Source organism: Ranitomeya imitator, chromosome 3 (genome assembly GCF_032444005.1).
Source record: "Ranitomeya imitator isolate aRanImi1 chromosome 3, aRanImi1.pri, whole genome shotgun sequence".
NCBI classification, from domain to species: domain Eukaryota; kingdom Metazoa; phylum Chordata; class Amphibia; order Anura; family Dendrobatidae; genus Ranitomeya; species Ranitomeya imitator.
The window spans coordinates 836,774,149-836,918,327 of record NC_091284.1 but is presented as its reverse complement, the minus strand read 5'-3'; the positions used below and the strand labels follow the sequence as shown (position 1 = coordinate 836,918,327).

General features: G+C 45.3%; 2 protein-coding genes across 4 annotated transcripts; both read right to left on the bottom strand.

Moving 5' to 3' along the window:
- Window positions 1–34,160: 34,160 nt before the first annotated feature.
- On the bottom strand, window positions 34,161–47,020 carry LOC138671395 (oocyte zinc finger protein XlCOF8.4-like). 3 transcript variants are annotated; one of them, XM_069759537.1, is made up of 7 exons: window positions 46,845–47,020; window positions 41,205–41,338; window positions 40,930–41,097; window positions 40,722–40,845; window positions 40,507–40,604; window positions 39,949–40,015; window positions 34,161–35,160 (listed from the first exon to the last, which is right to left on the bottom strand). In XM_069759537.1, exons 2-7 carry the CDS (start codon window positions 41,280–41,282, stop codon window positions 34,391–34,393), a joined length of 1,305 nt encoding a protein of 434 aa, XP_069615638.1. In that variant the 5' UTR covers window positions 41,283–41,338; window positions 46,845–47,020; the 3' UTR covers window positions 34,161–34,390. The 3 variants fall into 3 exon arrangements, with proteins under 3 accessions (XP_069615638.1, XP_069615637.1, XP_069615639.1); XM_069759536.1 differs by having other exon boundaries at window positions 46,868–47,020; XM_069759538.1 differs by having other exon boundaries at window positions 46,879–47,020.
- Window positions 47,021–61,132: 14,112 nt separating this feature from the next.
- LOC138671842 (zinc finger protein 420-like) lies at window positions 61,133–140,882 on the bottom strand. The gene is made up of 16 exons (XM_069759973.1): window positions 140,708–140,882; window positions 122,273–122,383; window positions 122,002–122,169; window positions 121,795–121,918; window positions 121,588–121,676; window positions 121,155–121,212; window positions 111,441–112,539; window positions 80,608–80,830; window positions 79,321–79,380; window positions 78,851–78,967; window positions 72,086–72,196; window positions 71,815–71,982; window positions 71,608–71,731; window positions 65,577–65,674; window positions 65,138–65,195; window positions 61,133–62,260 (listed from the first exon to the last, which is right to left on the bottom strand). The coding sequence occupies exons 2-16, from the start codon at window positions 122,348–122,350 to the stop codon at window positions 61,236–61,238; spliced, it is 3,600 nt and encodes a 1,199-aa protein (XP_069616074.1). The 5' UTR covers window positions 122,351–122,383; window positions 140,708–140,882; the 3' UTR covers window positions 61,133–61,235.
- Window positions 140,883–144,179: the final 3,297 nt, after the last annotated feature.

Below are 144,179 nucleotides of genomic sequence, written 5' to 3'. Positions count from 1 at the left end.
ACCGTGATGGTCACTCCTCCACACCAGGGGGCCATACCAAAGATGGTTACATCTCTATTCCAGGGGGTCATACTATGATGTACACCCCTCCATCCAGGGGCCACACCCGAGATGTTTACTCCTCCACACAAGGGGTGATACTATGATGAACACTCCCCCCTAAACAGAGGGTCCATACCTGAGATGGTTACCCCTATTGACCAAATTATAATTAGCTTCAAGGACCCACTGAAAAAGAAACAAATAAGTGTTTTTTGTTTTTTTTTAAATACACACCTTTATTAATACAAACATACAATAACCCAACAAAGCATAAATAGCCTTAGCTAGCTGGGAAGAGTCCTTGAAGCTCATAAGATCTGGAGATTACCAAGCATAAAGTGAACATAAAATGTACCAACATTTACTCCCAGCCATTACCCCACTGGCTCGGGAGCACCATAACCACAGGGTTCCAATGTTCACTTGAACTTCCTGAGGATCCGACAAACCTTTGCTGAAACTCCCCTCCACATTTCACCAGATCAGAACCATATTTAATACCAAAAGGAAGAATCCATATCCCAATGGATCCCCCAGACCAATTTGTAACCAACTTCAAGGAACCCCCCAACTGCCCGGCTCAAGGTAATCCACTCAGTCTGTGCTATCCACCATCTTAGGTAATATAAAATTTAGCACTAAGTGGATATACACCATTGCTGCAAATATATGAAGGGGACAATATAAGAATTAAAACAAACATACAATAAAACATCAAAGCATAAAGAACATTAACATGCTGGGAGGAGTCCTTGAAGCTCATAAGATCTGGTGATTACCAAACAAAAAGTGAACATAAAATGTACCAACAATTACTCCCAGCCGTTACCCCACTAGCTCGGGAGCGCCATAACCACAGGGTTCCAATGGTCACTTGAACTTCCTGAGGATTCAACAAACCCTTGCTGAAAATCCCCTCTACCATTCACCAGATCAAGAACCAAATTAAATTCCAAAAAGAGGAATCCATATCCCAATGGATCCCCCAGACCAATTTATAACCAACTTCAAGGACCCCCCCCCCCAACTGCACAAGATGTGGGATAAGTGAAGATGAAAACACCATGTAAGTTTACAATCAAGGTATATTACAGGTTGATACTGGAAAATGTCCCATCATAAGGTCAGATACATTCGATGATGGGCAATGCTGTTATATGCTGTAACAGTAAAGAAGCCGCCTGCTCCTCTACAGCAGTTACAGACAGGCTCTCTAATCACCAGCTGCACATACATCATAAGAAAATATAATATGTAGGTCTAGTAGAAGCTGCCTGCAGCCATAAGTGTATGTGCAGAAAATGGCAAGGTCTGTGTCCCCAGTCAGTCACACTACCTACATACAATAGACGAGAGACAGGGCTGAAAACTGGGCCCATGATGCGTTCTCCAGAGCAAGGTGCAGCATCACACTAGGAGTGCCCACTCACTGCCCGCCATGTGCTGAGTTATTAGTGCCCACTCACTGCCCGCCATGTGCTGAGTTATTAGTGCCCACTCACTGCCCGCCATGTGCTGAGTTATTAGTGCCCACTCACTGCCCGCCATGTGCTGAGTTATTAGTGCCCACTCACCATACCGCCATGTGCAGAGTTATTAGTGCCCACTCACCATACCGCCATGTGCTGAGTTATTAGTGCCCACTCACTGCCCGCCATGTGCTGAGTTATTAGTGCCCACTCACTGCCCGCCATGTGCTGAGTTATTACTGCCCACTCACTGCCCCCGCCATGTGCTGAGTTATTAGTGCCCACTCACTGCCCCCGCCATGTGCTGAGTTATTAGTGCCCACTCACTGCCCGCCATGTGCTGAGTTATTAGTGCCCACTCACCATACCGCCATGTGCGGAGTTATTAGTGCCCACTCACTGCCCGCCATGTGCTGAGTTATTAGTGCCCACTCACTGCCCCTGCCATGTGCTGAGTTATTAGTGCCCACTCACTGCCCGCCATGTGCAGTTATTAGTGCCCACTCACTGCCCGCCATGTGCTGAGTTATTAGTACCCACTCACTGCCCGCCATGTGCTGAGTTATTAGTGCCCACTCACTGCCCGCCATGTGCTGAGTTATTAGTGCCCACTCACTGCCCGCCATGTGCTGAGTTATTAGTGCCCACTCACTGCCCGCCATGTGCTGAGTTATTAGTGCCCACTCACCATACCGCCATGTGCAGAGTTATTAGTGCCCACTCACCATACCGCCATGTGCTGAGTTATTAGTGCCCACTCACTGCCCGCCATGTGCTGAGTTATTAGTGCCCACTCACTGCCCGCCATGTGCTGAGTTATTACTGCCCACTCACTGCCCCCGCCATGTGCTGAGTTATTAGTGCCCACTCACTGCCCCCGCCATGTGCTGAGTTATTAGTGCCCACTCACTGCCCGCCATGTGCTGAGTTATTAGTGCCCACTCACCATACCGCCATGTGCGGAGTTATTAGTGCCCACTCACTGCCCGCCATGTGCTGAGTTATTAGTGCCCACTCACTGCCCCTGCCATGTGCTGAGTTATTAGTGCCCACTCACTGCCCGCCATGTGCAGTTATTAGTGCCCACTCACTGCCCGCCATGTGCTGAGTTATTAGTACCCACTCACTGCCCGCCATGTGCTGAGTTATTAGTGCCCACTCACTGCCCCGCCATGTGCAGTTATTAGTGCCCACTCACTGCCTGCCATGTGCTGAGTTAGGAGTGCCCACTCACTGCCCGCCATGTGCTGAGTTATTAGTACCCACTCACTGCCCGCCATGTGCAGAGTTATTAGTGCCCACTCACTGCCCGCCATGTGCTGAGTTATTAGTGCCCACTCACTGACCCCGCCATGTGCTGAGTTATTAGTGCCCACTCACCACCCCACCATGTGCTGAATTACTCCCCGAATAATTATTGACACCTGATAAAATATATATAGTAAGGCTCCAGGTAATCCACTCAGGCTTGTGATAAGCTGCCTGCAGCCATAAGTATATACAGAAAAAGGGGTGGATAAATCAGGCAGGACAGCATGCAACATAATGAGACTAAAGGCTGCCTTATCTCCAGAAATAAAGCACGGATTTGAAAGTCATGTACAGATTATATGTGCAGCAAGGAAAATAACCTGGAGACCCAGGATCTAACATGTACTCAAAGTCTGTATACATGATAAGCATGCTGCGCAGAGATGGAGCCTTTACTCATATATCACATATAGATAGTGAGAGTAACCTGGTTATCACCCAGCATCATCAGACTGTACTGCAGCAGAGATGAGGTCACATACAGGTCACCAGACTCCGTAAATGGGAAGAGGGGAATCCATGAAGCCTCTTACCCTCATATATACACGGTATATATATATACCACCCCATTACTGCTCCCTCTCACCAGTGACTAGTCCCTGTAACTGCCCAGCTCCACGCTACCAATAGCAGACACTGTATGTGCCAATGCCTACCTACCTACCTACCTACCTACACGCGACCTCCGATCCTCCCAAGACCTCCTTCTCTACTCGCCTCTCATCTCTTCTTCCCATAACCGCATCCAAGACTTCTCCCGTGCTTCCCCCATACTCTGGAACTCTCTACCCCAACACATCAGACTTGCGCCTACCATAGAAACCTTCAAAAAGAACCTGAAGACTCATCTCTTCCGACAAGCCTACAGCCTGCAGTGATCCTCAACCTACTGAACAGCCGTACAGCCAGCTCTTCCCTCTCCTAGTGTATCCTCACCCACCCCCTGCAGACTGTGAGCCCTCGCGGGCAGGGTCCTCCCTCCTTATGTACTCGTGTGCCTTGTTATCTGCTCATGTTTAATGTATTTGTCTATATTTGCCCCGTATTCACATGTAAAGCGCCATGGAATAAATGGCGCTATAAAAATGTATAATAATAATAATAATAATAATAAATGCTCTGACCCATCACACAGATACCCAAAACTCATGAAGACTCTGTATAATACAGCAGAAATAAGACACAACAGCCATGTCTGTGAGGAGGTCACACAGGAGCTGTCTCTGCAGTGTGTGAAGCAACTTGTAACAGACCCATGAGGGAATATGGCAGCTACATGAATCTCTGAGGTAATATTACTCCCAAATAAGATGTAAGAGCTGAGACTACACTAATACATGATGAATGTGGAGTAGTATATCAGCCATGTCTGCAGGGAGGTACACATGAGGGAACATGGCGGCTACACGAATTTCTGATGTAAAATTGACCCCATATATGATATAGGAGCTGATACTACACTAATATATGATGTGTGAGGTGAATGTGCTCCTATCAGCTATAATGTGAGGTGATAACCCCAGTATTATACTCCCTGAAACTGCAGACATGTTTCCTCCAATGTTTCCTCCTGTCCATCGTGTGAGAGAAAGAGGGAGAGCCAGAGTTGCCTCCCCTATATAAGCCCCACCCTCCTCACAGTAATACACCAGGCACAAACATCTAAACTCCTTCCTCTTAAAGCAACAACACTCTTGTTTAAAATCTACACTGCAATACAAACAAAGGCTGCAGGAGTTCTCAGTCCACCCATCCCCAAGTCATGTCCACCTCCGTCTAGTCTCCGGTGGTTTCTTTATGACTCTATAAGTACATCAACTACACTTTTAAAATATTTTCATTTAAAAATTTTTTAAGGATTCAATGAGTCATCCATACAGTTTAACATGGTGATTATTGCATTACGGTGGTATGTAAAACTTACAAAAAGCATAGAGAAATAGTTTAAGATTAGATTACTCTTCCATAGAATCAGAGGTGTAGCAAGGGTTTTGGTTCAAGGGAGGCAAAACTTCTGAGTGGGCCGCTAAGCAGGTAACCTTGATTGCAACTCAGTGACGCACCCTAATAGTGGAGGAGAACCTCAGCAGATGACCGCGCTGTTGCTGAAAATAATCTCTGCACAAAGACCAACATTGATATTACCGTCATATGATCAATGGTAGATACCAGTCCTACAGAACATATAAGAGATCACAGCACAGTTGCAGATGGTGACTTAAAGCTAACGTTCTTTCTGACGGAACCGTTCACTTTTCCTGTCTTTTCCATCTGGCCCAGACCGACATGACAACTTCTCCAGCCAGGCCTCTGCTGCAGAAATTATAACAAAGACACATTTCACTTCTCATATTCCATCTATTCCCAACCTGCACAACCTCCTCATCCTGCCGATACCCAATACTGAGCCGCTGCTGCCGTATGTGTCCCTATTACTGCACCTGCTGTGTGGTTCTCTGTGCCCTCTAAATTCTAAAGCACCCCTCTAGAATATAGTAATGCCGGGTGCAAGTGCCCCAGAAAACAGTGCCACCATTTTGCCCCCTAGAAAGTAGTAATGCCCTCTGTGTGCCCCTTTGATAGTCACAGTAACCTGAGTTCCCCTACAAAAAAGGCTGGAGTCACACAAGCGCTGAATGCGGATGAGTGCTATGTGAGAAAACATCTCATAGCACTCAGACCATTGTTAATCTATGGGACAGCTCACATCACCATCTTTTTTCTGGGGCGTATTCTGCGCGAGAGAGAAATCGCAGCATGCTGCGATTTTACACCCATATCAGCCGAGTCTTGCCAATGCAAGTCTATGGCTGCGAGAAAAAACTTGACACCACATGGACCATTAGTGTAACTTGCGAGAAATACGCACACATGTTCCTCATTTCAGCCTACTGAGCCATTAAATTCAATGGTGAAAATCAGTGAGAAATGTAAAGCCATACGCATGTTATACGGATACATGGGTGGGAGAAAAATCGCATCATCGCATTGCAAACAATGACGGATGACCATAAGGAGAACACTCCTGCGACTCTCAGCAGGGGGACTCAGACCAATTTTTCATACTTTAAGTGTGACCCTGGCCGATCAATAAGTGTCCACTTTACATTTAAAGGGAACCTGTCACCCCATTTTTTCGACATGAGAAAATATGGTTCAATAGTGCCTGAGCTCTGCTTTACAGCAGTACTTTTCATATCCCCCGATTCCCCACCTTTGCTGAGAAAATACCTTAGTAATCTCTCCATTTTTGTATGTAAATTACCCCGATCCGGTCCGATGGGCAGGGCCTAGTCGCGATCTCTCCCCCCACTCCTCGGCGTGCTTGACGTAACGAGATCTGTGTATAGCACAGATCCCGTTTAGTTTCTGCACATGCGCATTGAATTGGCCTCTAGCGCCTGCGCAGTATGCACAGAATGTCAAGGAAAATGTCGGTGCATGCGCAATAATGAGTTGTATGCTTTGCCCACTGTTGGGCAAAACATACTGCGCATGCGCGAGAGGCCACTTCAATGTGCAGGCGCAGAAAAACAGCGCCAACGCAGGACAAGAGAAATGAATGCGTAAAGCAAGGCAGGAGGTGGGGAGAAACGGCAAATAGCCCCGCCCATCGGACCGGACCGGGGTAATTTACATACAAAAATGGAGAGATTACTAAGATATTGTCTCAGCAAAGGTGGGGAATCAGGAGATATGAAAGGTACTGCTGTAAAGCAGAGCTCAGGCACTATTGAACCATATTTTTATCTCATATCGAAAAAAAAGGGTGACAGGTTCCCTTTAATAATGTCCTGAGTCTTCCCCTGTACAACTTCCCTATACACAGTATGATGCTTTCTTATATACAGTATAATGCCCCCTCGCTGTATAGTACCACCCACATGGTATACTGACCCCTTAGTATCCCCAAACTGTTTGATGGCTCGAACACTGTATGATAGCCCCCTCACTGTAATCTCCACACTGTATGATGGCCCCCTAGATAGCCTCCATGTAGTATAATGCACTCCCCATAGGCAGACTCTGTACTATAAGGCAGCCCCCATAGGCATACTCTATCTATATATATAATTGTCTAAGGGTTTTTCTGTCTGTCTGTCTGTCTGTCCTGGAAATCCCGGCTCTCTGATTGGTCGAGGCCGCCAGGCCTCGACCAATCAGAGACCGGCACAGCATCGACGTAGAAATCCCGCGTCTCTGATTGGTCGAGGCCGCCAGGCCTCGACCAATCAGCGACGGGCACAGCGACGATGATGTCCTAAAGGAAGTAGACATCCCGCGTCTCTGATTGGTCGAGGCCGCCAGGCCTCGACCAATCAGCAACGGGCACAGCGACGATGATGTCATAATGGTTGCCATGGCGACCATGGCCTGGCGGCCTCGACCAATCAGCAACGGGCACAGCGACGATGATGTCATAATGGTTGCCATGGCAACCATGGCCTGGCGGCCTCGACCAATCAGCAACGGGCACAGCGACGATGATGTCATAAAGGACGTAGAAATCCCACGTTTCTGATTCAGCGACGGGCACAGTATCGACGTAGATGTCATAATGGTTGCCATGGCGACGATGATGTCATAAAGGTTGCCTCGACCAATCAGCGACGGGCACAGTCTACCGCGAATTCTGGAATCATCATTGTCCATATACTACGGGGACATGCATATTCTAGAATACCCGATGCGTTGGAATCGGGCCACAATCTAGTATAGTATAATGCACTCCCCATATGCCTCCATATAGTATAATGTACTCCGCATAGGCAGACTCTACAGTCATGGCCAAAAGTATTGACACCCCTGCAATTTTGTCAGATAATACTAATTTTCTTCCTGAAAATGATTGCAAACACAAATTCTTTGTTATTATTATCTTCATTTAATTGGTCTTAAATGAAAAAACACAAAAAGAATTGTCCTAAAGCCAAATTGGATATAATTCCACACCAAACATAAAAAAGGGGGTGGACAAAAGTATTGACACTGTTCGAAAAATCATGTGATACTTCTCTAATTAGTGTAATTAACAGCACCTGTCACTTACCTGTGGCACCTAACAGGTGTTGGAAATAACTAAATCACACTTGCAGCCAGTTGACATGGATTAAAGTTGACTCAACCTCTGTCCTGTGTCCTTGTGTGACCACATTGAGCATGGAGAAAAGAAAGAAGACCAAAGAACTGTCTGAGGACTTGAGAAACCAAATTGTGAGGAAGCATGAGCAATCTCAAGGCTACAAGTCCATCTCCAAAGACCTGAATGTTCCTGTGTCTACCGTGCGCAGTGTCATCAAGAAGTGTAAAGCCCATGGCACTGTGGCTAACCTCCCTAGACGTGGACGGAAAAGAAAAATTGACAAGAGATTTCAACGCAAGATTTATAATTTATTGTCTAGGAGTATGTGTAAGACCTGCCTGACATGTACCTGGTGTGACTCAAGGTCAGGTGAATAAATTAGTATGCCATCCAGATAGATAACAAGGAACCTGCCTACCAGGTGACTAAAGATGTCATATACAGTGGGGCAAAAAAGTATTTAGTCAGTCAGCAATAGTGCAAGTTCCACCACTTAAAAAGATGAGAGGCGTCTGTAATTTACATCATAGGTAGACCTCAACTATGGGAGACAAACTGAGAAAAAAAATCCAGAAAATCACATTGTCTGTTTTTTATCATTTTTTTTGCATATTATGGTGGAAAATAAGTATTTGGTCAGAAACAAACAATCAAGATTTCTGGCTCTCACAGACCTGTAACTTCTTCTTTAAGAGTCTCCTCTTTCCTCCACTCATTACCTGTAGTAATGGCACCTGTTTAAACTTGTTATCAGTATAAAAAGACACCTGTGCACACCCTCAAACAGTCTGACTCCAAACTCCACTATGGTGAAGACCAAAGAGCTGTCAAAGGACACCAGAAACAAAATTGTAGCCCTGCACCAGGCTGGGAAGACTGAATCTGCAATAGCCAACCAGCTTGGAGTGAAGAAATCAACAGTGGGAGCAATAATTAGAAAATGGAAGACATACAAGACCACTGATAATCTCCCTCGATCTGGGGCTCCACGCAAAATCCCACCCCGTGGGGTCAGAATGATCACAAGAACGGTGAGCAAAAATCCCAGAACCACGCGGGGGGACCTAGTGAATGAACTGCAGAGAGCTGGGACCAATGTAACAAGGCCTACCATAAGTAACACACTACGCCACCATGGACTCAGATCCTGCAGTGCCAGACGTGTCCCACTGCTTAAGCCAGTACATGTCCGGGCCCGTCTGAAGTTTGCTAGAGAGCATTTGGATGATCCAGAGGAGTTTTGGGAGAATGTCCTATGGTCTGATGAAACCAAACTGGAACTGTTTGGTAGAAACACAACTTGTCGTGTTTGGAGGAAAAAGAATACTGAGTTGCATCCATCAAACACCATACCTACTGTAAAGCATGGTGGTGGAAACATCATGCTTTGGGGCTGTTTCTCTGCAAAGGGGCCAGGATGACTGATCCGGGTACATGAAAGAATGAATGGGGCCATGTATCGTGAGATTTTGAGTGCAAACCTCCTTCCATCAGCAAGGGCATTGAAGATGAAACGTGGCTGGGTCTTTCAACATGACAATGATCCAAAGCACACCGTCAGGGCAACGAAGGAGTGGCTTCGTAAGAAGCATTTCAAGGTCCTGGAGTGGCCTAGCCAGTCTCCAGATCTCAACCCTATAGAAAACCTTTGGAGGGAGTTGAAAGTCCGTGTTGCCAAGCGAAAAGCCAAAAACATCACTGCTCTAGAGGAGATCTGCATGGAGGAATGGGCCAACATACCAACAACAGTGTGTGGCAACCTTGTGAAGACTTACAGAAAACGTTTGACCTCTGTCATTGCCAACAAAGGATATATTACAAAGTATTGAGATGAAATTTTGTTTCTGACCAAATACTTATTTTCCACCATAATATGCAAATAAAATGATAAAAAAGCAGACAATGTGATTTTCTGGATTTTTTTTTCTCAGTTTGTCTCCCATAGTTGAGGTGTACCTATGATGTAAATTACAGACGCCTCTCATCTTTCTAAGTGGTGGAACTTGCACTATTGCTGACTGACTAAATACTTTTTTGCCCCACTGTATAAAGTGTTGAAAGACGGCAGGTGCATTTGTCAGCCCAAAAGGCATCACTAGATTCTCATAGTGCCCTTCAGGCGTATTGAACGCAGTATTCCACTCATTCCCCTCTTTAATGCGGATGAGGTTATACGCCCCACTGAGGTCCATCTTAGAGAATCATTTTTCCCCTGCAATTCGAGTAAACAGGTCGGGGATAAGGGGAAGTGAATATGGATCACGGACCATGATCGCATTAATTCCCTGGAAATCCAGACAAGGACGTAACCCTCCATCTTTTTTGTTTACAAAAAAAAACAAGCGGCAATGGGGGATGAGGATGGTCCCTTAAACAGACTTTCTGTAATATAGTTCTTCATAGCCAGTGTGGTGCCTCAGCGTCCTGGTCGTCACAGTGGTATTGCTTTCCTCCTGAGGAGAGTGATGCTACGTTCGGAGGCAAGAAAGGATAACTGTAACCAGGTACCACAAACATGCAACACATTCACACTCCAGGCCACCAGGGGGAGCTTTTGATCCTATTTACTAGGTGACTCACCATAGATATATAACTGGTAGTTTGGAGGGAAAGTTAGTTAGTTCCTGACAGAGCTCCAGGAGTGAGCTACAGACAGCCATCTGAGGAAGACAGAGGGTCAACGGAGCTGTGCATGCCACAGAGCTGCTGCTCCCAGAAAGAGACATTTTGGAAGGCAGAATTGATTGCAGTGAGCGTGCAGGAGAGGAAGCACAGGAGAGGATACCAGAAGGGGACCTGTCCCAAGCAGGCTGCCTCCTTCTGAGGCGCAGAATTCCGGTAGCCGGAACACTGAGGTTGTGAGGACCTCCATGCCTTACATCAGAGACCGGCAGGACAGCTAATTGCTCGCTACCTGTCTGCACCGACACACAGGAGGCACGGTGACACCCTGCAGAGCCGGATCATCTAAGAGATCCTATAAACAGGCTCAAGTCACCAGTTATACAGGTTTTGTCCTATCCTATCCGGTGGACAGAGAGAGAGATAACATCTGTGAGGACCTTATGTGAAGCTTAACAGTAAGGGACTACACCACTACAGCGCAAAGGAAGGCTTCTATTCTCCACCTGGATAAGGGGGCTCTGGACTTGCCTCCGAACTGGCCGGACCCTACTTGCCCCATGATCAGGTTCCCTGGACTGTGGCTGCTGAAACCAACAGTAAACAAGGTAAAGAGACTGCAATCCTGTGTCCTTGTTCATATCTGCACCTCTCATCATACCACCATCTACACATCAGGAGCCCTGGGGACATACTTCACCTGTGGGAAGGTATACCATCTAGCTGCCATAACATCACCCCAGTGGACCCCTTAAAGCAGCGTCGGTCACCCTGACCGAATACCACAGGTGGTGTCACGAACATAAACTTTATCCCTTTAAAGATCTTTCCCTTTTACATGGGCGCCCAGGGCCACGGACCGGGTCACAGCCACCGTGACATCCCCCTGTGAACCGCAGGACCTGGTATGGAGTAACACCTAGCCCGTGGGGCGACTCATCTTGGCGTCACAAACAGGATAGACTGAACCAAGGAAGTCCCAGTACCACAGGTGAGGGCAGACCCTCAAGCACACAACAGTTTAACACCTCTGTGTGTATGGCCTCCACCTGTAGCCGCAAATCACGGACCACCTACTTAAAGTGCCACTGTCTTGGGGGGGTGGAGTCAATAGCAATAATAGGTATGAGTCTGGACAATATATATAGGATGAGGCCTTGGTCCCGGATGAACCTAGCGTCGACCAAATTAAACCTTGCCCCACTGTCCAGGAAGGCAGAAACGTCCACCTTCCTTCCACCAATGTGTAATGTAGCTGGTAACAAAAATTGTGCCCTACCCACTGAGGTAATAAGTACACCCGGGTTGCCAACCTCCCCGCAACTCGGGCCTACTTGTTTTCCGGCGGTTTGTTTAAATAGAGGTCAGGAAAGACATGTGCTCACAAAATGGCCCTTTTCATGATAACAGAAGCATACAGACCCCTTACGCCGGACAACAGACAATTTGCCAGAATGAGACACTGCACCCACCTGCATGGGTTCCTCAGTTGACTCAGTACTGACCACCCTCGACCCCCAGACCTCCCGCCCCCAGAGGTGAATCCCTATGTCTCTGGCGAAGACGGCAATCAACTCGGATCGCCAGAGACATATCTGCCTCAAGGGAGTCAGGAGTCTCATAGAGAGCTAAAGCATATTTTACTCTCACTGTGAGCCCCTCACAGAACTGACTATGGAGTGCGCGGCCATTCCACTTGGTATCTGCGGCCCACCTCTGGAACTCGGAGCAATATTCCTCTGCTAGGCGGTCTCCTTGCTGAAGTTGGAATGGAGAGGACTAAGCCAAAGAGACACCATCAGGATCATCATACACAAGGCTCAGAGCCTGAAAAAATTCCTCTACTGTCCGGAGTGACTGAGTCAGCCGGAAAGTGAGTCAGAGAAAACACTTTCCTCTGTACCTCAGGATACCAGACGCAACTTGAAATAAAGTTTACAGGCCTCACAGACCACAGCAAACTTGTCACGCCCCGTCCGGTAATTCGACTTTGGGCTCCACAATGGTTTGCCTGCAGGGTGAGATCCCATCCCCAGAAGTATTAGGGTGCTGCAAAACCACCGTGTGTAAATCTGCCACCTCCAAACAGCGCTGCTACAATTGCCCAATCAGAGCAGAGATTGGATCGATCACGGATCAGAACAAATGATTGCAGTCAGAGTTAATGTCATGACACAGCTGTCGAGTGACCTGGGACCAGGGGCTCCTATCCTGGCGCTAACACTAGGAGGCGCCCTAGCTCGCCCTGTTTCCCCTGGATACTTCAGATGGCCAAGACGCGGGGGCCTCCACCCTTGCCTTATCTCCTAAGTTAGCCCTTCATCTGTCCCTTTCCCCCACCCAGGGAAGAGGGGGCGCTACTGTGCTCCACAGTACACCAACCCGACAAACAGGGCAACAAAGACAAGGGGAAACTGAAAACTCCACACACACAAAATATTCACTCAAATATAACAGAGAAATCCACCAGGGTGTGCAGGAAGGGGAAGAAAGCAAAACAGGGAAGGGTAAGGAATTATCAAGCGTACAAACCAAACAACAGTCACTAATAACTGCTCCAGCTCTCCTTCTCATACCAAGTTTTCTCCCTCCTTTTGTCATGCAGCAAGAGCTAACTCTCACAAGGATTAGTAATAGAGCCCAGATTATATAGGGAAAAGGAGTGGCTAACTGAGCACAGCTAAACACAGGGATTTCCAACTTGGCCGATTACCCCCTGTCCTGCTGGAAGAAATAAACACATTTAATAAACCGGAGAAGTGCTTCTTCTCAGTGGCAGAGTAGGAGAAACCAGACGCTGCAGTCTTCTGGCTCCGCTCTGCTGTGGTAACCCCGTTACATGGGATTACCATAATTATTAATACTTGCTAAATGCCAGATTAATGAGAGAGAGAATGTTTTAAGGCATTTTTATTACTTACTGCAAAGTAGTAGTAGTATTTGGTACCATTGCCCTTAAACTGAATGACTTGGGTTAGACGTTTGGGATCTCCTTCCACAAGCTTATCACAATAGTTGGTCGGAATTTGGGCCCGCTCCTCCTGACAACACTGGTGTAACTGATCCAGGTCTGGAGGATGCCTTGCTTGCATCAGCCCTTGTTACCATTTAGCAGTATGCTTCGGGTCATTGTCCATTTGAAAGACTCATTTCTGCCTAAGCTTTAACTTCCTGGCTGGTGTATTCAGATGTTGCTTCAGTATTGCCACATAATCTTCTTTTCTCATTGTGCCATCTATTTCGTGAAATGCGCCAGTCCCTCCTGCAGGAAAACAACCCCACAACATGATGCTGCCACCTCCGTGTTTCACAGTGGGGATGGTGTTCTTTGGCTTCTAAGCTTCTCCCTTTTCCCTCCAAACATAACGATGGCCATTATGCTCAAAAAGTTCAATTTTAGTTTCAGTTCAGACCACATGACGTGTCCAAAAATTAAGGTCTGTGTTACTGTGTGCATTTGCAAACATTAATCTGGCTTTTATATGTTACATTTGGAGTAATGGCTTCTTCCTGGTTGAGTGGTGTTTCAGCCCATGTTGATACAGTTCTCGATTAACTGTGGATATTGACACAATCTTACCAGCCTCCACCATCATCTTCACAAGGACTTTTGCTTTTGTTGTTGGGTTGATATGCACATGTTGGACCAAAGCACGTTCATCTCTGGGACACAGAACCCATCTCCTTCCTGAGCGGTATGATGGCTGGACATTCCCATCTTGTTTGTACTTGCGTATAATTGTTTGTACAGATGAACGAGGCATCTTCAGGTATCTGGAAATTGTACCCAAGGAAGAGCCAGACTTGTGCAAGTCCCCAATTCTCTTTCTAATACAGTATCTTGACTGATTTCTTGAGACTTTTCCATGATGCTACACAAAGAAGCAGTGTGTGTTTCAGGTGTGCATTAAAATACATTCCCAAGTGTGTCTCTAATTCACTCATATGTTGCCAAAAAAACCTATCAGAAGCGGTTTTGCAGCTGCGTTTTTCCTGCTAAGAGATGCAGAAGTAGTGCAGACATTTTCCTCCACGTGTGCACATCCCCTTATCGGTATTATGTTGCTCCCCATAGACTATTTCGTGGTCCAGAGGACATCTCCTCGGTATATGACCCTCAATGGTGCGTAGTGTTTATGAGTCCACGAGACCAATACATGACGATGTGACCAGAATGTGTATGAGGCTCCTCTATGTCTAATACAGGGGGTACCCAAGCCCTCCGAGGGCCTAATTTTCAGCAGTTCTTGCTTCCTTCAGAAATTACAGTGACATTTCCTTTTTTTTAATTAAATAAATCAGTTTTGGTTACTGAAATTATATATTTTTTTAATTATTTTTAAACTTTCCTTATATACAAGTGAGAATACATACATGAGAGAATGCTTCCTATCATTTTTTTCTCCTGTAAAATGCGATTTCTCGTGGGTTTGGAAGGTTTTATTGTCAGTCCTTAAAGTGGAGTAAAAGTGTGGCCCCATTGTCCTCAGCAGTGATCTGGGGGCTGGAGATGCTTCCATGGGTCTTCCTCATGCTGTTCTCCTTCCATTCAGCACTTTTTTCATCCATTTGAGCATTTTCACTGCCCCCCCAGACTTCTTTGTAGGGTCTGCAGGAAAAAAGCTGTCTTCCATTATATTCGCTAATGGAAACCTGCATGCGAGTATTAGGCATTGTTCGGTCCGAGCATCAGAGCATTTTACTGCTCGCTCATCATTACCTCATCTGGCCAACCGAGGACATCTTGTGGCCAAATATTGTCATTATCTGATCTGGCCAACTGAGGACATCTAGTGGCCAAATGTCATTGCCTGATCTAGCCAACTGAGGACATCTAGTGGCCAAATGTTGTTATTACCTGATCTGGCCAACTGAGGACATATAGTGGCCAAATGTCATTGCCTGATCTAGCCAACTGAGGACATCTAGTGGCCAAATGTTGTTATTACCTGATCTGGCCAACCGATGACATCTAGTGGCCAAATGTTGTCATTACCTGATCTGGCCAACTGAGGACATCTAGTGGGCAAATGTTGATATTACCTGATCTGGCCAACCGAGGACATCTAGTGGCCAAATGTTGTTATTACCTGATCTGGCCAACTGAGGACATCTAGTGGCCAAATGTTGTCATTACCTGATCTGGCCAACTGAGGACATCTAGTGGCCAAATGTCATTGCCTGATCTAGCCAACTGAGGACATCTAGTGGCCAAATGTTGTCATTACCTGATCTGGCCAACCGAGGACATCTAGTGGGCAAATGTTGATATTACCTGATCTGGCCAACCGAGGACATCTAGTGGCCAAATGTTGTTATTACCTGATCTGGCCAACCGATGACATCTAGTGGCCAAATGTTGTCATTACCTGATCTGGCCAACTGAGGACATCTAGTGGGCAAATGTTGATATTACCTGATCTGGCCAACCGAGAACATCTAGTGGCCAAATGTTGTCACTATCTGATCTGGCCAACCGAGGACATCTAGTGGCCAAATGTTGTCATTACCTGATCTGGCCAACCGAGGACATCTAGTGGCCAAATGTTGTCATTACCTGATCTGGCCAACCGAGGACATCTAGTGGCCAAATGTTGTCATTACCTGATCTGGCCAACCGAGGACATCTAGTGGCCAAATGTTGTCATTACCTGATCTGGCCAACCGAGGACATCTAGTGGCCAAATGTTGTTATTACCTGATCTAGCCAACCGAGGCCATCTAGTGGCCAAATGTTGTCATTACCTGATCTGGCCAACCGAGGACATCTAGTGGCCAAATGTTGTCATTACCTGATCTGGCCAACCGAGGCCATCTAGTGGCAAAATGTTGTCATTACCTGTTCTGGCCAACCGAGGACATCTAGTGGCCAAATGTTGTCATTACCTGATCTGGCCAACCGAGGACATCTAGTGGCCAAATGTTGTCATTATCTGATCTGGCCAACTGAGGACATCTAGTGGCCAAATGTTGTCATTATCTGATCTGGCCAACTGAGGACATCTAGTGGCCAAATGTTGTTATTACCTGATCTGGCCAACCGAGGACATATTGTGGCCAAATGTTGTCACTATCTGATCTGGCCAACCGAGGACATCTAGTGGCCAAATGTTGTCATTACCTGATCTGGCCAACCGAGGACATCTAATGGCCAAATGTTCTTATTACCTGATCTGGCCAACCGAGGAGATCTAGTGGCCAAATGTTGTCATTACCTGATCTGGCCAACCGAGGACATCTAGTGCCCAAATGTTCTTATTACCTGATCTGGCCAACCGAGGACATCTAGTGGCCAAATGTTGTCATTACCTGATCTGGCCAACCAAGGACATCTAGTGGCCAAATGTTGTTATTACCTGATCTGGCCAACCGAAGACATCTTGTGGCCAAATGTTGTCATTATCTGATCTGGCCAACTGAGGACATCTTGTGGCCAAATGTTGTCATTACCTGAACTGGCCAACCGAGGACATCTTGTGGCCAAATGTTGTTACTACCTGATCTGACCAACCGAGGACATCTTGTTGCCAAATGTTGTCATTATCTTATCTGGCCAACTGAGGACATCTAGTGGCCAAATGTTGTTACTACCTGATCTGGCCAACCGAGGACATCTTGTGGCCAAATGTTGTCATTATCTGATCTGGCCAACTGAGGACATCTAGTGGCCAATTGTTGTTACTACCTGATCTGGCCAACCGAGGACATCTAGTGGCCAAATGTTGTCATTACCTGATCTGGCCAACCGAGGACATCTAGTGGCCAAATGTTGTCATTACCTGATCTGGCCAACCCAGGACATCTAGTGGCCAAATGTTGTCATTACCTGATCTGGCTAACCGAGGACATCTAGTGGCCAAATGTTGTTATTACCTGATCTGGCCAACCGAGGAGATCTAGTGGCCAAATGTTGTAATTACCTGATCTGGCCAACCGAGGAAATCTAGTGGCCAAATGTTGTCATTACCTGATCTGGCCAACTGAGGACATCTAGTGGCCAAATGTTGTTATTACCTGATTTGGCCAACCGAGGACATATTGTGGCCAAATGTTGTCACTATCTGATCTGGCCAACCGAGGACATCTAGTGGCCAAATGTTGTCATTACCTGATCTGGCCAACCGAGGACATCTAATGGCCAAATGTTCTTATTACCTGATCTGGCCAACCGAGGAGATCTAGTGGCCAAATGTTGTCATTACCTGATCTGGCCAACCGAGGACATCTAGTGCCCAAATGTTCTTATTACCTGATCTGGCCAACCGAGGACATCTAGTGGCCAAATGTTGTCATTACCTGATCTGGCCAACCAAGGACATCTAGTGGCCAAATGTTGTTATTACCTGATCTGGCCAACCGATGACATCTAGTGGCCAAATGTCGTCGTTACCTGATCTGGCCAACCGAAGACATCTTGTGGCCAAATGTTGTCATTATCTGATCTGGCCAACTGAGGACATCTTGTGGCCAAATGTTGTCATTACCTGAACTGGCCAACCGAGGACATCTTGTGGCCAAATGTTGTTACTACCTGATCTGACCAACCGAGGACATCTTGTGGCCAAATGTTGTCATTATCTTATCTGGCCAACTGAGGACATCTAGTGGCCAAATGTTGTTACTACCTGATCTGGCCAACCGAGGACATCTTGTGGCCAAATGTTGTCATTATCTGATCTGGCCAACTGAGGACATCTAGTGGCCAATTGTTGTTACTACCTGATCTGGCCAACCGAGGACATCTAGTGGCCAAATGTTGTCATTACCTGATCTGGCCAACCGAGGAAATCTAGTGGCCAAATGTTGTCATTACCTGATCTGGCCAATCGAGGACATCTAGTGGCCAAATGTTGTTATTACCTGATCTGGCCAACCGAGGAGATCTAGTGGCCAAATGTCGTCATTACTTGATCTGGCCAACCGAAGACATCTTGTGGCCAAATGTTGTCATTATCTGATCTGGCCAACTGAGGACATCCTGTGGCCAAATGTTGTCATTACCTGAACTGGCCAACCGAGGACATCTTGTGGCCAAATGTTGTTACTACCTGATCTGACCAACCGAGGACATCTTGTGGCCAAATGTTGTCATTATCTTATCTGGCCAACCGAGGACATCTTGTGGCCAAATGTTGTCATTATCTGATCTGGCCAACCCAGGACATCTAGTGGCCAAATGTTGTCATTACCTGATCTGGCTAACCGAGGACATCTAGTGGCCAAATGTTGTTATTACCTGATCTGGCCAACTGAGGACATCTAGTGACCAAATGTCGTCGTTACCTGATCTGGCCAACCGAGGACATCTAGTGGCCAAATGTTGTCATTACCTGATCTGGCCAACCGAGGACATGTAGTGGCCAAATGTTGTTATTACCTGATCTGGCCAACCGAGGACATCTAGTGGCCAAATGTTGTCATTACCTGATCTGGCTAACCGAGGACATCTAGTGGCCAAATGTTGTCATTGCCTGATCTGACCAACTGAGGAGATCTTGTGGCCAAATGTTGTCACTCTCTGATCTGGCCAACCGAGGACATCTAGTGGCCAAATATTGTCATTATCTGATCTGACCAGCTGAGGACATCTAGTGGCCAAATGTCATCGTTACGTGATCTGGCCAACCGAGGACATCTAGTGGCCAAATGTTGTCATTACCTGATCTGGCCAACCGAGGACATCTAGTGGCCAGATGTTGTCATTACCTGATCTGGCCAACCGAGGACATCTAGTGGCCAAATGTTGTCATTACCTGATCTGGCCAACCGAGGACATCTAGTGGCCAAATGTTGTCATTACCGGATCTGGCCAACCGAGGACATCTAGTGGCCAAATGTTGTCATTACCTGTTCTGGCCAACCGAGGACTTCTTGTGGCCAAATGTTGTCATTACCTGATCTGGCCAACCGAGGACATCTAGTGGCCAAATATTGTCATTATCTGATCTGACCAGCTGAGGACATCTAGTGGCCAAATGTCATCGTTACCTGATCTGGCCAACCGAAGACATCTTGTGGCCAAATGTTGTCATTATCTGATCTGGCCAACTGAGGACATCTAGTGGCCAATAGACGTTATTGCCATAACAGACTTATAAGCCAGGGAGGCAACACCTAGTGGCCACTCCGTGATAACTAAAAAAATCAAGCACAAACAATGGAACATCAACACTGATGGATTAATATTACATGCTTTTTCTCCCCCCCCCCCTTTTTTTATACATATGAATTGCCCTTGTTTTATGCATTATACAGATGTTTATGCATTTTTTATATTTAGTATAACGCTATTATTGCAAATAACCGCTTTATTTATTATGTTTTGCTTATATAGCGCTATACACACATTATCATCGCTGTCCCCAATGGGGCTCACAATCTAGATTCCCTATCAGTATGTCTTTGGAATGTGGGAGGAAACCAGAGAACCTGAAGGAAACCCACGTAAAACATGAGAACATACAAACTCCCTGCAGATGTTGTCCTTGGTGGGATTTGAACCCAGGACTCCAAGGCTGCTGTGCTAACCACTGAGCCACTGTGCTTTTTGCATCTGATGATCTGATCTTAGGACACATTCACACGCTCAGTATTTTTTTCAGTATTTTAGATCAGTATACGAATAAACCAGGAGTGGGGGATAAATAAAGAAGTGGTGACGTGTTTCTATTATACTTTACCTCTTATTCTTGCACTCTTCATTTTAGCTACAAATACGCGATGTAAAACACTGACCAAATACTGACCGTGTGAACGTGGCCAAAATATGAGCATTTGCAACTTATCTTGCAACCTATTACTAAAGGACAGCGCGCCCCAATCCTGCATATTTTCCTTATTTAACCACCATAGTGCTGTGTGACATAATTCTGACATGGCGGTTCTGAATTTTGGGAAGTCAGGCTCGGAAATCTGCCAAAATCAGTTTTAGATTTGAAGAACTCACAGAGCGGGATTTGTCCCAACGGCCCTGCAGGATCCGAGGACCTGTGTCAGCCGGTCACCCGCTGGGGCTGGCATCTCTGCCGATATTCTAACTCCCAACGTTCTGTGTGGAATAAATACCTTGGGGCTTATTAGGATGAAGATTTTCTTCTACAAGTTTAAGATTTTAGAGGATTTAATGAGCCTGAACCACTGGAATATCGGCTGTTCGAGTCCCCAGGATGGAAATTTCCTTTCTTACAGGCACGTGAGGCTTGGAAATTGGGTCTTTTGGATTTTGTCTTCAGCGAGAAAAGATTTAATGACTTTGGAGTTCAGCAGGAACCCAGGAACATCTGACGATGAAGAGGGGCCAGATGGGATTTATGGAAGTTTATCAGCCAGACAGGATTTCTAACCCGCTCTACTTGGATTTGATATTTCTCTTCAGTTGGAGCCACCATCCATAAATCACTCACGTAAGGCTATGTTCACATGTCCAGTAGCGATCCATTAGAACAGATCCTGCAGAAAAAGCTTTTTTTTGACCGATCTGTTAGATATAGACAACAACGGGTGCTGCATTAACGGATCTGTAGCCCTTTGACGTCAATGTTAAAAAAAAGGATCCGGCGGCAGAACTATTTTCCTAACATTTCTGTTGGATCCATTCTAATGGATCATTACTGGACATGTGAACATCTCCTAAGGAATTACATTTCTCCTTTGATTACTGTCGCTACTTTTCAGGAAATGTAAGTTTTTGTGAATCAGTCCTTGATATTATCTGTCTTTTAGGTAAAGTACCTCTGAAAAGTAAGCTGACCTTGTAATAATATCAAGTCCACAATATAAGAAAAAAGCAGCAAAACATCCGCACCGCTGTTATCCGTTATACCCTCAAGCAGACTCCTTTATTCGGCCACACTGCCGTACATTGCCTAATGTAGCAACACATACCGGGGTGCTCCTCTTACAATAGTCCATATAAATCCACGAAAAAAGAGAAGAAAAGAGCGCACTCACCGGTAGTGAAACGTCAGGTTTATTCGGACAGTAACATCAAAAACGCAGGGAGGGTAGTGAATGCACACGGACTACGGCCGTTTCGTGCTCAATGCACTTCAACGGGTCCTATGAAGTGAGGAAGTGGGGTGGATCTTATAAGCAGAACGTCTCAGATCCCTCCCCTCTTTACTCACATCATCACGGTCGAGTGGCTACAATCACAAAACACATGTGACAAACAAATAACAGTGAATCAATTAAAAACACTTACATATTGCGATTGCAGACCTCAGAGCACAAACTGTAAAACCAGCATAACAAAAAGGACCTACTTTAATTTACAAAAAAACAGACATATCAATTTTATCGTTAAAACCTGTTGGTCCCACTGCGTTCGCACGTAGGATCCATCTGGCTTCATTTCTCAACAAGATACGATCAAGATTCCCACCATGCATTGGTAAGGAAACCTTTTCTAAACCCGCAAAGCGTAAAACTTGAGCATTACCTGCATGTTGTTCTCTCGCATGTTTAATTAACCGGGGTACACCTTTACCTGTGCGTATAGACGAAAAATGTTCTCTAATCCGATTAAACAAAGGGCGAATTGTCTTGCCTATGTAAAAAAAAAATCTACAAGGGCAAAATAATACGTAGACAACATGAGTTGTCCTGTAAGAAATAAATTCACGCACCTGATGGACAATGGGACCGACTTGTAAGGAATTACCTGTGACGAGCAAAATCCAGCTGGTCACCGTCCCACACCATGAACATGTCATCGACAAATCTAGCATAAAATTTAATGTGCTTCAAGAAAGGGTTATTTGAGGAATAAATATAACGGTCCTCAAATACAGCCAGAAAGAGGTTAGCCAGGGTACATGCGACAGGGGAACCCATGGCTGTACCCTCTGTCTGTCTGTACCAGGCATCGTCAAACTTAAACGTATTGTTAGGTAGAATAAAAGATAGTCCCTCACAAATAAACGAGATAGTATTTATATCAGTCGGAGTGTGACTCAAAACCTCTCTGATAGCTTCTGTTCCTAGGTCCTGTGGAATCCTAGTGTATAAGCTTTCGATGTCTATGGAGGCCAGGGCAAAGCTCTCCTGCCAATCGAATCCCCTGATGGAACTTAAAAAATCCTTAGTGTCCCTAACGTATGATGGAACGTCTCGTAACAGGGGGCGTAAAAGCCAGTCTATGTATGCCGACAAGGCTTCAGTAACTGAGCCCACACCGGACACAATGGGGCGTCCCGGTGGCTCCGTAAGGGATTTGTGAATTTTTGGTATATGATACCAATGGGGTTTTCTAGGAAAAGTGGGGAACAATTTCTCCGCTTGCTTGTTAGACAGAATACCCTTTTCAACGTAATTTCTCAAAAAAGAGCGCAATGACGTTTGAATTTTAAATGTAGGATCTTTATTTAAAACTTTGTAAGTATTGGTATCTGATAACTGCCGTTTGGCTTCTTTTATATAATAATCCCTTGTAAGTAAAACGGTGTTCCCACCCTTGTCGGCCCCACGGACCACTATGTCTTTCCTCTGTTGTACATCCCTTAGGGCTTTGGATTCAGTTGAATTTAAATTACTAGGCAACTTTCTATATAACAAAGCTTCTACATCTTTTATTACCTGGGCTTCAAAGATGTCGACGGGATTACCTGGGGAGACCATAGGGACATATGTGGATTTCACTCCTCTCATAAAAGGTATTACTGATGTCTCTCTTTCTGTATTAATCGATAAATTGTCATCTGCAAGACTCAAAAGCCATTTAACATCCTCTTGTATATTACCTGACGGGTCTGCTGTAAAGGTGAAACCCAGAGGGCCCACCTTACAAGGTATTTCTCCTAGAAAATTAACAGCCTTATTAGACACCACATTTTCTGTACGCACAGGTGACTTAAATGATTTAAACAAATGAATCTTTCTAACCGCCTTGTATAAATCTATCTTAAAATCAACTATATTGAATTCTTCAGGTAGACAATAAGTGAGACCCCTAGACAACACCGAATAGTGGGCTTCATTTAAGACAAAATCGGTTAAATTAACAACATCAGTCTGGATTTCCGCTATTGAAGTGGTCTCCAAGAGACTTGTTTTCTTTTCCGACTGTTGATGTCTATGGGTTCTCCTACCCCCACGGCGCGTCCTGCGTCTAAAGGGGATGCCGCATTGTCTGTATGCCGCATAGAGGTAGATGGAGCAATACCATTTCCTCCTAATTCTTCTGTGGCACTAGAGTCGGAATCGGTAGTCAAATAGTCTCTCTTGTGATGGTAATAATTTTTCTTCCATGTTTGACCCTTTTTGGAAAGTCTCTTTTTCGGAAATTTCTGCTGATTCTGTGAATGAGGATATTTATTCCAGGAAAACGCTCTGCCGGCCTCAAAGTCTCCTTTGTCTCGGATGAATTTGTCTCTTTTACGTGATTTTATTTCATTTTGTAGTGACACTAATCTTGTATCCAACCTTTTATTCACTGATGTCCATTGTAACTCTGACAATCTTGTTTTCAACTCTTCTTTTGTTTTGCCGAGTTCCAATTTAGTGGACTCATAATTCAAGATATTCTGTTTTAAAACCAATTGTAAAAGGTCCTGTGAACATTTTAATAATATACTTTCCCATTCTTTCTTGAATGGTTCATTGTCTTTGAATTGGGACATTTCTTTCATGACTCTCAAGCCCCGCGGTACACGTCCGCATTCCATGTATGACTTGAGAGAATTGTTTGTCCAAAAAAGGTTCACCTCTCGCTCAGCAACATTAAACAGCTTGTGCTCTAGAGTCTTAGTACTTAACGTAAAAACATCTTCGTGTAACTCACAGTCCGAGAAGAATGCGTTCACATTCTCCCTCCCTGCTAACAGTCCGTCTGACAAGGCTACGGCTTCTGACTCAATTACAGGAGTATGGGCGGATCCGTACAAACAATCACAGGTGGAGCTCTTTAAGGAATCGTAACACAGCGTGCTCAATGTATATAGAAAATGAAACAAGTCCACAATATAAGAAAAAAACCGCAAAACATCCGCACCGCTGTTATCCGTTAGACCCTCAAGCAGACTCCTTTATTCGGCCACACTGCCGTACATTGCCTAATGTAGCAACACATACCGGGGTGCTCCTCTTACAATAGTCCATATAAATCCACGAAAAAAGAAAAGAAAAGAGCGCACTTCATAGGACCCGTGGAAGTGCATTGAGCACGAAACGGCCGTAGTCCGTGTGCATTCACTACCCTCCCTGCGTTTTTGATGTTACTGTCTGAATAAACCTGACGTTTCACTACCGGTGAGTGCGCTCTTTTCTTTTCTTTTTTCGTGGACTTGTAATAATATCCATTTTTAATTTTTTAGTAAAATAGGTGTCAGTTCACACTTACAACCATTTTAACTCCCCACTTGGCTTTTTTAGCAAAAATAACGGGGCATAGAAAAAACCCGGTGAGGAACGAGGCACCAAAACCTGTTTTTCTAAGAGAACCAATTAACCTTTCCAGAATATGTTGATTGATTCCAACCTGACAGTTTGGTCCTGAGAAATCTTTTGGATGAGAAAGGATCTGAACTCGTTTTACACCTTCACACAGGGAGTTTAGAATCCAAGACTTTGCCAAGATCTTTTCCCAAGCTTGGAGAAAAAAAACCCTTCGCCTACCCTGATTGCTCTTTTGCCGTCGTCACTGTCCATCCTTATGAGTCTCAGCAGGAGCCTGCTGGTCAGATTCATCCCAGCCATTGATGAGGAGAGCGCTCTTCCCTGACGATGGTGCAGGCCGGCCAGCGTCAGATACAGACAGTCAGCTGGAGCCTGCTGGAGGCGCCCTATGCGCGACAGACTTTTTAAATCTCTCCATGTGCGCGCGTGGTCTCCTGCTTGCCCGCGCTAGCACACAGCACAGGCAGCAGACGAGCACGCGCAGGACCTAGGAACGCGGCCGTGCTCGTGCACTAGCACGGGCTACCTCGGCACTTCTCAGCGCGGGCAATGCGCGCACACAGGACATGACTAGTGACTGCAAGATTTAAAGGGCCAGCTGGTGGGATGCGCTATGTATTAAAATCGCTGCCGGTCCTCCAGCAGCCCTGTGCAGCTGCTCAGGCACCAGCCCGGGGGGCATATGCATTCCTGCCACCCGGCCCAGTCCGCCCCTGAGTTTCGCTGCCGATTTCCAAACAAGAGACCCCTATTTCTTCCTTTAGAAAATTTCCATCTCGTTTCCTTCTGTCCCTCTTACATCTTCCATGAAAGAACCTTTGCGATTTACAGGAGGGAGTGAAGGGAAAGCCTTTCTTTTTATGGGAGGCCTGAGACCGAATATCATCTAGGGAGAAACTGAATAATTGGCTCCTTCACAGCAAATAGATGGACAAGATGAATCATTTCCCCACCAATGTCTTAGCCACAAGGCTCTATGGACTGAATTAACGAGGGATTAGATCTGGCGACCAAACTGATTGCATCCGCAGAGGCCTCAGCTTTCTGGATGACAAGGAGCATGGATAAAATCGAGAAGTTCTCTCTCTTAACCGGGCATCCAAGTGTCCAAGCCATAAGATCCAGCTGTACATGAATGAGCTACAGCCACAGTTCAGGCTCTCCTCAGAAAACCCTCAGCGTTCCTATCCATAGAGTCTCGGAGAACATGTCATCAGTCTTTGACAACAGATCAACGTTTTCAGCTGGAAAAAAGTTTCAGCCCTTCCCATCATCCAAAGAGGACGGTCTAATTCTATGTCCCCACTTTCAGCCAACATAGTAACATAGTAACATAGTAACATAGTTAGTAAGGCCGAAAAAAGACATTTGTCCATCCAGTTCAGCCTATATTCCATCATAATAAATCCCCAGATCTACGTCCTTCTACAGAACCTAATTGTATGATACAATATTGTTCTGCTCCAGGAAGACATCCAGGCCTCTCTTGAACCCCTCGACTGAGTTCGCCATCACCACCTCCTCAGGCAAGCAATTCCAGATTCTCACTGCCCTAACAGTAAAGAATCCTCTTCTATGTTGGTGGAAAAACCTTCTCTCCTCCAGACGCAAAGAATGCCCCCTTGTGCTCGTCACCTTCCTTGGTATAAACAGATCCTCAGCGAGATATTTGTATTGTCCCCTTATATACTTATACATGGTTATTAGATCGCCCCTCAGTCGTCTTTTTTCTAGACTAAATAATCCTAATTTCGCTAATCTATCTGGGTATTGTAGTTCTCCCATCCCCTTTATTAATTTTGTTGCCCTCCTTTGTACTCTCTCTAGTTCCATTATATCCTTCCTAAGCACCGGTGCCCAAAACTGGACACAGTACTCCATGTGCGGTCTAACTAGGGATTTGTACAGAGGCAGTATAATGCTCTCATCATGTGTATCCAGACCTCTTTTAATGCACCCCATGATCCTGTTTGCCTTGGCAGCTGCTGCCTGGCACTGGCTGCTCCAGGTAAGTTTATCATTAACTAGGATCCCCAAGTCCTTCTCCCTGTCAGATTTACCCAGTGGTTTCCCATTCAGTGTGTAATGGTGATATTGATTCCTTCTTCCCATGTGTATAACCTTACATTTATCATTGTTAAACCTCATCTGCCACCTTTCAGCCCAAGTTTCCAACTTATCCAGATCCATCTGTAGCAGAATACTATCTTCTCTTGTATTAACTGCTTTACATAGTTTTGTATCATCTGCAAATATCGATATTTTACTGTGTAAACCTTCTACCAGATCATTAATGAATATGTTGAAGAGAACAGGTCCCAATACTGACCCCTGCGGTACCCCACTGGTCACAGCGACCCAGTTAGAGACTATACCATTTATAACCACCCTCTGCTTTCTATCACTAAGCCAGTTACTAACCCATTTACACACATTTTCCCCCAGACCAAGCATTCTCATTTTGTGTACCAACCTCTTGTGCGGCACGGTATCAAACGCTTTGGAAAAATCGAGATATACCACGTCCAATGACTCACCGTGGTCCAGCCTATAGCTTACCTCTTCATAAAAACTGATTAGATTGGTTTGACAGGAGCGATTTCTCATAAACCCATGCTGATATGGAGTTAAACAGTTATTCTCATTGAGATAATCCAGAATAACATCCCTCAGAAACCCTTCAAATATTTTACCAACAATAGAGGTTAGACTTACTGGCCTATAATTTCCAGGTTCACTTTTAGAGCCCTTTTTGAATATTGGCACCACATTTGCTATGCGCCAGTCCTGCGGAACAGACCCCGTCGCTATAGAGTCCCTAAAAATAAGAAATAATGGTTTATCTATTACATTACTTAGTTCTCTTAGTACTCGTGGGTGTATGCCATCCGGACCCGGAGATTTATCTATTTTAATCTTATTTAGCCGGTTTCGCACCTCTTCTTGGGTTAGATTGGTGACCCTTAATATAGGGTTTTCATTGTTTCTTGGGATTTCACCTAGCATTTCATTTTCCACCGTGAATACCGTGGAGAAGAAGGTGTTTAATATGTTAGCTTTTTCCTCGTCATCTACAACCATTCTTTCCTCACTATTTTTTAAGGGGCCTACATTTTCAGTTTTTATTCTTTTACTATTGATATAGTTGAAGAACAGTTTGGGATTAGTTTTACTCTCCTTAGCAATGTGCTTCTCTGTTTCCTTTTTGGCAGCTTTAATTAGTTTTTTAGATAAAGTATTTTTCTCCCTATAGTTTTTTAGAGCTTCAATGGTGCCATCCTGCTTTAGTAGTGCAAATGCTTTCTTTTTACTGTTAATTGCCTGTCTTACTTCTTTGTTTAGCCACATTGGGTTTTTCCTATTTCTAGTCCTTTTATTCCCACAAGGTATAAACCGCTTACACTGCCTATTTAGGATGTTCTTACACATTTCCCATTTATTATCTGTATTCTTATTTCTGAGGATATTGTCCCAGTCTACCAGATTAAGGGCATCTCTAAGCTGTTCAAACTTTGCCTTCCTAAAGTTCAATGTTTTTGTGACTCCCTGACAAGTCCCCCTAGTGAAAGACAGGTGAAACTGTACAATATTGTGGTCGCTATTTCCTAAATGCCCAACCACCTGCAGATTTGTTATTCTGTCAGGTCTATTAGATAGTATTAGGTCTAAAAGTGCTGCTCCTCTAGTTGGATTCTGCACCAATTGTGAAAGATAATTTTTCTTGGTTATTAGCAGAAACCTGTTGCCTTTATGGGTTTCACAGGTTTCTGTTTCCCAGTTAATATCCGGGTAAAGTCCCCCATAACCAGGACCTCATTATGGGTTGCAGCTTCATCTATCTGCTTTAGAAGTAGACTTTCCATGGTTTCTGTTATATTTGGGGGTTTGTAACAGACCCCAATGAGAATTTTGTTACCATTTTTCCCTCCATGAATTTCGACCCATATGGACTCGACATCCTCATTTCCTTCGCTAATATCCTCCCTTAAAGTGGACTTTAGACAAGACTTTACATAGAGACAAACCCCTCCTCCTCTCCGATTTTTACGATTCTTTCTAAACAGACTGTAACCCTGTAAGTTAACTGCCCAGTCATAGCTTTCATCTAACCATGTCTCGGTTATTCCCACTATGTCAAAGTTACCTGTAGATATTTCTGCTTCTAGTTCTTCCATCTTGTTTGTCAGGCTTCTGGCGTTTGCGAGCATGCAGTTTAGAGGATTTTGTTTTGTTCCAATCTCCTCGCTGTGGATTGTTTTAGAAATGTTCTTACCTCCCTTCTGAGTATGTTTTCCTGGATCTTCTTTGTTCAAGTCTAATGTTAACGTTAACTCATTCTCCAAGCTCGGAACGTTAATGGTGCCTCCACCATGGAGTGGCCTTGGAGAAGATTTTCTTTCTTCAGAACAGAAGGGACGTTTGATATTTTTGAACATAGAAGGAGATTCAGCCGCCACAGTGAGGGGAAGACATTTCTGAAGCTACAGAGTAAAATGAGGGCGGCTTAGCTTTATACACCGCACATTCCTTAGTCTTTGTTTTTTCAGTAGCTATGCTGGGTCTATCGTATAAATTAATGAAAGAATAGAAGGCTAGAATTAACCAGGTGGGAAGAAATTGTCTGGAAGGTATCTCCACCATCCCTCCTCCTCAGATTAGCAGAGGAGTGAGTGCTTTCTAATAGCGGTAACATCATGAAGCCCAACGTGCTCTGGCTACAGTAGCCACTGCCAGGCTTTCGGTGATGCATTCATGCATTCACCTGACCGCGACGTCATCGAAAGTCCTTCACTCACTGCATTCTTAGGAACAGAGGCAGACGCTCGCAGCGGTGACAGCCAGGGTTCGTCGGAGGGGTGAGTATATCCATATTTTTTATTTTTATTCTGGGAACCATACGCACCGCACACACCGATGATGACTGGGAACTTATAGGAACTTCCGATTCCGATTTCGCTAAAATATCGGAACTCGGTATCGGAATTCCGATACAGCAAATATCGGCCGATACCCGATATTTGCAGTATCGGAATGCTCAACACTACCCAGGAGTTGATTTTCAACATGACAACAGCCGACCATATGTTCCTCATACTACTGTAAATATGCATGACCTCAGTATGTTCCAATGGCAGCAGCAGATCCGGACTTGTCTCCATGCAGCACATTGAGGACGTCATTTGTCGGTGATTACACAGGAGCTGTCAGCAGCGGTTCCTGATGATTTGGACATTCAGCGGCAGAACCTTCATCAGACGATCATTAATAACCTCAGTGACAGCAGCAGAGGCCGGAAATTTCTTGATTTCTGCAAGTGACTCATACTCCATACTAGAAATAATGAGAATTTGGAAAATGATGTTTTTGTTTTCTCATCTTATGCATATGATTAAAATGTCTCCACTCTACTATTTCCACCATTTCACTACTTTTGAATCTTGGTCTTACAATTTCAATGTTGAGGAGAACCAGCTCGCACAGCAGTCCCTATGTGAACCCGTGATGGACAGGAGCAATCAAGTGACTCAGAAGAGAAAATGAGGGATGATGTATGATGAGGAAGAAAGCAATCGTTATGTATTTTAATGCACCTACACTACATCAAATACATATTTATAAAGGATCATGGGATAAAAATTTTGGTACGAGTACTTAAAGTAATGTAGCAGAAGGCTTTCTGAGACAGTAAATCTTATACTAATATTATTAATTATAATTATAGCGCCATTTATTCCATGGCGCTTTACATGTAAAGAGGGGTATACATAATAAAAAACAAGTACAATAATCTTAAACAATACAAGTCACAGCTGGTACAGGAGGAGAGCGGACCCTGCCCGCGAGGGCTCACAATCTACAAGGGATGGGTGAGGATACAGGAGGAGAGGACCCTGCCCGCGAGGGCTCACAATCTACAAGGGATGGGTGAGGATACAGGAGGAGTGAGGACCCTGCCCGCGAGGGCTCACAATCTACAAGGGATGGGTGAGGATACAGAAGGTGAGGATAGAGCTGGTCGTGCAGCAGTTTGGTCAATCGGTGGTTACTGCAGGTTGTAGGCTTGTCGGAAGAGGTGGGTCTTCAGGTTCTTTTTGAAGGTTTCGATGGTAGGTGAGAGTCTGATGTGCTCGGGTAGAGAGTTCCAGAGTAGGGTGATACGCGAGCGAAATCTTGTATACGATTGTGGGAAGAGGAGATAAGAGGGGAGTAGAGAAGGAGATCTTGTGAGGATCGGAGGTTGCGTGTAGGTAAGTACTGGTAGACGAGGTCACAGATGTATGGAGGAGACAGGTTGTGGATGGCTTTGTATGTCATGGTTAGGGTTTTGTAGTGGAGTCTCTGGGTAATGGGGAGCCAGTGCAGAGATTGACAGAGGGGAGAGGCCGGGGAATAGTGGGGGGGACAGGTGGATTAGTCGGGCAGCAGAGTTTAGAATAGATTGGAGGGGTGCGAGAGTGTTAGAGGGGAGGCCACAGAGCAGGAGGTTGCAGTAGTCAAGGCGGGAGATGATGAGGGCATGGACTAGGGTTCTTGCAGATTCTTGGCTTAGGAAAGTATGGATCCCAAAATATTTTAGAGTTGAAGTCAGCAGAAAGGGCTTGGATATGCGGTTTGAAGGAGAGATCAGTGTCAAGGATTACCCCGAGGCAGCGAGCTTGTGGGACTGGGGTGAGTGGGCAGCCATTTACTGTAATGGATAGGTTCGTTGGGGGGGTCACGTGAGATGGGGGAAAGATGATGAATTCTGTTTTGTCCATGTTAAGTTTCAGAAATCTAGCGGAGAAGAAGGATGAAATAGTGGACAGACATTGAGGGATTCTGGTTAGTAGGGAGGTGATATCTGGTCCAGAGATGTAGATCTGTGTGTCATCAGCATAGAGGTGATACTGAAAACCGTGAGATTCTATGAGCTGTCCCAGGCCAAAAGTGTAAATGGAGAAGAGCAGGGACCCTAGAACTGAACCTTGTGGGAATCCGACAGATAGGGGGCGAGGTGAGGAGGTGGTGTGTGAGTGGGAGACGCTGAATGTCCGGTCTGTTAGGTATGATGAGATCCAGGATAGGGCCAAGTCTGTGATGCCAAGGGATGAGAGGGTCTGTAGTAATAGGGAATGGTCCACTGTGTCAAAGGCAGCCGACAGGTCCAGGAGGAGGAGGATAGAGCAGTGTCGCTTGCTCTTGGCGTTAATAGGTCATTGTTGATTTTAGTTAGGACAGTTTCAGTGGAGTGATGGGGTCGGAAGCCAGATTGAAAGCGGTCAAAGAGGGAGCAAGAAGAGAGATGGGAGGACAGTTCAAGATGGACGTGTTGTTCCAGTAGCTTGGAGGCATAAGGGAAAAGTGATATAGGGCGATAGCTAGATACAGAGGATGGGTCAAGAGAGGGCATTTTGAGGATAGGTGTGATTGAGGTATGTTTAAAGCTTGAGGGGAAAACACCAGTTGTTAGTGATAGATTGAAGAGATGGGTTAGGGTTGGGATGAAGACTGTGGTGAGGTTTGGGATGAAGTGGGATGGGAGCGGGTCAAGTGCACAGGTGGTGAGATGCGATCTTGAGAGTAGAGTGGAGAGTCGATCTTCTGTAATGGTGGAGAAGTTGCTTTTGGAGGAGGAGGGCTGGGTAGTTGGGAGGAAGGGCTCTGGGGGTTGTCTACCAAAACTGTCTCTGATGTTATCACTCTTCTGTTGAAAAACGAGGCAAAGTCTTCAGCGGAGATGAGTGGGGAGGGAAGAGGTGCTGGGGGACGGAGGAGAGAGTTGAAAGTGTTGAATAACTGTTTAGGGTTGTGAGGCAGGGAGGATATGAGAGATGAGAAGTAGGTTTGTTTTGCTGCAGCGAGTGTGGACTTGAAAGTAATGATCTTTTCCGACTTCGCTCAGGAACCCTGGAAGCTCGCCTCAGTTCTTTGGTCAGGCTGGTGTGCCAGGGCTGTCAGTTGATTTTGCGAGCTTTGGTATGTGTGAGAGGGGCAATAGATTCCAAAGCTACAGCTATTGTGGTGTTATATAGAGCGGCAGCGTCATCCGCATTGTGTAGGGGACTTAAGTCTGTAAGAGGGAGGAGGGATTCAGAGACTGAGTATAGATCAAGGTGTTTAAGATTTCTGAGAGGTTGCATGAGTGGGGATTGTGGAGTGGGGATTGTGGACAAGGAGTGGAGAGGGAAGAGAATGTGAGTAGGTTGTGGTCAGAAAGAGGAAGAGGTGAGTTGGAGAGGTTTGATAGGGAGGAGAGGTCCAATGTGTGGCCATCTTTGTGAGTGGCTGCAGAAGACCATTGAGCGAGGCCGAAGGAGGAAGTGAGAGATAGAAGTTTAGTGGCAGCTGAGAGGGAAGTGTCAATGGGGATGTTGAAGTCGACCATGATGATAGTGGGGATGTCCGAGGAAAGGAAATGAAGTAGCCAGGTGGTGAAGTGGTCAAAGAAGGTGGTGGCTGGCCCTGAGGGGGCAGTAAATGACAGCCAGTTGGAGGAGGAATAGATGCGCACAGAGTGCACCTCAAAGGAAGGGAGGGTAACAGAGGGTGGCAGTGGGATTGGGGTGAAGGAGCAGTTATCTGACAGGAGAAAACCAACTCCTCCACCATGCTTGCTGCTGTAGCGGGGTGTGTGGGAAAGGCGGAATCCGCCATACGAGAGTGCAGCAGGAGAGGCTGTGTCCGAGGGGGTGAGCCAGGTTTCGGTGATAGTGAGAAGGAAAGTTTGTGAGTAATGAAAAGATCATGGATGTAGGAAAGTTTGTTGCAGACGGAGTGAGCGTTCCATAGTGCTCCTGTTAGTGGGACTGGGGAAGTGGGGGCTGGGTGAATGGTTATATGGTTAGAAAGGTTATGGAAAGTTGTGATAGAGCGTGGATGGGAGGTAGAAATGACTGTGGGAATGTGGTGAGGAGGACCAGGATTTGGAGAAATATCACCTGCAATGAAGAGGAGCAGGGAAAGTGTTAGCAGGTAGGGGCAGGAGAGGGCATGAGGAGACTGTCTGTGTTTGGAGACAGAGGATTGTATGTTGATCAGTTCATAGGAGGAGGTGAGATGGATGGGGAGGATTTAAGAAAAGATAACCAATTCATTACTAGGTGTAGGGATTAGGGGGATTAATAGAAAGTGAAGGATTGTAGGGATGAGAGTGAAAACAAACAGAAACATTGTTTACAGCGACTTTATCCAGTTACACTGGATCTCTACACCTGCCACAGTTCCAAAAATGTGAACAATAAGATGTCTTCTCTCAGATGTGATTTCTGATGTTTAATAAGATGTGATTCACGGCTAAAATATCTCCCACATTTTGAACATGGAAACAGCTTCTCCCCAGTGTGAATTGTTCGACATTTGTTAAAATGTAATTTCTGACCAAAACCTTTAATTCATGAAAATGGCTTCTCCTCTGCATGAGTTCTCTGAGTAACTGTATCTGAAAAGCTTCTTTATGCATGAAGCATTTTTCTCATGTCATATGTGAAAATTAATTTTCCCCGTTATGGCTTTTTTGATGTTTGTTAAGCTGACTTTTAGCCATAAAGCAAACCCCACATTCAGAGCATAAGAACGGCTTCTCCCCTGTGTGAGTTCTTAGATGGTATATAAGATTTGACTTCTGCATGAAACCTTTCCCACATTCAGGACATGAATATGGCTTCTCTCCAGTGTGACTTCTTTGATGTTTAAAAAGTTTTGCTTTACAAATGAAGCCTTTTCCACATTCCGAGCACAAAAACGGCTTCTCCCCTGTGTGAATTTTCAAATGGTCTATAATATTCGATCTGTGAGCAAAACACTTTCCACATTTAGGACAAGAAAACGGTTTCACCCCTGTGTGAATTCTCTGATGCCCAACAAGATCTGATTTCTGGTTAAAACATTTCCCACATTCTGAACAGAAAAATGGCTTCTCCCCTGTGTGAATTCTCTGATGTACAACAAGATCTGATTTCTGCGTGAAGCATTTCTTACATTCTGAGCATGAATACGGCTTCTCTCCTGTGTGACTTCTCTGATGTACAACAAGATTTGATTTATATTTAAAACACCTCCCACACTCTGTGCAAGAATTCGGCCTTTCATCTTTGTGAAGATTACATTTCTTTTTCAAATGTCTTTCATATTCAGAACATGCCAACATTGCATCCAGTCTATGTCCTGTGGTGCTTTTCTCAATCTGTGATTGATTATTATCTACGTCATAATCGGGAGATGAAAAAAGAGTTTCATGGGAACTTCTCTTCCAGCATTCACCTGACAAAAAGGAAAAAAAATCTATGTATTAATATTTTACATTTTTCATGCAAAAAAACTACAGATTGAGCAAAAGATTTACCAGAATACCAGCAGCCTCCATATACAGTACGCTTTATCACAGCAGTCATTGATTTATATTGTCTGATATATAATATTACAGTCAGTAATGGCGTCTCAATGCTTATACTACTGCCGCTGTATGTAATTTGTGCTAGTATTAGACTATGGCCAGAAAACATTTGTGCTCATATGCTTCCCTCTATAGTCTTTACACAGTGGGAAAAATAAGTATTTGATACACTGCCAATTTTGCAAGTTTTCCCACCTATAAATAATGGAGAGATCTGTAATTTTTATCGTAGGTACACTTCACCTGTGAGAGACAGAATCTAAAAAAAAAAGACTGAGGAAGATTGACCCTCATCTTGTGGTTCTTCCATTTTCTAAGAATTGTGCCAACAGTTGTTGCCTTCTCACCAAGCTGCTTGCCTATTGTCCTGTAGCCCATCCCAGCCTTGTGCAGGTCTACAGTTTTGTCCCTGGTATCCTTAGACAGCTCTTTGGTCTTGGCCATGGTGGAGAGGTTGGAGTTTGATTATGTGTGGACAGGTGTCTTTTGTACAGGTAACGAGATGAAATAGGTGCAATTAATACAGGTGATGAGTGCAGAGTAGGAGGCTTCTTAAAGAAACACTAACAGGTCTGTGAGAGCCGGAATTATTGCTGGTTGTTCAGTGATCAAATACTTATTTCATGCAATAAAATGCAAATTGATTATGTAAAAATTATGCAATGTGATTTTCTGGTTTTTATTTTTAGATTCTGTCTCTCACAGATGAAGTGCACCTACGATAAAACTTACAGACTTCTCCATTCTTTGTAGGTGGGAAAACTTGCAAAATTGGCAGTGGGTGAAATACTTATTTTCCCCCACTGCATTTGCTGCTACTGTTAAAGTATAGTCTGAATCTAAAACCGAACAGAGCTGTTAAAATAGCACTCATACTAGGTGACAGATCTGCACGTAGGTCCTACTTCAGTTTTTATCTGGGTACATTTTAACAAAGGATGGTAGGCTAGGATGAAATACTAGCACTATAGGTCTTTATTAGATGCACCTGCTTGCGTCAACTAAGAACCAGGGCCTGTATTCACTAGGTGTGGAAGTCTGCTGGATGTTGATCAGAGTCCAGTGTGCTGCTGGTCAGTAACCAGCCAAAATGTAAGCTATAGCTGGGAGAAAGACATGCCAGGGTCTCTCTCTCTCTGAATGGAGACTGCACGGGTCAGCTAGTAAAGCTGAGCAGTCTGTGTGTTGGAGCTGCAGAGAACCGCATGGAAGCTGCAGCCTGTTCAGCGTGAACTGAACTGGAGTTGAACACTTCTGCTTGGCACTGGAAGATGCTGAAATTCGGGCTGAAGGTGATACCGAGACTGGTGAGATTGTGCTTCTTATCTGCAGTCAGGATGTCATTTCCTAAAATGCCACAATTGGCGTCACAATGGATGCTACATTACTCCCACAGTTATTTGTCAGTGGAGCAACTCATGTCAACAATTCATTGCAATTCTGATTAAGTTTTTAGTGTAATCCCTGTAGATCGATGTAAACCTTTGAATTTTTACAAATATTTCCCTCTCCAGAACTGTTTGTATTAAATAGTATTGTGAGGTGACTACCGGACACATAGTTAATGGGAGATACAGTATGTATTACGGAGGTGGTTGTCCTCTGCTTTAAACCTGAAGTAATGCTCCAGTGCACATAGTACTAAGAGGCTTGCTTAGTGCATCTGGGTCAGGTTTACGGACAGCATGAGAGATGGGCGGGTCTGGCTGCCCACATACACCACCCCAGGTTGTGGTTCACACGATAAAATGGAGTCTGTTTGTTTAACACTATGTCACGTCTCTGTTGTCGGGTGTCTCGGAACCAGGGGCTCCTTCCCCTTGTCATTTGTCTTTAATGCTAGGGGCACCCTAGCTCGCCCTGTTCCTCATGTTACTTCTGATGGTGAAGATGCCAGGGCCACATACCTTGCCTTATCTCCTGAATCTGACCTCCGTCTATATCCTTCCCCCCACACAGGGAAGAGGGAAGTAGTAGTACAGTTAGGGCCAGAAATATTTGGACAGTGACACAATTTTCGCGAGTTGGGCTCTGCATGCCACCACATTGGATTTGAAATGAAACCTCTACAACAGAATTCAAGTGCAGATTGTAACGTTTAATTTGAAGGGTTGAACAAAAATATCTGATAGAAAATGTAGGAATTGTACACATTTCTTTACAAACACTCCACATTTTAGGAGGTCAAAAGTAATTGGACAAATAAACATAACCCAAACAAAATATTTTTATTTTCAATATTTTGTTGCAAATCCTTTGGAGGCAATCACTGCCTTAAGTCTGGAACCCATGGACATCACCAAACGCTGGGCTTCCTCCTTCTTAATGCTTTGCCAGGCCTTTACAGCCGCAGCCTTCAGGTCTTGCTTGTTTGTGGGTCTTTCCGTCTTAAGTCTGGATTTGAGCAAGTGAAATGCATGCTCAATTGGGTTTAGATCTGGAGATTGACTTGGCCATTGCAGAATGTTCCACTTTTTGGCACTCATGAACTCCTGGGTAGCTTTGGATGTATGCTTGGGGTCATTGTCCATCTGTACTATGAAGCGCCGTCCAATCAACTTTGCAGCATTTGGCTGAATCTGGGCTGAAAGTATATCCCGGTCCACTTCAGAATTCATCCGGCTACTCTTGTCTGCTCTTATGTCATCAATAAACACAAGTGACCCAGTGCCATTGAAAGCCATGCATGCCCATGCCATCACGTTGCCTCCACCATGTTTTACAGAGGATGTGGTGTGCCTTGGATCATGTGCCGTTCCCTTTCTTCTCCCCATCATTCTGGTACAGGTTGATCTTTGTCTCATCTGTCCATAGAATACTTTTCCAGAACTGAGCTGGCTTCTTGAGGTGTTTTTCTGCAAATTTAACTCTGGCCTGTCTATTTTTGGTATTGATGAATGGTTTGCATCTAGATGTGAACCCTTTGTATTTACTGTCATGGAGTCTTCTCTTTACTGTTGACTTAGAGACAGATACACCTACTTCACTGAGAGTGTTCTGGACTTCAGTTGATGTTGTGAACGGGTTCTTCTTCACCAAATTAAGTATGCGGCGATCATCCACCACTGTTGTCATCCGTGGACGCCCAGGCCTTTTTGAGTTCCCAAGTTCACCAGTCAATTCCTTTTTTCTCAGAATGTACCCAACTGTTGATTTTGCTACTCCAAGCATGTCTGCTATCTCTCTGATGGATTTTTTCATTTTTTTCAGCCTCAGGATGTTCTGGTTCACCTCAATTGAGAGTTCCTTTGACCGCATGTTGTCTGCTCACAGCAACAGCTTCCAAATGCAAAACCACACACCTGGAATCCACCCCTGACCTTTTAACTACTTAATTGATTACAGGTTAACAAGGAAGACACCTTCAGAGTTAATTGCAGCCCTTAAAGTCCATTGTCCAATTACTTTTGGTCCCTTGAAAAAGAGGACGCTATGCATTACAGAGCTATGATTCCTAAACCCTTTCTCCGATTTGGATGTGGAAACTATCATATTGCAGCTGGGAGTGTGCACTTTTAGCCCATATTATATATATAATTGTATTTCTGAACATGTTTTTGTAAACAGCTAAAATAACAAAACTTGTGTCACTGTCCAAATATTTCTGGCCCTAACTGTATATCATAATACACTAACCAGACTAACAAGGTAATATAAACAGGGGTAACGGAAAATACCAAATATACTCCAACATAAGAATGCACCGGGGAGTGGAGGATGGGGTTAAACCAATGTAGGAGAATAAAATGAATTATCACACACTCAAAACCAAGCAACAGTAATAGATTAACCCACCAAACGTCGTCTCCAATAACCGCCAACAGCCTCCAGCCATGCAGCAAAAGCCAGCTCTGACAATGAGTGCTAGCCAGGGCCCAGATTATATAGGAGATGGGAGTGGCTAACAGTGCACAGCTGAGAGCCTACACCTCCAGGAGCTCTCAACTGAGCAGATTAACCCCTAAAAGAAACTTGCAACCTTTAATATGAAGGTGAAGTGCTTCTCATCAGTGCAGGAGTAGGAGAAATCAGACGCTGCAGTCTTCTGGCTCCTCTCTGTCACTGTAAACCTGTGACACACATGGTCTCCAGACTGAGCCGGTATGCTGCATGCTATGCAGCCTGTGTGTACTGGACTGTCTCTAGAGTGACTTTGTTGGAACATTTTACTTTGTTTTGCCTGCCCTGAAAGGCTGTTTATTTTCCTCTGCGTGTGGCATGGTTGTAGACATGGGTTAGCGGTATAAAGTTTTTTCAATATATATATCTCAAGTTTGTCTCTTCCTGATGGTGATACCTAAAACGAAAATATATATTTTTTTTCCAGATCTTATATGTGAAAAAGATACACACATCAATAAGGTCCAGATGTCTCACAAATTCAGATAATTCTCTGGGGCCGAACCACAGAACCAATATGTCATATATATAAGTCACCTACAGTATAAGATAATGGAGGAGGTCGAGAATTTAGAACTGTCCGTGAAGACGACCCAACTCTCTGACCAGGTCAGATATTAATTTACATAGCTTGGCATACAGGGACTGCCCAGGGCAATCACCGACAGGTGGCGGAAAGTAACAAACATTTTAGGTGAATAAATGCTGCAATGTATAAAAGTAGAACAAAAACAAGATTAATGAAAGGCTCTCACCATTCACCACCACTGATAACGGTTTTTCAAGTTCATTAATCTTGTGTCCATGAACTTCCTGCGAGAACTTAGAAAAAAAAAGAAAGAGTATCAATGTATCTTATATGAGGTAGAGGTGTAAAAAAAAGGTTATGAATAATTTGACCTAAAAGTAGGAAATCCTCATGTGACGATCAGACAGAATCAAATTCAACCAAATATTTTACATATCGTCCTGAATGTTTCTCTTATTTTCCTTAGTGACGTGATCTTGTAATAAACAGCTCAGCTCAGTAACATCAGTTCATAGACTATTCAGCTGTTACTGTAAAGAAGCCTTAGAAGAAGCCGATTGGCATTGTGCAGTCATTTTCTTCGTCAAGGCAGAACCATACATTTATTATCACTGATTTCCAAACTGAAGGAAACCTATCACATGCATCTATGAAAGCAGAAGTTATAGTAGTTCCTGACCCCAGCCGACACGGCGCCTACTCTCCATCGCTGCTGGAGAAGGTCAGTAGAAAGCTTCATTACATCGGTCTGTAGATGATTTCCAGATATCTGAGCTCCATCTACCTGATAATCCAGGAGGACATTCGGCTTCTCCTCTGGACGATCCTGGGAATATAGAGGACCGGGACTTCTCTCTGGTGGATTTCTCGGACTGGATCCATCTATAGGAAATATACACAGGACTGAATACATCGTCTACATGTGATGATCAGATGATGGGGAGTCTAGGTGACCTCAGACCCGGCCTCTCCTCTACAATCAGGAAGGTCTCCTCTTACCCGGAGATGTGAGGGGCTGGTGATCCTCCATCATGACGTCCGTGTATAGATCCTTGTGTCCTTCTATATACTCCCACTCCTCCATGGAGAAATAGACGGTGACGCCCTGACACCTTATAGGAACCTGACACATACAATGACCCATCATTAGCAGACCCCTCCCCCCGGCGTTATTATATAATGTCCCAGCATTCCCGGCAGCGCTCACCTCTCCGCTCAGCAGCTCAGTGATCCTGTGGGTCAGTTCTAGGATCTTCTGCTCATGTATCAGTGAATGAGGTGGAGGCTCCGTGATGTCACTCGGGGTCCTGCTCCGTCCTCCTGACACACGGGGGGTCACACACTCCCCAGACGACGTCTTCACCACTGTGTGATCCTGTGTATGAGGAGACGCCGATCACTACATCTATTCTAAGGATCCTTCACCTTTCCCGTCATTTCCCTGCTTTATTCCTAGAGATCAGAGTGATGTGAAGATCTCACCTCTCCAGTGATCCAGTAGATTATCTCCAGGGTGAGGTCTAATATCCGAGCAGCCATGTGGCTTCTGTCCTGCTCCATCCTCGGAGGTTCATTAATGAATAAGGGTCATTGCATTTTAAAGAACACTTTCTAAACTGAAGGAATTAAAAGAAAAACAAGATTTTTTGGATGCTAAATGCTATTTGGAAGAAGATCTTACATGATATAATGTGTCTAAAAAATTAGGAGCTATAAGGGCTACCAATAACTAATGATGTAGATAACCTCTAGTTATAAGATTGCTGATCAGAAAATAATACAGTATAAATTGCATCAAATAATAAATCTGTCCAAACAAAACTCAGACACTCGCGGCTTCCTTGCATTCTCCAGGCACAGGATGTGCAATGAGTTGTCCTACGTCCAGCTTCACTGCTGTTCTTCACATGTTAAAATCTACTTCTTATAATCCCTCAAGAAATGGAAATCTGCACAGTACTTACTGGAAAAGGCTGGCAGTGAAGCATAGTGATCATCTGATATGGAAATCTGCATTAGCAAAGATCTGATCTTCACAGATGATTTGAATAAAAAAATTGTATTTAGAAGAAGAGTTCTATTAAACAGATATTTAAAAACAGGACGACCAACCCAACATTATCAGTCTTACAAAGTTCTCCCAAATGCCTCCAACTTTCCTCTCCTTTTCCTGATCCATACACAACCCTCTCCAAGGTTTCCCCCCTTGTTTTCCCAATATTCTGGAACTTGCTACCTCAACTGGTCAGACTCTTACGAATTTCAAAATGAACATGATCAGCCTCCTCTTCAGAAAAGCATATAAGTTACAATAACCATGTAGCCAACACACAGCCATATGTTCTGGTTCCCACATACTGACTCCTATCTCGTTCCCTTGTAGATTGTAAGCCATCACGAGGGTAGAGTCCACCGTAGAAGTCTGTCACTAATTTATTTCAGGTTTATTGCAATTGTTATATATCTACTATATAATTGTGTAAGGGTCACTTCCGTCTGTCACGGATATTCATTGGTCGCGGCCTCTGTCGGTCATGGAAATCCAAGTTGCTGATTGGTCGTGGCAAAACGCCCACGACCATTGACATGACCAATCAGCGACGGGCACAGTCCGGCGGCAAAATGGCCGCTCTTTCCTCCCTGCAGTCAGTGCCCGCTCCGTACTCCCCTTCAGTCAGCGCTCACACAGGGTTAATGCCAGCGTTAACGGCTCGCGTTATGCCGCAGTGTAACGCACTCCATAAACACAGCTATTAACCCTGTGTGACCAACTTTTTACTATTGATGATGCGTATGCAGCATCAATAGTAAAGAGATATAATGTTACAAATAATAATAATAAAAAAGAAAAAAAAGGTCTCACCCTCCGACATGGCATCATGTCCTCGGCAGTGCAAGCAGCAGGTTCCGGTGCCAAGGATGCTGTGCGAGAAGGACCTGCCATGACGTCACGGTCATGTGACCGCGACGTCATCACAGGTCCTGCGCTCATACCAACCCTGAGACCAGAAGCTGCCGCGTGCACCGCACACAGGCGCCAGGACTACAAGGGGCCTTCAGAAGGTGAGTATATGTTTATTTTTTATTTTAAGTCTTTTTTGCTATAAACTACGTGGGCTGTGTTACATACTGCGTGGGTTGCGTTATATACTACATGGCTGCTATGTACTACGTGGGCAGTGTTATATACTATGTGGCTGTGTTATATACTATGTGGGCAGTGTTACATACTGTGTGGGCTGCGTTATATACTACATGGCTGCTACGTACTACGTGGGCTGTGTTATATACTACGTGGGCAATGTTATATACTGCGTGGGCTGCGTTATATACTACATGGCTGCTATATACTACGTGGACAGTGTTATATACTACGTGGACAATGTGATATACTTAGTGGGCTGCGTTATATACTACATGGCTGCTATATACTACGTGGACAGTGTTATATACTGCATGGGCTGCGTTATATACTGCATGGCTGCTATATACTACGTGGGCAGTGTTATATACTATGTGGGCAATGTTATATACTGTGTGGGCTGCGTTATATACTACATGGCTGCTATATACGACGTGGGCAGTGTTATATACTATGTGGGCAATGTTATATACTGTGTGGGCTGCGTTATATGCTACATGGCTGCTATATACGACGTGGCCAGTGTTATATACTATGTGGGCAATGTTATATACTGCGTGGGCTGTGTTATATACTCTTTGGCCTGTGTTATATACTGCGTGGCCACTGACTGTGTGGCCTGTACTATATACTATGTGGCTGCTATATACATATATATTCTAGAATACCCGATGCGTTAGAGTCGGGCCACCATTTAGTTATTTATATAATTGTGTGTGGGGAATGTACTGTGGGGACATCATACTGTGTGTGGGGGAATGTATTGTGGGGACATCATACTGTGTGTGGGGGAATGTACTGTGGGGACATCATACTGTGTGTGGGGGAATGTACTGTGGGAACATCATACTGTGTGGGGGGAATGTACTGTGGGGACATCATACTGTGTGTGGGGGAATGTACTGTGGGAACATCATACTGTGTGGGGGGAATGTACTGTGGGAACATCATACTGTGTGTGAGGAATGTATTGTGGGGACATCATACTGTGTGTGTGTGGGAATGTACTGTGGGGGCATCATGCTGTGTGTGGGGGAATGTACTGTGGGGGCATCATACTGTGTGTGGGGGAATGTACTGTGGGGACATCATACTGTGTGTGGGGGAATGTACTGTGTGAACATCATACTGTGTGTGGGGAATGTACTGTGGGGACATCATACTGTGTGTGGGGAATGTACTGTGGGGACATCATACTGTGTGTGGGGGAATGTACTGTGGGAATATCACACTGTGCGGGGGGAATGTACTGTGTGAACATCATCCTGTGTGTGTGGGGGATGTACTGTGGAGACATCATACTGTGTGTGGGGGAATGTACTGTGTGTGGGGAATGTACTGTGGGGACATCATACTGTGTGTGTGGAATGTACTGGAGGACATTATACTGTGTGTGTGGAATGTACTGGAGGACATCATACTGTGTGTGGAGAATGTATGGTGGGGACATCATACTGTGTGTGAGGAATGTACTGTGGGGACATCATACTGTGTGTGGGGGAATGTACTGTGGGGACATCATACTGTGTGTGTTTGGAATGTACTGTGGGGACATCATACTGTGTGTGAGGAATGTACTGTGGGGACATCATACTGTGTGTGAGGAATGTACTGTGGGGACATCATACTGTGTGGGGGAATGTACTGTGGGGACATCATACTGTGCGTGGAGAATGTACTGTGGGGACATCATACTGTGTGTGGGGGATGTACTGTGGGGACATCATACTGTGTGGAGGATAATGAAGGGAATCATTCTGTTTGTGGTGGATATGTTATGGGGTATAAAAGTGGTTCCATATTGTGTGGGAACACTACTGGGCTTCACTAAAATATTTTTGCATGAACACATGTCTGTGTGCTGTTAGGGAAGTTGCTTAACATAAAACAGAAATGTTGCCAGTGCACTATGATGATATACGGTATGTAATAACTATTAATTATAATAATAAACACATTGTGTAGGATGACAAAGGAGAGATCACACAGAATCCCATCGTTGCCACCACATGTGATGAATAGGAACCTCGCCACCCAACCTAACGTCACTATTACGTCAGAGGGATCATGCAGTAAGGTCTGCTCATTTGCACCAATGTGACATGCTGCACCCCCTGGGAACACGTAAGGTCAACTTGGCACAGTTTAACACAGACTCCCCCTGTCCACACAGGCCCAGGTAGGAACGGGGAGTGAGTGAAGGTGGCTATTACCAGCCACTGACGTGGCACCACACTCGCTCACAAACTTGACAGGCTGAGAAGCCCTTTTCACTAGCACCAGTGAAACAGGTCGCTGTGAGTCCAGTAGGAGTGCCACCAGTTCCGCATTAGATATAAGCCCGCATCATTAACAGGATTACATTGGACCAGAAACCAGCTCGGTAGCATGTGAAGTTAAAACCGAGGACACGGCTGTGTGAATTCATGGATCGAGATAAAGAGCAGCCCAAGATTAAATTATATATTTAATCACCTTAAAGGGCACACTAGACAATATGCTATATACACAATGGTTATACATATATATTGCTCAGATATGCAAATACAGGTGAAGTATAAAAGATATAAGCAAAAGAATCAAGTCAACTGCCAGATTTATGTTCAACCATGTGTACTGGGCAGCATGGGGGAACGGGCTGCCAGGTGGTTGCAGTTCCTCCCAGCAGGTTACTCAATGTGCCCCATTAGAAGGTATGTACCCGTTTAGAAGTGAACAGCAAGCATGACAAAGGGAGAGCAAGCACATGGCCTTACACAAGCCTTTATCCACTTGGCTGGTCACACCCTTTTCTGCCCCTGGAATTGTCCGTACACCCTCCCCTGGGGTTTGTAGCTAAATCTTCCAAAAACTGTGAAAGATCATAATTTCCCAACGGAAGGCCATAGGGCAGTCGTTCAGGCTCCATCAGATCAAGCTGAAGCCCCGTTACACTTGTAGACCAAACACTGCTTTGCTACCTGGTTTCTACTAGCTGTTCTGCGTATCTCTCCACCCTGTGGTATTAGAACAGATCGAGACCCTGGAAGGCGTTCAACCTGTTCCAAAGATTTAAAAAATATAACCGTGGTGGGACAAGGATGTACAATAGCTCCATATTTTCCTTGAATCTCTTTCTGAAATCCTATCTGTCTGGAGAGAGTTTGAATGAAGCAGTCGCACAGCGTGGGCTCCACAGCTGGTCATCCTGTATGAGCCTGGATACTAGCTGGTGGGGCTGAACCACCTGCTGAGCCAGGTGTTCCATTACAGCTACATATGCCAAAGGATTATTATTATTATTATTTATTGTTATAGCGCCATTTATTCCATGGCACTTTACATGTAAGGAGGGGTATACATAATAAAAACAAGTACAATAATCTTAAACGATACAAGTCATAACTGGTACAGGAGGAGAGAGGACAAGGATGATTGTAAGCTGCCGCTAAATTCCCCATATTCTGCACACATATAAATAAATGTTGTCCTATAGTTACATAATAGTGATATAAGATACATTACACGCAACAGTTAGTGTTGGAGACTCTAAAGCCGCAGGGTCTTCCCGTGTAGATAGAACACTCCGCTCACTGATTGTGAAGTGACATGAGCGCCGTAGCCAATACCAGCAGCAGAAAGCGGGAGCAGCAGAAAGCGGGAGCAGCAGAGACCGGGAGCAGCAGAGACCGGGAGCAGCAGAGACCGGGAGCAGCAGAGACCGGGAGCAGCAGAGACCGGGAGCAGCAGAAAGCGGGAGCAGCAGAAACCGGGAGCAGCAGAGACCGGGAGCAGCAGAGACCGGGAGCAGCAGAAACCGGGAGCAGCAGAGACCGGGAGCAGCAGAGACCGGGAGCAGCAGAGACCGGGAGCAGCAGAGACCGGGAGCAGCAGAGACCGGGAGCAGCAGCACTTTTGTTTTTATAAGAAACTGGAGCCTGGGACCAAAATTTTCTAAATGGGTACAACCCCAGCAATGCTAAATTGGGCTTCACTATTACCATAAAACAACATTTTAGAGAACCTTATGTGGACCTCATCTCTAGAGGATCGGCCGCTTCTTCCCGTCCTCTGCAGACTGTGAGCGGACAGGAGGGCGAGGAGGAAACACAAATCTCCTGGAGCCGCGGTCTCTGTGTCTTCTCCGGTCTTCGGGGAGGTTTCCTGGTTCTCTGTTCTCCAGCAAGTGAGGCAGGAAGTGTAGCAGGAAGGGGCGGGGTTTAGGCTGCCGACTTCCTGTCCCTGCAGCGAGCGCCGCCATCTTGTTGGTAGGAGTCTCCTAGTTCCCAGGACTCGCAGTATTAGGCTGCCGCCACACTAGCAGTATTTGGTCAGTATTTTACATCAGCATTTGTAGAAAAATATATACACACTTCTCATCGGTTACACAGCACATGGCGGCACCCAGCTTTCTGGAGACTCTGAGAGACATACAGTTAGGTCCAGAAATATTTGGACAGTGACACAGATTGTGGTAATTTAGCCGTTAACCAAAAACATATACAAGATACAGTTACAATGGCGAAAATAAGTATTTGATACTCTACCGATTTTGCCAGTTTTCCCACCTACAAAGAACCGCACTGCGGATTACCTGCAGAATTACCACGGATTTACCGCGTGTTTTTGCGGATTTTGTGCGGATTCCACCTGCGGTTTTACACCTACGGATTCCTATTATGGAGCAGGTGTAAACCGCTGCAGAATCCGCATAAAGAATTGACATGCTGCGGAATAAACAACGCTACGTTTCCGTGTGTTTTTTTCTGCACCATGTGCACTGCAGATTTTGTTTTCCATAGGTTTACATGGTACTGTAAACGCATGGAATTTGCTGTGGATCTGCAGCAAAATCCGCAGTGTGTGCACATACCCTAATGTTTCTGTGCTCTGCACTCATTACCTGCATTAATTACACCTGTTTGATCTCGTTACCTGTATAAAAGACACCTGTCCAAACACAATCACACTCCAACCTTTCCACCATGGCCAAAACCAAAGAGCTATCTATGGTCACCAGGGACAAAATTGTAAACCCTGCACAAGGCTGGGATGGGCTACAGGACAATAGGCAACCAGTTTGGTGACAAGGCAGCAACTGTTGGCACAACGGAATAAACACAAGATGACTGGGGTCCATGCAAGATCTCATCTCGTGGGGTAAGGATGATTCTGAGAAAGGTCAGGAATCAACCGAGAACTACACGGAAGGACCTGGTCAATGACTTGAAGAGAGCTGGGACCACAGTCTCAAAGATTACTGTAACACACTACGCCGTCATGGATTAAAATCCTGAAAGGCACGCAGGGTCCCCCTGCTCACACCAGCACATGTCCAGGCCTACTTGAAGTTCGCCAATGACCATCTGGATAATCCAGAGGAGACATGGGAGAAGGTGATGTGGTCAGATGAAACCAAAATAGAACTTTTTGGTATCAACTCCACTCACCGTGTTTGGAGGAAGAAGGATGAGTAGAATACCATCCCAACCATGAAGCATAGTGGAGGAAACATCATACTTTAGGGGTGCTTTTCTGCAAAGGGGACTGGACAACTGCACTGTTTTGACAGGAAGATGGATGGGGTCATGTATCGCAAGATTTTGGCTAAACAAAACAAGCAACCTCTTCAGTAAGAGCACTGAAGATGGTCGAGGCTGAGACTTCCAGCATGACAATGACCCAAACCACACCGCCAGTGCAACTAAGGGGCAGCTCTATAAGAAGTATTTCAAGGTCCTGAAGTGGCCTAGCCAGTCTCAATACCTGAACCCAATAGAAAATCTTTGGAGGGAGCTGAAACCCACTGGTGTTCAGCGACAGCTCCGAAACGTGAGAGACCTGGAGAAGATCTGTATGGAGGAGGGGGCCAATATCCCTGCTGCAGTGTGTGCAAACCTGGTCAAGAACTACAGGAAATGTTCTGTTTTTCTATTGCATCAAATACTTATTTAATGCAAGAAAATGCAAATTAATTATGAAAAATCATGCAATGTGATTTTTTAGATTCTGTCTCTAAAAAATAACCACCACTCCATTCTTTGTAGAACCTAAAAGCAGAGCAACAAAGAAGCTAAATGCCATAACAAGTACAATTTTTATTGATAATATATTAAAAAATAGTAACTCTTTTATAATCCAATAAAAGGGGGAACAACAGAGCAAAAATTGCAACCATACAATAAGGTACAGTAATATAGTAGGACAAAGTGTCACACACCTCCCCTGGAAAAAGCTAACGCGAAACGCGCGTTGGGGTGTCAGCACCATCCTTGAAGGTACAGTACCCACTGACCACTTATGACTATTCTAACATTGCATTATCATACTGTTATGACTAATTTTTAGGAGTAATCCTCTTACCCTTAAGGATACATCTATATACTTCAGCCCTTTACTCAAATGTATGCACTTTTGCACTTTATCACAAGCTGAACATGATAAAACCATCAATCTTTTATTTAGTGACATAGCAAGAAAAATTTGAAGCAGATTTCTGCTCATACAGTTACGGCTCACTGGGTTTTTGCTTCTTTTTTATAGTGGTCAGGATAACACATTTTTCATTGTGATTACTTTGTTGTACTATATTACTGTACCTTATTGTATGGCTGCTAATTTTTCATTGTTGTTCCCCCTTTTTATTGGATTTTATATAAAAGAGTTACTATTTTTCAATATATTATCAATAAAAATTGTACTTTTTATGGCATTTAGCTTCTTTGTTGCTCTGCTTTGATGTTCTAATTACTTTTCGAAGCGCCAATTAGGCATTATTTATTTTTTTGATGACCATTCTTTGTAGGTGGGAAAACTTGCAAAATTGGTAATTCATCAAATACTTATTTTTCCCACTGTATATAATCAATAGGGGCTTATAGGGAACCTGTCAGCAGGATTGTGCTCAGTAACCTACAGACAGTATCAGGTTGGTGCCGTTATACTGATTACACTGATAACTGGTGATGAAATCCGTCTTGTGGTTGTTGTGGAATCTTTATGTTCAGTTAGTGATATACTTATGCTCCGGGGCAGCCAGTGGGGGGTCTTCATGTGGTGCTTTGATTAGGTATTCACCAGAATGGCTTCTGACAGGTCCCTGATCCCTCACTGACCTTCCCCCTAGTTTACATAATTAATATTATATTTATATACTGAAGAAAAAAAATTCTGCGGGCCGATGCCAGCCGTGGCACCTGAGCTGCAGCATAATCGCATATGTACTGTGTTTATAAGTAATGTGCTTAAGGTTATCCTGACATAAAAAAAAAACATTCGAAAATGGCGCCAGCCGCACCTGCGCAGTAGCAGCTATCGGTGTATATAGAGGTGATTTGATAGCTGCTTTTGCACAGGCATCACCATCTTGCTAGGGAAAATAATACATTTCATCCTCCACGATGTTGAAGCCTCTAGTGGCAGGCCGTGACGTGAGCAGCCTCTAGTGGCAGGCCGTGACGTGAGCAGCCTCTAATGGCAGGCAGTGATGTGAGCAGCCTCTAGTGGAAGGCCGTGATGTGAGCAGCCTCTAGTGGCAGGCCGTGATGTGAGCAGCCTCTAATGGAAGGCTGTGATGTGAGCAGCCTCTAATGGAAGGCCGTGATGTGAGCAGCCTCTAGTGGCAGGGTGTGATGTGAGCAGCCTCTAGTGGCAGGCTGTGAAGTGAGCTGCTTCTAGTGGCAGGGTGTGACATGAGCAGCTTCTAGTGGCAGGCAGTGACGTGAGCATCCTCTAATGGCAGGCGGTGAGGTGAGCAGCCTCTAGTGGCAGGCAGTGATGTGAGCAGTCTCTAGTGGCAGGCAGTGATGTGAGCAGCCTCTAATGGCAGGCTGTGATGTAAGCAGCCTCTAATGGAAGGCCGTGATGTGAGCAGCCTCTAGTGGCAGGCCGTGATGTGAGCAGCCTCTAGTGGCAGGCCGTGATGTGAGCAGTCTCTAGTGGCAGGCAGTGATGTGAGCAGCCTCTAATGGCAGGCTGTGATGTAAGCAGCCTCTAATGGAAGGCCGTGATGTGAGCAGCCTCTAGTGGCAGGCCGTGATGTGAGCAGCCTCTAGTGGCAGGCCGTGATGTGAGCAGCCTCTAGTGGCAGGCTGTGAAGTGAGCAGCCTCTAGTGGCAGGCAGTGACGTGAGCAGCCTCTAATGGCAGGCCGTGAGGTGAGCAGCCTCTAGTGGTAGGCAGTGATGTGAGCAGTCTCTAGTGGCAGGCAGTGATGTGAGCAGCCTCTAGTGGCAGGCAGTGATGTGAGCAGACTCTAATGGCAAGCCGTGGGGTGAGCAGCCTCTAGTGGCAGGCAGTGATGTGAGCAGCCTCTAATGGAAGGCCGTGATGTGAGCAGCCTCTAGTGGCAGGCCGTGATGTGAGCAGCCTCTAGTGGCAGGCCGTGATGTGAGCAGCCTCTAGTGGCAGGTTGTGACGTGAGCAGCCTCTAATGGCAGGCCGTGACGTGAGCAGCCTCTAGTGGCAGGCAGTGACATGAGCAGTCTTTTAGTGGCAGGCAGTGACGCGAGCAGCCTCTAATGGCAGGCCGTGACGTGAGCACCCTCTAGTGGCAGGCCGTGACGTGAGCAGCCTCTAGTGGCAGGCAGTGACGTGAGCAGCCTCTAATGGCAGGTTGTGACGTGAGCAGCCTCTAGTCGTACCTTATGACTTGAGTGAAACGCCTGCCAGAGCCATGGGGTACTCAGTACTGGGTCCGATACTTAAAGGGAGGTGTCAATGCGGTGGCGACCAGGTCTATGACCCTGGGCACCCATGAAAAAAAGGGTTTGAATAAAGTTTGTGTTCGTGACGCCATCTGTGGTATTCGGTCAATGGGGACCGACGCTGCTTAAAGCGGTCTTCTGGGGTGATGTTGTGGCAGCAGGGATGATATGGCTTTCCACAGGTGAAGCTGGGTCCCCAGGGTTCCCGGTGTGTGGATGGAGATGGTGGGTAGTGTAGAAAGAAACGGAGGACACAGGTTGTCAGACTCTTTACCTTATTTACTGAAGACTTCAGGCAGCCACAGGCCAGGGCTCCTGATCACAGGTACAGGAAGGGTCTGGCCAGCTTGGAAGAGAGTTCAGAGTCCCCTTTAACAGGTGGCGTTAGAAGCCTTCCTACTAGCACGGTGGTGTAGTTCCTTGCTGCCTGTGGCTTCTGTCAAGGTCCTCACTGTTTTCTCTGTCCTCCTTAAAGGTGGGACACTAACCCGTATGACAGGTGGCTCGAGTCTTTTTACAGGGTCTCTATCACGACCCGGGCTCTATGCGCCGCTGTGTCTCCAGGTGTTAGGGCGGACAGGTGACGTGTAGTCCAGCTGTCCAGCCGGTTTCTGCTGTGAGTCTTGGAGTCCCTCAAAACCTCGGTCGTCCGGCTACCGGTGTCTGCGCTCTGCAAGAGGTAGCTGAGTCACAACTATTCTCCCCAGTTCATTACTCTCCATTGCTCCACTTCTCCTACACGTGCTCTACAATGCGTTCATCTTTCTGTTTCCCTTTTCCAGGAGCTGCAGCACCCTCGTGGCTGCACGGCCTCTTCAGTCCTTCCGACGCTCACTGTCTGACTGCTCTCTCCTCTGTCTCTCTGACAGACTAACTGAACTCACTTTCCCTCCAGACCAGAATATATATATATATATATATATATATAGGGGAGCCACCCACAAACTGGATCAGGGCTCTCCCTTTTGGCCTGGAGTGTGAACATGTTGTATGCTTGCAGTTACCTGATAAAGATCTTCCCTCGCTTCCAAGCGTGACATCACTCTCCCTGTGAGGAAAGCAATACCAGTGTGAAAACCAGGACCCTGGGGTGTCACATGAGCAGCCTCTAGTGACTGGCTGTGACGTGAGCAGCCTCCTTCGGCAGACAGCTGGTGTGAGGCCTTCCCTGGTCGATGATCGGTCTATGTCCCAGGAGCTATAATATGCTTACCATGATGGATACTGTTTTGCGGCGAATTAGCTTGAGGAGGTGTGTTACACGGGGACGCGGTAATCCAGCCCTATTGGAGGTTACTGAATACCTGTAGGGATTAGACAGGGATTATGATTGGAGGTTGCTGCAGCAAAATCTATTGGTGATACAATTACTTCCTGTGGGGAGGGGGGTTCGATCCGCCAGCCGGTTTAGCTGCCGAATGTGGCTACCAATCTTGCCGATAGGATCTCTCATTGCTTATCAGTATTACAGTGACACGCTGCCGGCCCCTGATGAATCGAGGCAGTAAACTATGTGTGATGAAATGCGTGGGGCTGTCTCTACAGTTATGGGGCTGTCTCTACAGTCTTGGGGCTATAATCCTGTGAAAGTGATTAGTGCTGTTATGGGTCACTGAGCTCCTCTGTACATCAAATCAGCAATGGTGGTTACATGTCAAACAATTAGTAGAACACCCATCTTATGGTCAAGTTATTGATTAAGATAATATTGATTACAGTGAACAGTTATCATCACATTCAATAAGCTGATACCATAATTTAGCATAGTGCATTCTAGTTGTTAATTGGTGATGTAGGGCGTCCTAATGTGTATACGTAGTTATGGTTCACCAGTGTTATTGAGGACAGAACATTAACATAGTAGACATTTAATACAGTCAGGCCCAAATAATACTTTTTTTTACAGCAATATGATCATTCATCGTCTCTGTACTAAGAGAATTTCTGTACTTTTGTATATTTCCATTGTTGTTGTAATGTCTATTATCCACCTGAAAATTACATTTTTTAAAGTTAGGTTTTATAATTCTACATTTTACGCCAATTGGATTAGACAGAGATGGAAAACTCCCTCTAAAAGTTGAAATTGACTTTGAGGATTACACTGAATAAGTGGCACAAGAGTTCTAGTCCACTCTCACTGAAGAAGGTATTTCGTTTTACCACTCACAGCAGCTCAGTCTCCTTTTAGTGGTGAACAATGAATAAGTGTGTCCTAGAAGTGTGAAGATTAATTTAGAATTAAAACCAGAAGGATGTATACAGACTGTGCCCTACTATCTGCCAGCATCGCACTCTAACCAGCATGTCTATTCTTCCTACAGGTATGTTCACGCACCCAGCTCTCCAGCCTGCTCTCCTGCCTTGTCTGTCTATGAAGTACACATAGTACATCACCCAGCTTTCCACCCAGACTTTCCTCTGCTCCTAGCATTCACATGGTATGCCTTTCAGCTAACCCCAGGTTTACCCCACCTGTGTTATTTATGACCTTGTTTACTCAATGATTGCATGCATCTGGTCCACTCTTAATTCTCTGACCAAGATGAGCAGAGACCACTCCTCTCCTCTCTGCTTCACACCTGAATGCACTTAGTTGTACATATATTGCATAGCACAAGTCTGCAATGATTTCAGTCTGCTGAGTGATTCCTATAAGTGTGTCCTAGAAGTGTGAAGATTAATTTAGAATTAAAACCAGAATTGAACCAGAAGGGAACTGAAGGTAACTGGACACAGTCACTGTAAACAATGTGTCTGTTTATTTTCACTCTCACCCCTATAATCCTTCACTTTCTGCTAACTCCCCTAACCCCTACTCCTAGTAAAGAACTGTTCATCTCTTCTTCAATCCTCCCCATCCATCTCACCTCCTCCTCAGAGCTGTTCCTTAACATACAATCCTCTGTCTCCAAACACAGACAGCCCCCTCATGCCCTCTCCTGCTCCCACCTGCTAACACGTTCTCTGCTCCTTCTCGCTGCTGGTGATATCTGTCATGATCCAATTTTGGATTTGTGGCAGATCTGGTTACCTCAGTTTAAGACCTTTTTCCCTTTCTGGTCATCGGGGGTTAATGCAGTTTCCTCCACCCCCCCCCCCCCCCCCGGTTGCCGCTGATGTTATTGCATTGCTGCTGGGTCAGCTGATGTTTGTGGTGACCACTCCCTCCATCCTTTAAGAGGTCACCTGGTTCATCAGCTGACCGTTGGTGTTAGTTCATTCTTCAGCGACCAAGCCGGGAGTAGGAGCTATCTGGGAACTGTTGTTCTACAGCTGTGTCCGTTGTATCTGTTGTTTCTTCCTGCTGTGCTGTGCCTTGCAGCATTAAGCTAAGTGTGGTTTTCCTTTTCCTTGTCTGTATACTCTATTATGGTGATATTTATACACTGGTGCAGTCCACCTCTCTTGGGGGGAGAGGGGTTCACTGATAGGGCCTGCACAGGAGACAGGGATACGCTGGCGGCTCAGGCCTCCTAACCTTCATAGGTACCCCTGAGATAAGGGAAAGCCAGGGCCCCATATAGTGGCAGGGACAGGTGCGGGTTCCAGTTCGCCGTCCTGCCCCTTTATCGCCGTAAACGGCGTGACATTAACACTGACCTTCACATTTTTTCTGGTGAGCCATGGCTCAAATGCAGGCCTTTGCCCAACTGCTTCAGACCCTCACCGATGAGTTTAAGGTGCTGCGTGGTGAGGTGGTGCAGCAGCTGCAGCAGTTGGTGGGGTTTGGGGCTTCAGCCCAGGTACATGCTCAACCAGAGCCCAAGTTATCTCTTCCTGACAGGTTCTCTGGTGGGAGAGATACATTTTTGGTTTTTAAGGAGGCCTGTAAGTTATACTTCAGGCTCCGCCCTCGTTCATCAGGGAGTGAGGAACAACAGGTGGGAATCATCATTTCCCTTCTTAAAGGTGATCCCCAATCCTGGGCCTTCTCCCTGCCGACCGGTTCTCTATCTCTGCGGTCAGTGGACGAGTTTTTTGGAGCTCTGGTGCTGGTATATGGTGACCCGGACGGCATCTCCTTGGCAGAGTCCCGACTCCGTAAGATCAAGCAGGGGAGCCGGCCGGCGGAGAAATACTGTTCAGAGTTCAGGAGGTGGGCCACTGACACTCAGTGGAATGACCCGGCCCTTAGGAGTCATTTTGTGCAGGGTCTGTCCCCTAGGTTACAAGATACTCTGGTACAGTACGCCGCCCCCAAGTCATTGGAGGCCGCCATGTCCCTTGCCACCCGGGTGGATAGACGCTTGAGGGAGAGGCATACACCAAATGTGCCCCTATAGTCCTGGCTAGGGAGGACACACCTGAGCAGGCGGACGAACCCATGCAGCTGGGAGGAGTTGGTTCCCAAACAGGGTTGTCTGGGGTTCGCCGTTGTGTGGGGGCATGTTTCTACTGTGGGCAGACCGGTCATTTTATCAATGTCTGCCCAACTCGCACCAAAATACCTGTTCCATCTAAAAAGCCACGTCCCCCTGGTTGTGTGGAAGCGACCAGGGAGTGTATATTTCCTCCATTTTCTCGTCTCAGTGTACTTTACCTGCTGAGGTGGTTGTTGGTGGGGTAACTGAGAATATTCCGGTGCTTGTGGACAGTGGAGCAGGAGTTAACTTGGTGAATGCTCATTTTGTCCAGACCCATGGCCTGAAGAGTAGGTCGCTAGCTAGACCACTAAGCGTCCTGGCCATTGACTCTGTCCGGCTCAGCCAGGGGAGCATTACCCAAGTCGTTGACAATATACATCTGCGTAATGGGGCTTGTCATGAAGAGTCCCGGTCATGTTACGTCTTGGAGGGCATACCAACTCCCATTGTCTTAGGTCTCCCTTGGTTGAAAAGACACAACCCTGTCATAGACTGGCGGTCCAGGGAAGTAGTCAGCTGGGGTCAGTCGTGTGAAGACTGCTGCCCTGGAGCTACGATCTCTGCCGTCCTTCTACAACCTACCCCTTCTTCTCCAGTGGGGGCAGTAGAGGTGCTTAAAGGAAGTAAGGGCAAGACTGTACCCTCACCACATTCTAACCCGGTATGTCAGAGACCTCTAAGGAGGAGGGGTCAGAGGAGGGTGGTGGTTCCCTCGGTACATAGTGGGGGTGTGAGTTTGGTGACACAGGGGGACGCCTCTGTTGTCAGTTCTGTTAAGAGTTCACCATCTTGTGGCAGACGCATGCGTGAAAATAAACGTTCAGGTCTGGACCTGTGTGTGAATGGCTACGTATGGGTGTCCACCAAAAATATCAGGTGGAAGTGTGGAACTGGAATCTTGAGTTCGAGGGTAATCGGGCCATATCGGGTGTCAGCCATTGTCAGTCCGAAGACTTACCAGTTGGAGTTACCCTCAGTAATGCCAATACACAACTCATTCCACAGGTCGGCGCTCTGTAGATTTGTGCCGCCTACGTTGTCTTCTCCATTGTGCTGTGTCCACCGTAAACCTGAGGGTCAGGTGACTGGGGAGGTGAACTCTGGTGAATTGTGTCGTCCTCACTGTAGGTTGTTTTCTGGTGAGGTCCAGTGAGAAGGGTCCAGAGGCCCCTCATTGAAAGGGGGCTACTGTCACGATCCAATTTTGGATTTGTGGCAGATCTGGTTTTGCCTCAGTTTAAGACCTTTTTTCCTTTCTGGTCATCGGGGGGTTAATGCAGTTTTTCCCCCCCGGTGGCCGCTGATGTTACTGCATTGCTGCTGGGTCAGCTGATGCTTGTGGTGACCACTTCTTCCATCCTTTAAGAGGTCACCTGGTTCATCAGCTGACTGTCGATGTTAGTTCATTCTTCAGCGACCAAGCCGGGAGTAGGAGCTATCTGGGAACTGTTGTTCTACAGCTGTGTCCATTGTATCTGGTGTTTCTTCCTGCTGTGCTGTGCCTTGCAGCATTAAGCTGTGGTTTTCATTTTCCTTGTCTGTATACTCTGTTATGGTGATATTTATACTCTGGTGCAGTTCACCTCTCTTGGGGGGAGAGGGGGTCACTGATAGGGCCTGCACAGGAGACAGGGATACGCTGGCGGCTCAGGCCTCCTAACCTTCATAGGTACCCCTGAGATAAGGGAAAGCAAGGGCCCCTTATAGTGGCAGGGACAGGTGCGGGTTCCAGTACGCCGTCCTGCCCCTTTATCACCGTAAACAGCGTGACAATATCTCTCCAAATCCTGGTCCTCCTCACCACATCCCCACAGTCAGTTCTACCTCCCATCCACGCTCCATCACAAATTTCCGTAACCTCTCTAATCTTATACCCATTCGCCCAGCCCCCACTTCCCCAGTCCCACTAACAGGAGCTCTGTGGAACGCTCGCGCTGTCTGCAACAAGCTTTCCTACATCCATGATCTTTTTGTTACTACCAAACTTTCCTTCCTCGCCATCACTGAAACCTGGCTCACTCCTTCTGACACAGCCTCTCCTGCTGCACTTTCCTATGGTGGCTTCCACCTTTCTCACACACCCCGCCCTAGCAGCAAGCATGGCGGAGGAGTTGGTTTTCTCCTGTCAGGTACCTGCTCCTTCACCCCAATCCCACTGCCACCCTGTTACCCTCCATTCCTTTGAGGAGCACTCTGTGCGCATCTATGCCCCCACCAACCTCCAACTGGCTGTCATTTACCGCCCCCCAGGGCCAGCCACCACCTTCTTTGACCACTTCACCACCTGGCTACTTCATTTGCTTTCTGCGGACAACTCCACTATCATCATGGGCGACTTCAACATACCCATTGACACTTCCCTCTCAGCTGCCACTAAACTTCTATCTCTCACTTCCTCCTTCGGCCTCACTCAATGGTCTTCTGCAGCCACTGACAAAGATGGTCACACATTGGACCTCATCTTCACCCGCCTCTGCTCCCTATCTAACCTCTCTAACTCACCTCTTCCTCTTTCTGACCACAATCTACTCACATTCTCTTGCCTCTCCACTCCTTGTCTACAATCCCCACCCCACAAACTTGCACACCCTCGCAGAAATCTTAAACACCTCAATCTACACTCACTCTCTGAATCCCTCCCCCTTCTCACAGACATAAGTTCCCTACACAATGCGGATGACGCTGCCGCTCTATATAACACCACAATAGCTGCAGCTTTGGAATCTCTTGCCCCTCTCACACATACCAAAGATCGCAAAATCAACAGACAGCCCTGGCACAACAGCCTGAGCAAAGAACTGAGGCGAGCTTCCAGGGCTGCAGAGCGGAGATGGAAAAGATCCCACTCCAACGAGCACTTTATCGCATTCAAACAGTCCCTCACTACTTTCAAGACCACACTCACCACAGCTAAACAAACCTACTCCTCATCTCTCATATCCTCCCTGTCTCACAACCCTAAAACAGTTATTCAACACCTTCAATTCTTTCCTCCGTCCCCCAGCACCTCCTCCCTCCCCACTCATCTCAGCTGAAGACTTTGCCTCATTTTTCAAGCAGAAGATTGAGAACATCAGAGACAGTTTTAGTCGACAACCCCCAGAGCCCTTCCTCCCAACTACCCATCCCTCCTTCTCCAAAACCAGCTTCTCCACCATTACAGAAGATCGACTCTCCACTCTACTCTCAAAATCGCATCTCACCACCTGTGCACTTGACCCGATCCCATCCCACTTCATCCCAAACCTGGCCACAGTCTTCATTCCAACTCTAACCCATCACTTCAACCTATCACTAACAACTGGTGTTTTCCCCTCAAGCTTTAAACATGCCTCAATCACACCTATCCTCAAAAAGCCCTCTCTTGACCCATCCTCTGTATCTAGCTATCGCCCTATATCACTTCTCCCCTATGCCTCAAAACTACTGGAACAACACGTCCATTTTGACCTGTCCTCCCATCTATCTTCCTGCTCCCTTTTCGACCGCTTACAATCAGTCTTCCGGTCACACCACTCCACTGAAACTGCCCTAAGGTCACCAATGACCTATTAACTGCCAAGAGCAAGCGACACTACTCTATCCTCCTCCTCCTGGACCTGTCCTCTGCCTTTGACACAGTGGACCATTCACTATTACTACAGATCGTCTCATCCCTTGGCATCTATCCTGGATCTCGTCATAGCTAACTTACCGAACATTCAGCATCTCCCATTCACACACCACCTCCACACCTCGCCCCCTATCTGTCGGAGTCCTGCAAGGTTCAGTTCTAGGGCCCCTGCTCTTCTCCATTTACACTTTTGGCCTGCGACAGCTCATAGAATCTCATGGTTTTCAGTATCATCTCTATGCTGATGACACACAGATCTACATCTCTGGACCAGATATCACCTCCCTTCTAACCAGAATCCCTCAATGTCTATCCGCTATTTCATCCTTTTTCTCCGCTAGATTTCTAAAACTTAACATGGACAAAACAGAATTAATTGTCTTTCCCCCATCTCACGTGACCCCCTCAACGAACCTATCCATTACAGTAAACGGCTGCCCATTCTCCCCAGTCCCACAAGCTCGCTGTCTCGGGGTGATCCTTGACACTGATCTCTCCTTCAAACCGCATATCCAAGCCCTTTCCACTTCCTGCTGACTTCAACTCTAAAATATTTCAGGATCCATACATTCCTAAACCAAGAATCTGCAAGAACCCTAGTCCATGCCCTCATCGACTACTGTAACCTCCTGCTCTGTGGCCTCCCCTCTAACACTCTCGCACCCCTCCAATCTATTCTAAACTCTGCTGCCCGACTAATCCACCTGTCCCCCCGCTATTCCCCGGCCTCTCCCCTCTGTCAATCCCTTCACTGGCTCCCCATTACCCAGAGACTCCAGTACAAAAGCCTAACCATGACATACAAAGCCATCCACAACCTGTCTCCTCCATACATCTGTGACCTCGTCTTCCGGTACTTTCCTGCACGCAACCTCCGATCCTCACAAGATCTCCCCTCTTATCTCCTCTTCTCACAATCGCATACAAGATTTCTCTCGCGCATCACCCCTACTCTGGAACTCTCTACCACAACATATCAGACTCTCACTTACCATCGAAACCTTCAAAAAGAACCTGAAGACCCACCTCTTCTGGCAAGCCTACAACCTGCAGTAACCACCGATCGACCAAACCACTGCACGACCAGCTCTATCCCCACTTACTGTATCCTCACCCATCCCTTGTAGATTGTGAGCCCTTGCGGCAGGGTCCTCTCTCCTCCTGTACCAGTTGTGACTTGTATTGTTCAAGATTATTGTACCTGTTTTTATTATGTACACCCCTCCTCACATGTAAAGCGCCATGGAATAAATGGCGCTATAATAATGATAATGATGTGGCACACACAATGCACCTCGGCCCATCAATCAGCTGATTGTCAGGAGTATTGAGCGTTAGACAACTTGTCATTTATCACATGTGCTAAGGCCAGGTACCTTGTAGACCCATAAATCCTCTTCAAAGGTAGCTCGCTTGTAAAGCTAATTGTGTCAGTAAGGTTCCCCTCCCAATATTACCAAGTTGGCAAGTAGTAATATTGCAGGGAAACATTTTTTTTTTTGTCATTGTTGACCTGCCGAAATCCCGACAAATTGGAAGCGTTATCAACTATGACTTGGGCCATTAAAACACAACGGGTATCGCCGAGATTAAACAAAAACGTAGTAGCAATACATTTTCTGTATTGTAGTGTGACATTTAAGTTATACGTAAGAAAGCACCCTTAGACAACAGGTCCTACAACGGAGCCATACACTGGACAAATTTCCTACAAGGTTAAAGTCTTTTCTCTCCTGTGTAACTTCTGATGATTAACAAGATGTGATTTATGTTTAAAAGATTTCCCACATTCTGGGCATGAAAACGGCCTTTCCCCTGTATGAATTCTCAGATGTTGGAGAAGAATGGCCTTATGACTGAAACATTTTCCACATTCTGAGCATGAAAATGGCTTCTCACCTATGTGAGTTTTTACATGTTCATTAAAACATGATTTCTGACTAAAGCATTTATGACATTCAGGACATGAATATGGCTTCTCCCCTGTGTGAACTCTTTGATGTATTTTAAGAGCTTCTTTACGCATATAGCATTTTCCACATGTCACACATGAAAATGACTTCTCCCCGGTGTGGCTTATCTGATGTCTCTTAAGCCGATCTTTAGCAAAAAAGCATTTCCCACATTCATGGCAAGAAAATGGCTTCTCCCCTGTGTGAATTCTTAGATGGTTTATAAGAGTTATCTTTTGCACAAAACCTTTTCCACATTCAGGACATGAATATGGCCTCTCCCCTGTGTGTGTTCTTTTATGTTTATCAAGATCTGATTTACACTTGAAACATTTTTTACATTCTGAACATGAAAACGGCTTCTCACCTGTGTGAGTCCTCAGATGTTCTGAAATATGTGATCTAGATGTAAAACACTTCCCACATTTAGGACATGAAAACGGCTTCTCCCCTGTGTGAATTCTCTGATGATTAACAAGATCTGATTTCTGGATAAAGCATTTTCCACATTCTGAACATGAATACGGCTTCTCCCCTGTGTGAATTCTCTGATGTACAACAAAAGCTGATTTCTTTTTAAAACATCTCCCACACGCTGAACAAGAATACGGCCTTTCATCTATGTGATGATTAGATTTCTTTTTCCCACATTCAGAAAATTCCGATTTGTTTTCAAGTCTATTTTCAGCGCTACTTTCTACAATCTGTGATTGATTATCTGCCACTTCATTATAGGGAGATGAAAGGAGATTTATATAGGAACTTCTCATCCAGTCTTCACCTGAAAAAGGAAAAATACTTCACTCAATTTTTATTTTGAAATTTCAATGTGAATAAAACATATACAGCTAGAGATTTATCAGAACACAGTCTGTATCCATATGCCTTCTGATATATATCAATATATTATGTAATACATATTGATATAATTGATAGCTGTCATAATGACGACTCCAGTATGTTACATTGCGGTTACTTCTGGTGTAAGGTGCTCAGTGCTGAGGGCCATCTGGAAAGCTGTCCCAGAACTCATACTCTTGCCGCTCTAGGTAACCTGTGCTGGTATTAGCGGCAGCCCGCATACACTTGCACTTTGATGTCAGCAGACCTATACATAATTGGCACAAAGAGTTAAACTAAAAAGAAATAAACTGTTAGTCCTACTGTAAAGGAGTCTAGAAGCTGTTGACACCCTCACTAGAAGATCTTACAGCTATATAATGCATTGCTATGTTTTAAATGTTTTATCTATTTTGTAGCCTGCAAAAGTTGGTTAACTACAATCAGGGTTATCTAATAGAACCAGCCCATTGTGGGAGGAACTAAGTGGGCAAAAGGAACTTGATTTCTGTTGTACTTGTTAGGCCGCCGTCACACTTGCGAGTTTTACGGACGTAAGAGCGCAGAAACTACGTCCGTAAAACTCGCCAAACAAACGGCACAATTATTCTCTATGCCCCTGCTCCTATCTGCCGTATTTTACTGATCCGTATTATACGGCTTTCTACGGCCGTAGAAAATCGCAGCATGCTGCGTTTGTCACCGTATTGCGCAAAAAAAACGCCAATGAAAGTCTATGGAAGCCCCAAAAATACGGATTACACACGGACCAGCAGTGTGACTTGCGAGAAATACGCAGCGGTGTTAGAGAGAAAAGCCGGTAATTCAGTGCGGTGTACAGTAAAATCACATATACAGTAGAATAGGTAGAATAAATGTGTACACATAGAATAGGTATATATATATACATATATATGTCAGTGAGACACATATATGTATATATATTATTACTTCATACAGCGCTAGATAGCTTTAAAGCCGGTAATTCAATTACCGGCTTTTGCTATCTCCTTCCTAAACCCGACATGATATGTCTCGAGATCATAAGAGGCGCCCTCTGCTGGTTGTCCTCATATGAACTCGAGCCTGGGAGCTTTCTAGGAAAGTTCCCAAGATCTAGGAACAACCAGCAGAGGGCGCATCACCGCGAATGAAGGTAAATATAGGTCATTGACCTACTTTACCTTCATTCCCCGGGGTTTTGCAGCCACGAACAACGTTGCATTAGCAAAGCTCGTGGCTGCAAAATATTTTAACCCCTTCAGATGGATTTACATCGTTGGACATTACAGATCTTCGGAAGGTAAGGATATTGTTGGTTTATTATTTTGACTTTGTTACAGATCGAGGGTCTTCAGTGAGTGGATTGAGCGTAGAATAAATTATTACAACAACCTTTGTGATTTTTTCATTAAAATAATTTTAAATAATGTGTGTGTGTTTTTTTAACCCTTTACTAGTATTGGATTAATAATGGATAGGTGTCATAATTGACGCCTCTCCATTATTAATTTGGCTTAATGTCACCTTACAGCATTTGACAGCGTTTTTTTTCGCGTTTTTATCACGTTTTTATAGCGAAAAAACGCGAAAAATACTGAACGTGTGCACATGGCCTTAGTGGAAGTAGTTCATTATCTTAGGAAAGTGGGGCTAAAGCAAACGTTCTTTATACTAGATAAAAAACTAGAGAGTGAAGATGGCAAGGCTGGGACCCGAGTTCTCCAACAGGGAACTGAAGATGCAGTGGCACCAAGGAGCCTGTGGCTCTCATCAAATGATCGTTGAGAACAGTAGCGAGGAGTCATAGTGACACTCCTCAGCCAGTGAGGTCCTCACAAATCAATTGGAAGTTGAGACTAGTTGTGATGGGCCGTAGTGTCACAGTTCACCCTGTGTGGTCCTCACAGGGGCAGATAGGAATTCCCAAAATAGTTGGCTGGACTGAGGTAACATGCAATGCACCACCATGTGTAACCATGAAGTTCCTGCCTCTGAATTATGCGGAAGATGTATTCTTAAAGTGTGCCTGCTGTCTGATTTATATACTTCTCATCAAATTGTTAAGGAAAAGTTTATTTTTTGGACTCTCCCTCATTCACATTTACCTCATAGGTATCTGGCCTGTCATATCGAGGGTCACCATGCAGTCTGCAGAGGCGTATCATCAAGATAACAGCAGCACACAGCCAGCCATGATCCTCATATTCCTCCAGCGTGGCGGGCCACAGCTGCCTCGCCTGTTTCACTCATCAGTGACATCATTGAGTGCCACATTAACTCTTGTACGGCTGCCTTCTTCGGAAGAGTCTGTAGGCAACATGTCCACGCATCCGTCCCACTTCAGTCTTTATGTCCATATATGTACGGGCAGAAAGCCTGCTCTGCTGGATACCACCAATAGGTGGTAACCAGCATATCGGTACTAAAGTCATGGAGGGCGGCATGGGGTCAATGGGGCTGAATGTTATTCACCGGGGAAGGGGAGTAATGGGGCCAAACGTAAAACACCGAGGGACAATGAATCTGAATTCAAAACCTGAATTTTTGCCACAAGGGTTTTTTTTTTCCTTCCTCTGGATCAACATGTTAGGGCATGTTAGGTTAGGCTATGGGTTGAACAAGATGGACAAAGTCTTCCTTCAACCTTAATAACTATGTTACTATCTTACTGTTACTAATAATTAAGTCATGTGTCCAATACTTCTCTCCATACAGTCTACATCTCCTCCATTGGGCATTATGGAGGATGTTTTAGATAAACTCAGGCTGTAAATTATACAGGAGAAACAAAACATAGTTTATGAAAGGATCTTACCATTCACCAACATAGATAAGGGATTTTCGTGTAAACTTATCGTTCCATCGTGACTTTCCTAAAAGGAAATGCAAGAGTTTACAATATAAAAACCTAACAGCAGTTTATCTCACATTAGTGGACAGTAAGAACCACCAGAAGTCGCGAGAGTCAAATAAAAAAAAAAAGAAGAATCTCCTAAAGTGACGATCAGACAGTCAGCATTCACCCGTCATTTCCATCTACAAGGCAGAACTGTATATTCACCATCACTAAATATTATTTGCAAAGTGAGAATCCAAAGTTTTAGAACCTTAACTTTTTATGAAAGCAGAAACCATTTGTAGCCACTACTGACCCCAGCAGACACAGCGCCTATATTCCACTGCTGCTAGAGGTTAGTAGAAAGCTTCATTACATGAATATATAGAGGATTTCCAGATATCTCAGCTCCATCTACCTGATGATCCAGGAGGACATTCGGCTTCTCCTCTGGACGACCCTGGGAATATAGAGGACTGGGACTTCTCTCTAGTGGATTTTCCGTACTGGACCCATCTATAAGAAATATACACAATGTGTTATGATAAGGTAATTCAGTACCACAATGGACATAGAGGTCAGAGCACATACAGTGACCTGACAATAACCCAAAAACATTGAACGAGCTCTGAGACGTGGGAACTCTGCTGACCGCAAACCCTAATCCTCTCCAACCACACTAGAGGTAGCCGTGGATTGCGCCTAACGCTCCCTATGCAACTCGGCACAGCCTGAGAAACTAGCTAGCCTGAAGATAGAAAATAAGCCTACCTTGCCTCAGAGAAATCCCCCAAAGGAAAAGGCAGCCCCCACATATAATGACTGTGAGTTAAGATGAAGAGACAAACGTAGAGATGAAATAGATTTAGCAAAGTGAGGCCCGACTTTCTGAACAGAGCGAGGATAGGAAAGGTAACTTTGCGGTCAACACAAAACCCTACAAAAACCACGCAAAGGGGGCAAAAAGACCCTCCGTACCGAACTAACGGCACGGAGGTACACCCTCTGCGTCCCAGAGCTTCCAGCAAGCAGGAAAAAACAAATTGACAAGCTGGACAGAAAAAACAGCAAACAAAATAGCAAAGCGGAACTTAGCTATGCAGAGCAGCAGGCCACAGGAACGATACAGGAGGAAACAGGTCCAATACTAGAACATTGACTGGAGGCCAGGATCAAAGCACTAGGTGGAGTTAAATAGAGCAGCACCTAACGACTTCACCACATCACCTGAGGAAGGAAACTCAGAAGCCGCAGTACCACTTTCCTCCACCAACGGAAGCTCACAGAGAGAATCAGCCGAAGTACCACTTGTGACCACAGGAGGGAGCTCTGCCACAGAATTCACAACAGTACCCCCCCCCCTTGAGGAGGGGTCACCGAACCCTCACCAGAGCCCCCAGGACGACCAGGATGAGCCATATGAAAGGCACGAACAAGATCGGGAGCATGGACATCAGAGGCAAAGACCCAGAAATTATCTTTCTGAGCATAACCCTTCCACTTAACTAGATACTGGAGTTTCCGTCTTGAAACACGAGAATCCAAAATCTTCTCCACAATATACTCCAACTCCCCCTCCACCAAAACCGGGGCAGGAGGATCAACAGATGGAACCATAGGTGCCACGTATCTCCGCAACAATGACCTATGGAATACGTTATGTATGGAAAAAGAATCTGGAAGGGTCAGACGAAAAGACACCGGATTAAGAACCTCAGAAATCCTATACGGACCAATGAAACGAGGTTTAAACTTAGGAGAGGAAATCTTCATAGGAATATGACGAGAAGATAACCAAACCAAATCCCCAACACGAAGTCGGGGACCCACACAGCGTCTGCGATTAGCGAAACGTTGAGCCTTCTCCTGGGACAAGGTCAAATTGTCCACTACATGAGTCCAAATCTGCTGCAACCTGTCCACCACAGTATCCACACCAGGACAGTCCGAAGACTCAACCTGTCCTGAAGAGAAACGAGGATGGAACCCAGAGTTGCAGAAAAACGGCGAAACCAAGGTAGCCGAGCTGGCCCGATTATTAAGGGCGAACTCAGCCAAAGGCAAAAAGGACACCCAGTCATCCTGATCAGTAGAAACAAAGCATCTCAGATATGTTTCCAAGGTCTGATTGGTTCGTTCGGTCTGGCCATTAGTCTGAGGATGGAAAGCCGAGGAAAAAGACAAGTCAATGCCCATCCTACCACAAAAGGCTCGCCAAAACCTCGAAACAAACCGGGAACCTCTGTCAGAAACGATATTCTCTGGAATGCCATGTAAACGAACCACATGCTGGAAGAACAATGGCACCAAATCAGAGGAGGAAGGTAATTTAGACAAGGGTACCAAATGGACCATCTTAGAGAAGCGATCACAGACCACCCAAATGACTGACATCTTTTGAGAGACGGGAAGATCTGAAATAAAATCCATAGAGATATGTGTCCAAGGCCTCTTCGGGACCGGCAAGGGCAAAAGCAACCCACTGGCACGAGAACAGCAGGGCTTAGCCCGAGCACAAATCCCACAGGACTGCACAAAAGTACGCACATCCCGCGACAGAGATGGCCACCAAAAGGATCTAGCCACTAACTCTCTGGTACCAAAGATTCCAGGATGACCAGCCAACACCGAACAATGAACCTCAGAGATAACTTTATTCGTCCACCTATCAGGGACAAACAGTTTCTCCGCTGGGCAACAATCAGGTTTATTAGCCTGAAATTTTTGCAGCACCCGCCGCAAATCAGGGGAGATGGCAGACACAATGACTCCCTCTTTGAGGATACCCGCCGGCTCAGATACACCCGGAGAGTCGGGCACAAAACTCCTAGACAGAGCATCCGCCTTCACATTTTTAGAGCCCGGAAGGTATGAAATCACAAAGTCAAAACGGGCAAAAAATAGCGACCAACGAGCCTGTCTAGGATTCAACCGCTTGGCAGACTCGAGATAAGTCAAGTTCTTATGATCAGTCAAGACCACCACGCGATGCTTAGCTCCTTCAAGCCAATGACGCCACTCCTCGAATGCCCACTTCATGGCCAGCAACTCTCGATTGCCCACATCATAATTTCGCTCAGCAGGCGAAAACTTCCTGGAAAAGAAGGCGCATGGTTTCATCACCGAGCAATCAGAACTTCTCTGCGACAAAACAGCCCCTGCTCCAATCTCAGAAGCATCAACCTCGACCTGGAATGGAAGCGAAACATCTGGTTGACACAACACAGGGGCAGAAGAAAAACGACGCTTCAACTCTTGAAAAGCTTCCACAGCAGCAGAAGACCAATTGACCACATCAGCACCCTTCTTGGTCAAATCGGTCAATGGTTTAGCAATACTAGAAAAATTGCAGATAAAGCGACGATAAAAATTAGCAAAGCCCAGGAACTTTTGCAGACTTTCAGAGATGTCGGCTGAGTCCAATCATGGATGGCTTGGACCTTAACAGGGTCCATCTCGATAGTAGAAGGGGAAAAGATGAACCCCAAAAATGAAACCTTCTGAACACCAAAGAGACACTTTGATCCCTTCACAAACAAAGAATTAGCACGCAGGACCTGAAACACCGTTCTGACCTGCTTCACATGAGACTCCCAATCATCCGAGAAGATCAAAATGTCATCCAAGTACACAATCAGGAATTTATCCAGGTACTCTCGGAAGATGTCATGCATAAAGGACTGAAACACTGATGGAGCATTGGCAAGTCCGAATGGCATTACTAGATACTCAAAATGGCCCTCGGGCGTATTAAATGCAGTTTTCCATTCATCGCCTGGCTTAATATGCACAAGATTATACGCACCACGAAAATCTATCTTGGTGAACCAACTAGCCCCCTTAATCCGAGCAAACAAATCAGATAACGGCAAGGGGTACTGAAATTTAACCGTGATCTTATTTAGAAGGCGGTAATCTATACAAGGTCTCAGCGAACCATCCTTCTTGGCTACAAAAAAGAACCCTGCTCCTAATGGTGACGATGACGGGCGAATATGCCCCTTCTCCAAGGACTCCTTCACATAACTCCGCATAGCGGCGTGCTCAGGCACAGATAAATTAAACAGTCGACCTTTTGGAAATTTACTACCAGGAATCAAATCGATAGCACAATCACAATCCCTATGCGGAGGTAGGGTATCGGACTTGGGCTCATCAAATACATCCCGGTAATCAGACAAGAACTCTGGAACCTCAGAAGGGGTGGATGACGAAATAGTCAGAAATGGGACATCACCATGTACCCCCTGACAACCCCAGCTGGACACAGACATGGATTTCCAATCTAATACTGGATTATGGACTTGTAGCCATGGCAACCCCAACACGACCACATCATGCAGATTATGCAACACCAGAAAGCGAATAACCTCCTGATGTGCAGGAGCCATGCACATGGTCAGCTGGGTCAAGTACTGAGGCTTATTCTTGGCCAAAGGCGTAGCATCAATTCCTCTTCATGGAATAGGACACTGCAAGGGCTCCAAGAAAAACCCACAACGCCTAGCATACTCCAAGTCCATCAAATTCAGGGCAGCGCCTGAATCCACAAATGCCATGACAGAATACGATGACAAAGAGCAGATCAAGGTAACGGACAGAAGAAATTTTGACTGTACCGTACCAATGGTGGCAGACCTAGCGAACCGCTTAGTGCGCTTAGGACAATCAGAGATAGCATGAGTGGAATCACCACAGTAGAAACACAGCCCATTCAGACGTCTGTGTTCTTGCCGTTCAACTCTGGTCAAAGTCCTATCGCACTGCATAGGCTCAGGTTTAAGCTCAGGTAATACCGCCAAATGGTGCACAGATTTACGCTCACGCAAGCGTCGACCGATCTGAATGGCCAAAGACATAGACTCATTCAGATCAGCAGGCATAGGAAATCCCACCATGACATCCTTAAGGGCTTCAGAGAGACCCATTCTGAAAATAGCTGCGAGCGCACCTTCATTCCATTGAGTGAGTACGGACCACTTTCTAAATTTCTGACAATATACCCCTATCTCATCCTGACCCTGACACAGAGCCAGCAAATTTTTCTCTGCCTGATCCACTGAATTAGGTTCATCGTACAGTAATCCGAGATCCAGGAAAAACGCATCGATATTACTTAATGCAGGATCTCCTGACGCAAGAGAAAATGCCCAGTCCTGAGGGTCGCCACGTAAAAAAGAAATAATGATCCTAACTTGTTGAACTGGGTCACCAGAGGAGCGAGGTTTCAAAGCCAGAAATAGTTTACAATTATTTTTGAAACTCAGAAATTTAGTTCTATCTCCAAAAAACAAATCAGGAATAGGAATTCTCGGTTCTAACATAGAATTCTGAACCACAAAGTCTTGAATATTTTGTACTCTTGCCGTGAGCTGATCCACACATGAAGACAGACCTTTAATGTCCATCACTACACCTGTGTCCTGAACCACCCAAATGTCTAGGGGAAAAAAAAGGCAAAACACAGTGCAGAGAGAAAAAAAATGGTCTCAGAACTTCTTTTTTCCCTCTATTGAGAATCATTAGTACTTTGGGCCTCCAGTACTGTTATGATAAGGTAATTCAGTACCACAATGGAAATAGAGGTCAGAGCACATACAGTGACCTGACAATAACCCAAAAACATTGAACGAGCTCTGAGACGTGGGAACTCTGCTGACCGCAAACCCTAATCCTCTCCAACCACACTAGAGGCAGCCGTGGATTGCGCCTAACGCTCCCTATGCAACTCGGCACAGCCTGAGAAACTAGCTAGCCTGAAGATAGAAAATAAGCCTACCTTGCCTCAGAGAAATCCCCCAAAGGAAAAGGCAGCCCCCACATATAATGACTGTGAGTTAAAATGAAGAGACAAACGTAGAGATGAAATAGATTTAGCAAAGTGAGGCCCGACTTTCTGAACAGAGCGAGGATAGGAAAGGTAACTTTGCGGTCAACACAAAACCCTACAAAAACCACGCAAAGGGGGCAAAAAGACCCTCCGTACCGAACTAACGGCACGGAGGTACACCCTCTGCGTCCCAGAGCTTCCAGCAAGCAGGAAAAAACAAATTGACAAGCTGGACAGAAAAAACAGCAAACAAAATAGCAAAGCGGAATTTAGCTATGCAGAGCAGCAGGCCACAGGAACGATCCAGGAGGAAACAGGTCCAATACTAGAACATTGACTGGAGGCCAGGATCAAAGCACTAGGTGGAGTTAAATAGAGCAGCACCTAACGACTTCACCACATCACCTGAGGAAGGAAACTCAGAAGCCGCAGTACCACTTTCCTCCACCAACGGAAGCTCACAGAGAGAATCAGCCGAAGTACCACTTGTGACCACAGGAGGGAGCTCTGCCACAGAATGACTGAATACATCGTCTACATGTGATGATCAGATGACGGGAGAAGTCTAGGTGGCCTCAGACCCGGTCTTTCATGTATAATTAGGACGATCTCCTCTTACCTGTAGATGTGAGGAGCAGATGACTCTCCATCATGACGGCCTTGTACAGATCCTTGTGTCCTTCTAAATAATCCCACTCCTCCATGGAGAAATAGACGGTGACGTCCTGAAACCTTATAGGAACCTGACACACACAATGACCCGTCATTAGCAGACTCCTCCCCCGGCGTTAAAATATAATGTCCCAGCATTCCCAGCAGCACTCACCTCTCCGCTCAGCAGCTCAGTGATCCTGTTGGTCAGTTCTAGGATCTTCTGCTCATGGATCAGTGAATGAGGTGGAGGCTCAGTGATGTCACTCGGGGTCCTGCTCTGCCCTCCTGACACACGGGGGGTCACACACTCCCCAGATGATGTCTTCACCACTGTGTGATCCTGTGGGGAGACGCCGATCACTACATCTGTTCTAAGGATCCTTCACCTTTCCCATCATTTCCCTGCTTTATTCCTAGAGATCAGAATTATGTGAAGCTCTCACCTCTCCAGTGATCCAGTAGATTATCTCCAGGGTGAGGTCTAATATCCGGGCAGCCATGTGGCTTCTGTCCTGCTCCATCCTCGGGGAATCACTGAAGGAAAGGTTCACCTTCTATCAAAGAAAACTTTAGCATCAAGATACTGAAGGAATGATGAGGAGGACTGATTTTGAAAAGCTGTAAGGATATCTTAGATGTTCCATAAAGTGCCTTGGAACATTATTTCATCTTCCTTCTTCTAGACCTGTCCTCTGCCTTTGACACATTTGACTACTCTTTCCTATTACGATCTTCTCATCTCTTAGAATCACAGGTTCGGACGTCTCCTTGGTCCCTTCATACGTTTGTAAACTATCATTTTGTGTCACGATTCAACTGACGAGTGACCTGGGACCAGGGGGCACCTTTCCTGGCCCTAACACTAAGAGGCACCCTAGCTCGTCCTGTTCCCTGGGATACTTCAGATGGTGAAGATGCCGAGGCCTCCACCCTTGCCTTATCTCCTAGAACAGCCCTTTGTCTGTTCCCTTAACCCCACCCGAGGGAGTGGGGCTACTGTGTACCGCAGTACACCAATCCGACAGACAGGGTAACAAAGACGAGGGTAAACTGAAAACTCCACACACACAAATTATACACACACATATAATAGAGGTATTCAACAGGGTGTGTAGAGAGGGAGAAGTAAAACAGGGAAAGGTAAGGAATTTCCAAGTGTACAAACCAGTCAACAGTCGCTACTAAACTCCTCCAGCTCGCCTTCACAAAACCAACTTCTCTCCCTCCAAGATCATGTAGCAAGTGCTAACTCTGACGATGACTTGGTAATTGAGCCCAGATTTTGTAGGGAAAAGGAGAGGCTAACCGAGTACAGTTGAATGTAGGAGTATTCTAATATGGCCGATTAACCCCTGTTCTGCTGGAAGAAATAAACATGTTTAATACTCTGGAGAAGTGCTTCTACTCAGCGTAGAAAAAGCAACCAGTCCCTGCGGTCTTCTAGCTCTGCTCCATTGCGGTAACCCCCATGACATTTTGTCTCCTGTTCAAACTCCATTTCCACATCTTGCCCTCTTTCACTTATAGTACTTTAAAACTTTTTTGGGACCTCTACTCCTTTCTAGCTTTACCTTTGTCCTGGGACATCTCATTAAATCCCAGGACTTGCATTACAACTTTTTAAGCTGATGAAACTCACAATCACCTCTCCGCCTAGATGTCCGTCTGAGTTGAAACGTATTTCTGCATGCACAAAGACCAGCTGGTTTCCTGCACTGCATATACGTTGCCGGACAGTCAGATGCTGGCAACTGATTTCAGAGTGTAAGTCATTGGGGGCGCGTGGCAGTGAAGTCATGCGCTGCCTAGCGCTTGCATGCTGAAGTCAGCTGCCGGCTTCTTCGACAGCGATGGAAGGGGACGCCACACATTGTGGGAGCAGGTGAAAGTGAGAAGAATCTTTCATTCTTTTGTTATATTTGTTGGAGAAGAGACACAGAACAAGTTCATTTTATTACTGGAAGAAGCCCTGGGTGGGGGCCATCATATCGGGAAAGGGGCACAGCATGGGGGACATTGTTCCATGAGAGGGCAAAATGTATTCCCAGAATCTGGAGTGATACAAGAACCATACATCTGAGAAACAAGCAGGAGGAGCCCAGGTCCAAATTTTGCAGAGGGGTCCATCGGCCACTGAATGTAAGCTTGTGGAGAGTCATTCTGGCACTCTATAGACTTACATTGTAAAAGCCACTAAAAAGACTGCAGAGAGGTGACGTCAATGACAAGAGAAACAGAGGGGAACAGGATATCGGAGAAGGTTATTAAGATACACATACACTTCATACACACAGGGCTGTGAAGTCGGTGTCCATTTTGGTGGAGTTGGAGTCGGTATAAAATGGAACGACTCCTAAAATATTTAATACATTGGGTTCAGTAGTGCAAGGCAGGATGAGGTGTAAATGTTTTCATAAGAATTTGGGAAAGTTATAAAATGTCCTCTAACTGTTCTGTTCCTGATCTAAGGATCTCGGCTTTTAGTTGAGATGAATCTCCTGCACTTTATGTCCACGTCATTAGTGACTGACCGGTGCCGGGGAGTCGGAAGTCAGAGGTTTGGATTGCCGACTCCACAGCTTCGCATACACATATACATATACACAGTTTTAGAGTGAAAAAAAGTTCAAGGGAGGGAATTTTAACCCCTTTCCATCATCAGGCGTACATTTACATCGGGGCTCCAGCGATGAGCCCACATCTTTCCGGGGACATATCAGCTGTTTTGAACAGCTAACACGTGCCAGCAATAGCCGCGGGTGGAATCGCGATCCACCCGCGGCTATTAACCAGTTAAATGCCGCTGTCAAACTCTGACAGCGGAATTTAAAATGTGCTTCCGGCAATCGCGCTGGAAATACGCACACCGGTGACCCCGTCACGTGACCGTGAGTCAACGGTGTGCTGGTATGGCAACCTGAGGTCTCCTGGAGACCTCTATGGTTGTCAGTGCTGGCTTGCTGTGAGCGCCACCCAGTGGTCGGCGCTCATAGTAAGTGAGTAAATCTGCTACATAGAGGCGATCTAAGCATCACCTCTATACAGCCGAGCCCATCGGGTTGTGGCAGCTTCTAAAAAAGTTCAAATCACCCCCCTTTCACCCCATTCAAAATAAAACAATAAAAATAAAATCAAACCTAAACATATTTGGTATCGACGCATTCAGAATCGCCCAATCTATCAATCAAAAAATGATTAACCTGATCGCTAAATGGCGTAACGATAAAAAAAGTAAAAATTACGTTTTTTTGGTCGCTGCTACATTGCATTAAAATGCAATAACGAGTGATCAAAAGATCATATCTCCACCAAAATTGTATCGTTAAAAACATCAGCATGGCATGTAAACAATAAGCGCTCACCCGAGATCATGAAAAATGGAGATGCTATGGCTATCTGAAAATGGCGCAATTTTTATTTTTTTTTACAAAGTTGGATTTTTTTTCCACCACTTAGATAAAAGAGAACCTAGACATGTTTGGTGTCTATGAACTTGTAATGACCTGGAGAATCACAATGGCAGCTCAGTTTTAGCTTTTAGTGAACTTATTAAAAAAGCCAAACAAAAACGTAGTGTGGGCTTGCACTTTTTTTGCACTTTCACCGCACTTGGATTTTTTTCCTGTTTTCTAGTTCACAACATGTTCAAAAGTACAACTTGTCCTGCAAAAATCAAGCCCTTACATGGCCATATCGATGGAAAAATAAAAAGTTATGGCTCTGGGAAGAAGGGGAGCGAAAAATGAAAACGCAAAACTGAAAAAAACTCCCATCACCCCTCCCCAAAACTTTCACTTTCATGAGCAGGCCAAATTGTTACTTTATGTGGTAATAAGTTTAGAACGCTTCATCAGATCCTCCTTATCCTGAGACTGTTTATTCATGACATATTGTACTTCATGATAGTAGTAACATGTGTTCTCTATAACTGACGTTTAATGCGGGGAAAAAATTGTATATTTGCCAAAATTTGTAAATTTTTGCAATTTTCAAATTTTTTATTTGTATGCCCTTATACTAGAGAGTTATGTCACACAAAATAGTTAATAATTAACATTTCGCACATATCTTTTTTATGAAAGCAAAGTTTTTTAACTCTTCATGAGTGGAGGTTTTTTCGTTATTTTTTTTGCTACTCTTTTTACCGGAGCCATAACTTTTTTATTTTTCCGACAATATGGTCATGGGAGGGCTTGTTTTTTGCAGGATGAGTTGTACTTTTGAACAACACCATATTTCATTGAACATATCATGTACTGAAAAATGGGAAAAAATTCAAAGTGCAGTGAAATTGCAAAAAAAGTGCAATTCCCACAGTTGTACTATTACGCCCGATGTCGGAAAGGGGTTAAACAATTTTTTTGTTAGGATGGGTTAAAAGTTGACCAGCGATTTCTCATGTTACCAACAAAAAGTACAAAACCATTTTTTTTTTAGGGACCACCTCACATTTGAAGTGACTTTGAGGGGCCTACATAACAGAAAATACCCAAAAGTGACACCATTCTAAAAACTGTACACCTCAAGGTGCTCAAAACCACATTCAAGAGGTGTATTAACCCTTCAGGTGCTTCAGAGGAATTAATGGAATGTGGAAGGAAAGAATGAATATTTTATTTAAGACTCAATTGTTTTTATTTTCACAAGGTTAACAGGAGATAATGGACCTCAAAATGTGTTGTGAAATTTCTCTTAAGCACACTAATATCCTATATGTGGGGAAAAACTACTGTTTGGGCGCATGGCAGGGCTTGAAAGGGAAGGAGCGCCATTTGATTTTTTGAATGAAAAATTTGATGTAATCATTAGCAAACACCATGTTGCATTTGGAGAGCCCCTGATGTCCCTAAACAGTGGAAACTCCTCTGTAAGTGATGTCATTTTACAAACTACACCTCTCAATTAATTCATCTAGGGGTGCATTGAACATGTGCCTCACAGAATTTTATACCAAAGAAAGAAAAATGACATTTTTAACACTAAAATGTTGTTTAGCCCAAATTATTAATTTTTATAAGAACTAATAGGGATAAAAATGGATCGTAGTCTGTTGAACAATTTTTTCCTGAGTGCGCCAATACCCTACATGTCATCGGGAAATATTTTTCAGGCACAGTGCGAAGCTCAGAAGGCAAGGAGTGCCAGATTTTACTGTTATGGTTTGGAGGTGCCATGACCCACTGGGAGAGCCCATGAGGAGCCAGAACAGCAGAACCCCCCATAAGTGACCCCATTTTATAAACTACACCTCTCAATTAATTCATCTAGGTATGTAGTGATCATATTAGCACCACGAGTATGTCACAGAATTTTATACCATTGGGCAGTGAAGAAAAAAAAATAATTACATTTTTATCACCGAAATTTTGTGTTAGCCCCAGATTTTACATTTTCAAAAGGGAAAATAGAAAACTGTTGTGAAGGGGTTAATGGCTGGGTATTAGTTTCATTTTATTTATTTTTGCCCCTTCACTTTTCAACAGCCATGAAGTTTTTATTTTTTTCACTGACATGGCTGATTGAGGATTCTTTTTATGCAGGGAAGATGTATGACTTTTTTTGCATTGTCTGGGGTGCGCATAAATTACTGTTATCTGTAGAACTTTTCTTGCTGTCACTTATAGGAAACAACAAGTGATCATGATCAGAGAATTCTCCTGGTTATTTCAGTCATGTACAGTGCCTTGCGAAAGTATTCGTCCCCCTGAAACTTTTCAACCTTTTCCCACATATCCGGCTTCAAACTAAAGATTCCAAAAGTAAATTTTTGGTGAAGAATCAGCAACAAGGCCATCACACACCATACGTAAGGGGTGAGGGGGCTGTGAGGGCCATCACACCATGTGCAAGGAGTAAGGGGCTGTGAGGGCCATCACACCATGTGCAAGGAGTAGGGGGCTGTGAGGACCATCACACAATGTGTAAGGATTAGGGGGCTGTGAGGGCCATCACACCATGTGCAAGGAGTAGGGGGCTGTGAGGACCATCACACCATGTGCAAGGAGTAGGGGGCTGTGAGGACCATCACACCATGTGCAAGGATTAGGGGGCTGTGAGGGCCATCACACCATGTGCAAGGAGTAGGGGGCTGTGAGGGCCATCACACCATGTGCAAGGAGTAGGGGGCTGTGAGGACCATCACACAATGTGTAAGGATTAGGGGGCTGTGAGGGCCATCACACCATGTGCAAGGAGTAGGGGGCTGTGAGGACCATCACACCATGTGCAAGGAGTAGGGGGCTGTGAGGACCATCACACCATGTGCAAGGATTAGGGGGCTGTGAGGACCATCACACCATGTGCAAGGAGTAGGGGGCTGTGAGGGCCATCACACCATGTGCAAGGAGTAGGGGGCTGTGAGGACCATCACACCATGTGCAAGGAGTAGGGGGCTGTGAGGACCATCACACAATGTGTAAGGATTAGGGGGCTGTGAGGGCCATCACACCATGTGCAAGGAGTAGGGGGCTGTGAGGGCCATCACACAATGTGTAAGGATTAGGGGGCTGTGAGGGCCATCACACCATGTGCAAGGAGTAGGGGGCTGTGAGGGCCATCACACAATGTGTAAGGATTAGGGGGCTGTGAGGGCCATCACACCATGTGCAAGGAGTAGGGGGCTGTGAGGGCCATCACACCATGTGCAAGGAGTAGGGGGCTGTGAGGACCATCACACCATGTGCAAGGAGTAGGGGGCTGTGAGGGCCATCACACAATGTGTAAGGATTAGGGGGCTGTGAGGGCCATCACACCATGTGCAAGGAGTAGGGGGCTGTGAGGGCCATCACACCATGTGCAAGGAGTAGGGGGCTGTGAGGGCCATCACACTGTGCGCAAGAGGTGTGGGGGGCTATGAAGGCAGAGCATGGGAGGATGATGAGAGTCGTCTTCAGCACCCGGTCCCGGGGAACCGTGCTAACTGTACTGCTGCTTCTCAGGAGCCGGTACATGTCACATGTATGACATCCCTGTGTGTCATCAGTGTGCATGTGTGCGGGACGTTTTACTGGCCGTGATGCTGATAAAAGAAAACGGACATGTCAGCATATTTTGCCCATAAACACGGGGCGTGGAAACACACTGACATGTGCACAGAACGGCTTCGTGAGTCGCCACGTGTGGCCTCCGGACCATCGGTCGTACACCCATGAAGATCTCCAGACTACGAGCAGCGAGGAGGGTGAGGAATAAAGACAAACAAGAAATACCGGAGCTGCGGTCACTGCGTCTTCTCCGATCTCTGGGGGAAGTTTCCTGGTTTTGTGATGAGACTTGTCGCCTCCATTCTCCTCAGTCCTGGAGCAGCATTTCCTGTCCCCTGTAAACTACAACTCCCAGCATCTTCTGTGGCTTCTCTTCTCCCAGTGTCTGATACAGTGGGATCCCCCTCAGTACAGCAGTCACCGCCGTCTAGCACTCCTGAGATCTCCCTCTGTTCTTCAGCATGTGAGGCAGGAAGTGTAGCAGGAAGGGGCGGGGTTTAGGCTGCAGACTTCCTGTCCCTGCAGTGAGCGCCGCCATCTTGTTGGTGGCGTCTCCTAGTTCCCAGGACTCGCACCTGGTGGCAGCAGGCGGCTGCTCCTCCTGAGCTCAGGGGCAGAGAAGATGGGGTATTAGTGGCAGAAGCCATCGTCCTGATGGCTTGTACACCATACTGCTATCCCAGTACTATATATACACTCGTCTCGTCAGAGCGGCGGTTACACAGCACATGGCGGCACCCAGCTTTACGGAGACTCTGAGAGACATAAATGCAAGTTTAAGCAGGATCATTCCCAGAGGCGTCGTCCTTAAATTACAGCAGCATCTAATTCGCTGAACTCTACATCTGCAAAGATGGGTCCATAATTCACTTCAAGGAGAGGCTTAAATTCCGACTATACCTGCCCAGTAAGAGCGAAAGTATGAAAGTGCAGTAAATGTGAGAGAACATCAGGCACAAATAGAATTAGGGTTTGTGCAGGAAGGCACACCTGGATATAAGGTCCTAAATGTCCCCTGACCTGGGAATGAGTGGCAAATTTGTGCTAGATTTCAAAAATATTTAGAATTGAGAGTCCTCAGTGGTTGATACCTTTTAATGACTAACTGAAAAGATGGTAACAAATTGCAGCTTTCGAGACTACACAGGTCTCTTCATCAGGCAAAGACTAATAGAAATTATGAGGAATCACATATTTATCCACAACACTGCACAGAAATAATGTCATAGATAAGACAGGTGATGTGAAGCAGAACTACAATTATGTGAGAGTGATAAACAGTTATGTCTATAAATATTGGAACAGTTCATAGATAAGGAGTGAATGTTTTATTGTCCTCTGATTGGGGTCTGGTTCTGTGTTGTGATGCCCCATAAAGTCGGAAGAGCAAATTCCTTAATTGATGTAAAAAAGACATAAATCCATGCGACACATTCATGCGTGTTAAAGGTCGTCATCAGCTTATATTCCCAGACTCTTCTGTCTCTCTGAGATTTGAAATTACCTTTTAATACAAGTAATTTCATGTCCATAATTTTATGATTTGGGAGACAGAAATGTATTGCCACAGGTAGATCCATTTTTTTTTCTCTTATTGTGTGATGGTGAGAATTCATCCTTGTTCTCAGTTTCTGCCCTGTCTCCCCTACATACAGACCCCCAGTTGGACATTTAGTACATATAATTAGGTACACCACATTAGAAGTGACGCAGCTGAAAGTACCTGGGATCTTGTAGTCCTGATGTGAATTGGGGATCTTTATCTTGTCCGTGGTCATTATAAATGGACAGGTTTTACATTTTTTCTGGTTGCAAGGAAAGGTTCCTGCAGCTGTTGGAGAGGACAGGGAGCTCTTGACAATGATGCTTCTTAGATTTGGGGGCTGCCTAAAACACAGTAGTGCAGGGTCTGGAATAATGGATTGTAATTGGGCATCTTTTTGCAGTAAAGGTTGTAATTTCCGTGCAGCTCCCCTCAGCACCTCCAGATTTGGATTGTAGGTAACTACTAGAGGCACCCGGTTATTTTCTTCTTTAGCTTTGTAATGTAGCAGGTGATTCCGTGATATTATGGTGGTTCTTGTGATCTGGTTTTCAATTGTTCTTGGATGGTCGCCCTGGTTCAAAAAGGTCTTTCTGAGGCGACCAAGGTGTTCATCCCTGTCCATGGGGTTGGGACATATACGATTGTATCTGATGGCTTGGCTGGAGACAATAGAGTTTTGTATGTGTTTTGGATGGAAACTGTCCCATTTAAGGTATGTTGGACGGTCGATTGGCTTCTGATACAGGGATGTCTCTATTTTATTGTTCTGCAGCTTAATGATGGTGTCCAAAAAGTTAATTTCAGTGCAGGAGTAGTTGAGTGTCAAGTTGATGGTGGGATGAAATTGATTAAACTGTTGATGGAACGTCTTTAGCTGCGGGTCAGACTCCGTCCAGATGATTAAAATGTCATCAATGTAGCGGTAGTAGGCCAGGGGCCTGATGGGACATGAGGACAAAAAGTCACTTTCAAGCTTGGCCATGAAAAGATACTGTGCATACTGTGGGGCCATTTTACTTCCCATCGCTCTACCAGTCTCCTGTAGATAGATCTTCCTGTCAAATTCAAAGTAATTGTGGGTGAGGATGAATTTTATAAGTTTCACCACAGAATCCGCATCAGTCCCTGTGTTTTCCAGGAAGAATTTGCAGCCATTTAATCCATCCTGGTGTGGGATATTGGAGTACAAAGATTCCACATCCATGGTGGCCAGGATGGTTCCTTCTGGTAGAAGACCTATTGCTGATAGTTTATTCAGTAGGTCAGTTGTGTCCTGAATGAAGCTGGGTGTATCCTTTACCAGGGGTTTAAGAATACCCTCTACCCATCTAGATACCTGCTCAGTAAGGTGCCCACATGTGAAATAATTGGTCTTCCTGGGTTTCCAGATTTGTGGATTTTGGGAAGCATGTAGAATGTCCCTGTTCTTGGACTTTCTGGTATCAGGTCATTGGTTCTTATGGATTCGTCGGGCAGACAAGATACCAACTTGTTTAGTTCCTTGTAATAATCCTGTGTAGAATCTGACTCCAATTTTTTGTAGTAGCGTGTGTCCATAAGTTGTCTGTTTGCTTCCTTCATATAGTCTGATGTGTTCATCATGACAACTGCACCTCCATTGTCAGCAGATTTAATGATTTCTTTGTTGGTTTTCAGAGACTGTATGGCCTTTCTCTCCTGGGCACTGATGTTGGATGCTTGTCTCCTGTTAGCATCTATGATGGTGGATTTTATCAAATATCTGAAGGAGTCTATATAGTTCTCCAAATGAGGGTTGCTGTTGTGAATTCCGCTCTTGGGCTCCTGTCATGATCCCAATGGCAGGGGATCACTAAAGGACAAGCACAGATACAAACAAGCTCTAGGGCGATGGAACCTGAGCTGACCGCGACCCTGAACCTATCACACAAATAAAAGTAGCCGGGGAACATGCCTACGATGATCCTAGACGTCTCGCTCCAGCCGAAGATCTAACTTCCCCTATTAGAAGAAACACAGACCTCTCTTGCCTCCAGAGAAATACCCCACAGAAATAGCAGCCCCCCACATATAATGACGGTGAAATGAGAGGAAAGCACATACGCAGTATGAAAACAGTTTCAGCAAAATGAGGCCCGCTAAAGCTAGATAGCAGAGGATACAAAAGTGAACTGCGCGGTCAGCGAAAAACCCTTCAAAAAACCATCCTGAAATTACTTGAACTCATGTGCCAACTCATGGTACATGAGGAGCAATTTCAGCCCACTAGAGCAACCAGCAGCAAAGAATCACATATCTGCAGGCTGGACTAAAAACCAAATAAAGCAAAACACCAAAACAGGAAAATCCAAACTTAGCTTGACCAGAAGGTTCTAGGAGCAGGGAGCAGAGGTAACAAGACACACTGGATACATTGATAACCGGCGAGGAAATGCCAGCAAAGCCAGGTTAAATAGGAAACTCCCATATCCTGATGGAACAGGTGGAACCCAGAGACCCAGGAAAGACAAGTCACCCAGTACCATCAGTAACCACCAGAGGGAGCCCAAAAACAGAACTCACAACAGTACCCCCCCCTTGAGGAGGGGTCACCGAACCCTCACGAGAACCACCAGGGCGACCAGGATGAGCCCTATGAAAAGCGCGAACCAAATCATCAGCATGAACATCCGAGGCAACCACCCAAGAATTATCCTCCTGACCATAACCCTTCCACTTGACCAAATACTGGAGTTTCTGTCTGGAAACACGAGAATCCAAGATCTTCTCCACAACATACTCCAATTCTCCCTCCACCAGCACTGGAGCAGGAGGCTCAAGCGAAGGAACAACAGGTACCTCATACTTCCGCAACAACGACCGATGGAACACATTATGAATAGCAAACGATGCCGGGAGATCCAAACGAAACGACACAGGGTTAAGAATTTCCAAAATCCTATAGGGACCGATGAACCGAGGCTTGAACTTAGGAGAAGAGACCTTCATAGGAACAAAACGAGAAGACAACCACACCAAGTCCCCAACAAGAAGTCGAGGACCCACGCGGCGACGGCGATTAGCAAACTGCTGAGCCTTCTCCTGGGACAACTTCAAATTGTCCACCACATGACTCCAAATCCGATGCAACCTATCCACCACCATGTCCACTCCAGGACAATCAGAAGGTTCCACCTGACCAGAGGAAAAACGAGGATGAAACCCCGAATTACAAAAGAAAGGAGAAACCAAGGTAGCAGAACTAGCCCGATTATTAAGGGCAAACTCGGCCAGCGGCAAAAAGGTAACCCAGTCATCCTGATCAGCAGAAACAAAACATCTTAAATAAGTTTCCAAGGTCTGATTAGTTCGTTCAGTCTGGCCATTCGTCTGAGGATGGAATGCAGACGAAAAGGACAAATCAATGCCCATCTTAGCACAGAACGTCCGCCAAAATCTAGACACAAACTGGGATCCCCTGTCAGAAACGATATTCTCAGGAATCCCATGCAAACGAACCACATTCTGAAAAAACAGAGGGACCAATTCAGAGGAGGAAGGTAACTTAGGCAAGGCTACCAGATGAACCATTTTAGAAAAGCGGTCACACACAACCCAGATGACGGACATTTTTTGAGAGACAGGGAGATCCGAAATAAAGTCCATGGAAATGTGCGTCCAAGGCCTCTTCGGGATAGGCAAAGGTGACAACAATCCACTGGCCCGAGAACAGCAAGGCTTAGCCCGAGCACAAACCTCACAAGACTGCACAAAAGAACGCACATCCCTCGACAAGGAAGGCCACCAAAAAGACCTGGCCACCAAGTCTCTAGTACCAAATATTCCAGGATGACCTGCCAACGCAGAAGAATGGACCTCGGAGATGACTCTACTGGTCCAATTATCCGGAACAAACAGTCTCTCAGGCGGACAACGATCAGGTTTACCCGCCTGAAACTCCTGCAAAGCACGTCGCAAGTCTGGGGAGACAGCAGACAAAATCACCCCATCCCTAAGGATACCAGAGGGCTCAGAATTTCCAAGGGAGTCAGGCACAAAACTCCTAGAAAGAGCATCCGCCTTCACATTCTTTGAACCTGGCAGGTATGAAACCACAAAATTGAAACGAGAGAAAAACAGTGACCAACGAGCCTGTCTAGGATTCAGACGCCTGGCAGACTCAAGGTAAATCAATTTTTTGTGATCAGTCAAGACCACCACACGATGTCTAGCACCCTCTAGCCAATGACGCCACTCCTCAAATGCCCACTTCATGGCCAAAAGTTCCCGATTACCAACATCATAATTCCGCTCAGCCGGCGAAAACTTTCTAGAAAAAAAACGCGCATGGCTTCATCACTGAGCCATCGGAGCTTCTCTGTGACAAAACCGCCCCCGCTCCAATCTCGGAAGCATCAACCTCAACCTGAAAAGAGAGCGAAACATCTGGCTGACGCAACACAGGAGCAGAAGAAAACCGGCGCTTAAGTTCCTGAAAGGCCTCCACAGCCGCAGGAGACCAATTAGCAACATCAGCACCCTTCCTAGTCAAATCCGTCAAAGGCTTAACAACACTAGAAAAAGTAGTTATAAAACGACGATAGAAATTAGCAAAGCCCAAGAACTTCTGTAGACTCTTAAGAGATGTAGGCTGCGTCCAGTCACAAATAGCCTGAACCTTGACGGGATCCATCTCAATAGTAGAAGGGGAAAAAATATACCCCAAGAAAGAAATCTTCTGGACTCCAAAGAGACACTTTGAGCCTTTTACAAACAAGGAATTGGCCCGCAGGACCTGAAACACCTTCCTGACCTGCTGAACATGAGACTCCCAGTCATCAGAAAAAACCAAAATATCATCCAAATACACAATCATAAATTTATCCAGATATTCACGGAAAATATCGTGCATAAAGGACTGGAAGACTGAAGGAGCATTAGAAAGTCCAAAAGGCATTACCAAATACTCAAAATGGCCCTCAGGCGTATTAAATGCGGTTTTCCACTCATCACCTTGCTTTATTCGTATAAGATTATACGCACCCCGAAGATCAATCTTAGTGAACCATTTAGCCCCCTTAATGCGAGCAAACAAATCAGTCAACAATGGCAAAGGATACTGATATTTTACGGTAATCTTATTCAAAAGACGATAATCTATACAAGGCCTCAAGGAACCATCTTTTTTGGCCACGAAAAAAAAACCTGCTCCCAAAGGGGACAAAGATGGACGGATATGTCCCTTTTCTAAGGACTCCTTAACATAATCCCGCATAGCAGTATGCTCTGGCACTGACAGATTGAACAAACGACCTTTAGGAAATTTACTGCCTGGAATTAAATTTATAGCACAATCGCAATCCCTGTGAGGAGGAAGCGAACTGAGCTTAGGCTCCTCAAAAACATCCCGATAGTCAGACAAAAACACAGGAATCTCAGAAGGAGTAGATGAAGCGATAGAAATCGGAGGTGCATCATCATGAACCCCCTGACAACCCCAGCTTAACACAGACATTGATTTCCAGTCAAGGACTGGATTATGAGTTTGTAACCATGGCAGACCAAGCACTAGGACATCATGCAAATTATACAGTACCAGGAAGCGAATCACCTCCTGATGAACAGGAGTCATACGCATGGTCACTTGTGTCCAGTACTGAGGTTTATTCATAGCCAAAGGTGTAGAGTCAATTCCCTTCAAAGGAATAGGGACTTCCAGAGGCTCCAGACTAAACCCACAGCGATTGGCAAATGACCAATCCATAAGACTCAGGGCAGCGCCTGAATCCACATAGGCATCGACGGAAATGGATGATAATGAACAAATCAGAGTCACAGACAGAATGAACTTAGACTGTAAAGTACTAATGGCAACAGACTTATCAACCTATTTTGTGCGTTTAGAGCATGCTGATATAACATGAGCTGAATTGCCACAATAAAAGCACAACCTTTTTTTCCGCCTATAATTTTGCCGTTCACTTCTGGACTGAATTCTATCACATTGCATTATCTCAGGTGACGGTTCAGACGACACCGCCAAATGGTGCACAGGTTTGCGCTCCCGTAAACGCCGATCAATCTGAATAGCCATAGTCATAGACTTATTCAGACCAGTAGGCGCAGGGAACCCCACCATATCATCTTTAATGGCCTCAGAAAGGCCATCTCTGAACTTTGCAGCCAGGGCGCACTCATTCCACTGAGTAAGCACCGACCACTTCCGAAATTTTTGACAATAAATTTCTGCTTCATCTTGCCCCTGAGAGAGGGCCAACAAAGCTTTTTCAGCCTGAATCTCTTGGTTAGGTTCCTCATAGAGCAAACCGAATGCCAGAAAAAACGCATCCGCATTAAGCAACGCAGGGTCCCCTGGTGCCAATGCAAATGCCCAATCCTGAGGGTCACCCCGCAGGAAAGATATAATAATCTTGACTTGCTGAGCAGGGTCTCCAGAGGAGCGAGATTTCAAAGAAAGAAACAACTTGCAATTGTTCCTAAAATTCAGAAAACGAGATCTATCTCCAGAAAAAAACTCTGGGACAGGAATTCTAGGTTCAGACATAGGAGCATGTACAACAAAATCCTGTATATTTTGAACCTTAGCGGCAAGATTATTCAGGCTGGAAGCCAAACTCTGGACGTCCATGATAAACAGCTGGGATCAGAGCCATTCAAAGATTAAGAGGAGGAGGAAGTAGCCAGGCTGCAATAAGGCTAGGCAGCAAACTCTGAGGGAAAGAGAAAAAAAAAAAAAAAAACTTCCTCAGACTACTTATCCTCCTACTTCAGCCAATACAATTAACACTTTGTGGGCCGGTTATACTGTCATGATCCCAATGGCAGGGGATCACTAAAGGACAAGCACAGATACAAACAAGCTCTAGGGCGATGGAACCTGAGCTGACCGCGACCCTGAACCTATCACACAAATAAAAGTAGCCGGGGAACATGCCTACGATGATCCTAGACGTCTCGCTCCAGCCGAAGATCTAACTTCCCCTATTAGAAGAAACACAGACCTCTCTTGCCTCCAGAGAAATACCCCACAGAAATAGCAGCCCCCCACATATAATGACGGTGAAATGAGAGGAAAGCACATACGCAGTATGAAAACAGTTTCAGCAAAATGAGGCCCGCTAAAGCTAGATAGCAGAGGATACAAAAGTGAACTGCGCGGTCAGCGAAAAACCCTTCAAAAAACCATCCTGAAATTACTTAAACTCATGTGCCAACTCATGGTACATGAGGAGCAATTTCAGCCCACTAGAGCAACCAGCAGCAAAGAATCACATATCTGCAGGCTGGACTAAAAACCAAATAAAGCAAAACACCAAAACAGGAAAATCCAAACTTAGCTTGACCAGAAGGTTCTAGGAGCAGGGAGCAGAGGTAACAAGACACACTGGATACATTGATAACCGGCGAGGAAATGCCAGCAAAGCCAGGTTAAATAGGAAACTCCCATATCCTGATGGAACAGGTGGAACCCAGAGACCCAGGAAAGACAAGTCACCCAGTACCATCAGTAACCACCAGAGGGAGCCCAAAAACAGAACTCACAACAGGCTCCTTCCGGTGGTTGTAAGTGGCACTTTTGTGAGTTCTGCTCTTGGGCTCCCTCTTGTGGTTTCAAGTGGTATGGCTGCTCCTTGGAGTTAGCTGTCTTCAGCTGCCTCCACTTATCGTCTCTTCTGCTCGGCTATTTAGGCCTGGCTTTTCCTTCAGCCAGTGCCACTTGTAAATGGTTCCTGGTTGGATTCACATCTCTTTGGATTTCCCTGTTATCCTGACCAGTTCAGCTAAGCTAAGTTTTTGCTTGCGCTTTTCTGTTCACAGATTGTGGACTTATCCGTTCAGTGCTTTCTATGTTTGTCCAGCGTTATCAGTATGAATTAATTTTTGTAGTGTTTTATACTGACCGCACAGTATTCCATCCTGTCCTATCTATCAAGCTAGACTGGCCTCCTGTGCTTATCCTGGTTTCATTCTGTGTATGTCTTTTTCCTCTCCACTCACAGTCATTATTTGTGGGGGGCTAATCTATCCTTTGGGGATTTTCTCTGAGGCAAGATAGTTTTCCTGCTTCTGTCTTTAGGGGTAGTTAGCTCTTAGGCTGTGACGAGATGCCTAGGGAGAGTTAGGAGCATTCCACGGCTACTTCTAGTGTTGTGTTGAGCTTAGGGACTGCGGTCAGTACAGTTACCACTTCCCTCAGAGCTCGTTCCATGTTGCTCCTAGACCACCGCATCATAACAGGTTGCGTCCAGGTGGAGGTGACCTGTCTGACCTCTTCTTAGTTGTTAGGATCCCTTTTCCTTCAGTCCGAGTGTTTTCTGAATCTTCTGTATCTTTAAAATATTCCCTCAGACACAATCTCCTGAAAAAATGTTCCATATCACTGCAGAGTTCAGTTTTATCCAGGGCCTTAGTAGGAGAAAATGAGAGTCATCCAGAAAGCACGGCCAGCTCCACTTTGTTGGGTTTATAATCTGAGAGATTAATGACACAGTTAGATGCTTTTGTGTCGGGAATGGAGTGGTTGTCCAAGTTGTCAGGTTTTGGCCTTGTTTTGCATCTGTTTGTATAGATTCCTGAATTGAGGCGCAATCTGTGCAGTTTATTTTCCTTGTTATGAAACAGAAAGGTCCGTAGTTTCTTGTAGTATTGTTGTAATCTTTGCATTTTCTGTAAGTGTTTTCCTCAGAGTTTCAAATTGCCCTCACACTCATAGGTGGACATGGGTCACCATCGCTCCGTGGAGAACGTCTACACCATCATCTCACTCTGCAGGTCCCTCACTATAAGAGGTACTGTGCGCGAAAACCAGAGAGGCCTACCATGGTCGCTAATGGGAAGACTGCCCAGAAAGGGCGAGAGCAGAGGCTAGTGTAGATACAACCTGCTGATAGACCAGACGGAGGCACAGACTGCGGTCGCCATTTTGCCATAGTCCTAACCACACCTATTTACAATTTATTTCTATATTCAGGATGGTTAGGACCTAAGGATTTATGTTTTGCTCATCCATAGTTGTAATAGGCAGAACTTTTTAAGTGCCATTTTTCCAAATAGGTCTACAAGGCCGTGTTGACATGTAGCATAAATGGTGCATTTTTTATGCTGCTTTATATCTATATCTGCACCACACAACGCAATAACAGTCTTCTCTTTGTGGGAAATCAGGATTCTGAGAAACTGAATCCTACCAGACACATCTATGTGTAAATCCCAGAGAACGGTTGCTTGCTTCTTGGCATAAAGTCTTCTCTTTTCCGGGGTGTCCCCGAACCTCGACCGTATTTCAGTAAGGCGGAATCTCTTGCTGGACACTATGAGTGTGCGCCGCCGCCTCTTGATTCTCTGATCTGGTTCATCACAACACCTCTATTCCAGCCTTACACATCAAATCTTCTAATGCATTTTTGCTGCATTTTCTCCTAATTTGATGCATTTTTGGTGCAGATGTGAAGCCGCATTTTTAAAGCTATGTCATGTGCAACAAAAATGAATGTCAATAACACGAGTACTGTATTTTACGAACTATAAGACACATAGTACCACCCCAAATTTTGAGGAGGAAAACATGAAATATGTTTAATCTGTCAAATAGGAGTCCCTATTAGAAATTTAGCTTACTGGGTGAGGCAGCAGTGGAGCGGGGTCACACAGGAGGCAGGCGACAGCTGGAGTGGGGAGATGCGAAGGGCCATGGACTAGCAGGAGTGGGAGTCATGGCGGTGGGCTTCAAGTAAATATTGGCAGTGCAGGAATTAGCAGAGTCCCCGCTCTGGACATTGATCTCCTGTGGTGGGCTTCAAGGAAATGGCCACCGGAGTCAGCGCATGTGCAGATTGAGATCTATATCTGTGCATGCCCCACCTCTGGAGGCCAAGGCCCTCAGCATCACCCTCCTCCTACTGCCGCCAGCTTCCTGCCACCTATTACCCTGCTCCACTGCCGCCACTTCGCTCCTGACTTGCACCACCGACATTTTTCTGATGCCCACTGCCGAGACACCTCCTCCTCCCAACCCAGATCCTGCTGCATCACCCATCTCCTGCCACCACCGACTTCCTGCAGCAATGACCCTGCCTCCTGTGACCCCGCTACCCCACTGTACCACAGTGAGCTATATTCAGACTATAAGATGCACCCCCATTTTCCTCCCCTCGGTAAAATACAGTTTCATTGTCAGCATTTTTCCTACCAACGTATCGTGATTTGCAGTAGAATTCTATTTTATTTTTTTTTTAAATTGCACTAAAAATGTCAGAATTTTTATTGTTTTTCACAGGTTTTTTTTTAGTAATTTTACAGAAAAAAAAATCTGATTTTAGTTTTACCCTCTAGAGTACGGGTAGATAAAGATACATCTCTATATACAAGAGTTTGTGTGTTTTTTTTCACCGGTACAATGTGCCTGTAAAGCAGAATACAATGCATATTCAAGTAGAGAGAATTCTCCTCTGCTGTGTATTGCAGCCTATGACTCCTAGCTAGTGCTGCTGCCTCCCATGCTACAGGTTGGGAGTTCAACGCCTGGGGAAGACCAGACTTAAAGAAAAGAATGAATGAGTTAATTCAATGTCAGTATGTACAGAGCAGACAGAGGACGGCTCATTCCCAGAGGCAGAGGAGGCGCTACTGGTAGGAGAATGGTGAGCCATAATATACTGAACAGCCATGTTGGCTCTAGCAGCCATCTTGTGCAAAGTCAGAAACCAACTGATTCTGCCGCTAAGAAGCTAATAAGATGTACTTCTGAAAGCCCTAGACAGATTGGAGACACAAGCTGAGATCACAGCCATTAGCAGGTGTAGTTACTAGTTGGCATATACACAGGTTAATTGGATCAGCTGCAGGGCAATGAGATAATAGATGGCAACATATGGTAATAAATAAGTGTACTTGTTGTAGTGATATTGGAAAACAGACCAATATAGTTGTCAATATAGTGGGAATTATGGGACAGGGCGAAGAGCTGTGATGTGATTAATGACAGTGGCTAAAGGTACCTGCACACTGAACAACTTTAGAACAATAACGATAGCAATCCGTAACGTTGCAGCGTCCTGGATAGCGATCTCGTTGTGTTTGACATGCAGCAGCGATCAGGATCCTGCTGTGACATCGTTGGTCGGAGCTAGAAGGCCAGAACTTTATTTCGTCGCTGGATCACCCGCTGTCATCGCTGAATCGGCGTGTGTGACGCCGACCCAGCGATGTCTTCACTTGTAACCAGGGTAAACATCGGGTTACTAAGCGCAGGGCCGCGCTTAGTAACCGGATATTTACCCTGGTTACCATTGTAAATGTAAAAAAACAGTACATACTTACATTCCGTTGTCTGTCGCGTCCCTCGCAGTCAGCTTCCCGCACTGACTGTGAGCGCCGGCCATAAAGCACAGCGGTGAAGTCACTGCTGTGCTCTGCTTTACGGCCGGCGCTCACAGTCAGTGCGGAAAGCTGACGCCGGGGGACGCGACAGACAACGGAATGTAAGTATGTACTGTTTTTTTTTTTTAGATAACCAGGGTAAACATCGGGTTACTAAGTGCGGCCCTGCGCTTAGTAACCCGATGTTTACCCTGGTTACCCGGGGACCTCGTCATCGTTGGTCGCTGGAGAGCTGTCTGTGTGACAGCTCTCCAGCGACCACGCAGTGACGCTGCAGCGATCGGCATCGTTGTCTATATCGCGGCAGCGTCGCTTAATGTGACTGTACCTTAAGAGGAACATGGAAATTTACGAGATCTAATGAAGTTTTGGGTAAAAAGCCTGAAAGTCATTACAATTAACCATTGTACGCTTTGTTCTCGAATATATGTGTATAGGTCTCTGCTGCAAGGTGTAGCTTTTTTAATGTCTAAACCATGTATAAAAAGCCCGTTACTGTTGTTCAGGACCACACCATCGCCGGCCCATTTCCAGATATCCCAGCATTACTTTGTCTGTCTGGACTCCTGTTCGTGCTCGCAAGCTTTGTCTCACTGCCTTTCAATGAACTGTTCTGCTGCGTATCTTCGAATAAACTTCAGTCTCAGCTACATATTTTCCCAGCTCTCAGTAAGGACTTTCTTACACTTCTGAGTAGGGTTGAGCGACTTTTACTTTTTTAGGGTCGAGTCAGGTTTCGCGAAACCCGACTATCTCTAAAGTCGAGTCGAGTGAAATCGGCCGATTATGGCGAAAAGTCGGGGATCGACCGAAACACGAAACCCAATGCAAAGTCAATTGGAATTTTTTTTTTCCTCTCTCTCTCTCTCTCTCTCCCTCTCCCTCTCCCTCTCTCTGTCTCTCTCTCCCCTCCGTCCCTGACCAGAAAAGCTGGTGTTACACATTTCAAATCGCTACTGCGCACAAGCGACAAGATGACGATAGGCGTCCACGCCCCTAAGACCTATGTCATCACTCTGCCCACGGTCCTTCATTGGCTGAAAAAATGGCGCCAAGCGCGTCATACGAAACGCGACTTTGGCGCGAAAGTCGCGTACCGCATGGCCGACCCCACACAGGGATCGGGTCGGGTTTCATGAAACCCGACTTTGCCAAAAGTCGGCGACTTTTGAAAATGAACGATCCGTTTCGCTCAACCCTACTTCTGAGTAATGAACTTAGTAATACAGGGAGTCACTGCACGACCGGAGACGAGACATCTCACATAGCGAGAGAAAGTCAGAATGCAGCCCTGACCTCCGTAGGACTGTCCCACTGGATCTGTCATGGTTGGGGTATAGTATAACATTTTGGTGTTTTTTTGCTGTTCTGGCACCATGGCACCCACACAGACCTTCTTAGCCGGAGGCATATATATATAAATCATGGGGCACCATAGCAGAAGCCCTAATTTGGCCCCACCCACTACCCTAAAAAAATATTCAGCAGAGAAGGTGGTGACACAGCAGGATATATTTCCCATCTTTTAAAGACAGAAATTGCATCACATACACAGTAATTTTGCCTCTATTGAAGCCCCTTTGTCTTATTATCCACTTTGATTCCCTTTCATGGTCCCCATAAAGTATGATAGCAACAGAAAATAATGCAAAGTATAATACCCCACCAGCAAAAAAGGAAAGGAAAAAGTTCCAGCACCAGGCGTCTCTTCATAACATCTTCAGTAATTTATTCTCATGTCAAGAAAAAAACATCATGTGGGGACGCAGCCCCTACACGCCTGACGCGTTTCCAACAAAGTTCTTAGTCATAGGCATATGAACAATACATAAAAACATCCTTATATACCATTCCATTAAGTAAAACCACATACACCTGTTACTTAAAGTGACTCTGTCACCTGAATTTGGCGGGCTCTCTGTCCGGTCCGATGGGCGGAAGGAAGGGCATGAAAGGAGAGAAAACACCGCCCATCGGAACGTCAACAGAGCCCGCCAAATTCAAGTGACAGGTTCCCTTTAACATGATTGGTTTACATTCATTACAAAATCAAATGTGAAGCCGACCAGAACTCACGACGCCTACTCAGATTATCGCCTCCTTATCCACACAAAATAAGTTTGTGAGTGATATCCCTACTGACTCAATAACAACTCTGTGTGGATTAGCCTGTGTGTTGTGCATCACAGCTGAGCATCTGCTACAATGACATCCACTGCGGTCTATTTGTGCTGTGCATCACAGCTACAATAACATCTAGTACAATCTGTTTTTGTTATATTTCACAGCTGAGCATCCGTTACAATATCATCTATTGCAGCCAATGCACACAGTGTATCACAGCTGAGCCTCCGCCACAATAACATCCAATGTAGCCTATGTATGCTGTGTATCACAGCTATACATCTGCTACAGTAATGCCCAGCACAATCTGTATGCGATATGTCTGTGTGCGATATGTGTGAAAGCTGAGCATCTGCTGCAATAGCTTGAAGAGAAAAAAAATAATAAAATAGTAGCCTGTATGTTGCACATCACAGCTGAGCATCTGCTACCATATCACCCAATGCAGCCCATGTATGCTGTGTATCATAGCTGAGCCTCCACCACACTAACATCCAATGTAGCCTATGTATGTTGTGTATCACAGCTATACATCTGCTACAATAATATCCAGCGATAATTTAGCAGTGCAGGGAATCTCACTCCCAACTCTATGATCCAATAGGCTTCCCTACAACTCACAGTACGCTACCAGTCCCCACCACGGGCCGGCTTCCCTACACCTCACAGTACGCTCCCAGTCCCCACCACGGGCCGGTTTCCCTACACCTCACAGTACGCTCCCAGTTCCCACCACGGGCCGGTTTCCCTACACCTCACAGTACGCTCCCAGTCCCCACCACGGGCCGGTTTCCCTACACCTCACAGTACGCTCCCAGTTCCCACCACGGGCCGGCTTCCCTACACCTCACAGTACGCTCCCAGTCCCCACCACAGGCCGGCTTCCCTACACCTCACAGTACGCTCCCAGTTCCCACCACGGGCCGGCTTCCCTACACCTCACAGTACGCTCCCAGTCCCCACCACAGGCCGGCTTCCCTACACCTCACAGTACGCTCCCAGTTCCCACCACAGGCCGGCTTCCCTACACCTCACAGTACGCTCCCAGTCCCCACCACGGGCTGGCTTCCCTACACCTCACAGTACGCTCCCAGTCCCCACCACAGGCCGGCTTCCCTACACCTCACAGTACGCTCCAAGTTCCCACCATAGGCCGGCTTCCCTACACCTCACAGTACGCTCCCAGTCCCCACCACGGGCCGACTTCCCTACACCTCACAGTACGCTCCCAGTTCCCACTACGGGCCGGCTTCCCTACACCTCACAGTACGCTCCCAGTCCCCACCACGGGCCGGCTTCCCTACACCTCACAGTACGCTCCCAGTCCCCACCAGAGGCCGGCTTCCCTACACCTCACAGTACAGTCCCAGTCCCCACCACAGGCCGGCTTCCCTGCACCTCACAGTACGCTCCCAGTCCCCACCAGAGGCCGGCTTCCCTACACCTCACAGTACGCTCCCAGTTCCCACCACGGGCCGGCTTCCCTACACCTCACAGTACGCTCCCAGTCCCCACCACGGGCCGGCTTCCCTACACCTCACAGTACGCTCCCAGTTCCCACCACGGGCCGGCTTCCCTACACCTCACAGTACGCTCCCAGTCCCCACCACGGGCCGGCTTCCCTACACCTCACAGTACGCTCCCAGTCCCCACCACAGGCCGGCTTCCCTACACCTCACAGTACGCTCCAAGTTCCCACCATAGGCCGGCTTCCCTACACCTCACAGTACGCTCCCAGTCCCCACCACGGGCCGACTTCCCTACACCTCACAGTACGCTCCCAGTTCCCACCACAGGCCGGCTTCCCTACACCTCACAGTACGCTCCCAGTCCCCACCACGGGCCGGCTTCCCTACACCTCACAGTACGCTCCCAGTTCCCACCACGGGCCGGCTTCCCTACACCTCACAGTACGCTCCCAGTTCCCACCACAGGCCGGCTTCCCTACACCTCACAGTACGCTCCCAGTCCCCACCACAGGCCGGCTTCCCTACACCTCACAGTACGCTCCCAATCCCCACCACAGGCCGACTTCCCTACACCTCACAGTACGCTCCCAGCCCCCACCACGGGCCGACTTCCCTACACCTCACAGTACGCTCCCAGTTCCCACCACGGGCCGGCTTCCCTACACCTCACAGTACGCTCCCAGTCCCCACCACGGGCCGGCTTCCCTACACCTCACAGTACGCTCCCAGTCCCCACCACGGGCCGGCTTCCCTACACCTCACAGTACGCTCCCAGTCCCCACCACGGGCCGGCTTCCCTACACCTCACAGTACGCTCCCAGTCCCCACCACGGGCCGGCTTCCCTACACCTCACAGTACGCTCCCAGTCCCCACCACGGGCCGACTTCCCTACACCTAACAGTATGCTCCCAGTCCCCACCACGGGCCGACTTCCCTACAACCCACAGTACGCTCCCAGTCCCCACCACAGGCCGGCTTCCCTACACCTCACAGTACGCTCCCAGTCCCCACCACAGGCTGGCTTTCCTACACCTCACAGTTCGCTCCCAGTCCCCACCACAGGCCGGCTTCCCTACACCTCACAGTACGCTACCAGTCCCCACCAGAGGCCGGCTTCCCTACACCTCACAGTACGCTCCCAGTCCCCACCACGGGCCGGCTTCCCTACACCTCACAGTACGCTCCCAGTCCCCACCACGGGCCGGCTTCCCTAGACCTCACAGTACGCTCCCAGTCCCCACCACGGGCCGACTTCCCTACACCTCACAGTACGCTCCCAGTCCCCACCACGGGCCGGCTTCCCTACACCTCACAGTTCGCTCCCAGTCCCCACCACAGGCCGGCTTCCCTACACCTCACAGTACGCTCCCAGTCCCCACCACGGGCCGACTTCCCTACAACCCACAGTACGCTCCCAGTCCCCACCACGGACCGACTTCCCTACACCTCACAGTACGCTCCCAGTCCCCACCACGGGCCGACTTCCCTACAACCCACAGTACGCTCCCAGTCCCCACCACGGGCCGGCTTCCCTACACCTCACAGTACGCTCCCAGTCCCCACCACGGGCCGGCTTCCCTACACCTCACAGTTCGCTCCCAGTCCCCACCACAGGCCGGCTTCCCTACACCTCACAGTACGCTCCCAGTCCCCACCACAGGCCGGCTTCCCTACACCTCACAGTACGCTCCCAGTCCCCACCATGCACGTCACCATGTAAACAATGTGTGTGGTGTTACAATTAATAAATGCCTTAATCAAATATTTTTCTTGTTGATCATACCATTACAAAATTCATTTGTTCTCTCCATATGTCTACACAGGGTGCACTCCCCCCCCCCACACACACATTTATAACACCCTTTTTGTGCCAACCATACAGGTCTCTTTTCTGCACTGACAAAAAGACTTGGGGATAAAATATTACCTAAAGTTTCTGGCACGCCAGGGAACACAACGATAGCCATTTTTCAAGATTTTGGCTAAAACCGAATCCTGATAGAGAATGGGCAAAAACTTGTGCATCAGTGCGACAGTGTTCTTATAGTCCACACTATAGGTGGTGGAAAATGTAGGTATATTCTGTGCATTATTTCTGTCTATGCAGTTTTCATCACCAAGTAAGGACTCCCTAGTTCTCTCCTTTACCAAAGAATCCGCCCTTTGGAGCAGCCATTTCTTATAACCCCTACTTTTTAACCTCCTTTCAATCCTTTGATTTTCTCTGGTTAGTGTCTGTTCTGTGGAACACAGTCTTTTAGCCCGCACCAACTCCCTTATGGGCAAATTTCATATCACATGCGGAGGATGACAACTTTCAGCATGCAAAACGGAATTGCCACTTATAGGATTCCTAAATAGGGTGGAGTGAATAATGGCCGACTCTGCATTACCTGTCAGGACAACATCCAGATAGGGAGCCTCTTCCCCATGGACTTCAAAGGTAAATCTAATGTTTTCCCCATTTCTATTTAGATATTCAATAAATTCAGAATAAGGAGTGTGGGGAGGATACATCGATGGAACCACGCCATATAATAATGACATCGTCTATGTATCTCCCCCACCATACCAGATGCTTCAAATATGGATTTGTCAGATTGTGCACAAACTGTCTTTCCCACTGAGCCATATAAATTTTAGCCAAAGAGGGTGAAAAACTTGCCCCCATTGGACAGCCTTGCACCTGTAGATAATATGATGCATCAAACTTGAAGTAATTAGTGACCAGTAAATGCTGGACTGCCATGATAATAAATCTATTAGTATCTGCTGGGTATATGTTGGCCTGAAACAAAATATGGCTGCCACAGCCAATGTATGCGGGATACAGGAGTAGAGAGAGATAACGTCAAACGTTACCCATGAGTAGTCATGCAACCATCTCTGATGTTGGACAACAAATGTTTTGTGTCGTTAATAAACCCTACCATACGATGTACTATCGGCTTCTTATCCAACCATGTAGAAAGTCTCTCATTCAGACTCCCAACTCCAGCAACAATAGGACGGAGAGGAGGAGGACATGGAGCTTTGTGCCTCTTGGGGAGGGCATGAAACACAGGACATACAGGCTTCTCTACATATAGATATTCCGAAGTCTTTTAGAAATAGCCCCTAATACACTCCCTCTCCAAGAACACAGCGCAGCTCCTCTTGCAGCTGGACCACCAGATAGGGGGCGGTAAGTGGCAGTGTCCGACAACATTGACAACATTTCTTTCTGATATAGAGTCTTGTCTAGCACCACCACCACTGACCCCGTCGTTTTGTCTGAAAGAGGTTACCTCTGCAAGATGGCACAAAACCGAGACCTTTTTTCATTACATTAATCTGAGCCTCAGACAGTACACAAGCTGACAGATTTAAGACAGTAAAGTCCCCTTGTTTAATAAGTCCATTTATATGTTCCTCTTCCCTCGCAGAGGATACTGATGATAAACCCTTTCTTCCCCTCCGTCTGCCCCCACGTCGTTTCCCCCTTCTTCCCCATTTTTTGGGGGTTATCATGTAGAGCTTGATCATTGCCCACCTGTGGGACAGAAGCCAATATAGGTACGGAGATAGAAGGAGGTGGAACATACTCCGGGGATGAGAAACTGACCCAAGGAGTACGATGTGTAGTATTCTTAGGGGTACGGTCCAGATTTTTATTATTTTTAAGTATAGATCTGGGTCTCCTTGGAGTTGACTTCCTCCAGGCATATACCATATCGGACTCGTAATCCTGACAATCCCTGGGTAAATTTGGTCTTTTTCATAGTCATGATGGAATTTTCAAGATCGTCAATTTTTTGATGTAAGCGCCTGTTAAAACTATCATATTCTGAATGTTTAGCAAATTTCATTAAAGAAGTCTCAGTCTCCTTGATCAGGCTCTCAAGCCCTTTTTGTTTTGCAGACTCCTCTGAAATAATTAACGACATCAGCTTGATAGAACAATCGCTTAATACAGCATTCCATCTTTTTACAAATGTCTCATTATATACTGTAATAGGTACCTTCTTAAGGCGGAGTCCTCTGGGAACCATATGATGGTCTATATATTTTTCCAGTGTGACTGAGTCCCACCATGCTTTCAGATTTTGAGTGGTGTGTTTTTCCAAGATAAAAGAAAAAAGCTCTGGAATGCTCTGTCCATTCTGATCCAAATCCATAGCAGTAGATTCCTTTGCAAACAAGTCGGCAGCCTTGCGGCGTCGTGATTCACATAATGATAAAAAATTAGAGGTTGTGTTCTCCATATCTCAAACGGATATTCCACTCATACATTTGCAGTGCCCCAGGGTCCTGGTCATTGCAGTAATATCATTCTCCTCTAGAGGGGAGTGATGTTACGTTTGGAGGCAAAGGACAACTGAAATCCAGGTATCACAAACATACAACACATTTCACACTCCAGGCCTTCAGGGGGAGCTATGCTCCTATTTATTAGGGCACTCTTCACACTTAGGTAAAACTGGTTGCCTGGGTAGGAAGTTAGGCAGTTGCTGGCTGAGCTTTGCTCAGGTAGTTGGTCCCTGACAGGGGTGGGATCCTGTCAGAGGCCGAGACAGAAGGACACGGAGCTGCGCCTGCTCTGAGTGCGGCAGCTTCCAGAAAGAGACATTGAAAGAGAACTGTATTGTAGAGAGGGTGAAGAAGTCGTAGCAAAGGAGTGGATACCAGGAGGAGTTCTGCCCTACACAGGCTGCCTCCTTCTGAGGCGCAAGATCCCAGTAGCCGGAACACCGAGGGAGCAACAGTCCTTTATGCCTTGCTCCATAGACCGGTAGGACAGCAAATTTCACGTTACTGATCCGCCCATATACCCAGGAGGCAAGGTGGCACCGCTTAGAGGCTAGGACATGATAGAGTCCCTGTAAAAAGCCTCAAGCCACCGGTCATATGGGTTGTCCTGTCCATCTGGGGGACAGAGAGACATAACATCTGTAACATCTTCAACAGTTGTAAGGACCTTATGAGAGGCTTAGCAGTAAGGTACTACAGCACACCGCACTAGAGGAAGGCTACCGATTTCCACCTGGATAAGGGGACTCTGTATTTGCCTCCAAACCGGCCGGACTCTGTCTGCCCTGTGATCTGTGCTCTGGACTGTGGATGTTGAAGCCTTCAGAAAAAGGTAAAGAGACTGCAACCTTGTGTCCTCGTTCTTCACTGCGCCTCACACCATTCACTATCTACACACTAGGAAGCCCTGGGGACATACTTCACCTGTGGGAAGGTATACCATCTTGCTGCCATAACATCACCCCAGCAGACCCCTTAAAGCAGCGTTGGTCACCCTGACCGAATACCACAGGTGGCGTCATGAACATTCCCTTTAAAGACCTTTCCCCTTTAACTCGGATGTCCCACGGGCCACGGACCGGGTCAGCCACTCTGACATCCCCTGAGAACCGAAGGACCTGGTACCAAGTACCCTTAGCCCTTGGGGGCGATCCAATCTTTTGGCGTCATGAACAGGATCTACTTAAGCCTGAAAATTGGGTCATGTGCGCCTAGAGACTGTGCCTGAATCATGCTTGAACTGTGATTTATTGAAGGACTGTGTATTGCAAAAGACCGCCAAAATTCCAGCAAAACCGCCGCCATTACCGCGCCATGAGGAGCGCTGGAGAAAAAGGGCATGCCATCGTGGGCGTGAACGAACTGAGAAGCGCAAAAAATAATGGCCGCCCAGTCTAAATATCTCTGTACCTTGAGGACGTGTCCGTCAGCAGCCGAGATCCGCCTCCTGATCTTAAATGGTGGGCGGAGACAAAGAAAAAGAAACCGCCCCCGGAGGAGAGAAGACACAAAAGAGCATACACTCAGTTTAAAAAAATCACAGTAATCCGCAAGTGCTAGTAAAAAGATGTAAAAAACAGGGTATTTGGTTGATACGCTTTTTGCAAAAAATGTATACTAAGCTGCTCCACTAAACGTCAAGGTATACCCATATCAGAGCAGTCCTAACTGATGTATGCAATCCCTATCTGATGTATTTAAAAAGCTGATCATCTGTATATTACCTGTGTGAACAGGGTTCAGAGAGGAAAAGTCCATGTGGACATGCTGAGTGGAACAGCTTTGTGCAGATAGCCCAAGAGGAGTGGTGGGTAACTCCCTAGTCTTGTAGACACAAGAGAACAATTATGGAAACATGAACACATGGGCTACTTGCACAGTGAACAAGTCTGTAGGAACATGCTCACACACCACCAAGAATCTTGAAGATACAAAAGAGCATAGTAGAACCAAAAACACTCAGGTTAAAAAAATCACAGTAATCCGCAAGTGCTAGTAAAAAGATGTAAAAAACAGGGTAATTGGTTGATACTTTTTTTTGCAAAAAATGTATACTAAGCTGCTCCACCAAACGTCAAGGTATACCCATATCAGAGCAGTCCTAACTGATGTATGCAATCCCTATCTGATGTATTTAAAAACCTGATCATTTGTATATTACCTGTATGAACAGGGTTCAGAGAGGAAAAGTCCATGTGGACATGCTGAGTGGAACAGCTTTTGTGCAGATAGCCCATGTGTTCCTGTCCCCGGAGGAGAGAGTGGGAAAAAGACCAGGAAGGAGCAGAGATGGCAACCAACGGGCATCCGCAAGAGAACGACCTGATCCAACGCAATCCCCTGCCACCAGGGGAGTACCCAGACCTACCTCGGTTGGAGGATGTGGACCCCTTGTAGCCATCAGAGGGAGAGCTGAACCACTGGTATCTGGACAACGGGGTGGTGACAGCAGAGACAAGGAAGACGTCCCGGAAGAGCCGCGGTCCGGACGACAGCTGATCCCAGTGTCCTCATCGGCAGAGCGGACCGGCACCGGCGGAGACGCATCAGGCACAAGTATGACCAGCTCGGCTCCGGCAACCACTCCTTCCCCAGCCACCAACCATGCTTCAGCGCCTGCTACTACCACCACCACCACTGTCACCCCTACCTGCACCTTTACAAGGACCAGTGTGTACTGTTACCACCACAGAGACTGCAGTAACTACGGAACCGACCGTAATCTGTGTCAAGGAACTGCTAGAACAGAATTCAGTGGGCACACAGACCCCCATCTGGAGTGAGGGAGCCCCATATGTAGCACCTGGTAGCCGCCAGTACCCAAAAGGGCTACCTGCACCAGTGCTACCTCCAGAGTTACAATAAGTGGAATCTGACAAGACTGTATGTAGTTCTCTAACTCTTTTGCTGCTTTTTTCCAAGTTTTAAACCCGTCCAGGGTTATTTCTTAAAGGGGTTCCATGTTAAAGGGATCCTGTGTTTTGCACAAGTTACAAGGTGCCTTAAAGAGCTGCAGAATCATGGACTGTGCATGTAAATCGTTTGCACCCTCTTAAAGGTGCTTTTTACTGGTTTTACAACGGAGGCTTTTACAGAGACTGCCTCCAACAGAGCCTGTTACTAATCTTGTTGTGAGAATTGTTTTGTGTTTCAGACCTGAAGAAAAACCCGTTGGTGTGGCAGAATTCCGGGTCAGGATACACGCCTTGTAGCCCGCCCAAAGCCAACGTTGGGGGTTCGTAACGGGTCCCTCGCATCACGTCACTTATGCTAAACTGACTTGAATCTTGATGTGATTAATTGTTTGCACTACCTCATTGAAAGACTTGAATGTTATTTGAACCCTTAAAGGGAATGTTGAATTGTTGCACTTTGACAGAAAGTTGGTATATTACAGGGTTAGTATAGCGGATAAAGTTAGAAATATTGATTCAGATAGAAATGGGGTTTACATAGTCAATAGTATGTAGGTAGAGATATAGAGAATAATAATAAAATTGAGATTGAGACAAATGATAGGAAATGTTTAATGATGCACTTTTGAATAAACTAAAGGAAAAAGGCAGTGAGCCCGTGGGGGTTGATAGACAGCCCTGCATGTGGGAAAGAATAAAGAAAATGATTGTTTTGCACTTAGAAAAGAATAGGAGTAATAAAATGTATCACTTTGCACTAAGGAGATAGTATACCCGTAGAGGGTACCTGTACTTCATAGTTAGTTAATATATTGTTGCTAAAGTTCTATTTCTAAAAGTAGGCCTACAATGTAATTATGTTTATTATGCAACATTCAAGTGTTCTCACCTCCCACAAAGGGAAGCATTAACTTGTTTTACAACATTTCAAAAATTTGTATATCTTTTGCTAATGTATTGTTGTTTTATTTTCCCAGTCCGGGAGTACTGGATTTAATGGGAGGGGGGGGGGAGGAAGAGTGCAGCGCCCCAGGGTCCTGGTCGTTGCAGTAATATCATTCTCCTCTAGGGGGGAGTGATGTTACGTTTGGAGGCAAAGAAGGACATCTAAAATCCAGGTATCACAAACATACAACACATTTCGCACTCCAGGCCACTTGTTCCTGGCACCGGTGTTCATTTGGATTCCGGTGAGGCACCCCTAATCCCTTTCCCTTGTTGTGAATTCTGTGGTCAAGCTCCCTCCTGTGGTCATGAGTGGTACTTTGGCTGGTTCTGTCCATGGTCTTCCTCTGGTGGATGTGAGTGGGGCTGCGGCTTCTGAGTTTCCTTCCTCAGGTGACGAGGTTAAGTCGTTAGGTGCTGCTCTATTTAACTCCACCTAGTTCTTTGTTCCTTGCCTCCAGTCAATGTTCCAGTATTGGTCTTGCTCTCTCCTGGATCGTTTTTGTGACCTGTCTTCCCTGCATAAGCTAAGTTCTGCTTGTGTTTCTTTTGTTTGCTATTTTTTCTGTCCAGCTTGCTATATTGGTTTGTCTTGCTTGCTGGAAGCTCTGGGACGCAGAGGGAGCACCTCCGTACTGTTAGTCGGTGCGGAGGGTCTTTTTGCGCCCTCTGCGTGGTTGTTTGTAGGTTTTTGTGCTGACCGCAAAGCTATCTTTCCTATCCTCGGTCTATTCAGTAAGTCGGGCCTCACTTTGCTAAAATCTATTTCATCTCTGTGTTTGTATTTTCATCTTTACTCACAGTCATTATATGTGGGGGGCTGCCTTTTCCTTTGGGGAATTTCTCTGAGGCAAGGTAGGCTTATTTTTCTATCTTCAGGGCTAGCTAGTTTCTCAGGCTGTGCCGAGGTGCCTAGGTCTGGTCAGGAGCGCTCCACGGCTACTTCTAGTGTGGTGTGATAGGTTTAGGGATTGCGGTCAGCAGAGTTCCCACGTCTCAGAGCTCGTCCTATGTTATTAGTAACTTTCAGGTCATTTTGTGTGCTCTTAACCACCAGGTCCATTGTGGTTCTAAATCACCAGTTCATAACAGTACTGGAGGCCCAAAGTACTAATGCTTCTCAATAAAGGGAAAAGAGAAGTTCTGAGACCATTTTTTTTTCTCTGCACTGTGTTTTGTCTTTCTTTTCCCCTAGACATTTGGGTGGTTCCGGACACAGGTGTAGTGATGGACATTAAAGGTCTGTCATCTTGTGTGGATCATCTCACTGCAAGAGTACAAAATATTCAAGACTTTGTGGTTCAGAATTCTATGTTAGAACCTAGAATTCCTATTCCTGATTTGTTTTCTGGAGATAGAGCTAAGTTTCTGAGTTTTAAAAATAATTGTAAACTATTTCTGGCTTTGAAACCCCGCTCCTCTGGTGACCCAGTTCAACAAGTAAAGATCATTATTTCTTTATTACGTGGCGACCCTCAAGACTGGGCATTTTCCCTTGCGCCAGGAGATCCTGCATTATGTGATATTGATGCGTTTTTTCTGGCGCTCGGATTGCTTTATGATGAACCTAATTCAGTGGATCAGGCAGAGAAAATCTTGCTGGCTCTGTGTCAGGGTCAGGATGAGGTAGAGATATATTGTCAGAAGTTTAGGAAGTGGTCTGTGCTCACTCAATGGAATGAATGTGCTCTGGCAGCTATTTTCAGAAAGGGTCTCTCTGAAACCCTTAAGGATGTCATGGTGGGATTTCCTATGCCTGCTGGTCTGAATGAGTCTATGTCTTTGGCCATTCAGATCGATCGACGCTTACGTGAGCGTAAAACTGTGCACCATTTGGCGGTATTATCTGAGCATAAACCTGAGCCTATGCAATGTGATAGGACTTTGACCAGAGCTGAACGGCAAGAACACAGACGTCGGAATGGGCTGTGTTTTTACTGTGGTGATTCCACTCATGCTATCTCCGATTGTCCTAAGCGCACCAGGCGTTTCGCTAGGTCTGCCACCATTTGGTACGGTACAGTCGAAATTTCTTTTGTCCGTTACTTTGATCTGCTCTTTATCATCCTATTCTGTCATGGCATTTGTGGATTCAGGCGCTGCCCTGAATTTGATGGACTTGGAGTTTGCTAGGCGCTGTGGGTTTTTCTTGGAGCCCTTGCAGTATCCTATTCCATTGAGAGGAATTGATGCTACGCCTTTGGCCAAGAATAAGCCTCAGTACTGGACCCAACTGACCATGTGCATGGCTCCTGCGCATCAGGAGGATATTCGCTTTTTGGTGTTGCATAATCTGCATGATGTGGTCGTGTTGGGGTTGCCATGGCTACAGGTCCATAACCCAGTATTGGATTGGAAATCTATGTCTGTGTCCAGCTGGGGTTGTCAGGTGGAACATGGTGATGTTCCATTTCTGTCTATTTCATCATCCACCCCTTCTGAGGTCCCAGAGTTCTTGTCGGATTACCGGGATGTATTTGATGAGCCCAAATCCAGTGCCCTACCTCCGCATAGGGATTGCGATTGTGCTATCGATTTGATTCCTGGTAGTAAGTTTCCTAAAGGTCGACTATTTAATTTGTCTGTGCCTGAGCACGTCGCTATGCGGAGTTATGTAAAGGAATCCTTGGAGAAGGGTCATATTCGCCCGTCGTCGTCGCCATTGGGAGCGGGGTTCTTTTTTGTGGCCAAGAAGGATGGTTCGTTGAGACCTTGTATTGATTACCGCCTTCTTAATAAAATCACAGTCAAATTTCAGTACCCCTTGCCGCTGCTGTCTGATTTGTTTGCTCGGATTAAGGGGGCTAGTTGGTTCACCAAGATAGATCTTCGTGGTGCGTATAATCTTGTGCGTATTAAACAGGGCGATGAATGGAAAACAGCATTTAATACGCCCGAGGGCCATTTTGAGTACCTGGTTATGCCATTCGGGCTTTCCAATGCTCCATCAGTATTTCAGTCCTTTATGCATGACATCTTCCGAGAGTACCTGGATAAATTCCTGATTGTATACTTGGATGATATTTTGGTCTTCTCGGATGTTTGGGAGTCTCACGTGAAGCAGGTTAGAATAGTGTTCCAGGTCCTGCGTGCGAATTCTTTGTTTGTGAAGGGGTCAAAGTGTCTCTTTGGTGTTCAGAAGGTTTCATTTTTGGGTTTCATTTTTTCCCCTTCTACTATCGAGATGGACCCTGTTAAAGTTCAGGCCATTTATGATTGGACTCAGCCGACATCTCTGAAGAGTCTGCAAAAGTTCCTGGGCTTTGCTAATTTTTATTGTCGCTTCATCAATAATTTTTCTAGTATTGCTAAACCATTGACTGATTTAACCAAGAAGGGTGCTGATGTGGTCAATTGGTCTTCTGCTGCTGTGGAAGCTTTTCAGGAGTTGAAGCGTCGTTTTTCTTCTGCCCCTGTGTTGTGCCAGCCAGATGTTTCGCTCCCGTTCCAGGTCGAGGTTGATGCTTCTGAGATTGGAGCAGGGGCTGTTTTGTCACAAAGAAGTTCTGATGGCTCGGTGATGAAACCATGTGCCTTCTTTTCCAGGAAGTTTTCGCCTGCTGAGCGTAATTATGATGTTGGCAATCGAGAGTTGCTGGCCATAAAGTGGGCATTCAAGAAGTGGCGTCATTGGCTTGAAGGAGCTAAGCATCGCGTGGCGGTCTTGACTGATCACAAGAACTTGACTTATCTCGAGTCTGCCAAACGGTTGAATCCTAGACAGGCTCGTTGGTCGCTGTTTTTCTCCCGTTTTGACTTTGTGGTTTCGTACCTTCCGGGCTCTAAGAATGTGAAGGCGGATGCCCTGTCTAGGAGTTTTGTGCCCGACTCCCCGGGTTTGCCTGAGCCGGCGGGTATTCTCAAAGAGGGGGTAATTTTGTCTGCCATCTCCCCTGATTTGCGGCGGGTGCTGCAAAAATTTCAGGCTAATAGACCTGACCGTTGCCCAGCGGAGAAACTGTTTGTCCCTGATAAATGGACGAGTAGAGTTATCTCTGAGGTTCATTGTTCGGTGTTGGCTGGTCATCCTGGGATCTTTGGTACCAGAGATTTGGTGGCTAGATCCTTTTGGTGGCCGTCTCTGTCGCAGGATGTGCGTTCGTTTGTGCAGTCCTGTGGGACTTGTGCTCGGGCTAAGCCCTGCTGTTCTCGTGCCAGTGGGTTGCTTTTGCCCTTGCCGGTCCCGAAGAGGCCCTGGACACATATCTCTATGGATTTCATTTTGGATCTCCCTGTCTCTCAAAAGATGTCGGTCATTTGGGTGGTTTGTGACCGCTTCTCTAAGATGGTCCATTTGGTACCCTTGTCTAAATTGCCTTCCTCCTCTGATTTGGTGCCATTGTTTTTCCAGCATGTGGTTCGTTTACATGGCATTCCGGAGAACATCGTTTCTGACAGAGGTTCCCAGTTTGTTTCGAGGTTTTGGCGAGCCTTTTGTGCTAGGATGGGCATTGATTTGTCTTTTTCCTCGGCTTTCCATCCTCAGACAAATGGCCAAACTGAACGAACCAATCAGACCTTGGAAACATATCTGAGATGCTTTGTTTCTGCTGATCAGGATGATTGGGTGTCCTTTTTGCCTTTGGCTGAGTTCGCCCTTAATAATCGGGCCAGCTCGGCTACTTTGGTTTCGCCGTTTTTCTGCAATTCTGGTTTCCATCCTCGTTTCTCTTCAGGGCAGGTTGAGTCTTCGGACTGTCCTGGTGTGGATACTGTGGTGGATAGGTTGCAGCAGATTTGGACTCATGTAGTGGACAATTTGACATTGTCCCAGGAGAAGGCTCAACGTTTCGCTAACCGCAGGCGCTGTGTGGGTCCCCGACTTCGTGTTGGGGATTTGGTTTGGTTGTCATCTCGTCATATTCCTATGAAAGTTTCCTCTCCTAAGTTTAAGCCTCGTTTCATTGGTCCGTATAGGATTTCTGAGGTTCTTAATCCTGTGTCGTTTCGTTTGACCCTTCCAGCTTCTTTTTCCATCCATAATGTATTCCATAGGTCATTGTTGCGGAGATATGTGGCACCTGTGGTTGCATCCGTTGATCCTCCTGCCCCGGTTTTGGTTGAGGGGGAGTTGGAGTATGTGGTGGAGAAGATTTTGGATTCTCGTATTTCGAGACGGAAACTCCAGTACCTGGTTAAGTGGAAGGGTTATGGTCAGGAAGATAATTCCTGGGTCTTTGCCTCTGATGTTCATGCTGCCGATCTGGTTCGTGCCTTTCATTTGGCCCATCCTGGTCGGCCTGGGGGCTCTGGTGAGGGTTCGGTGACCCCTCCTGAAGGGGGGGTACTGTTGTGAATTCTGTGGTCAAGCTCCCTCCTGTGGTCATGAGTGGTACTTCGGCTGGTTCTGTCCATGGTCTTCCTCTGGTGGATGTGAGTGGGGCTGCGGCTTCTGAGTTTCCTTCCTCAGGTGACGAGGTTAAGTCGTTAGGTGCTGCTCTATTTAACTCCACCTAGTTCTTTGTTCCTTGCCTCCAGTCAATGTTCCAGTATTGGTCTTGCTCTCTCCTGGATCGTTCTTGTGACCTGTCTTCCCTGCATAAGCTAAGTTCTGCTTGTGTTTCTTTTGTTTGCTATTTTTTCTGTCCAGCTTGCTATATTGGTTTGTCTTGCTTGCTGGAAGCTCTGGGACGCAGAGGGAGCACCTCCGTACCGTTAGTCGGTGTGGAGGGTCTTTTTGCGCCCTCTGTGTGGTTGTTTGTAGGTTTTTGTGCTGACCGCAAAGCTATCTTTCCTATCCTCGGTCTATTCAGTAAGTCGGGCCTCACTTTGCTAAAATCTATTTCATCTCTGTGTTTGTATTTTCATCTTTACTCACAGTCATTATATGTGGGGGGCTGCCTTTTCCATTGAGGAATTTCTCTGAGGCAAGGTAGGCTTATTTTTCTATCTTCAGGGCTAGCTAGTTTCTCAGGCTGTGCCGAGGCGCCTAGGTCTGGTCAGGAGCGCTCCACGGCTACTTCTAGTGTGGTGTGATAGGATTAGGGATTGCGGTCAGCAGAGTTCCCACGTCTCAGAGCTCGTCCTATGTTATTAGTAACTTTCAGGTCATTTTGTGTGCTCTTAACCACCAGGTCCATTGTGGTTCTAAATCACCAGTTCAGAACATTCCCTGCTCCCTGTATGACGTTGGACTGATACTGGAAGAGTGCTCCCGGACGCTTATATTCAGGTTGTATTGGATATTATTGTAGCAGATGCTCAGCTGTGATGCACAACACACAGGCTAATCCACAGAGTTGTTATATTGAGTCAGTGGGAAAATCTCTCACAAACTTATTTTGTGTTGATAAGCAGGCGATAATCTGAGTAGGCGTCGTGAGTTCTGGTCGGCTTCACATTTGATTTTGTAATGAATGTAAACCAATCATGTTAAGTAACAGGTGTACATGGTTTTACTTAATGGAATGGTATATAAGGATGTTTTTATGTATTGTTCATATGCCTATGATTAAGAACTTTGTTGGAAATGCGTCAGGCGTGTAGGGGCTGCGTCCCCACATGATGTTTTTTTCTTAACATGAGAATAAAGTACTGAAGATTTTATGAAGAGACGCCTGGTGCTGGAACTTTTTCTTTTCCTTTTTGCTGTTGCTATTGAATGGTATCCAGCCACTTGTTCCTGGCACCGGTGTTCATTTGGATTCCGGTGAGGCACCACTAATCCCTTTCCCTGCTCCCTGTATGATGTTGGTATAATACCCCACCCCCACAGTTAATTCCTCAACAGTAGCCTTAGCACTCACATTATGGTGATGCCACAGTACAGACAGCAAAGAAGCCACTGCAGTGCCCCCAACACATCACGATGCCCCCATAGTACCCCCACATAGTATTATGTCCTCACAGTTCCCTCACATTGTGAGGTGCCCAGTGAATACAACATAGTATGATGCACCCACAGCTTTCCACACAGTATGATGGCCCCACATGCAGTATGATTACCACCCAGTCCACTTTCACAGTATGATGCTTTCACAATTCCACCTTTGTGTGTCTGAAGGCAAAAAATTAGTGTATGTCCAATCTAGAGCAGGGGGATGAGGAGCTGTTAGTATTTGATGGACAGCTCCGCTGCCCAATCGGATGCTGGAGTGTTCTGTGCTGTCAGTGTCTTGAATGACAGTTTAGCCGACCAATTGAAGTTAGGATGTTGCCTGAGCTTCATCCATGTGTCTCCTGTTCAGATAATTACATGGATATTAAGTCAGCTCTCTACCTCAGACTAGTGCCAATTGTAGCTTCTTGCTCACAGGTGTACGTTTGCCCTGTTTCTCTGTGCTCTGATCTACTGCTGCCTGACCTAGGACCATCCTCTGACCATCCGTTTGCTTTGACCCTTTGCTTGATCCGCTATGTTCCTGGTATTTTGACCCCTGGAGCATGACCAGACTATTCTTTTGTCTCACCCCTCTGTCTATGATGTACCCTCCTGGCTTCTGACATGGGATCTTTTGATTACCCAGCATCGCAGCGTTTTCAAGAGTATTGACTAGTGTCTGCCCCCACAGTCACACCATACAAAATGATGGCCTTCTCCATAGTATGATGGCCGCACGTAAAGTATGAGGGGCCTCATGGTCCCATCATACAATCCTCACACAGTATGATGCCCCCACAGTTGCTTCACACAGTATGATGACCCCTACAGCCATCCACACAGTATGATAGCCCTGACATAGCATGATCACCCTCACAGAACCCTCCCTATAGACACAGTATAATGCAGTCACTCAGTATAATCACCTCCACAGTCCCCCACACATTATTATAGCCCCCACAGTTTTTCCACACAAATTAATCACCTCACGTTTCTCTCACAAACAGTTAATGGTCCCACAGCTCCCCATACTTTATGATGTCCCACATCCTCCCACACACTACGATGACTTCCACAGTATATCCCCACAAACAGAATGACAGCCCCATACGAGAACTCATTAATAAAAATAAAAAATAAAAACACAAAAAACAAACACTTAGGCTCCGACAGGGTTAAGTTATCAATGATGACTTGCGACATTAACACACAACAGGTATCTCTGAAATGAAACAAAAACTTAGTGATATTTTTCTGTATTGCAGCACGACATTTAAGTTCTACATCAGAAAGCTTCCTGAGACAACAGGTCCTACAACAGAGCCATACACCTGCCAAATTTCCTACAAGGTTAAAATGTTTTCTCTCTTCTGTAACTTTTCATGTGAAACAAGATGTGGTTTATGTTGAAAACATTTTCCACATTCTGGACATGAACAATGTTTTTCCTTTTTGTGAATTTGGAGATGTTGATAAAGCATCGCTTTCTGACCAAAACATTTCTTACATTCTGCACATGAAAATGGCTTTTCCCCTGTGTGAATTCTCAGATGTTGAAGAAGAATGGCTTTATGACTAAAACATTTTCCACATTCTGAGCATGAAAACGGTTTCTCCCCTGTGTGAATTTTTACATGTTCATTAAGACTTGATTTCTGACTAAAACACTTATCACATTCAGGACATGAATATGGCTTCTGCCCTGTGTGAACTCTCTGATGTATCTCAAGAGCTTCTTTACGCATATAGCATTTTCCACATATTACACATGAAAATGACTTCTCCCCAATGTGACTTTTCTCGTGTCTCGTCAGCCGATCTTTAACAAAAAAGCTTTTCCCACATTCAGAGCAAGAAAATGGCTTCTCCCCTGTGTGAATTCTTTGATGGTTTTTAAGACTTGTTTTCTGTACAAAAGTTTTTCCACATTCGGGACATGAATAAGGCCTCTCACCTGTGTGTGTCCTCTGATGTTTATCAAGATCTGATTTACTCTTGAAACATTTTTCACATTCTGAACATGAAAATGGCTTCTTCCTTGTGTGAGTTCTCAAATGTTCTGTAACTTGTGATCTATAAGCAAAACACTTCCCACATGTAATACAACAAAATGGCTTCTCTGCTTTGTGAATTCTCTGATGTCCAACAAGATCTGATTTCCGGATAAAGCATTTCCCACATTCTGAACATGAAAATGGCTTCTCCCCTGTGTGTCTTCTCAAGTGTACAATGAGAATGGATTTCTTTTTAAAACACCTCATACACTCTGTACAAGAATAGGGACCATCATCTTTGTAATGATTAGATTTCTCTTCCCCACATTCAGACAATGCCAATCTGTTTTCAAGTCTAAGTGCAGCGTAACTGTTTGCAATCTGTGAATCTGCTACTTCATTATAGGGAGACAAAAGGAGATTTTTATAGGACATTCTCATACTGTCTTCACCTGAAAAAAGAAGAAAAAATCTAATTCAGAATTATTTTAATATACTTATCTATTATATTATTAATATATGTATCTCAATTATATCAGTGACATTTTACATTATGGTTGCTCCTAGTGTAAGATGCCCAGTGTTGAGAGCCATCTGTAAAGCTGTCCCAGTACTCATACTCAGTGGTGTAACTTGAGTCCAATGTGCTCAAGTGCAAAATGTGGACCTTCCCCATCCTGCATGTTGGTCATATGCATGGGCCCTTGTGGTATTCTAACTCCTATAGGAATATACACGCTGCCCCCACCCCTCGCCCCCATTATCTAGTAATATCCCCCACCCTGGCACATACGTCACTGTTCTTTGACAGCTTAAAAAAACAACTATTCTACTCAACTTCCCCAGCTGACGTCAATGTGCAAGCAACAGGGAGCACATGATATCACTGCCAGGTGCTGTCAATAACTAGCATGCCTTATCAGCTGCCGGCCTCTAATTGGCCAGCAGTGTGTATCGCGGTGCAGGGACCCGACGGGTCTCTGTGCTGCAATGAATATCAGCTGGATGTGCATTCACATCCTGTCAATCCATGTATTCTGTGATTGTGCTCGCCTCTCCTATTGTCTCTCCCGGAGTATTGCTTACAGTAGCTCGTCATGTGCCAAGGTATCACATATCTATGATGATGATACTACTTTATGCACTCCATTTGCGACATGATGCTTATTAGATCATAAAATCCTAGCATATTAAGAGTTGGAAGGAACCTCTAGGGTCATCGTGTCCAACCCCCTGCTCAATGCAGGATTCACTAACCCATCTCAGATAGATATCTGTCCAGCCTCTGGGTGAAGTCTTCCATTGAAGGAGAACTCACCACCTCTCGTGGCCGCTTGTCTCACTCATTGATCACCCTCATTGTCAAATAGTGTTTTCTAATATATAATCTACCGTATATACTCGAGTATAAGCCGAGATTTTCAGCCCATTTTTGGGGGCTGAAAGTCCCCCTCTCGGCTTATACTCAAGTTATACCCAGGGTTCGGCAAGGGAGGGGGAGCGGGGGCTGTGTAATACTCACCTGCTCCTGGCGCGGTCCCTGCACGTCCCTGGTTCTTCCAGCGCCTCAGCTTCTTCCTGTACTGAGCGGTCACATGGTACCGCTCATTACAGTAATGAATATGCAGCTCCACTTCCCATAGGGGTGGAGCCGCATATTCATTACTGTAATGAGGGGTACCATGAGACCGCTCAATACAGGAAGAAGATGTGGCGCCGGGGAACCAGGGACATCGTGCCAGGAGCAGGTGAGTATAATGGGGAGGGAGAGCGCAGCGCTGCGCGATATTCACCTCTCCTCGTTCCAGCCGCCGCTCCGTCTTCAGCATCTTCTGCAGTGACACTCAGGTCAGAGGGCGCGGTGACGTGGTTAGTGCGCGCCCTCGGCCTGAACGTCAGTGCAGAAGACGCTGAAGACGGAGCGGCGGCCGGAAAGGTGAATATTTAAAGTGCTGGGGGCCTGAGCGACGAGAGGTGAGTATGTGACTTTTTTTTATTGCAGCAACAGCAAATGAGGCAAGTGTCTGTATGGAGCATCTTATGGGGCCACAATTAACGTTTGTGCAGCACTATATGGGTTAAATATCTCTATGGAGCATCTTATGGGGCCGTAATCAACATTTGTGCAGCATTATATTGGGCAAATGTGTCTATGGAGCATCTTATGGGGCCATTATTAACCTTTATGCAGGATTATATGGAGCATATTTTAATATGGAGCATCTTATGGGGCCCATCATAAATTTTATGGAGCATTATATGGGGCGTATTTTGTATGGAGCATCTTAAGGGGCCCATCATGAACTGTATGGAGCATTATATGGGGCTCCTGATTCAACATGGATATTCAAAAACACTTAACCTACTGATGTCTCAATTAATTTTACTTTTATTGGTATCTGTTTTTACTTTTGAAATTTACCAGTAGCTACTGCATTTCCCACCCTAGGCTTATACTCGAGTCATTATGTTTTCCCAGTTTTTTGTGGGAAAATTAGGGGGGTCATCTTATACTCGGGTCGGCTTATACTCGAGTCTATACGGTATATCGTCTCCGTTTCATTCCATTGCTTCTCGTGTTTCCATGTGTAAATAATAGGATGATCCCTCTACACTGTGACAGCCCCTCAGATATTTGTAGACAGCTATTAAGTCTCCTCTTAGCCTTCCTTTTTGCAAGCTAAACATTCCCAGATCCTTTATCTGTTCCTCGTAGGACATAGTTTGCATTCTGCTCACAATCGTGGTAGCTCTTCTTTGAACTTGCTTTGTCCTATATGTATTAACAACACCTAGGATTTAATTCAGTTTGTAGGTGCCAGGTTGTGTTTACCTTAAAACATTTGTAGGTGTTAATTATAGATTTAGTCAATCCATACTCCGTGAGACATTCTATGTATATAGCTTCATATGTCATTTATCTTATATGTCACTTGTACAGTTTTTATTGTCATGCCCTAATTATGTGCATATTTATATCTTTTGGGGCAGCATTGTTCCTTTGGGGGTTACGGTGTCTCTCTTATCAGGAATTTATTGATTCCGTTGTGGATGATTTTCCATAATCATCTTGATATATGTTCATCTTTTACAAATCTCTCAACCCTTATGTAATACGTTTTATAGCTATTCAATAAGCTTGATATTACTGTTTCACTATTATCAGTTGGTCTTATGTCTTTTTCGATTGGGTATATTATTTATTCTTACTCCATCAAATACACAATTTTTGGGGGTTTTCTATTCGTGTCATAGAAAATATTAAAATCAAGAACACATCTCCAGGGAGGGGGCACTCAGTCACCACCCTCCTCTCTCACACAGACTCTCTCAAAGAGACAGAACTTGCAATCTAAGAGCCTCCTTGAAGTAGGACCACATGTTGTCATAGGGAAGTGAGGAAATTACATATGGCTGGGAAGTGGTAAAACTAATTAAAACTCCTTTTGGAAACCCATACTCCTTAGTGTGGACAGGTAACTAAGACTAGTATATTTGCTGGGAATGGATATGAGGTCTGGGGTATATTTGTTTGATTAAGGGAGGTTCAGTGGGTTCTTCTGCATGATGAGCTGCTAGGATGAAAATACTTCCCCAAGACTTTGTATCTCCAATGTGCAGTTACGAATATTTGAGATCGTATAGATCCGATATTGATGGGACATACATTTTGAACTTCAGGACCAATAGGGGAAGAATATGGATAATTTTTCATAACTGTGAAAAATGCTTATAATTCCCAAATCAATTGTGGCCAGATTGCTGACGATAAACATGCCGTGTTTTCTATCTACGAAAAGGTAAAATCCTGATAAAATATATGATGGTGATATCTAATGCCTGTGATCATCAGGAGTGAAGATATTGTGACTGTTGGGAATATCGTAATTTTCTGAAACTAAAGCATCATCCCATGACCAGCCCTGTTATAAGTCCTCAAGGGGAGGTGTGTGGGTGTAACTTAGGTGCTGATAAAAGATCAAGGCAAATTATGATCTGGGTTCCATGCAGAGAGATACATGTCAGTGTAAGCATGATCCACGTTCACTGGACGTTTCCAATGGAAGTGCTTTCCTTTGCTAATCTCTGACCATCGGTTAGTAAGTTTCTTTCGGAAATCCTGTTTATTTTATGCAATTGTATATGCTGTATTGTTTGTCCCGTTTGCCTATCATACTGGATTAAATATAAAATGTAAAAGTTCTGCTCCTTTTGTTCTGTAAACCACACTCCTGAAAGCAATACACTACAAGAACCCAGACGTCCGATCAGCCTGTAAAAAAAAATTGATGGTAGTAGCGAGTAGTTCTTGGATTATCATAGAGTCAGCAGTGACCGTATCGAGGTTTATATATATATTCCATGCGTTGGAATCGGAGGTGGTTATACCGTACACTCACTGTTAGTTCTCCAATAACCGGCCTAGTAGTGGAAACAACCTGCAGTCTCATCCACTGGTCATTGGTCAATTGTGTAATTGTCCTGAAGATAGGGGGCAGCAGAGGGTTGTTAGTGAAAATAAGATAAAAGCATGGTGGACTCAAGAGTGATCCCCCTGGCTGTGATCTTTGACAATTAGTATTTTGACTAGCTCCACATTTCTAAATATTAGTGGAATATTATTGTAGGTTGTTATGGTATTAAACTGCAGTCCGCATACACTTGCACTTTGACACCAACAGCTCTACACATAATTGGTCCTAGTATTAAACTAACAATAAAATAAACTGTGAGTCCTCATCAACAACATAATAGGGGGCTACATTAGCGCTCATGCACCTGTTGTCTTCAGAAGAGTGCGTAGACGACAGGTCCACGCACAAGTCCTGCCTCAGTCTTCATATCCCTATGTGTATGGGCAGAAAGTCTGCAGTGCTGAATACCCCTGATAGGTGATGATCAGTATATACTGTACAAAGGCGTATCTAGGGGGGAGCAGCCGGGCATATGCCCTGGGCGCAGCCAGCAGGGGCACGCAGCCGGCCCGCCTAAATGCGACTGGGAGTCGGACATTCTCTGATCTCGCTGCCAAGCTGAAAGCTGTCACAGATAAGCTGTGCGCACCACCTCCCATTAAACAATTGTTCTCGTGTCTTGTACCGCCGGGTCAGAGCAACACCAGCAGCATGATCAAGTCATGTGATCATGTTGCTGGTGTCACTTGCGTGAAGAACATTGGAGGTAAGTAGTGATGAGCGAGTGTACTCGTTGCTCGAGTTTTCTCGAGCACGCTCAGGTGTCCTCCGAGTATTTATAACTGCTCGGAGATTTAGTTTTCATCACGGCAGCTGAATGATTTACAGCTACCAGCCAGGCTGAGTACATGTGGGGGTTACCTGGTTGCTAGGGAATCCCCACATGTAATCAAGCAGGCTAGAAAACTAAATCTCCGAGCAGTCATAAATACTCGGAGGTCACCCGAGCATGCGCGGGAAAACTCGAGCAACGAGTACACTCACTCATCACTAGTGGTAAATGCTCCACACCGGAGCTGAAGATCAAATGTAACTGTGCGTGGGTGGGGGAACTTATTCTATGGGAGGATTTATTCTGTGGGAAGGAAGATTTATTCTGTGGGGGAGAAATTTATTCTGTGGGGGAGAAATTTATTCTGTGGTGAGAAATTCTGTGGGGGTAGGATTTACTCTTTGGGGGAGAGATTTATTCTGTGGGGGAAGATTTATTCTGTTGGGAGGAATTTATTCTGTGTTGGGAGGGATTTATTCTGTGTTGGGAGGGATTTATTCGGTGGGGTGAAGATTTACTGTGTGGGGAGGGATTTGAGGACACAAGTTTTGGGGAGCAAGGGAGAGACAGGTGCAGACAAAATATGGAGAGCGGGAAAGATTTGAAGCCACAGTATCAAAGGCAAGTGGGGAAATGGTGGGAATGTATGAGGAAACAGTAAGGTCAAAACCAGGGAGGGGGAGTGTGGGGAGGGGGCATAGTACAAACACTAGGCCCTATAGGGGGGCACAGAGTGAAGAGACAGTCCAGTATGGAAAGGAGAGAGCAGTGTGGAGAGCATGCACCGGGACAGTGTGGGGGTCATATTCTGTCCAGGGAATATAGTGAGGGGCAATAATTTATTCAGGAGATCAGCATAGGGCAGATATTTTTATTCATGAGCATTATACTGACACTGCTATCTTTAAGGGCATCTTGTGGGGACGTGCTGCAGAAGACCGGAGAAGACGGAAGTCTGCAGAGACGGCTGTGGATGAGAAAAGTCATCATGGCATCTTGACAAAATGAAGATGAAAAGAACGAGACGTTGTCTCTAGAGTCGTTCATCCATCAGGTACCTGGATATAAATGTTTTTTTGTGATGCTAATTCTCATTTTTATTTATGTTAGGATCATTAAAGGGGTTGTCCAAGTTTGTGATGCGTCTGCAGTCATTCTATCTGACTGCAGACTTCTGAATTCTCACAGTGCACGCTGTCAGGATTCTCTGGTGCCGGCGATTTGCATATATGTGGTCACGTGCTGACTAGACATGCGTCGATACAGCTGTATTCTTGATTTTTTGGAGGATTTTTAGCCCTCTTTTGTGGCTTTGCTACTAGGTCTAGACATGCGTGGCTTCACTCAATGAGAATGAATTGAGCAAGGCCGGACACGTTTAGTCGGAATGTAGCCAGATGTCAGGGCCGGCCCCAGGTTTTCGTGGGCCCCGGGCGAAAGAGTCTCAGAGGGTCCCTTTAACACATACCACAATTCATGATGCACAGATACGGCAGAGAAGTATAGATATAGTACAATGCAAAAGATTTCACTTTTTGCATTACATGAGTAATATCTATTGTAAATTCTACAATAGCTCAGAAACCAGACAGTACAGTTCTCCATACAGTATTATGGTTACCACATAGTGCTCCATACAGAATAATGAGCCCCATATATTGCTCCATATAGTATAATGAGCCCCATATATTGCTCCATACAGTATGAGACCCATATATTGCTGCATACAGTATAATGAGCCCCACATATTGCTGCATATAATATAATGAGCTCCATATATTGCTCCATATAGTATAATGAGCCCATATATTGCTCCATACAGTATAATGAGCCCCATATAATGCTCCATACAGTATAATGAGCCCCATATATTCCTCCATACAGTATTATGAACCACATATAATGCTCCATACAGTATATTGAGCCACATATAATGCTCCATACAGTATAATGAGCCCCATATATTGCTCCATACAATATATGAGCCCCAAATATTGCTCCATACAGTATTATGGACACCACAGTGCTCCTTACAGAATGAGCCCCATATTTTACTCCATACAGAATAATGAGCCCCATATATTACTCCATACAGTATAATGAGCCCCATATATTGCTCCATACAGAATAATGGGCCCCATATATTGCTCCATACAGTATAATGAGCCCCATATATTGCTCCATACAGTATATGATGGGCCACATATATTGCTCCAAACAAAATGGGCCCAATAAGATGCTCCATATATAATTATTATTATTATTTATTATTATAGCGCCATTTATTCCATAGCGCTTTACATGTGAGAAATGGTATACATAATAAAAAACAAGTACAGTAATCTTACACAATACAAGTCACGACTGGTACATGAGGAGTGAGGACCCTGCCCGCGAGGGCTCACAATCTACAAGGGATGGGTGAGAATACAGTAGATGAGGATAGAGCTGGTCATGCAGTGGTTTGATCTATCGGTGGTTACTGCAGGTTGTAGGCTTGTCGGAAGAGGTGGGTCTTCAGGTTCTTTTTGAAGGTTTCGATGGTAGGCGAGAGTCTGATATGTTGGGGTAGAGAGTTCCAGAGTAGGGGTGATACGCGAGAGAAATCTTGTATACGATTGTGGGAAGAGGAGATAAGAGGGGAGTAGAGTAGGAGATCTTGTGAGGATCGGAGGTTGCGGGTAGGAGAGTACCGGGAGACGAGGTCACAGATGTATGGAGGAGACAGGTTGTGGATGGCTTTGTATGTCATGGTTAGGGTTTTGTACTGGAGTCTCTGGGCAATGGGGAGCCAGTGAAGGAATTGACAGAGGGGAGAGGAGGGGGAATAGCCGGGGTCCCATATGATGCTCTATATATTAATGGGTCCCATATGATGCTTCACCAAGAATATATTGGCTCTGGTTACACACATAGTGGTGCTCAATACACATCCCAACTGCTCCTGCCATCTAATGTGCCCAATCAGCACTGGGCTCTTCACCATTGTGCGTGGACAATGCTCAGGATGGAGCCTCCAAACCTGCAACATTACACCAAATGTCGCAGTCTCCCCACAGTCATCTGTCAGTAGAGCAACTGTTACATCAACAAGTCACTGCCATTCTGTCATCCATTTTGGGTTCAATATAATACTGAAAGTAGCTAGCATTATCCTCTTCCACAATCTGTACAGTAGAAACAATGCAGAACATTCTCCTGGAATCGCCAAACCCAGACTCCTCCATCAGATACAAATAGAGAAGTGCGATCCTTCACTGCACAGGACATGTTTCCTCCAGGGTCCAGTGCTGGTGGCTTTACATCACTCCATCTCACTCTCGGCATTGTGCTTGGTGATGGAAGGATCCATGCAGTTGCTCAGCCATGAAGCTCCCTGATAATGTTAATACCAGAGGAGGTCTGGATTCTGCATTCATGGGGACAGCAGAGTGATGGTGATTTTTCTGCCCTCTGCTCCTCAGCACATGGCCTTCCATTCTATAATGCTACAGGGTCTCCACTTTGTGGCGGAGTTGCTGCAGTTCCTTCTAACTCTTAAAAATATCACCAACAGGTGATGGGGAAAGAAATGTCATAAACTTGTTACACCTGTGGCTCCTACCACAGGACCGCGCTGGAATCAGTGAGCTGGGAACCACCGGCCGTTCTGTCACATGTTAGTAAAGGCAGACGGCATATGGGGAGGCGAAGGTTAAACACAGGGGGGGTTGAGGGGCTAGATGTCATATAACAGGGGGGATAATAAGACTGGAGGTTATACATTCAGTCAGTAAATTAAGCAGATAAAACAAACACAGAGTTTATAAAAGGTTCTTACCATTCACTGACTTGGATAAGGGTTTTTCGTGTCGATTCGTCGTTTCACCGTGACTTTCCTTCAAGAATCCAAAATAAAAAAAGAGAAAAAAAAGAAAAACTAACACCAGTTTATCTCATACTAGCTGACAATAAAAACCACTAGAAGTAAAGAACCAATTTGACCTAAAAGACATGATGATCACTCAACTTTCACCCATTGTGGTGTTATTTCCATCTACGTACGCGGTAGAACTGTGCTCTCATCTTCACAGATTATTATTGGCCAAGCAACTGTCCAACATTTTAGAAACTCAACAATCTTTTAGGAAACCAGAAACTATCTGTAGCCGCTACTGACCCCAGCAGACACTTCACTGCTGCTGGAGAAGGTTGGTAGAAAGCTTCATTACATCGGTCTATAGAGGATTTGAAGAAATCTCAGCTCCATCTACCTGATGATCCAGGAGGACATTAAGCTTTTTCTCTTGGGAATATAGAGGACTGGGACTTCTCTCTGGTGGAATTCCTGGACTGAATCCATCTATAGGAAATATACACAGTGACTGAATACATCGTCTACATGTGATGATCAGATGATGGGGAGTCTAGGTGACCTCAGACCCGGCCTCTCCTCTACAATCAGGAAGGTCTCCTCTTACCCGGAGATGTGAGGGGCTGGTGATCCTCCATCATGACGTCCTTGTACAGATCCTTGTGTCCTTCTATATACTCCCACTCCTCCATGGAGAAATAGACGGTGACGTCCTGGCACCTTATAGGAACCTGACATACACAATGACCCGTCATTAGCAGACTCCTCAACCGGCGTTATTATATAATGTCCCAACATTCCCGGCAGCGCTCACCTCTCCGCTCAGCAGCTCAGTGATCCTATTGGTCAGTTCTAGGATCTTCTGCTCATGGATCAGAGAATGAGGTGGCGGCTCGGTGATGTCACTCGGGGTCCTGCTCGGCCCTCCTGACACAAGGGGGGTCACACACTCCCCAGATGACGTCTTCATTACTTTGTGATCCTGCGTATGAGGAGACGCCGATCACTACATCTATTCTAAGGATCCTTCACCTTTCCCGTCATTTCCCTGCTTTATTCCTAGTGATGTGCTATGAAGTTCTCACCTCTCCAGTGATCCAGTAGATTATCTCCAGGGTGAGGTCTAGTATCCGAGCAGCCATGTGGCTTCTATCCTGCTCCATTCTTTGAGGGTCATCAATGGAAACGTTCAACTTCTATTAAAAAAAAAAACTTTAGCCGTCAAAGAACTGGAGGATTGACAAGGAGGACTGAGTGAGAAAATTTGGACGGACATCTTAAATGTTGTGTAAAGTGGCTTAGAATTTGGGAAAATGGTTCAAAACATTACTCCATCTTTCTCCTTCTAGACCTGTCCTCTGCCATTGCCACAGTAGACCACTCTTTCCTAATACAATGTTTTCATCTACTGTATTATTGTCACAGACTCATCCATCTCTAAAGGTACCGTCACATTTAGCGACGCTGCAGCGATATAGACAACGAGCCGATCGCTGCAGCGTCGCTGTTTAGGTCGCTAGGAGACGTCAAACACCGGCAACAGCTGAACGATGCAGGAGCGATCCAGTGACGTACTTATCGTTCTCGCTGGTTGTTGAAAAACCATTGCTGGCATCGTTGCTTTTGATGTCAAACATGACGAATCACGCCGACCTGACGACCAAATAAAATTCCGGACTTCTAGCTACGACCAGCGATGTCACAGCGGGATCCTGATCGCTGCTGCGTGTCAAACACAATGAGATCGCTATCCAGGACGCTGCTACGTCACGGATCGCTGTAGTTCTCATTGGAAAGTTGTTCAGTGTGAAGGTACCTATACTGTACACTGCTAATTGAACATTTTGTCTCCATTTTGTCTCCAATTCAAACACCATCTCCTCATTTTGCCCTTTTTGTTGGAGTGTTAAGGCTTTCCTGGAACCCTCTTCCATCTTTTCCAGTATATAACCTGTCATCTCCATACATCTCTGCCCTAAACTCCTGGTACCTTCTACACATTATCTTCAGTATATAACCTGTCCTCTCCATACATCTCTGTCCTAATCTCCTGATACCTCCCCACACATAATCTCCAGTATATAATCTGTCCTCTCCATACATCTCTGTCCTAATCTCCTGATACCTCCCCACACATAATCTCCAGTATATAATCTGTCCTCTCCATACATCTCTGTCCTAATCTCCTGATACCTCCCCACACATAATCTCCAGTATATAATCTGTCCTCTCCATACATCTCTGTCCTAATCTCCTGATACCTCCCCACACATACCTTGAAAAAGGATTTGGTCCGAAACGCACGTCGGGGCAGACGCTTTCACCCGGACTCCCGCCTTACCTTGGTACCCCCACTATAGAGGTAATACTGGTTGCCGACTATACGGCGTTTTTTTTGGGACCTCTGGCAGTAATGTTATGTGGGGGTGTGTATTCTAGCTATACCAGCGGACAGTGCTAGGATAGCAGGAGATTGTATAATGCCATTATTTCTATAGCAGCTACAGCTGGTATCAGTCCATATTTTCGGACTAAAAACACGTCTACATTTAGATACCTGGAGTTTGGCTGTTGTGCCGGGTGATGGTGTCAGTCACCTATGTATCACACGGAGTGTATAGGGTGTTCCTGTTCCAGTTTCACCCTTTGTCCCAATTTGGTCTGATGCTGTGTTTTTAATCGATATTAATAAAGTTCCTATTGATTTTTTTCTATAAAATTGACCAGTTGCATCATTTTTTTCTTTTGGTGGTTTTCATACTGTATACTATATACAGAGCTCCTGTGTATAATGTCACCAGTGATCTCTGTATTACCTCTATACAGACATTGCATACTAAGTACAGATCTCCTGTGAATACTGGCACTTGTGGTGATAGTATTGTGTTTTGTTTTGTTTTTTTTTATTACTGATCAGTATTGTAGTATTCAGTCACTATTTGGTGGTGATATGTGGTCTGGAAATGGTGTTGTGGTATTTGTCCCTTGTATGTGCTATTTGGTCACCAAGTGGTAATATGTGGTCTTGACATGGTTCGGTGGTATTTGTTCCTTGTATGTGATATTATTCGATCACTGTGGTTGTAATTTGTGGTCTGGTCATGGTGCGGTGGTATTTGTTCCTTGTATGTGATATTATTGGTCAAAATATATCTAAATTGTATTGCAGATTTTAACAAATATTCAATAGGTTACAGTAGAGTAGGGCCCGGCCATTTTTCTGGAATAATCTGGTTCGGGTATATCATGACCCCTGTCACATGACCCCCGTCACATGACCCCCGTCACATGACCCGGGGGGGCCCACAGTGTCTGAACAGCCCGGGGCCCTGGCTACCCTTAATCCACCCCTGTCCCCACACAATCTCCAGTATATAACCTGTCCTCTCCATACATCTCTGCCCTAATCTCCTGATACCTCCGCACACATAATCTCCAGTATATAACCTGTCCTCTCCATACATCTCTACCCTAATCTCCTGATACATCCACACATAATCTCCAGTATATAACCTGTCCTCTCCATACATCTCTGCCCTAATCTCTTGATACCTCCCCGCACATCATCTCCAGTATATAACCTGTCCTCTCCATACATCTCTGCCCTAATCTCCTGATACCTCCCCACACATAATCTCCAGTATATAACCTGTCCTTTCCATACATCTCTACCCTAATCTCCTTATACCTCCCCACACATAATCTCCAGTATATAACCTGTCCTCTCCATACATCTCTGCTCTAATCTCCTTATACCTCCCCACACATAATCTCCAGTATATAACCTGTCCTTTCCATACATCTCTACCCTAATCTCCTTATACCTCCCCACACATAATCTCCAGTATATAACCTGTCCGCTCCATACATCTCTGCCTAATCTCCTGATACCTTCACACAATTTCCAGTATATAACCTGTCCTCTCCATACATCTCTGCCTAATCTCCTGATACCTTCACACAATTTCCAGTATATAACCTGCCCTCTCCATACATCTCTACCCTAATCTCCTGATACCTCCCCACACATAATCTCCAGTATATAACCTGTCCGCTCCATACATCTCTGTCTGCATCTCCTGATACCTCCACACAATCTCCAGTATATAACCTGTCCTCTCCATACATCTCTGCCTAATCTCCTGATACCTTCACACAATTTCCAGTATATAACCTGCCCTCTCCATACATCTCTACCCTAATCTCCTGATACCTCCCCACACATAATCTCCAGTATATAACCTGTCCGCTCCATACATCTCTGTCTGCATCTCCTGATACCTCCACACAATCTCCAGTATATAACCTGTCCTCTCCATACATCTCTGTCCTAATCTCCTGATACCTCCACACAATCTCCAGTATATAACCTGTCCTCTCCATACATCTCTACTCTAATCTCCTGATACCTCCTCACACATAATCTCCAGTATATAATCTGTCCTCTCTATACATCTCTGCCCTAATCTCCTGATACCTCCACACATAATCTCCAGTATATAACCTGTCCTCTCCATACGTCTCTGTACTAATCTCCTGATACTTCCCCACACATAATCTCCAGTATATAACCCGTCTTCTCCATACATCTCTACCCTAATCTCCTGATACCTCCTCACATATAATCTCCAGTATATAATCTGTCCTCTCTATACATCTCTGCCCTAATCTCCTGATACCTCCCACACATAATCTCCAGTATATAACCTGTCCTCTCCATACATCTCTGTACTAATCTCCTGATACTTCCTCACACATAATCTCCAGTATATAACCTGTCCTCTCCGTACATCTCTACCCTACTCTCCTGATACCTCCTCACACATAATCTCCAGTATATAATCTGTCCTCTCTATACATCTCTGCCCTAATCTCCTGATACCTCCTCACACATAATCTCCAGTATATAACCTGTCCTTTCCATACATCTCTACCCTAATCTCCTTATACCTCCCCACACATAATCTCCAGTATATAACCCGTCCTCTCCATACATCTCTTCCCTAATCTCCTGATACCTCCTCACACATAATCTCCAGTATATAATCTGTCCTCTCTATACATCTCTGCCCTAATCTCCTGATACCTCCCACACATAATCTCCAGTATATAACCTGTCCTCTCCATACATCTCTGCCCTAATCTCCTGATACTTCCATACATAATCTCCAGTATATAACCTGCCCTCTCCATACATCTCTACCCTACTCTCCTGATACCTCCTCACACATAATCTCCAGTATATAATCTGTCCTCTCTATACATCTCTGCCCTAATCTCCTGATACCTCCACACATAATCTCCAGTATATTACCCGTCCTCTCCATACATCTCTGTACTAATCTCCTGATACTTCCCCACACATAATCTCCAGTATATAACCCGTCCTCTCCATACATCTCTACCCTAATCTCCTGATACCTCCTCACACATAATCTCCAGTATATAATCTGTCCTCTATATACATCTTTGCCCTAATCTCCTGATACCTCCCACACATAATCTCCAGTATATAACCTGTCCTCTCCATACATCTCTGTACTAATCTCCTGACACTTCCCCACATAATCTCCAGTATATAACCCGTCCTCTCCATACATCTCTACCCTAATCTCCTGATACCTCCTCACATATAATCTCCAGTATATAACCTGTCCTCTCCATACATCTCTGTACTAATCTCCTAATACTTACCCACACATAATCTCCAGTATATAACCCGTCCTCTCCATACATCTCTACCCTAATCTCCTGATACCTCCTCACATATAATCTCCAGTATATAATCTGTCCTCTCTATACATCTCTGCCCTAATCTCCTGATACCTCCCACACATAATCTCCAGTATATAACCTGTCCTCTCCATACATCTCTGTACTAATCTCCTGATACTTCCCCACACATAATCTCCAGTATATAACCTGTCCTCTCCGTACATCTCTACCCTACTCTCCTGATACCTCCTCACACATAATCTCCAGTATATAATCTGTCCTCTCTATACATCTCTGCCCTAATCTCCTGATACCTCCACACATAATCTCCAGTATATAACCCGTCCTCTCCATACATCTCTGTACTAATTTCCTGATACTTCCCACACATAATCTCCAGTATATAACCCGTCCTCTCCATACATCTCTACCCTAATCTCGTGATACCTCCTCACACATAATCTCCAGTATATAATCTGTCCTCTCTATACATCTCTGCCCTAATCTCCTGATACCTCCCACACATAATCTCCAGTATATAACCTGTCCTCTCCATACATCTCTGTACTAATCTCCTGATACTTCCCCACACATAATCTCCAGTATATAACCTGTCCTCTCTGTACATCTCTACCTTACTCTCCTGATACCTCCTCACACATAATCTCCAGTATATAATCTGTCCTCTCTATACATCTCTGCCCTAATCTCCTGATACCTCCACACATAATCTCCAGTATATAACCCGTCCTCTCCATACATCTCTACCCTAATCTCCTGATACCTCCTCACACATAATCTCCAGTATATAATCTGTCCTCTCTATACATCTCTGTACTAATCTCCTGATACTTCCCCACACATAATCTCCAGTATATAACCCGTCCTCTCCATACATCTCTACCCTAATCTCCTGATACCTCCTCACACATAATCTCCAGTATATAATCTGTCCTCTCTATACATCTCTGCACAAATCTCCTGATACCTCCCACACATAATCTCCAGTATATAACCTGTCCTCTCCATACATCTCTGTACTAATCTCCTGATACTTCCCCACACATAATCTCCAGTATATAACCTGTCCTCTCCGTACATCTCTACCCTACTCTCCTGATACCTCCTCACACATAATCTCCAGTATATAATCTGTCCTCTCTATACATCTCTGCCCTAATCTCCTGATACCTCCCCACACATAATCTCCAGTATATAACCTGTCCTTTCCATACATCTCTACCCTAATCTCCTTATACCTCCCCACACATAATCTCCAGTATATAACCCGTCCTCTCCATACATCTCTTCCCTAATCTCCTGATACCTCCTCACACATAATCTCCAGTATATAATCTGTCCTCTCTATACATCTCTGCCCTAATCTCCTGATACCTCCCACACATAATCTCCAGTATATAACCTGTCCTCTCCATACATCTCTGCCCTAATCTCCTGATACCTCCATACATAATCTCCAGTATATAACCTGCCCTCTCCGTACATCTCTACCCTACTCTCCTGATACCTCCTCACACATAATCTCCAGTATATAATCTGTCCTCTCTATACATCTCTGCCCTAATCTCCTGATACCTCCACACATAATCTCCAGTATATTACCCGTCCTCTCCATACATCTCTGTACTAATCTCCTGATACTTCCCTACACATAATCTCCAGTATATAACCCGTCCTCTCCATACATCTCTACCCTAATCTCCTGATACCTCCTCACACATAATCTCCAGTATATAATCTGTCCTCTATATACATCTCTTCCCTAATCTCCTGATACCTCCTCACACATAATCTCCAGTATATAATCTGTCCTCTCTATACATCTCTGCCCTAATCTCCTGATACCTCCCACACATAATCTCCAGTATATAACCTGTCCTCTCCATACATCTCTGCCCTAATCTCCTGATACCTCCATACATAATCTCCAGTATATAACCTGCCCTCTCCGTACATCTCTACCCTACTCTCCTGATACCTCCTCACACATAATCTCCAGTATATAATCTGTCCTCTCTATACATCTCTGCCCTAATCTCCTGATACCTCCACACATAATCTCCAGTATATTACCCGTCCTCTCCATACATCTCTGTACTAATCTCCTGATACTTCCCTACACATAATCTCCAGTATATAACCCGTCCTCTCCATACATCTCTACCCTAATCTCCTGATACCTCCTCACACATAATCTCCAGTATATAATCTGTCCTCTATATACATCTCTGCCCTAATCTCCTGATACCTCCCACACATAATCTCCAGTAATATAACCTGTCCTCTCCATACATCTCTGTACTAATCTCCTGATACTTCCCCACATAATCTCCAGTATATAACCCGTCCTCTCCATACATCTCTACCCTAATCTCCTGATACCTCCTCACATATAATCTCCAGTATATAATCTGTCCTCTCTATACATCTCTGCCCTAATCTCCTGATACCTCCCACACATAATCTCCAGTATATAACCTGTCCTCTCCATACATCTCTGTACTAATCTCCTGATACTTCCCCACACATAATCTCCAGTATATAACCCGTCCTCTCCATACATCTCTACCCTAATCTCCTGATACCTCCTCACATATAATCTCCAGTATATAATCTGTCCTCTCTATACATCTCTGCCCTAATCTCCTGATACCTCCCACACATAATCTCCAGTATATAACCTGTCCTCTCCATACATCTCTGTACTAATCTCCTGATACTTCCCCACACATAATCTCCAGTATATAACCTGTCCTCTCCGTACATCTCTACCCTACTCTCCTGATACCTCCTCACACATAATCTCCAGTATATAATCTGTCCTCTCTATACATCTCTGCCCTAATCTCCTGATACCTCCACACATAATCTCCAGTATATAAACCGTCCTCTCCATACATCTCTGTACTAATCTCCTGATACTTCCCACACATAATCTCCAGTATATAACCCGTCCTCTCCATACATCTCTACCCTAATCTCCTGATACCTCCTCACACATAATCTCCAGTATATAATCTGTCCTCTCTATACATCTCTGCCCTAATCTCCTGATACCTCCCACACATAATCTCCAGTATATAACCTGTCCTCTCCATACATCTCTCCCCTAATCTGATACCTCCATACATAATCTCCAGTATATAACCTGCCCTCTCCGTACATCTCTACCCTACTCTCCTGATACCTCCTCACACATAATCTCCAGTATATAATCTGTCCTCTCTATACATCTCTGCCCTAATCTCCTGATACCTCCACACATAATCTCCAGTATATAACCTGTCCTCTCCATACATCTCTGTACTAATCTCCTGATACTTCCCCACACATAATCTCCAGTATATAACCCGTCCTCTCCATGCATCTCTACCCTAATCTCCTGATACCTCCTCACACATAATCTCCAGTATATAATCTGTCCTCTATATACATCTCTGCCCTAATCTCCTGATACCTCCCACACATAATCTCCAGTATATAACCTGTCCTCTCCATACATGTCTGTACTAATCTCCTGATACTTCCCCACATAATCTCCAGTATATAACCCGTCCTCTCCATACATCTCTACCCTAATCTCCTTATACCTCCCCACACATAATCTCCAGTATATAACCCGTCCTCTCCATACATCTCTTCCCTAATCTCCTGATACCTCCTCACACATAATCTCCAGTATATAATCTGTCCTCTCTATACATCTCTGCCCTAATCTCCTGATACCTCCCACACATAATCTCCAGTATATAACCTGTCCACTCCATACATCTCTGCCCTAATCTCCTGATACCTCCATACATAATCTCCAGTATATAACCTGCCCTCTCCGTACATCTCTACCCTACTCTCCTGATACCTCCTCACACATAATCTCCAGTATATAATCTGTCCTCTCTATACATCTCTGCCCTAATCTCCTGATACCTCCACACATAATCTCCAGTATATTACCCGTCCTCTCCATACATCTCTGTACTAATCTCCTGATACTTCCCTACACATAATCTCCAGTATATAACCCGTCCTCTCCATACATCTCTACCCTAATCTCCTGATACCTCCTCACACATAATCTCCAGTATATAATCTGTCCTCTATATACATCTCTTCCCTAATCTCCTGATACCTCCTCACACATAATCTCCAGTATATAATCTGTCCTCTCTATACATCTCTGCCCTAATCTCCTGATACCTCCCACACATAATCTCCAGTATATAACCTGTCCTCTCCATACATCTCTGCCCTAATCTCCTGATACCTCCATACATAATCTCCAGTATATAACCTGCCCTCTCCGTACATCTCTACCCTACTCTCCTGATACCTCCTCACACATAATCTCAAGTATATAATCTGTCCTCTCTATACATCTCTGCCCTAATCTCCTGATACCTCCACACATAATCTCCAGTATATTACCCGTCCTCTCCATACATCTCTGTACTAATCTCCTGATACTTCCCTACACATAATCTCCAGTATATAACCCGTCCTCTCCATACATCTCTACCCTAATCTCCTGATACCTCCTCACACATAATCTCCAGTATATAATCTGTCCTCTATATACATCTCTGCCCTAATCTCCTGATACCTCCCACACATAATCTCCAGTAATATAACCTGTCCTCTCCATACATCTCTGTACTAATCTCCTGATACTTCCCCACATAATCTCCAGTATATAACCCGTCCTCTCCATACATCTCTACCCTAATCTCCTGATACCTCCTCACATATAATCTCCAGTATATAATCTGTCCTCTCTATACATCTCTGCCCTAATCTCCTGATACCTCCCACACATAATCTCCAGTATATAACCTGTCCTCTCCATACATCTCTGTACTAATCTCCTGATACTTCCCCACACATAATCTCCAGTATATAACCCGTCCTCTCCATACATCTCTACCCTAATCTCCTGATACCTCCTCACATATAATCTCCAGTATATAATCTGTCCTCTCTATACATCTCTGCCCTAATCTCCTGATACCTCCCACACATAATCTCCAGTATATAACCTGTCCTCTCCATACATCTCTGTACTAATCTCCTGATACTTCCCCACACATAATCTCCAGTATATAACCTGTCCTCTCCGTACATCTCTACCCTACTCTCCTGATACCTCCTCACACATAATCTCCAGTATATAATCTGTCCTCTCTATACATCTCTGCCCTAATCTCCTGATACCTCCACACATAATCTCCAGTATATAAACCGTCCTCTCCATACATCTCTGTACTAATCTCCTGATACTTCCCACACATAATCTCCAGTATATAACCCGTCCTCTCCATACATCTCTACCCTAATCTCCTGATACCTCCTCACACATAATCTCCAGTATATAATCTGTCCTCTCTATACATCTCTGCCCTAATCTCCTGATACCTCCCACACATAATCTCCAGTATATAACCTGTCCTCTCCATACATCTCTCCCCTAATCTGATACCTCCATACATAATCTCCAGTATATAACCTGCCCTCTCCGTACATCTCTACCCTACTCTCCTGATACCTCCTCACACATAATCTCCAGTATATAATCTGTCCTCTCTATACATCTCTGCCCTAATCTCCTGATACCTCCACACATAATCTCCAGTATATAACCTGTCCTCTCCATACATCTCTGTACTAATCTCCTGATACTTCCCCACACATAATCTCCAGTATATAACCCGTCCTCTCCATGCATCTCTACCCTAATCTCCTGATACCTCCTCACACATAATCTCCAGTATATAATCTGTCCTCTATATACATCTCTGCCCTAATCTCCTGATACCTCCCACACATAATCTCCAGTATATAACCTGTACTCTCCATACATGTCTGTACTAATCTCCTGATACTTCCCCACATAATCTCCAGTATATAACCCGTCCTCTCCATACATCTCTACCCTAATCTCCTGATACCTCCTCACATATAATCTCCAGTATATAATCTGTCCTCTCTATACATCTCTGCCCTAATCTCCTGATACCTCCCACACATAATCTCCAGTATATAACCTGTCCTCTCCATACATCTCTGTACTAATCTCCTGATACTTCCCCACACATAATCTCCAGTATATAACCCGTCCTCTCCATACATCTCTACCCTAATCTCCTGATACCTCCTCACATATAATCTCCAGTATATAATCTGTCCTCTCTATACATCTCTGCCCTAATCTCCTGATACCTTCCACACATAATCTCCAGTATATAACCTGTCCTCTCCATACATCTCTGTACTAATCTCCTGATACTTCCCCACACATAATCTCCAGTATATAACCTGTCCTCTCCGTACATCTCTACCCTACTCTCCTGATACCTCCTCACACATAATCTCCAGTATATAATCTGTCCTCTCTATACATCTCTGCCCTAATCTCCTGATACCTCCACACATAATCTCCAGTATATAACCCGTCCTCTCCATACATCTCTGTACTAATCTCCTGATACTTCCCACACATAATCTCCAGTATATAACCCGTCCTCTCCATACATCTCTACCCTAATCTCCTGATACCTCCTCACGCATAATCTCCAGTATATAATCTGTCCTCTATATACATCTCTGCCCTAATCTCCTGATACCTCCCACACATAATCTCCAGTATATAACCTGTCCTCTCCATACATCTCTGCCCTAATCTGATACTTCCATACATAATCTCCAGTATATAACCTGCCCTCTCCGTACATCTCTACCCTACTCTCCTGATACCTCCTCACACATAATCTCCAGTATATAATCTGTCCTCTCTATACATCTCTGCCCTAATCTCCTGATACCTCCACACATAATCTCCAGTATATAACCTGTCCTCTCCATACATCTCTGTACTAATCTCCTGATACTTCCCCACACATAATCTCTAGTATATAACCCGTCCTCTCCATACATCTCTACCCTAATCTCTTGATACCTCCTCACACATAATCTCCAGTATATAATCTGTCCTCTCTATACATCTCTGCCCTAATCTCCTGATACCTCCCACACATAATCTCCAGTATATAACCTGTCCTCTCCATACATCTCTGTACTAATCTCCTGATACTTCCCCACACATAATCTCCAGTATATAACCTGTCCTCTCCGTACATCTCTACCTTACTCTCCTGATACCTCCTCACACATAATCTCCAGTATATAATCTGTCCTCTCCATACATCTCTGCCCTAATCTCCTGATACCTCCCCACACATAATCTCCAGTATATAACCTGTCCTTTCCATACATAGTAACATAGTAACATAGTAACATAGTTAGTAAGGCCGAAAAAAGACATTTGTCCATCCAGTTCAGCCTATATTCCATCATAATAAATACCCAGATCTACGTCCTTCTACAGAACCTAATAATTGTATGATACAATATTGTTCTGCTCCAGGAAGACATCCAGGCCTCTCTTGAACCCCTCGACTGAGTTCGCCATCACCACCTCCTCAGGCAAGCAATTCCAGATTCTCACTGCCCTAACAGTAAAGAATCCTCTTCTATGTTGGTGGAAAAACCTTCTCTCCTCCAGACGCAAAGAATGCCCCCTTGTGCCCGTCACCTTCCTTGGTATAAACAGATCCTCAGCGAGATATTTGTATTGTCCCCTTATATACTTATACATGGTTATTAGATCGCCCCTCAGTCGTCTTTTTTCTAGACTAAATAATCCTAATTTCGCTAATCTATCTGGGTATTGTAGTTCTCCCATCCCCTTTATTAATTTTGTTGCCCTCCTTTGTACTCTCTCTAGTTCCATTATATCCTTCCTGAGCACCGGTGCCCAAAACTGGACACAGTACTCCATGTGCGGTCTAACTAGGGATTTGTACAGAGGCAGTATAATGCTCTCATCATGTGTATCCAGACCTCTTTTAATGCACCCCATGATCCTGTTTGCCTTGGCAGCTGCTGCCTGGCACTGGCTGCTCCAGGTAAGTTTATCATTAACTAGGATCCCCAAGTCCTTCTCCCTGTCAGATTTACCCAGTGGTTTCCCGTTCAGTGTGTAATGGTGATATTGATTCCCTCTTCCCATGTGTATAACCTTACATTTATCATTGTTAAACCTCATCTGCCACCTTTCAGCCCAAGTTTCCAACTTATCCAGATCCATCTGTAGCAGAATACTATCTTCTCTTGTATTAACTGCTTTACATAGTTTTGTATCATCTGCAAATATCGATATTTTACTGTGTAAACCTTCTACCAGATCATTAATGAATATGTTGAAGAGAACAGGTCCCAATACTGACCCCTGCGGTACCCCACTGGTCACAGCGACCCAGTTAGAGACTATACCATTTATAACCACCCTCTGCTTTCTATCACTAAGCCAGTTACTAACCCATTTACACACATTTTCCCCCAGACCAAGCATTCTCATTTTGTGTACCAACCTCTTGTGCGGCACGGTATCAAACGCTTTGGAAAAATCGAGATATACCACGTCCAATGACTCACCGTGGTCCAGTCTATAGCTTACCTCTTCATAAAAACTGATTAGATTGGTTTGACAGGAGCGATTTCTCATAAACCCATGCTGATATGGAGTTAAACAGTTATTCTCATTGAGATAATCCAGAATAACATCCCTCAGAAACCCTTCAAATATTTTACCAACAATAGAGGTTAGACTTACTGGCCTATAATTTCCAGGTTCACTTTTAGAGCCCTTTTTGAATATTGGCACCACATTTGCTATGCGCCAGTCCTGCGGAACAGACCCTGTCGCTATAGAGTCACTAAAAATAAGAAATAATGGTTTATCTATTACATTACTTAGTTCTCTTAGTACTCGTGGGTGTATGCCATCCGGACCCGGAGATTTATCTATTTTAATCTTATTTAGCCGGTTTCGCACCTCTTCTTGGGTTAGATTGGTGACCCTTAATATAGGGTTTTCATTGTTTCTTGGGATTTCACCTAGCATTTCATTTTCCACCGTGAATACCGTGGAGAAGAAGGTGTTTAATATGTTAGCTTTTTCCTCGTCATCTACAACCATTCTTTCCTCACTATTTTTTAAGGGGCCTACATTTTCAGTTTTTATTCTTTTACTATTGATATAGTTGAAGAACAGTTTGGGATTAGTTTTACTCTCCTTAGCAATGTGCTTCTCTGTTTCCTTTTTGGCAGCTTTAATTAGTTTTTTAGATAAAGTATTTTTCTCCCTATAGTTTTTTAGAGCTTCAATGGTGCCATCCTGCTTTAGTAGTGCAAATGCTTTCTTTTTACTGTTAATTGCCTGTCTTACTTCTTTGTTTAGCCACATTGGGTTTTTCCTATTTCTAGTCCTTTTATTCCCACAAGGTATAAACCGCTTACACTGCCTATTTAGGATGTTCTTAAACATTTCCCATTTATTATCTGTATTCTCATTTCTGAGGATATTGTCCCAGTCTACCAGATTAAGGGCATCTCTAAGCTGTTCAAACTTTGCCTTCCTAAAGTTCAATGTTTTTGTGACTCCCTGACAAGTCCCCCTAGTGAAAGACAGGTGAAACTGCACAATATTGTGGTCGTTATTTCCTAAATGCCCAACCACCTGCAGATTTGTTATTCTGTCAGGTCTATTAGATAGTATTAGGTCTAAAAGTGCTGCTCCTCTGGTTGGATTCTGCACCAATTGTGAAAGATAATTTTTCTTGGTTATTAGCAGAAACCTGTTGCCTTTATGGGTTTCACAGGTTTCTGTTTCCCAGTTAATATCCGGGTAGTTAAAGTCCCCCATAACCAGGACCTCATTATGGGTTGCAGCTTCATCTATCTGCTTTAGAAGTAGACTTTCCATGCTTTCTGTTATATTTGGGGGTTTGTAACAGACCCCAATGAGAATTTTGTTACCATTTTTCCCTCCATGAATTTCAACCCATATGGACTCGACATCCTCATTCCCTTCGCTAATATCCTCCCTTAAAGTGGACTTTAGACAAGACTTTACATAGAGACAAACCCCTCCTCCTCTCCGATTTTTACGATCCTTTCTAAACAGACTGTAACCCTGTAAGTTAACTGCCCAGTCATAGCTTTCATCTAACCATGTCTCGGTTATTCCCACTATGTCAAAGTTACCTGTAGATATTTCTGCTTCTAGTTCTTCCATCTTGTTTGTCAGGCTTCTGGCGTTTGCGAGCATGCAGTTTAGAGGATTTTGTTTTGTTCCAATCTCCTCACTGTGGATTGTTTTAGAAATGTTCTTACCTCCCTTCTGAGTATGTTTTCCTGGGTCGTCTTTGTTCGAGTCTAATGTTTTTCTTCCCGTCCCCTCTTCTTCTAGTTTAACGCCCTCCTGATGAGTGTAGCGAGTCTTCTGGCGAATGTGTGTTTCCCAGGTTTGTTGAGGTGTAGTCCGTCTCTGGCGAGGAGTCCATCATACCAGTAATTCACACCGTGGTCCAGGAATCCAAATCCTTGTTGTCTGCACCATCGTCTTAGCCAGTTGTTTGCATCAAGGATCCTGTTCCATCTCCTGGTGCCATGCCCATCTACTGGAAGGATAGAAGAAAAAACTACCTGTGCATCCAGTTCCTTTACTTTCTTCCCCAACTCTTCAAAGTCCTTGCAGATTGTCGGTAGGTCCTTCCTTGCCGTGTCATTGGTGCCAACATGTATCAGAAGAAATGGGTGGACGTCCTTGGAGCTGAAGAGCTTTGGTATCCTATCGGTCACATCCTTGATCATCGCACCTGGAAGGCAGCATACTTCTCTTGCAGTTATGTCCGGTCTGCAGATGGCTGCTTCGGTGCCTCTCAGTAGTGAGTCTCCCACCACCACCACTCTTCGTTGCTTCTTGACTGTACTTTTTGCTGTCACTTGTTGCTGTGTGCCCTTTTCTTTTTTGCTTGCTGGTATTGCTTCATTCTTAGGTGTGCCATCTTCATCCTCTACAAAGATTTGATATCGGTTCTTCAGTTGTGTGGTTGGTGATTTCTCCATGGTCTTCTTGCTTCTTTTGGTCACATGCTTCCACTCATCTGCTTTTGGAGGTTCTCTGACACTTTTTGCACCTTCTGTGACCAGTAGAGATGCTTCTGTTCTGTCTAGAAAGTCTTCATTCTCTTTGATGAGTTTCAAAGTTGCTATTCTTTCTTCCAGACCCCGCACCTTTTCTTCTAAAAGGGCCACTAGTCTACACTTCTGACAGGTGAAATTGGATTCTTCTTCTGGTCGATCTGTGAACATGTAGCACATGCTGCAGCTCACCATGTAGGTTGTCACATCTGCCATGTTGCTCCTAGATCCTGCTGACTTGCTGTGTGTTTTCCTTCTTGTGTAATCTACTCAGCCAAGCTCTCTTGCAATAATGTCCTACATCTCTACCCTAATCTCCTTATACCTCCCCACACATAATCTCCAGTATATAACCCGTCCTCTCCATACATCTCTTCCCTAATCTCCTGATACCTCCTCACACATAATCTCCAGTATATAATCTGTCCTCTCTATACATCTCTGCCCTAATCTCCTGATACCTCCCACACATAATCTCCAGTATATAACCTGCCCTCTCCGTACATCTCTACCCTACTCTCCTGATACCTCCTCACACATAATCTCCAGTATATAATCTGTCCTCTCTATACATCTCTGCCCTAATCTCCTGATACCTCCACACATAATCTCCAGTATATTACCCGTCCTCTCCATACATCTCTGTACTAATCTCCTGATACTTCCCCACACATAATCTCCAGTATATAACCCGTCCTCTCCATACATCTCTACCTTAATCTCCTGATACCTCCTCACACATAATCTCCAGTATATAATCTGTCCTCTCTATACATCTCTGCCCTAATCTCCTGATACCTCCCACACATAATCTCCAGTATATAACCTGTCCTCTCCATACATCTCTGTACTAATCTCCTGATACTTCCCCACATAATCTCCAGTATATAACCCGTCCTCTCCATACATCTCTACCCTAATCTCCTGATACCTCCTCACATATAATCTCCAGTATATAATCTGTCCTCTCTATACATCTCTGCCCTAATCTCCTGATACCTCCCACACATAATCTCCAGTATATAACCTGTCCTCTCCATACATCTCTGTACTAATCTCCTGATACTTCCCCACACATAATCTCCAGTATATAACCTGTCCTCTCCGTACATCTCTACCCTACTCTCCTGATACCTCCTCACACATAATCTCCAGTATATAATCTGTCCTCTCTATACATCTCTGCCCTAATCTCCTGATACCTCCACACATAATCTCCAGTATATAACCCGTCCTCTACATACATCTCTGTACTAATCTCCTGATACTTCCCACACATAATCTCCAGTATATAACCCGTCCTCTCCATACATCTCTACCCTAATCTCCTGATACCTCCTCACACATAATCTCCAGTATATAATCTGTCCTCTCTATACATCTCTGCCCTAATCTCCTGATACCTCCCACACATAATCTCCAGTATATAACCTGTCCTCTCCATACATCTCTGCCCTAATCTGATACCTCCATACATAATCTCCAGTATATAACCTGCCCTCTCCGTACATCTCTACCCTACTCTCCTGATACCTCCTCACACATAATCTCCAGTATATAATCTGTCCTCTCTATACATCTCTGCCCTAATCTCCTGATACCTCCCACACATAATCTCCAGTATATAACCTGTCCTCTCCATACATCTCTGTACTAATCTCCTGATACTTCCCCACACATAATCTCCAGTATATAACCTGTCCTCTCCATACATCTCTACCTTACTCTCCTGATACCTCCTCACACATAATCTCTAGTATATAACCTGTCCTCTCTATACATCTCTGCCCTAATCTCCTGATACCTCCACACATAATCTCCAGTATATAACCCGTCCTCTCCATACATCTCTACCCTAATCTCCTGATACCTCCTCACACATAATCTCCAGTATATAATCTGTCCTCTCTATACATCTCTGTACTAATCTCCTGATACTTCCCCACACATAATCTCCAGTATATAACCCGTCCTCTCCATACATCTCTACCCTAATCTCCTGATACCTCCTCACACATAATCTCCAGTATATAATCTGTCCTCTCTATACATCTCTGCCCAAATCTCCTGATACCTCCCACACATAATCTCCAGTATATAACCTGTCCTCTCCATACATCTCTGTACTAATCTCCTGATACTTCCCCACACATAATCTCCAGTATATAACCTGTCCTCTCCGTACATCTGTACCTTTCTCTCCTGATACCTCCTCACACATAATCTCCAGTATATAATCTGTCCTCTCTATACATCTCTGCCCTAATCTCCTGATACCTCCACACATAATCTCCAGTATATAACCCGTCCTCTCCATACATCTCTACCCTAATCTTCTGATACCTCTACTCACCTTCCCGTGTGGATTGTCAGCCCTCTCAGACTGTATTCTGTCTACCGGCCGTCACTCATTTCCTTCATGGTTTTTATCTTATGTTACATGTTAGTTTGTGCCTTCTGTACAGCAGAATAATAACTAGTAATAATAAACCCATAAATCCCTGCGGCCCGTAGTCCTATAATAGTTTTAAATCCCACCAAGCACAACATCTGCAAGGAGTTTGTATGTTCTCCTCTTGTTTGCGTGGGTTTCCTCCGGGTTCTCTGGTTTCCTCCCACATTCCAAAGACATACTGATAGGGAATTTAGATTGTGAGCCCCTTCGAGGACAGCGATGATAATGTCTGTAAAGCAATATGGAATTAATAGTGCTATATAAGTAAGTAAAATAAATAAGTAAAACATACCGCACATTACACAGGAGCCTCAGTGCCGCAGACCCCGGGGGATCGGCTGCTTCATCCCGTCCTCTGCGGACTGTGAGGGGACAGGAGGAAACACAAATATCCTGGAGCTGCGGTCACTGTGTCTTCTCCGGTCTCCGGGGAGGTTTTCTCGGAGGTTTCCTGGTTCTCTGTTCTCCAGCATGTGATGCAGGAAGTGTAGCAGAAGGGGGCGGAGTTTAAGCTGCAGACTTCCTGTCCCTGCAATGAGCGCGGCCATCTTGTTGGTGGGAGGTTCCTAGTTCCCAGGACTCGTAGTATTAGGGTGTCCACCTTCAGGATGGCCGGCGGTTTTGACGGAGCGGCGAACTAGTCCCGCCCAAAGCTCCACCCCCTTCTGGGGACGCGATGATGCCGGATGTGTTCATTGCACACATCCGGTATCATCGCACCCCACATGTATACGGACATGCTGCAATCTAAAAAGACGCGCCGCATGTCCAGAATCGCAGGGCCGCCGGATGCGTGTTACCACGCATAGTGGAGACGGGATTTCATTAAATCCCCTCCACTATGCTGTAACATCTGGAAGCTGCGTGTTTGATGCTGTGACTCAACGCAGCGCTTCCTTAACGTGGAAACATACCCTTACACATGGTGGCAGCAGGCGGCTGCCCCTCCTGAGCTCAGGGGCAGAGTAGATGGGGTATTAGTGGCAGAAGCCATCGTACTGACGGCTCGTACAATATACCACTATCCCAGTACTATATATGCACATGTCTCATCGGTTACACAGCACATGGCGGCACCCAGCTTTTTGGAGACCCTGAGAGGTAATATTAGAGCACGACATGAGGTGTTACGCAGCTTCTCCCGGACTCTGATCTGGTGCCGCTGTCCACACCATAGGATGCAATAACAATCTGCTCTGATTATTGTGTTTTTGTTGCATTATTTCTGACTTTTCCCTTGTATTTGATGCGTTTTTGGTGCAGATACTGTATATAATAATAATGATATCCACTGACATCATGAGATCCCCATACAGCAATCTAGGGGCGGCAGGCTCTGACTTGATACTGTGGCAAAGCCAGTCCTCTTCACGGGCTCCAATGACCAAAAGACCCTCATTTCTGTGCTTAACAGCTTAGCTGCCCCTGGATGACATTACCATTATCACATCCACCAAAGTTCAGCCTATTCACCACCATTGTATAACAGCTTTTATCACTTACAATGAGTCCACCATAACTTTCTGCCACCTGCACCCGACTCCCCAACCGCCACACGATAGGACATTTGACAACTGGCTCGACCTCCCCCACCAAATTAACCAATCTTAATTTCCATGGATAACTATTTGTCATCTGTAATACTTATTTTGTATATTTATTTATTCAGGACTCTTTACCAGATGCGAAACTCTGAAGAAAATTTCATGATATTTCTTATAAAAAATGTAGTGGTTTATTGGATAGTCCACCAAAAAGCATCATTGCAGCAAAACATAGATGAAATAGTTACAAAGATATTGTACATTTGTCCATATGAAAGTTTGTTCCCCATCTTTCCTGTGATCCTGAATGGTAAATGGCGTCTGTCTCTTGTCAAAAGCGTGGTAGAAGTCCATTAAGAAGTACGTGGCTAATTCCCATACCATCTGTCCATCTGATGTCTGTGTAGAGTGCGAAGTGTCCGAAGAGAGTAAAGAGACCCCAAGAGAGAGCCGTGGTTATATATGTCCCATAGAGCACATGTTCTCTCTATATAGTGTTAACTTTTACTCTGAGCTAAATATACAGGAGCAGTACATGTAATGTCAGCAAAAGGCAATGTGTTCAGTATAAAATTGAGTGTAATAAATGAATAACCAATAATTCATATTTAACATAGCCAGAGACCAAGCCGAGCTACAATGGTGCTGTCTGGGCAGTACCAGTACAAAAACAGAACATTAATATAGAATTCAGCTTAAGGCTAGGGTCACATTGCGTTAGTGCAATCCGTTTAGCGCTAGCGCTAGCGGATTGCGCTAACGCAATGTTTTTTATGGGGCTGCGGTCGGGGTCGCGGTAACGTCCCCGCTCTCGCAGATCCCTGATCTGCAAGAGCGGGGAACGGACCGCGGGCGCGTCTCGGACGCTGCAAGCAGCGTCCGCGGCGCGCCAGGAATCACCGGCGCGTCGCTAGCGCGTGCCGAACATGGCACGCGCTAGTGAAGCGCGTTCCCATTAGCGTGAATGGGCGCGTTAACGGCCGCGTTGCACGGTGTTAATTTCGCCGTGCAACGCTGTCCGTTTAACGCGGTCCCATAATGCAATGGGAACCCAGCCTTACAAGACTGTGGACAAGTTGAGGAGAGATAACCTTTCTTTTGACCATTCCACAAAACCTAACCAGCTATAGTGGCATCATCTGTTTAGTGTATTCAAGAGAACGGTGTAATAAAAACAGATTTCGCTGCAAAACCATGACCGCGTATGGCCAATAAAGGATCCTTTCCGTAAAGCATCCCCCACCCCCAACTACCTTGCCCCTCTTAACCCCTCCATCTATTACCCAGGAAAACACACCACCACGTTAATTTCTTTTTGGATAATTTGGCCACAGCGGCCATTTTATTAACAAACAAATACATAAATAACAACATGTAAACAGTAAATATATAAAACCTCGAGGGGGGGGCTCTTGGAGCTAAAAAATCTGGCTCATAATAGGCAGAGAGCCTACCCAAAATTTTTACAAAAAACACGTATTTACCCTCAGCCGTAACCACCAGCTCGAGGGCACCATGTAACCCATTTCGGGCAAACCAACCACAAAGCTCCCGAGGTAAACACCCCGTCCAGAGCCCGTACCAAAAGCCAGATCAACCCTATCAGCATCATCACCAACTCCAAGAACCCCACCCCCCGCCAACGCCACTGTGACAATAATACAGAATGCTTGCCTTCAATAAATCAACAGAAAAGAAATATAATTCAAAAGACCCCTTTTTTTTTTTTTTTATTTACCTTAAGAATTGACGAACTCGCCGATCTTCCCTAAAGCTACGTTGCCTCATAGAACCGCTAAAACAGGGAGGGTGGGAGGGACTCACTTCGCCCGTCTAAGGTAACTGATCTCCCCTTTTCCCCGCACTTTCCCAAGCCCCCACCTCCCTTTTTGCATAAATCCCCACCCCAAATCCTACTCTTCCAATCCCCGGGCCCCTTTACTCAATAACACCTTTATTTTTTAAAAGAAAACCTACTGCACTGCTCCCATGGCAACGCAGTCATGTGGGGGCCTCCTTTTAGCTGCGCCCCATACAGCCCCCCCTCTTGACCGCGTATGGCCAATAAAGGATCCTTTCCGTAAAGCATCCCCCACCCCCAACTACCTTGCCCCTCTTAACCCCTCCATCTATTACCCAGGAAAACACACCACCACGTTAATTTCTTTTTGGATAATTTGGCCACAGCGGCCATTTTATTAACAAACAAATACATAAATA

What these genes read in the sequence shown, in the direction of transcription:
- LOC138671395 (XM_069759537.1), bottom strand. Translation starts at nt 41,282, where the DNA reads ATGGAGCAGGACAGAAGCCACATGGCTGCTCGGATATTAGACCTCACC. An exon ending in CTGAGCTGCTGAGCGGAGAG is followed by an intron (nt 40,846 to 40,929) that starts GTGAGCGCTGCC and finishes TGTATGTGTCAG; the next exon opens with GTTCCTATAAGGTGTCAGGG. An exon ending in GTTATCAGTGGTGGTGAATG is followed by an intron (nt 35,161 to 39,948) that starts GTGAGAGCCTTT and finishes CCTTTTTGTCAG; the next exon opens with GTGAATGCTGGAAGAGAAGT.
- LOC138671842 (XM_069759973.1), bottom strand. Translation starts at nt 122,350, where the DNA reads ATGGAGCAGGATAGAAGCCACATGGCTGCTCGGATACTAGACCTCACC. An exon ending in CTGAGCTGCTGAGCGGAGAG is followed by an intron (nt 121,919 to 122,001) that starts GTGAGCGCTGCC and finishes TGTGTATGTCAG; the next exon opens with GTTCCTATAAGGTGCCAGGA. An exon ending in ATGTCCTCCTGGATCATCAG is followed by an intron (nt 65,196 to 65,576) that starts GTAGATGGAGCT and finishes ATTTCCTTTTAG; the next exon opens with GAAAGTCACGATGGAACGAT.